This window comes from Brassica napus, chromosome C3, assembly GCF_020379485.1.
Source record: "Brassica napus cultivar Da-Ae chromosome C3, Da-Ae, whole genome shotgun sequence".
Classification (NCBI taxonomy): domain Eukaryota; kingdom Viridiplantae; phylum Streptophyta; class Magnoliopsida; order Brassicales; family Brassicaceae; genus Brassica; species Brassica napus.
The window spans coordinates 24,439,862-24,543,148 of record NC_063446.1 but is presented as its reverse complement, the minus strand read 5'-3'; the positions used below and the strand labels follow the sequence as shown (position 1 = coordinate 24,543,148).

Below are 103,287 nucleotides of genomic sequence, written 5' to 3'. Positions count from 1 at the left end.
CCAAACAGCCTTCAATCTTGAACAAAACCAAAAAGGCGAAAACATTTAATCAAGCAAACCGGAAACCGTAAATCATACTCATCTAATTTGTTCTTCTCCACTTCCTGAGACTTCTTGAAATCACTCTGTGGTAATTCCATAATCTAAACCCTTGTTTCTTAATTCTGTGGAAATCTCCACTTGCTGTCTTGCTTGATGATTCACTATTTCACTTGATGACTAAGTTACGATTATTTGATTATTTTGATTATTGACTTTTGTTTTGCTGTTTTGTGACTTGACTTTGGTTCATTGTTCAACTTGTTTTTGAATCATATAATTATAATTCTTTGCGACTTGTTTTGTTTTGTTGTTTTGCGTTTTCGACTTGCGATGATAATTTTTTTTATCAAAGTTTAAGTAAATAGATCATACGTTTAAATATTGTTTAATTTAGTATGTGTGGTTTCAAACATTCATTTTTTTTTCTGTTTTTTTTTTTCAATATAGATGACTTCTTGTGACAATCCAGTTGGAAGGGATGACGATGAACCAATGCATGTTGAAGCTGGTGATTCTTGGAGAAGACTTGGCGAAGTTGTTGTTTGGATGTTGTTTTCTGTTTTCTTCTGTTTTTGGATTTAAACTTCATAAGATTTATGCTATGGTTTTGGGTTAAATTCTATCCGCACTACTGAAAAATATCCGAAACTTATGGAATCGAACCGAAAAAAACTCAAAAAATCTGTACCCGAACAGGAACCTTATGTGGACCCGAATTAACAGGCTTTTTGCAGGTTTTTTATTTTCAGACCCGAACCGACCCGGACCCGGTAGGAACCGACCCGGACCCGGTAGGAACCGACCCGAACCCGAACCGAAAAACTCTTAAGTACCTATTGGGTAATAATTTTCTAGACCCGAAAGATCCGGACCCGAAAAGAACCGACCCGAACCTGACCCGAAGACCCGAACGCCCAAGCCTAATCTAATCAATGTGTATTTTACTAAATTTAGTATATATAAATTTTAATAAATTCTGGATTTTTAATTGTAGTTAAAAATATGCTAAACTGGTAAAATGACTTTATTAATTTACTTAATAAACAATAAATTTAAATAAAATTCCAGTCAGATAAATATTAACAAAAAAAATTATTTGATTAATATTGTTTTAGTTTTATACTAGATCTCGACCCGCACAACCGCGTAGTTGTTTTTTCATTTTATAAATGTATAACTAAACTTTTTAAACATATAATTCATATTTTAGTGCTTTATATTGTATAACTCTATAATCTTATTATTTTAATTTTCTTATTGAAAGCTATTAATATATAATGATTTTTTATATACATTAAATATTTTTATTAATAATTATTAAATACTAATATTTTTGAGTTCGGCATAATAAATTCATAATCCAAAATAATTAAACAGAGAATCACATACAAAATATGTGTTTTTTTTTAATTTGGACAGTTTGCATAAATACATTTTTAAATTTTTTTTAGTTATTCTATTGAAATAATATTTCTATATAATAATTTATGTTTTCATATTGTATTTAAAATATAATTGAACATCTATCATTTTAGTATATTGCATAATTTTATAAGTAAACACATTATTTTGTTTAAGTTGTTCAGTCCTAATATTTTAGTAAATTTTATGCATAGCACTGTATCTATGATATTATTTTTTTATTTTTTTTATCGATATATGATGTTTTTTGATGTTATGGTATTAAGTTTCCTGTTTTTTTTTACTAAATTAAGATTTCAAAATATTAACTATTTTAATTTTTTAGAATATTTTGTTTTTCATATTGCATGCTGTGTATTTTAACTAGCTCTGATTATCAAATACTTAAGGTTTGATTACGTGCTGTGTATGTGTATACAATAAATTAATAATACTGTACACAGATTATACTTGAATCTATTGCTTTAGATTTAAAAAGAGTAATCCTTCCATTAGGATTAAAAGAGTAATACATATGGGAAGGAGAGGAACGTAAGGCTTCGTTCTCAGGTATATATCTGGGTTCCCTCAAGCGATCAGGTATCCTTATATTCGTAATGATCCTTCGGCGTAAAATAAACTTGAGGTCCACTGCAGAGAAAAGGAAACTAAAGTTTTGTTGAAAGGAAATTTTCTAAATTATTTTTTATCAAAATTTCCTTTTCCAAAATACACTATGAAAAGGAAAATAGGGTTTGGTGACTATAAATATAGCAAGTGGTTACGACTTCATTCAATCTAAAGTAAGGGAAGCAAACAACTAAAAAGCATACAAGTACGAGAAGCTGGTGCGGGGTTTTTTGTTTGGTTTGTTTGTTTGTTGAAGAGAGTCGTGGATATGATGATGAAGAAGAAGTCAGAACGTAGGAATCTCCCAGTATGGGGGCAAAAAGAAGAGTTTCAACGAACATTCAAGGAGAATCAGATGGTGATGGTGACGGGTGAGACCGGTAGTGGTAAAACAACGCAGATCCCACAGTTTGTTTTAGAAGCAATGATGGATGAAATCCCTAGGTCTGATGATCAGTTGTTGGTTGGGTGCACGCAGCCTCATCGAGTTGCAGCCATGTCCGCGGCACGTCGTGTCGCTGAAGAGATGGATGTAAAGATCGGGGAAGAAGTCGGTTACACAGTCCGTTTTGAGGATCGCAGTAGCCCCCGAACGGTGCTCAAGTACCTGACTGATGTAATGCTTCTGAGGGAAGCTATGGTGGATCCACTCTTTTTGAGATACAAAGTGATTATCGTTGACGAAGTTCATGATAGAAGTTTAGCCACAGATTTACTTATTAGTAGTATTCTTAACCGCACCTTGATTAGCCGACCTGATCTTAAGCTTGTTGTTATGAGTGCAACCCTACAGGTTTTTAACAAAAGGTATTTTAGAGGTGCGCCTCTCATCAAAATCCCTTCTGGTAGGCTCCTCCATCCAGTGGAGATCTTGTACACTCGAGAACCTGTGATGGACTATCTCGAGTCTGCCATAAGCAAAGTTATCGAGATTCACATGTGTGAACCAACAGGTGACGTTCTTGTTTTCTTGACCGGGAAAGAAGAGATTGAACATGCTTGCAGCAGAATTGTCCGTAGTCTTGGAGATCAAGTCACCGTTGTGCCCTTGTATTCCTCTCTTCCACCAGCTTTGCAACACAAGATCTTCGATCCTACACCACCACCACTTTCAGTGAGAAAGATCATCGTCTCCACCAACGTTGCTGAGACTTCTTTGTGCATGGACGGGATTGTTTATGTGGTTGATCCTGGTTTCTCCAAGCAAAAGAACTATAGTTTTCTCACTACTGACGAAGTCTGGTTTGTGTCCCGAATATCACAAGCAAGTGCTTACCAGAGAGCAGGACGTGCCGGTAGGAAATGTTTTAGGCTCTACACTGAGAAGACTTTCAATGACTTCATGGATAAGGAGATTCCTGAGATCCTTAGATCAAACCTTGTTAAAACAGTTTTGACTTTGAAAAGGCTAGGGGTGGAGGACTTGACATTTTTTGAATATATAGATCCTCCTTCCACTCGAATGCTCTTTCGGGGCATGGAGGATTTGTTTCATCTTGGAGCAATGGATGACCAAGGTAACTTGACAAATATAGGCCACATGATGGAGAGTTTGGAAGAGCCACTTTGAATTTTTTTTTATAAAGTTCTTTTCACAGTATTTTTTTTTTTGTTGCTGAGAGATATATACTAAAATATATGAAAATTATTATAAGCGCGTAGCGTCAATTTTTATTTTATAAATATTATTAATTTTTTTTTGGGAAAAATAAATATTATTAAATTTATTTGTCGATTTGTTAACTTTGAGTTTATTTAAATTGTTTTTTTCATAATGAAGATAGCTTCTTAAATGGAAATAATTACAATTGGTGTTTTGTTTTTCTACGACAAGTTCAAGTGTTCGCCTTGTGTTTCATACTTGGGCATTTCCTTAATACACAAATAATAAAGAATGAGAAATAGATAGATAGCACTCAACAAAAGGTAAAGCTGTGGAAAGATGATTTAAAGGCCTAAATTAGGATTGTTTCCAGCGAGGATAAGAGAGATCGCCAGACCACGACTAAACGCTTGGTTAAAACATCATACGTGTTTGAAAGGTCGAGAGAAATGGGAACCACGAGCAGAACGCAACGGGAAGGAATATGAGCATTCCCATTCCTGCATCATAGAGCCTTGCTAGTGAACGGATTGACTTCCACATCCTTCAGCATCCGTCATGTTATTACCAAAAAGAGTGGACTCCCCACCGTCTGTAATATGTGAGATAGCCATAAGAAAAAGCTTCACCAAAACTGATATATCTAAAGAAATATCTTATAGCCTCTTACCTCTGCCAGCTTTTCTTTCCAAATAAGACTGAAGCATGAGAGCTTTCCTATAATACATCATCCCCCGAACTGCAGATATAATGACAGATAACATGTAAACAAAAAAAAAAAAAACACTGAAAATATACATGGGAAAAATGTGTAATGATTTTTTACATATCTGTTCTAGCTAACGTTTGTCCACGGTAAGAAGCCCAAAATCGAAGTTCAAGTATGTCTCTCTCATTACGTAGATCGCCTTCTAACGCATTTTCATCTTGTCCTATTCGTGCAAGAAAATTTTTCCACTCATCTGCAACATATCTTTTTTTTTTTTGAATAATATGTAAAATTTATTCAGAAAAAGTAGTTTTTACAGCCATAGCTACTTTAGATAGAAAAGTTTGTCTTCACAAAATAAAATTTAAACTATCTTGTGGAGAACCATAGTTGCAAAGCACCCTCATAGGACCGAATTCTCTTGGAGTCCATTATTAGACATTGATTACGAATCTGTCTGTCGATGATTGTAATCAGGTGTCCTGCTAGAACCGGCTGAGATCCATGACGACGGTTGTTTCTTTCCCTCCAAATGGAATGCAAAGCCACTTGGAAGCTGTAGCGTACTAGGTAGAGGTTCAACGTCGAGAGATTTTTATCTGCAAGGATCACCATAATTCGTTGCCATTGATCAGTGAAACGTGAGAGAAGTAGTCCCTGCGCCAGCCCCGACCAGACCTCCCGAGAGTATCTGCAACTGAAAAAAAGATGATCTCTTGTTTCCAGATGTTGTTGGCACAAAACACAGCTCGCATCAATACCAACATTCCATAAGAGCATTCTGTCTCCAGTTGTTAATCGGTTATGCATTGCTAGCCAAGCCATGAATGCATATTTTGGTGTTGCATAAGGAAACCAGATGCTAGCGTGCCAACTCACCGTAGGCGCATGACTTCGAAGAAGAGACCATGTATTTTGCGTACTGAACTTTGGTTTAAAAATGTCTGTATTAGACTTCCAGACTGGTACATCTTTTCCCATTGTCATCTTGTTACGCTGCTTATGAAGAGCCTCCTCAATCATAGTGTAAAGGTCTGAGCGATGCCGACGAGGCCGTCTAGAGACAGCAGTTGCCACACTTGCCCTCAATGAAATCCCCATGTCTACACATCCCCGGACTCCCGTAAGATCCAGAAGACGACCCATATCTGACCAAGCATCATACCAAAACGAGGAATCTTGACCATTTCTCATCTGCAACATATCAAAATATCAATAAGAGAATATTATTCACCTATTCATTACAGAAGTAACTTATTAGTAAGAAACATCTTTAAAAAAAAAGCTAGGCAAATGTCACACCTGGATATATTTTCTGAAGGTAAAACAATATTGATATCCCGTCCTCATTTCTCTTAGTGAGTTCAGCCATGCTGTATAGCACAACCTCAGAATAATATGGAGTGAAGACACTGAAAACAAAAGTTCAAAGGAAGATAGTAAGCTTGTGAAGAGCTTGTAATTAACGATAAAAAGTTGAAAGTAAGGAGAAAAAAATGCCTGAAGGATAACATCTTGTCAACAGACTTTGGTGGTGGCACATCCATGAAAAGGGAATTGGTGAAGAATTGCAGTCTACGTCTGGCCTCAAGGTTTCTAGGAACATGCGCCGCAGAATCTTTGATAGTAAACAGAGAGTACAATCTTCTGACGAGAGCTTTCTGCAAACCAAAGATAATTATCAGCCTAACAGAATATAAACGAGTGTAATTTTAACCTTGAGAACAAATATCATTCATAATACCAGCTCTGGATCTTTAGGCCATTTCAACTCTGTAAAAAGCCGAACTTCGTTCCAGGCTTGAGTTAAGTTGTTCCACATTTCATACTGACCCCTACACAGCAACATATTTTTGGAAAATTATTAAAGAAAGTCACATTCATGAGTTTGCACAAAACGCAGCTTGTAATGTACCTCATATTAAAATTTAATACGTTAAGCCGTATAACATCGTATAGATCCTGAAGTGCTTTGATAGCTCCTTTTGCACGTGGTGTTAGGAGTTTTCAACTCTCTTAAGACAAATGATGTATTATAAAAGATTGTCAAACCAATTTTAAGAGATTCAAAGCACCGAGAATGCAAGTACGTACTTAATCTAAGTGCAACCGATAATTTGGATGGTTTTAAACTACTACTAATAATAGAATGCAATAACAGAACTATAAAACAATAAAAGAAGTGACTTTCTTTGGTTATGATAAAAGAAAACTCATGGGTACAGAAATTAGACCTTGGGTGATCAAGTTTCAAACTAAGGATGGCAAATGATCAATCAAAATATCAACTCTTAGCTTAGACACAGTTTTAAACAAACTCTATGTCTAGATGAATGCTCATTTACTAACATATTTCAAACATCAAATGTCTTTGGTTGAATAATATGAAAGCAATCATTACTAACAAGTCTATTGGATATCTTATCATCTTTAACAACAAATGTTTTTGGTAAAGTATGTTAAAAAGCTTAGGAGAGTTGTCTCAGGCATTTCATCAAACACCTTGTGGGTGAGAAATGCCTAAAAATCAACTTTTGAGAGACCAACTCAGAAGATGCATTATGAATACTCTACTAGCAAGGAATAAGAAGGATCTACACTATAACATCCTAGATCTACCCTAATCACTCTTAATCTCCCTAACCCATGAATTCAAGAGTGGATTACTCACTACTCTTCATGATTCTTCTTAAACCCATATTGGATTTCAGATTAATCATGTAGAGAAATACAGATAATAGATTAGAAATCAACAGGATAACATATGATCAAATGAATCAAACAGATGAACTTTTTCAAGAGGTTTTTGGTGGTTTTCTCAAAGATAAAAGATGATCTCCCTCCTCCCTTTCCAAAAGGTACTTAAACTTAGGTTTAAAAAGTGTAAAACGTCAAGACAAATGACCAAAAGGTCTCTGGAAAATCATAAGTTTCGACTGAGTAAATGACGCGCAGAGACTTCGTGTTGTTGCTCCGGGAAGTCGCTCTGGCTTGGGAGCGACCTCAGGTGGTCGCTCTGAGAGGTCGTTTCAGGCCTATTTTTTTGGCCTCCAAAGTGATGAAAAGGCGAGTGACGTAGGTGGGTCGCTCTGGAGTTCGCTCTGGGTTGGGAGCTACCTTATGGTGTCGCTCTGGAAGGTCACTTTGCGATGCTCGACTAGGAAATTGATCATAAATCCTTCATTACATCTCCAAATGATTTGAAACCACTTCCACTAGAAAGCTAACTCAATTTTCTGTGTTTCCACAAAATCTTAGCAACAGAAGATTTCTCTACAGCCTCCATCCATGCTCATCTTTAACCCCTTTTTGGATCACAATGCTCCCAAACATCTCTAATCACTCCATGGCACACTCCAACACCTAATAAGGACAATGAATGCAATATGGACTCTAAAGATGCCCAATTCTTAATCTATATGATCAAAATGTACAAGAATTAATGGCTAAAATCATGTAATTATACAAGATATCAGCATGCTCAAGGTGTTTCATTTTCTTTCTGTTCAAGAAAAATAAAATAAAATAAAACTCCATCTAACATAACTTTCAGCACACTGAAGATTACTAGTTACTACTAGAATAAAACTAAGAACCGGTTCAATAGTCAGCACTAGCAATGCGAATACCAGGATTCCCAAGAGTGCAGTCACTCTCGTGATAACAAGGGAGAGTTTGTTCAGCTGAAAATTATGATGTATCTTTCTATTCTTTATGCTGGTATCGATGTCTTCGTAGATTCTTGAGAAATTACTTAAAATAACTCTAATTAATCATAAAATGACTAGACTAACTCATATAATTTTGAAATTACTAGACTAACTCTTGAAATATACAAACTTACAGTTTTGCCATCAGTAAAATAAAGCCTAATTAGAAAAAGAAATACATTTTAATATTATGAAAGGAACAAAAAAAAAAGCAAATACTTTGTCGGGTTTCTTCACCAAACGCTCTCTTCGTCGTCTCCGTCACCTCCATCTCCGACGGTCCCTTTTTCCTCACAACCGCCTTTGTCTCTGTCATCTCTACCGTACTTCGACTTTGTCTCCGGCATCCTCCACGATAATTCACCTTCGTCTCTTTCCTACTCGACAAACTCGAAATCGATTTCACCACAGTCACATCCGGCTTCAATTGCAAGTTACTCTAATCTGTGAGTCTTTAATCTATGCTATTGGAGTTGTTATTATCATAGATTAATTAATTGCACGTTGAAATTTTGGAACCCTAATTTCCAATTTCATCTAACCTTCGACTTTCAAATCTGTTAAATTCAAAAAACGTGAGATTTGTGAAGGGTTGTATTTAATAATTGCCATTTACTCATTGCCAAGGTTTAATTTAGCAAAGAGAGCAACAACCTCTGCAAACTCAACTCTTACAAGCACTCTGGTGATGACACAATTTTTTTTCCCCCTCTAAATTCTTGTTAATTCGTTGGATAGAATGTTGTTTACGGACACAAGTTACTGCGTTTAGGTAGTGCACAGTCTAAAGTTTGGATGTTTTGTTTTGAATTTTGTTGGTTTACATGTGATTAACGGTTGGATTTTTTTGCTTTGATTTCGGGTTTGGCGAACAGGAAGACGGTGACCACCATTCAGGTAGCTGACAAGGAGAAAGGTGTGGTACCACTACAAGAAAACAGGGGGATTCTGATTGCCGAAATCGTCGGTAATTCGTCGGAATCGGTCTATTCCGACGAATTTCCGACGAACCCGTCCGTCGGTATCGTTTCGTCGGAAAAAAAAAATTCGTCGGAATTTCGTCAGAAATTCCGACGACTTTCTGACGAATACCAAGAAACGTCATTCTGACGAACTTCCGACGATATTACGATGCGGCTACACGAGACCAGAGTTCATCGGAAAACTACAATTCCGACGAACGTGGTTCCTCGGTTTATTCCGACGAACTGTAGGCGTCGGAATTTACCGACGGACATCGGTCGTCGGAATATACCGACGAACCACGTTCGTCGGTATATTCCGACGAAAATGAGTTTGTCGGTAAATTCCGACGGATATATGTCCGTCGGTATATTCCGACGACCGTTGTCCGTCGGTATATACCCTTTTTTTTTTACAAATTAATTTTGCATTTTTATATATTTTTTGATATTAATAAATTTAAAAAATTGGAAATTTAAAACTAATAATATTATAAAATTTAAATTCATAAAAACCGAAATAGGAAAAAAACATTCATAAAGTTTAAAATTCATACAAACCGAAATAGAAAAAAAAAACATTCCGAAAGTTTTATAAAGCCGAAATAAACTAAGAAGAACTCGAAGACATCAAACGATCTAGCTTCTGCATAATCTCGGTGTTGAACTTCTTCTGGGATGCCAACTCAGCAAGGATAGTGGCATTCTCCGAACGGATAGTGGCATTCTCCGAAAGGATAGTGGTGTTCTGCTCCTCCAATGCCCCAATCCGTTCATCTTTGTCATGTAGCTCCTCGAGAATCATGGGATCGGCATACGGAGCTTGTGAAGAAGATGCCGGATACGAAGAAGCACGACGGGCCAACCCAACTAAACGGCCTCCTTTCCTTTTAGGAACCGCCTACAAAAATATTTAAAGTAAGTAAATATGGACAAGTAAGTAATCGACATTATAAAAAAAATATATTAATAAAAAAAATTACCTTTTCAACCATCTCATTTATTTGCAATAGAGACAGGTTGGTTGAAGCTCCCGTGGAGTCGCCGTCATCAGAGAGAGGCTGAGATTGAGAAACTATCTCAGCTTCCACCAAATCAACTACACCTCTGATCACGGGGTCCTGAATTTGACCCGTCGTCTTGTTAGTGTGAGCCACCTTAATGAGTTGGAGACGATCAACGGGATTACCGTCATTTGCTTCGATCTAAAAAAACCGCCATTATTAGCCAAAAAATATATAAAATATTTATTTAAAAAATATAAAGATAAATAATAATAAAAAACTTACAAGTTCATCCTCCTTAGTAGACATGGAGCAAGCGCCGAGGTTGTGCACATACATACCTTTCCCGCCACGATCGCTCTTCCGGTTCCTGGAGTTCCTAGAAGACGTCTCTGCAGTGTCTTCCCTCTCCCAATGAGCTATCAACTGCTCCCACACCCCCCCGTTGATGAACCGTGGCTTCTTGTTCTTCTGCCAAACTGTCTTCCACGCGTTTATCTGCTTTGTGTAAGAGTCCATGGCCTTTTCGTTGAATTTCTTACGGACTGTTTCCGTAAGATCGGAGTGCCAGTTGAACTCTTGCTACAAAACAAACACAATTTAATAAGTAAATATATGTAAAAAAATGTAAAAACTTAAAAAAAATGAAGGGTTACTATACCGCAAACTGACGAAACCACAACTCTCGTTCGTCGGAAGGGATCACACTCCACTTTGGATATCCAAATCGGAGCATGGAGTACATCATCTGGTTGATGCTCCGGCTAATGCCATGTTTCGACTTGGTGAACCTTTAAAAAAAAATACAAGTTAGCAAGTTAATTAAAGCAAAAAATATAACGGTACAAATAAAAAAAAATACTAACCAAGTGCTATGGCCTCGTCGTGGGTTGAGTTGGAGAAACGGGAGATGCTCTCGACCTGGTTGTTGAACCAATAGATGAACCGGCATGACCCCCGGATCCTGTTGAGCAGCAGCGTGAGGGGCAGAGGGAGCTGGAGCGGGAATATATGCGGGAACCGAGTCATGAGACGATACCTGATTACGCGTTTAAGCACACACCAATTAACCTAATGTGCCAACAATACCACAATCGAATGGTATGTCATTGTAGCATTTTAGGATCGAATCCACAGAGAACTAGAGACTTATAACACCAAGAATACACAAACCTTCCTAATCTAAGCAAACAAGAAGATAGATGATTTGTAACAAACTAATATCCTAGAAATATAAACAAGTGAATCCATGGGCTAAGGGAATTGACTTCAAGTAACTAAGATCCAATCTAGGTGACAAGCTTTCAATCAAAGTAATCTCTTAAGTCTAAACACAATTTTAGACAAGTCCTATGTCTAGGTAAATGTCCATTTGCTTAGAAATCATTAAACATCAAATGTCTTTGGCTTAATTCAATCAAGCAATCTTTAAGTTCAAGTTTAATAACTATCTAGCAATTTTAACATCAAGTGTCCTTGGCTAATCTCACTAGAGCTTAGTTGAGTTGATTCAAACACTTCATCTAATCATGTCTGATGAGAAGTGTTTAGAAATCAGGTTTAGAGTGATCAAGACTAAACAAGCATTAAAAATACTCAACAAGCAAGTTCATACAAGGATCTAATACAATAACACCATAGATCTTCACTAAGTTACTCTAATCTCCCTAACCCATGAATTCTTAAGGAAACTACTCACTAATCTCCATGAAAACACTTAATCTCATAATAGATTGAAGCATATTCAAGTAGATAAAACAGAGAATAAAGATAAACAAGGATTAAACAAGCAAATTCAAGAGAATAAGAAGAAAAGAAACTAAAGATTCAAGCTTTCTCTCTCAAGAGTTCTTGTGTTCTTCATAAAAAAGTAGATAGATCCCCCATTATTGTCTGAAAAGTAGTTATATATTACTAAAACTCGAGCTGGGGTTGACCCATAAAAACAGATATTTTTCTCCGTAGTGACCATAAAAGGTCGCTACAAGAGGTCACTACGCCTGTAGCGACCTTAAATGCCCGCTACGGGTGGCCGCTAGGACACTTAGACGATTTTTTCGCATTCTTGAACTCATAGCGACCTCATTATGCCGCTACGGAAGACCGCTACAGAAAGCGCTTCAACTATAGCGGTCTCTCTAACCCGCTACACACTCCCGCTACGGTACTTAGGCGCCTCAGCTCTATCTTCTGTAGCGACCATCTTTTGCCGCTACGCCTGGCCGCTAGGAATGTCATATTGATATGTGTGTAGTATTTTGATCATAAATCCCTCAATACAGCTCTAAACGACTTGAAACCACCTCCATTGTAAAGCTAACTCAATTTCCAGTGTCTCCACAAATTTTGAGCTTCAGAAGAGATCTTTAAGGCCTTCATCCGTGTTCATCTTTCACTCTTTGGACTCAAAATCCCTCCAATGGTCTTCTAACTCATCCATGGTGCTCTCCAACACCTGATATGTACAAATGCAATGATATGCAACCTAAATGTGCCTAAATGATACTCTAAATGACCAAACCATGCAAGAATAAGAAGTTAAAAACATGTAAATTCACAAGATATCAATACCGATGCACGGGAACCGCTCACCGAACTACGTCGAAGACGGGCTGCGGGGCGGGCTTCATCCTCGGCCCTAAAAAAAAAAATTAACCCATCAAACATATTTTCATTTATATATTTACAAAAGGTTTTATAAACGTTTTAAAAAAAACTATTATCACCTGTGCCACTATAATTTTCAGCAAAGATTGCAGTTTCTTCATTGATCACCTGTGCCACTATAGATCCTTCCACCCTGCTTTGATTTTTGACCATCTTCTTCAGATGATGCATATAACGCTCAAAAATATACATCCATCTGTACTGCACAGGACCACCAAGTTCCAATTCTCTTGCGAGATGAATAGCAAGATGTTCCATTACATCAAAGAATGATGGAGGAAATATCTTCTCAAGGTTGCACATGCGGACTGGTGCGTTTGTCTTCAAATTATTAATACCCTCTTCAGTCAATACTCTGCTGCATAAGTCACGGAAAAAAACACTAATCCCTGCAATTGCTTCATGAACATTACGTGGCAATAATGCTGAAAAGGCAAACGGAAGGAGGCGCTGCATAATTACATGACAATCATGACTCTTCAAGCCAGTAAACTTTCCTTCGCTTCTATCAACGCAGTTCCCCAAATTTGATGCATATCCGTCAGGAAATTTCACTTTCTCTGTAATCCAATCAAAGAACTCTTCTTTTCTAGCACCATCTAGCCGATAAATGGGAAAAGGGGCCGTACCGTTCTCATCAACGTGAAGTTCAGAACGATCACAAATATCGACTAAATCCAACCTTGACTTCAAATTATCCTTCGTTTTACCTTGGATGTTAAGGACTGTGTTCATCAGATTATCGAAGAAGTTCTTCTCAATATGCATGACATCTAAATTATGCCGCAATAGATGACTCTCCCAATATGGTAGATCCCAGAAAATACTCTTTTTGTGCCAGTTATGTAGCTCTCCAACCGCATTGACTCGAATGTTTTCATGTCCACCTACATCTGGCGTCCTTTCTGCATCAAAATACCTAAACTGCTTCAACAAATCTTTCCCACTAACTTCCTCAGGTGGACCATCAAACACCTGCTTGTTCTTCGTAAACGAAGTCTTACTCCTGCGGTATGGATGATCAGGTGGTAGAAATCGTCTGTGACAGTCAAACCAACACGTTTTCCTTCCGTTCTTTAGTTGGAAAGCATCTGTGTCATCTTGACAATATGGACATGATAGCTTCTCATGTGTTGTCCATCCAGATAACATACCATATGCTGGAAAGTCACTTATTGTCCACATAAGTACTGCTCGCATCTGAAAGTTTTCTTTGCGCGGAACATCGTATGTCTCAAAACCATGCGCCCATAGTTGTTGCAACTCATATATTAGTGGTTGAAGAAACACATCTAGTGATCTTTTAGGATGATCTGGCCCGGGGACTAGAATTGAGAGAAACAAAAACTCTCGTCGCATGCACAAGCTCGGCCGTAAGTTGTACGGTGTCACAATAACTGGCCATAGAGAATACTGCCTTCCATGCTTTCCAAATGGGCTGAAACCATCAGTAGATAATCCAAGATAAACATTTCTTCTCTCTTCCGCAAATTCTGGATATGTTGACTGGAAATGTTTCCAAGCCTTTGCATCTGAAGGATGTCTAATCTCACCATTTGTGAAATGCTCTGCATGCCATCTCATTGCTTTTGCTGTGCGCTCACACTGATACAACCTCTTCAATCTTTCCGTCAAAGGCAAATACCACATTCTTTTGAATGGGATCGGAACTCTTCCCCTCGTCTCCTGATAACGAGGTTTCCCACAAAATTTGCATACATTCCGTGTCTCATCCGCTCTCCAGTAGATCATGCAGTTGTCAATACATACATCTATCACTTCATACGGTAGTTGAAGACCTGCAACAAGTTTCTGAACCTCGTAGTATGAACCCGGTGCAAGGTTATCCTCAGGTAGAATACCTTTGACAAAATCAGTAATCGCATCCATACATTCTTCAGCCAAATTATAGTCTGTCTTAATACCCATTAATCTAGTTGCAGATGATAAGACTGAATGACCATCTCTACAATTTTGATACAAAGGTTGTTTTCCTGCATCCAACATGTCAAAAAATCTCCTAGACTCGGGGTTTGGTTCTTCCCCTCTATAATGATCATGTACCATCTGCTCAGTACCTACACCATAATCTATATCCGTTCTAGATTCTTCTAACCTAATATCAGGCTGAGGTTCACTAACAGGCTGAGGTTCGCTAGTACTACCATATTCATAACCAGTTTCCCCATGAAGGTACCAAACTTTATAATTACGTGAAAACCCTTTCATATACAAATGAGTCCAAACATCAAATTCTTTTATAACCTTATTATTATTGCAAGAAGAGCAGGGACATCTTAACATACCACTTTTTGCATCCGGTTGCTGTTGAACAAGCCTCATGAATTCTCCAATCCCTTGAACGTATTCTTCCGTAAGCAAATTGGTGTTCGGATCCAAATGAGGTTTATCCATCCACGAACGATAATAAACTTCTGAAGACATGATTTTCACGGAATTGTTATGACTAAAGAGAATGAAGAGAGAATGAAGTGTGAATGAGTTGAATGAGGAGGGGTTGTATTTATAGGAAATTGCTTACGGACCTCCGACGACTTTCCGACGAAATTCCGACGGATGTAAAGAAGTCCGTCGGAATTCCGTCGGAATTGTCCAATCCCAAACGGCTATACAACGGTCATATGTATTTGTCGGCAACGGTCACATGGTTCGTCGGAATTCCGTCGGAAAATACCGATGGAATTCCGACGACTTTGCTGTTAATCGGAATGTCGTCGGAATTTCGTCAGAATATACCGACGAACTTCCGACGACTACAACGGTTACATTTTTTATCGGAATGTCGTCGAAAAGTCGTCGGAAAATTCCGACGAACCGTATGTCGTCGGAATTCCGTCGGAAATGGCCGACGGAATTCCGACGACTTCATTTTTTTGGATTTGGTCGGAAATTTGTCAGTATTCCGTCGCAAATGTCCGACGACCTTGGTGTCCGTCGGAAGCTCCGTCGGAATTAGGAGTGTTTTCTTGTGGTGTACTTGAAACCACCAAGACAAAGAAACAAAGCAAGCTTAAGCTCTATGTTAACAAGTCTGTCCTCAAGGAGTTTCCTATGATGGCCAAAGCTGTTGCCAACCAGGTATTAAACCTGATTTGAAGAAGACAACACTTGCTAGGCTCAGCGTGATCAGAAAAGGCCTTAGAGTCGCCAAGTCTGGTCCCAAGGAAAAGAAGCAGGCTTAAAGATTTGACCGTTTACTGAACATTTTACTTCTGGAAAACCTTTGTTTTGTGATTTCAGACAAATTTTTGTAGGTTATAAAGATCTTTCATGGATAATTCACTTTCTTGCTTAAAACACCTCCATTGTTTTGTTTTTTTCTTTCTCAGAATGATATTAAAATGTAGTAAGCTGGTTGCTGTCTAGCTGCTCTTTGATCTTGATATTGTGAATAAAAAAATATGTTTTGCCTCAGGCTCCAAAGTAGACTCGCACTGCAAATACTGGTCAAATGTCATGCTGTTGACTTTTTATGGACATATGATATCACTAAATAAAGTGGGAAGTGACGCAATGTCTATATGTGTTATTAACCAAATATGAAATTGTAAGAACTAAATACGATAGGAACCAAGACACAATAGAAACACAAGCGAATTTTCTACATAAAAAATAGATTTTACTAGTTGATCTTTTTTTGTCAATATTTTACTTGATTCATTCCATAAGTTAAAACATACAAGAGTTCCACTTTATTACATAGCCAGAGTTTTTCATTCTACCCTTTTTAGCTAGTTTATCAGCTACATCATTGGCAATTATTGGAATCTTTAAGTAAAATCAAAATGAGAACCTTTTATGAGGTTTAGGATGTCTCAACATAGGTCTAATGATGATTGTATTGAGCTCTCAATTCACTTTCCCCCTGGTTTCTTTTGGATAGTTGCTCATTAATATAAACCAGGTTTAATCAAACATTATTTTGAATCTGGTTTACATAAACCTATATTTCCGTTGATAAATATGTCACAACATAAATTAAAAAACCTGCCACCACATAAACAAAAAGTCTACCAACAATTTTAAGTCGGATTTATAACTCTACCATAAGAAAATAAATCGAACATAAGAAAATAAGTCGGTACATAAAAAAATAAGTTGACCACAAACATCTACTACTTATAACAAATCTGTTACCTCATTCGACAGACATATTCTTAAAATTATGTTTTCTGTTCAAATCGGACAATTAACTCTGCCGTGAAAACAAATCTGACATTTCTAAGAAAGTATTGACACCACCTTAACGGTAGATTTTTTCTTTTATACAGATTTTATAAACAGACTTATTATTCGACAGATTTATTTTCAAAAAAATAAATCTGTCGTCGATCAAATGTTAAGGGCACTTTGGTAATAATTTTTTTTGTTATAGCTAAGGACAAGGATAATTTCGACCAGAAAAATATTCTAATAATTTTCAAAATATATGAGTTATTCTAGTAATAACACAATTAATTTATGTCATTTTAGTAAACTTCCCTAGATTCTTTCCACCCTACAAAATTTCACGAGAAATATCATTCTTTTATCCAGCAAAAATCTGTGCAAGTCATTTTAAAACTTATAAGAAAAAAAACAATTACCACATCCTCCCCTCTGCTTCCAGAGTTTCTGTTAGGACAAGTCTAAGAGTGTGATAGACTTCCTTAACAGCATACTTCATATAGTCATCTCTCGCGATCCTCTCCACAATCTCGTCTTGTGAATTACTCTCAGCAGCAATCTCTTTGGCCAACAATATCTACAGTAGATTATAGGAAAATTTCACTAAGAAATGATCTCATATGCGATTGTTATGGAAATCAATGAGGCTAACTAACGTTGAGTCTTAATACACAAGCAGGTAAAGTAACAAACGCACCTTGCTGGAAAGAAGAAAAAGTGGCCACTGAACCAATGGGAAAATAACGTTCTAGCTGATTGTCTAGCCAAAGAGGCATTGAATGTATCTGAGACTTTGAGGGTTGGGGATGCTTTCATTGCTCCTAACTAACCTTTTATTAGTATTAATCGAAATGTGTTTCAAAAAAAAAGAACCAATGGGAGCCTACCAGAATTCTTGGGCATCATGAGAAATTCCATCTCACTAGAAAATTGTTCCATATGAGGAAACGAAACCATAAAAAAGTTGAAACTAAGAACACTAGGCACACAGATTAGTTACTGAAAAAGGATAAAGCACTTACAAATCAGTGATGTAGTCTTCCTCTCGTAGACATTTTATTATTTGGTTCCAAAAAGGAGCAAAATGTGCTGCATCTACTATATTCTTCCTATCCACAGCCTTCGAATTGATAATCACATGCAGCGTGAGAAGAAAACTAACATGACATACCATACGTTCATTAGTGATTCATAAATGTAAAACAGGCCAACAGGTACCTGATAAGAAGGATCAGACGTCCTGCACATAATTTTATATAATAGGCAAAAGGTAATGAAGAGGAGAAAGTGTTAATATTTAAGATAGAGAAAAGGAGATGACAGATGGAAAGGAACCTAACCGATTGGTAAGAGGGACGTGAAGAGCCCTCATAAAAGCCCCTGGAATTGTTTGTGAATTGCTTCCAAAGATTTTATCTGTGAAAATTGCAAGGAAACGTAAGGACATACCCTCTTACAGATAGTGTAGTAACAGATTTATATACCTTAATCTTGACATATGTAGACAGAGAAGTGTAACCACCTCTCCCAAACGATCTCTAGCACCTAGCAAGAAACCGAAAAAAGCAGAGGCAATGGTGTAGAATATATGGATGTCTAACAGGTAAATCTGCATTATTATCAAATATAGAAATATATAATACAATGAAGGAAACTCTACTGTAAACCCCCCCCCCCCCCAGTGGAAACATTCATCCTAATCAGAACATTGGTTTGGTTCCAACAAAACCTAGAACAACAAAAGTGCCTACCCTCATGCATGTAAAGATCATTGAACTGGCAACAGTCAGAGCATTATGGTTTCCTGCATCCAGATACGAAATATTAGAGTATGAGAGTCTTACAGAATCGTCTATAGTTGGCTCGCCTAGTATGAGAGGGTCTCCTTGATAGTTGTATACCTGTACTGAAGATTGTGGTTACACGTGAAATATACATATTACATTCTGTATTTTATGCATGTAATATGTATATTTCACGTGTAACCACAATCTTCAGTACAAGTATACAACTATCAACACAAAAATTATGCTTCCTGCCAAAAGAACCAACCTTAAGAAAGTACGCAAATGAGAACTTTGCAGACAGACGACAAGCCAAGTTGGGATATGCATCAGGATACTTAAAAAGAACTGGATACCACCATAGATGGCTATGACAAGCCCAGAAACCTTGAACATGACTGAATTATAAATTGGTTTGGTATCTTCTTGAAGCACTTTCCTGCACACACAAAAAATATCAAACAAGGAAAAATTGCAAAAGCAAAATGAAAAAGAAGTTCCACATACACATAAGTCCTGTTCGTTTGGTTGCCGCAGGTTTCGGCGTCAGCGGCAGTGTCAATGAGGACAGTTGTTGTTCGTTTCGCAGACGCTGACGCTGCCGCTGACGCTGCCGCATACTATATCGCGACCGCAGATTTTATCGGCGTCTGCCGCAGGACGCGGCGTTCGGACGCGGCGTCAGACGCAGTTTTCTGCGTCAACGAAACGAACAAGAGTTGACGCAGAATGTTGACGCTGCCGCTGCCGTCGGTACCTGCGGCAACCAAACGAACAGCCCTATAGAGGAAGCATATGAACACGGCAGCAAGGCTAAACCAAATGAGACGGAGAACAATTCGAGAAACAGCCACCTGTCTTGTTGTTGAATAAGCACCAAACATCATGGTGACATCCAGAACACCTATAACATAAAACATATGGTTTTTCTTCACCAAGTCATAATATTGATAAAAACAAAGTAAATAGTATAAGATTTAACACTGACTCTCAGAAAATTTCATCACAACGTAAGTCGGAAATAAGCTGAGAATTTCACGCAAAGTCTTCGTGGAGATAGAACGCAATTATGGCTATTGCCTGTAAAGAAGTCTGTTAGAGTGTGGTAGAAAGGAAATCATTTATAACAGGTCACAGCCAAATAAGCCTAAACGGAATACAAACCTGAAACATTATAGCGAGGAATATCCATAGCCGGTGGAAGCTGTGGTAAAGACGCAAAAATGTTCGATGCTCAACGAAGGAAGTCTTTCCTCCTCGATGTTTTTCCCTACCGGTTTTATACTGCAAGAATAAGACCAGAATATTAACATCAAATACGCCTAGATGGTCTAGGAGCTGAAAATATAGATATTTGTAAATTGCCATCAAGAGTGTAACAAATCGCTTCTTACCAATAGTATATAATATATAAAAAATCATTTGATACAAAATTCCATCTCACAAAAGAAGTAACAAACAAGTATGAGTACAAAATTCCTATTAAAATATTTTACGAGTGGGACACTGCAGACCTTTCGTTTCGGTCATGGCCAACCAAGCTCGAATGAGCGAAGCAACCTCGAAATTTTTTTTTTAAAAAGTCAGGAAACAGAGAGAAGGAAATTAACCCAACAGACAAATATAATTAAAAACATTTACCAAAAATACTCATTAAAGTCATCATAATTTCTCCAAGTTGAATGAGGTGCTCGGCCATTTTCATTGTTAAAAGCTTCCTGCACAGAGCAACAATTCTTAGCATGACTACCAAGTCCAGGGGTGAAAGAATACTTTCGATAGCATACCCCTGATACAACTTCACCAAGAAATGATACACCATCGTCAGAACCGCCATGACTATCACAGCAGGGCGAGCAACTCGCTGGCGTAAGATCTCATTCACTTCTCCTACCATCTGCAAAAAATAATTCAGCATTAGCAAATAATATCAAATGACTAAAATATTATGAGAAAATATTCAGCATGTGACACTAGAGAATCCTGGTAAAAAATAAACGTTCAGCATAAAACTTACGTGGTGGAATATGTAGCACAAACATTCTGGAAAGAAACCGTATGTTAGCAGCTTCAACCCAAATCAGGAAATACAAAGAGAGGAATAGTAGTTTATTTTCTCCACTGATGGTCCCTAAGCTGCAACTTACAAAACCAAAATGAGCATGCAAGAAGTAGCTGGATAAGACCAGGAAGAGAGGATAATTTACTTGCTCCATGCAGGTTGAACGCATAGGTAATCACACCACTTAATGTAGTTGTCTAGGGACTTCAGAAACACCTTATTTACCGCAGCGTCATCCAGTTTCTGAGAGAGCATAAAAGAAGTCCAACCAAAGAATAACCACCAAGAAGTTTTTGCCATAATAAGTTGAACAAAGCCAAATTCATGAATAATCTATACTTCCAATCCAGAAACTTGCTGTAAAATTAATCATATTAAATTCAGATAAGCGTTGGTACTTACAGGTTCCGTTTCTTCAGGAATATTAAGGCGGGATTGCTCATTAGCAAGAAGAAGAAATATATTAAAAATTAAAAATGGTGTTCCAAAACACAAAAAAAATAATGAAAATCTTTTTAAAAAAAATCTTAGCCAAAAACAGTTCTTAGCACTAGTTAAATATTATAAAATTCCATGTTGTAGAGAAAATTTAGAATCACATAAGATACATGAAATATCATTTTTACTATTACAAAAAAAAAAGCTTCTCGGATAGACAAACCCGAAACCCAAATATATAGTGGAGAAAATCAAGCATTATCAACATTCCTTGTCAAGAGAATGGGAAAATTAGCCGGCAATTTTGGCAGGCCTCGAAAATACTTCAACGCTGCAACTGCCGCTTGAACCTGCTCACATTTTATTGTCATAAATCAAGACAAGCCACATAGCATAGACGCATGTGTGAAAAATATCTGACCTCAGGGAAAGCCGTAATGGCATTTGTGGTGACATGAGCATCAAGAGGAATAATGTTGTAAGCAATTGTGTCCTCACTAATTGCAGCATCGGAATCAATAAGTTGCTTCAGCTGTTGACGTACAAAATAGATGAGATTATTAGCTGCATTCTACAGACCTACTTTGACCAAAAAATGGATTTTGAATAATAGAAGCTTGATTGAATAGAGGAAAAGTACACCAAGCCCATATGGGTGTAGTCTTATAACTAGCTTTAACTAATTATAGCATAAAACTATGATATGCTAAAGGCCGCAAATGATGAATCTGATCCAATGTACGTAGTTCAAGTTTATCTTTCTCAGGTTGATATGGTTGAACTCAAGGGAGGCTATGCTCATACCAATGATAAGCTCCATGTTAAACTGCCACAACATTTACTGATACTGTCAGTAACACGAAAAGCTACTTATAAGATCTACATTCAAAACACTTTCTGGTTAGCCATGTTCAGACTACATTTAACTGATACTGTGACTTACATATGCTAAAGGGTTGAAAGTGACCACATGATCCTAGGCCGTTTTCTTTCTGGTTAGTCATAGGCATGTTAAGTCATGTTAAGTACTTTGCCTTCTCTTGTTTGTATAGTGCTGCAAGGCCAACGTGTCTTGCAACAGGCAGGAAAAACGGCTGCCAAAGAAAATATGAACCCATGAGACTGAGAGAAGAGAGAAGACATACAACAAGACATCACTACCTTACTTCTTGCCAATCAAATCCAGAAGGGTTGAACCGTTAAGGCAGCAAAAAGCAAGAGACAGCCAAAAACCAGCTGCTAATTAACAGTCAGAAGAATGTAGGAAACAGAACCCGCCTCATCATTTCCATACGCAAGGTAGACAACCAGTAATAGAATAACTTGCATCCTAGAGAAGAAGCAAAAAAAAAAGCATACCAATGAATTGAACATCCTTTACTATGGCTAAACAGGTATACATAAGAAACAAAAGGAGAATACAGATACCCTTTGACAAAATGACTTGTGGAGTAAAGACGGTAGTTTGCAGATAATTTGATATGCTTGACCACAAACCCTCTTCCGGTGGCTTGGTACTGTTAACCAACAATGTCTATCACATTCCAAAACAAGTATTGAGAGATTAAAGATCGAGGATAAGAATATATGCCCTAGCACCACCATGAAGAAATGTCCGTCCAAAATAATGTGTTCTTGTGCTAATAGAAAATGTGACGAAGACAGAACATAGCTGAAACTGCAAAAGTTCGTGCCTATACAGTGAAAGATGGTTACATAAGAATAAATTCTACTAACAAATTAACAAAACACACAAATTGTAAATACTTCATTTTTTCACCAAATGACAATATGCACATATTCAGTAAGGATCACTAGAACAAAACACAAGAAATGAGAGCCTGGGAATCTGTTATGATAAGGCACTTTATACAAGTACAGTAGATGTAAGGTAAAGTGAGATACCATGACGCTAAGGCTGCTCTTATTAGAAGATTTCACTCAAAAACATATTCGGCTACACCCACGACACTTTGTTCAACATCTTTATGCTTTCTTATCTGTGGTTTTGTTTCAGGGCCCGAGGAAGAGTACAAGGCTACACCCATAGCAAATTGTTGTTGTCTACGTTCAATATGCTAAGGGGGTTACTTTGGTGTTCAAAGTGATTGCAGGATCCTAGAACAGAAAAGAGATCTAACCAACAACAACAACAGGAAGGAAAGAAAAGCAAAATCTAGAGGGAGGACTTTTCAGTTTTTTGTATTCAAACAAAGCAAAAAAAAAAGAAAACTTTTAAAGTTTTTACATGGGATCTGTAAAATATGCCAAAGGGTTGCTTTGGGTGTTCAAAGTGATCGCAGGATCCTAGAACAGAAAAGAGATAACCAATGTGGTTCAGCTACAGAACAACAACAGGAGGAAGATAAGAAAAGCAAAATCTAGAGGAAGGGCTTTTCAGCTACAGAACAAACTGTTCAGTTGTTGAAGATAAACTTGAAGTTAACTTAGGATATAAGTTATTCTAATCCTAGTTAAGATAAACTTAGAATAAAAGTACTTTCCTAATGAGTTTAGGAATTAAGTCTCTATATAAGAAGATGGTGAGTTGTGCCATGAACTTGTGAGTTTTAGAGATTATCTTTGTGAGAGCTTAAGTTTTGAGTTATTTTCTTAAGCTAATAAAAGTGAGAGTTCTATAATCTTTGAGTTCATAAGCTACTTGTGAGATCATACGCTAATAATTGGTATCAGAGCAAAAATCTGAAACTAAAAACGAGAGATGGGAGATCTTTCGATCGTGACTACCAAACCAAAGGATGGATCCTCATCAATCAAGTGTCCAATGTTAAGCGCTGCAAATTATACAGTATGGACCATCCGAATGAAAATTCTTCTCAAAGTTCATAAAGTCTGGGAGATTGTGGAATCAGAGACAACCGATGATGAGAAGAATGATATGGCCATAGCTCTTATTTTCCAATCTATTCCGGAAGCATTGATATTACAAGTGGGAGAACTAGATACCGCGAAGAAGGTCTGGGATGCTATAAAAGCTCGTCATCTTGGAGCAGATAGAGTCAGGGAAGCTCGGCTGCAAACTCTCAAAGCAGATTTTGATCGCTTGAAGATGAAGGAAACTGAATCAATCGATGACTTCGTCGGCAAGCTATCTGAAATATCATCTAAATCTGCAGCGTTGGGAGAAAACCTTGATGAGCCAAAGTTGGTTAAAAAATTTCTCTCGAGTCTACCCCGAAAAAAATACATACACATTGTGGCCTCGTTGGAACAAGTTCTTGATCTCAATATTACCACTTTTGAGGATATTGTTGGACGGCTGAAAGCATATGAGGAACGGATTGGTGAAGATGAATCAGATGGCCAAGAGGATCAAAACAAACTAATGTATGCAAGCTCAGAGAATCAACAATCAAATCGTGACTACGGCGGTGATTATCGAAACAGAGGAGGTCGAGGAGGAAGGACTTTCGGTAGAGGTAGAGGTCGTGGTAGATACTATCGTGAGTTCGATATGTCCAAGATTACATGCTTTCGTTGTGACAAAACTGGACACTTCGCCTCTAGCTGCCCCGATAGACTGCTGAAGCTTCAGGAGGCGTATGAAAACAAAACAGAGGAGACGCAAGAAGCTGACGGTCTACTTATGCATGAAGTTGTGTTCTTGAATGAACAGAATGTGAAACCTAAGGATTTTGAAGTTGGTTCCGATAGGATATGGTATTTGGACAATGGTGCTAGCAATCATATGACGGGAAAGCGTGAATACTTCAAAGATCTTGATGAAACAGTAACAGGGAAAGTGAGGTTCGGTGATGATTCCAGAATAGACATCAAAGGGAAAGGATCAATACTCTTCATATGCCAGAACGGAGCAAAGAAAGTCCTCGCCGATGTTTACTATATACCGGATCTTAAAAGCAACATCATTAGTCTTGGGCAAGCAACTGAATCCGGCTGTGAAGTTAAGATGAAAGGAGGATATATTACTCTCCATGATAAAGACGGGAAACTCATTGTGCAAACTCAACGATCAGCAAATCGCCTTTACAAGGTGTTAATGGATATTGTCGACGCAAAATGCCTTAAACTAAGTACTCAAGAGGAATCAAGCAGATGGCATGCCCGGTTGGGACACATTGGTGCAAGCGCAATGAAATTAATGGTGAAAGATCAACTTGTAGTAGGATTACCAAGGCTTTCTTTCGAGAGTGAGACATGTGAATCATGTTTGCTTGGCAAACAAGCAAGACGATCATTCCCAAATTCAACAACATATCGAGCCGAGAAAGCATTGGAACTCATACATGGAGACTTATGTGGTCCTATTACACCTCCCACAGCTGGAAACAATAGGTACATCTTCGTACTTGTAGATGACTACTCACGGTATATGTGGTCAATACTCTTAAAAGAGAAAAGTGAAGCTTTTGAGAAGTTTAAGATGTTTAAAACCATGGTGGAAGGAGAGACAAAGGAAAGAATCAAAACCTTGAGAACAGACAGAGGAGGTGAATTCACTTCAAACGAATTCAAAGCTTATTGTGAAGCTTCAGGAATCAATCGACATCTTACAGCTCCATACTCTCCGCAGCAAAACGGTGTGGTAGAACGTCGTAACCGAACTTTAATGGAGATGACCAGAAGTATTCTTAAGGGTATGAAGGTTCCTAACTATCTATGGGGAGAGGGGGTCAGACACTCAACCTATCTCATAAATAGAGTTGCAACCAAGGTACTAAAGGGATCAACACCGTATGAAACTCTTAAGAAACGAAAGCCTAACATCGAACACTTGAAGATCTTCGGATGTATTGCATATGCTAAAACTGATACACCATACCTGCGGAAGTTAGATGACAGAAGCAGAGCTCTGGTGCACTTAGGCACGGAACCGGGGTCTAAGGCATATCGTCTATTTGATCCAGATAACCGCAAGCTTGTAGTGAGCAGAGATGTTGTTTTTGATGAAAGCAAAGGATGGGATTGGAGTAGATCCACGAAAGATCCGTCTTACAATCCCGGAAGCTTTAAGATATTGTTTGGAGAGTACGGCAATAATGGTATGAGAGAAGAAGACCGCCCTGAAAGCACTCATGAGAGTGAGACAGTTGATGAAGATGATGAAGAAGGACAAGAAGAGTCACAAGTGCCGATCGGAGAGGAAACAGAGAACATTCAAACAGAGGTTAGACGATCAACACGCTTCAGAAAAAAACCAGCCTATCTTGATGACTATATATATCTAGCAGAGATTGAAGGAGAAAAACTACTACTTCTTTTAAATGAAGAACCATACGAATTTGAAGATGCAATAGAAGAGAAAGTATGGAAGGATGCATGTGATGAGGAGATCTCATCTATAGAACGAAACAGAACATGGGATTTAGTAGATCTTCCCGCAGGAGCCAAAGCGATAGGCTTAAAGTGGATTTTTAAGGTGAAACGCAACTCAGATGGCACCATCAACAAGCACAAGTCGAGATTGGTCGCAAAAGGGTACATACAGCGACATGGAATAGATTACGAAGAGGTCTTCGCACCAGTAGCACGAATAGAGACTGTTCGATTCATCATTGCTTTGGCGGCTTCTAACAATTGGCAAGTACATCATCTCGACGTGAAGACTGCATTCTTGCATGGAGATTTGAAAGAGAATGTGTACGTAAGTCAACCTAAGGGTTACATAGTTGAGGGAAGCGAGGAGAAGGTGTATAAGCTGAAGAAGGCACTCTACGGGTTGAAGCAAGCTCCGAGAGCGTGGAACGAAAAGCTGAACAAAACGCTTGAAGATCTAAAGTTTGTCAAGTGCTCGAAAGAACCTTCGCTGTACCAAATGAGGAAGGATGGGAATCTGCTCCTAGTGGCAGTTTATGTCGACGATCTACTCATAACAGGTTCAAAGGTTGAGTTGATAGAAGAGTTTAAGATGAGTATGGCGGCAAAGTTTGACATGACAGACCTAGGTCTATTATCATACTACCTTGGTATCGAGGTTCTGCAATACGAGGGTGGTATCACAATAAAGCAGGAAGCTTATACAAAGAAGATTTTGGAAGAGACAAGCATGATCGAAGCAAATGCGACGCAAATTCCAATGGATGCAGGCCTGAAGTTGTCTAAAGCTCAAGACGAGTCAAGCGTGGATGAGAAGGACTTTCGTCGAGTCATAGGGTGCTTGCGCTATCTAATACACACCCGACCAGATTTGGCATTCTCAGTAGGAGTGTTAAGCAGATATATGCACGAGCCGAAGGAGTCACATTATGCAGCCTTGAAGCAGATATTACGGTACGTCAAGGGAACGTACGCCTTTGGTCTAGACTTCAAACGCTCGAGCAATTCAACTCTGATAGGCTATAGTGACAGTAGTCATAATGTGGATGCTGACGATGGACGAAGTACTACGGGTCACTTGTTTTATTTGAACGATTGTCCTGTAACCTGGTGTTCCCAAAAGCAAGAAACAGTTGCCTTATCCTCCTGCGAAGCTGAATTCATGGCTGGGACTGAGGCGGCTAAACAAGCCATCTGGCTGCAGGAGTTACTTGCTGAGGTAGTAGAGAAACCGATTGAGAGGGTGGTGATTCGCATAGACAATAAATCCGCAATAGCTTTGACCAAGAATCCTGTGTTCCATGGGCGAAGTAAACACATTCATAAACGATACCATTTCATTAGAGAGTGTATTGATAACAATCAGGTCGAAGTAGAGCATGTCGCCGGAAATCTCCAGAAAGCTGATATATTAACCAAAGCCTTGGGAAGAATAAAGTTTGCTGAGATGAGAGAGCTTGTTGGAGTGAAAGAATTGAAAGATGTTGACTTCAAGTTTAAGAGGGTGAATGTTGAAGATAAACTTGAAGTTAACTTAGGATATAAGTTATTCTAATCCTAGTTAAGATAAACTTAGAATAAAAGTACTTTCCTAATGAGTTTAGGAATTAAGTCTCTATATAAGAAGATGGTGAGTTGTGCCATGAACTTGTGAGTTTTAGAGATTATCTTTGTGAGAGCTTAAGTTTTGAGTTATTTTCTTAAGCTAATAAAAGTGAGAGTTCTATAATCTTTGAGTTCATAAGCTACTTGTGAGATCATACGCTAATATCAGTCTTCATAGGAGCAGAGCATGAAACTCTCAACATGGTTCCAAAATGAAAATCTGCGGAGACCTGTGGGAGTAGGTTGTTGGATGAGGATTTTCTCAGCTTCTTGGGTACTGACATCGCAATAGTGCAGATAAAAGGAACTCCATTCAACTTCAGAGAAGACACGGTCTCCCCTTCTTGTGAAACCCTCAAATGAAAGTCTAGAAAAGGGCTTGAGCTGTTGAAGGACACATTGAGGAGGTTCGACCATGAAAGAAGACCACATATTCATGTCTTCAAGGATATACACTTTGTGAATATCTCCAGTGTAGAAGCAAACTCCAACCTTTCCTTTGAAATCAAACAAACCAGACGCCAAGGTATACGATCCAAGTAATGGAACTATATTGCATCCAAATCTCTCTGTGCTTAGATTCAAATGTATCACCGAACACTTGTTGTCTGGTAACACGGCAGCTTTGAAAAGAATCCCTCCGATACACACTGATTTACATTTAACCGCAAATAAGAAGAGACCGTGGGGTATGTTGCAAGTGATGTGTCTCCATGAACTGCTTCCTTCCTTCTCTAGCCTCAAAATTTGATGATTGCCCCACAGATCATCGCAAGCCCTCTCCTTCCACAAGCCAACCTTCTGAGACATGCCAAGAACTTTATATTTTGCACTACTTTGGTCGAAACCCATGAAGGTCTTCACTTTGCTTTTCACCGGAAAGGCCTCAAGGGGAAAAGGAGGTAGATTTTTAGAGATTCCAAGAGTGGGATTGAATACTAATAGAGAGTGAAGATCATGATAGCAAAAGTATAAAATGATCTTCTATATATAGAGACTCTAAACCGAATTAAACCAGCTAAATTACATTTACATCTTAACCATAAATAACCAGCTAATACCCCCCTCCCCCCCCTTCTAAGATGGAGGTGAGTAGATATCCAAAACACCCATCTTGGAAGTAAGATCCCGGAATGGAGAAGGGTACAGAGCCTTGGTGATCTGCTATCTGGTTGTGAGTACGGACGTGCATCGTCTTGATCATGCCATTGTCAATGCGTTCACGAATGGTGTAACAGTCATGATCAACATGTTTAGTTCGTTCATGGTAGACGGAGTTGTTGGCGATATAGAGTGAGGCTGTATTATCACCATAGAGATGAGATGGCAACGTCATAGGAATCTGAAGATCCTTCATGATACGCAGAAGCCATTCAATCTCGCAGGAGGCATCGGATAGAGCACGAAACTCTGCTTCCGCTGTGCTTCGAGAGACAGTACGCTGCTTCTTGGATCGCCATGTAACCAAGGAATCGCCAAGGAACATAGCATAACATGTGCTAGATCTGCGTGAGTCTGGACATGAACCCCAATCTGCATCAGCAAAGCCTCGCAAGACAAAATTACCATCAGCTGCATAAAAGATACCCTGTCCAGCTGTGCCCTTCAGATATCGAAGCAGTTTGTGTGCTGCTCAAAGATGTGTGTCACGAGGAGCTGAAGAGTAATGACAGATTTTAATGAGAGTATACGAGATGTCAGGTCTCGTGATAGCTAAGTACATCAATCTGCCCATCATACGACGATATACTTTCGGGTCTGGCAATAGAGAACCCATCTCATGAACAATCTTGGAACCATCTTTAGGAATGATCGTCTCCTTTGACAGACGCACAGTGGGATCAAGAGGTATAGACGACGGTTTGCAGCCAAGAAATTCCGTGTCATCTAGCAACTCGAGAGTATACTTCCTCTGACACACTGAAATGCCCTTCGCAGAACGTGCGATCTCCAATCCAAGAAAGTATTTGGCTTCACCAAGATTGCGAAGTTTGAAATGTGATTCCAACTCACCAACAAACTTCTTAACTTCATATCATTGTTGCTCGCAACTAAGATGTCATCCACATATATCAATACTGCTAAGAATATTCCTTCAACATTTCGCACAAATAGAGTATGATCATCACGAGATTTCATGAATCCCATCTTCAATATAGTAGATGAGAGTTTCAGATACCATTGCCGAGAAGCTTGTTTGAGACCATATAAAGACTTATGTAATCTGCAAACAGCATTCTTAGGTACTGAGACACCCATTAATTCTTCATAACCTTGTGGCAGCTTCATGTAAATCTCCTCATCGAGATCACCATTCAGGAAGGCATTAGAAACATCTAACTGAGTGAGAGACCACTTCATCTTAGCAGCAGCATCAATGAACACTCGTACCGTGCTCAACTTAGCAACCGGTGAGAAAGTTTCTTGATAATCGACACCTTCTTCTTGTGTATAACCCTTGCCAACGAGTCGACCTTTCTTCCTTTCTTCAGTACCATCTGCATGATATTTGGTTTTATAGAGCCACTTACATCAAATAGGCTTCTTATCAGGTGGCAAAGAACAGACACTCCAAGTCTTTGTTCGTTCCTGAGATCTGATCTCCTCCTTCATAGCATCACACCAAATCTGATCTAACATTGCTTTTGAAAACTTTTGTGGATCTTTTGATTTGGTGATATAATTTATAAAAGCATGAAAAGGCTCAGAAAGAGAAGTATATGGAATGTATTTGGCCATTGGATAGGGTGTGGAAGAAGAAGAAGGGTTATCAAGTGTATAACAATGAAAATCCTGCAAATTGGCGGGTTGTTTCTTGTGTCAAATAGGTCTACTTCCAGAGGGAAGAGGAACCGTAGAAGATGACACATCATGAGAAGGATGTGCATCAGAAGATGTTGGTTTAGAGAACACAACATTAGGGACAGCAGGTGAAGAAACATGAGGAAAGAAAGATTTTACATTATCATTTAGAGATGATAATGCAAAAGGAAAGATATCCTCATGGAAAAGCACATGTCTTGAAATAGAAACAGAATGTGTCTCTATATCTAACAGCTTATAACCTTTGTCCCCTGAAGGATAACCTAAAAAAACACAAGCTTTTGCTCTATAATCAAATTTATGCCTATTTTTATTTGAGGTACTAACATAACAGAGACAACCAAATGTTTTTAACGATTAATAATCTGGTTTCTTATTAGTTAATTTCTCAAAAGGTGATTTATTGTCTAAGACAGGGGAAGGTAATCTATTGATTAAAAAAACCGCAGTAAGAATGCAATCACCCCAAAATTTCAAAGGCACATTTGATTGAAACAACAAAGCCCTTGCAACATTAAGAATATGCTGGTGTTTTCTTTCAACTACTGAATTTTGTTTAGGTGTTTCAGGACATGAATGATAAGAAACTATTCCTCTAGCATCATAGAATTCAGTGAAACGAAGCTCATTAGCATTATCAGATCTAACAGCCTTAACATTGACATCATATTGATTCGCTACCATCTTAACAAAATCAGGGAAAATATTGATAACATCAGACTTAGCACGCATTAAGAAAACCCAAGTTGCTCTGCTAAAATCATCAACAATAGTCAAGAAGTATTTGGATCCATCTACTGTGGGTTCAACAAACGGACCCCAAGTATCAATGTGAAGGAGATCAAATGCATTTTTACTCATGTTATGTCTAGGTTTGAAAGGAATATGTTTTTGTTTTGATAAATGACAAACATGGCAAGCATCAGAATGATCTTTATTAATTTTTGAATTGAAAAGATTAAGAACTTTGGACAAGGTTGCAACTTTAGACATAGACGGATGACCTAATCTTTTATGACAAGTAATAGAGTCAACAACAGTAGAGACATATGACATACCTTGAAAAGATAAAGTTCTATGATTGTTATTGACTTCCAAGAAATACAAGTTGCCAACTTGACTACCTTGACCAATCATCAATGCATGAGTAAGATCCTGAATAAAGCAATCATTAGCAGTGAAAGAAACTTCAGAATTCAATGATTTGGTAAGAAAACTAACACTCAACAAATTGAATTTGAATTCAGGTATGTAAAGAACATTGAATAGAGTGATAGAGTTAGTTAAACGAATGCAACCTAAACCCACTATGCTAACAGTATAGCCATTGGGGAGAGTGACATAGGTTTGATCTAAAGGTTTATAATCGGTAAAGAGGTTTCTATCGACTAACATGGTGAGTGGCTCCTGAGTCTATGATCCAAGCTCTAAGAGACACATCTGTTTCTTTATTCGTAGACGAAATGAGCATGTCATGATAAGAATGATTGTATAAGGAAATTAAGTTACCAGAAAGGCTTCCTGTAATCTGTGAAATTACAGGAGCAGAAGCTGAAGTCGAAGCAATGGTTTTCTCAGTAGGCGTGACACTAGGGGATTGGAGTTGAGAACTCAGTTACGAGATCATTGACTGAAGTTGGTCTTTAGAGAATTGATCACATGAGACATCTTCATGTTGACCGTTGTCCTGATTGATTGAGGACTGAGTGAGAGCCAAGTTTGTAGAAGCAACAACGTTGGATTTCTTCCCTTTGAACATTCCAGGAGGGTATCCATGCTTCTTGTAGCACTTGTCAACAGTGTTTCCAAGGCGAGAGCAGTAAGAACACTTCACTTTATGGTAACCACCGTGAGATAGGAGGATCTGATTGTTCTCGGAAGTATTTGTGTCTTGTACTTGGAACGCAGCAGGATGGCTGTTCAAACTCTGAGCTGAACCTACAATCCTCTGACTCTCATCTTGATCAAGCATGTTGTAGATCTCAGTGAGGCTTGGCCGAGGCTTCATGTTCAGTATCTGACCACGAATGTTGGCAAAGTTTTCATTAAGCCCCATGAGAAACTGAATGATTATACTTGTCTCCGCTTCTTCCATTAACTCCTTGACATGATCGCATTGACATCTTCTTGTTGTGGAGATTCTTGTGTTGGACAGTTGCTCCCATAACATCTTCTTCTTAGTATAGTAAGCGGATAAATCCATAGATCCTTGCTTCAAAGTCGCAACAGCTTGCTCCAACTGGTATTTCCTTGGGAGATTGCTGACACGAAACCTTGAGTAAAGATCATTCCACATCTCAACAGCATCATCATAGTATAAGATACTATCATAAATCTCCTGGTTCACAGTGTTAAGCAGCCACGACTTAACCATGCTGTTACATCGACTCCAAATCTTGAACAAAGGATCATCTTGAGCTGGTCTTGATAACGATCCATCCATGAATCCAATCTTGTTCTTAGCATCTAAGCTCATCCTCATCGCAATATACCAGTTGTTATAGTTTGTTCCATCTAACTTCTGATTCGCAATGACTAAACCGGGATGATCCGCCGATTGCAAGAAATACGGATTATGCGTGATATCAATAGATTGATTACCAGACTGATGCGATCATGTAGATTGATTTTTATTAGGTCTAGCTCTCTGCGGTGGAATGATTGCGATATCTGGTTCATCGTCTTCGGGTGCGGGTGCGGAATGTTGAGATCTGGTTCGCATCGTAGAGGTCTCCGAGTCAGAGACAGTGTTTCGAGTCCTCATCTTTCTTCCTTGCTTCGCCATTGGTGAGATCGAGATCTGAATCTTCAGAAGTATGAAATCGAATAACAAGAATCACCGATATCGATGAAAAAACGATTCGTAACTTCAATCGGAGCTCAAAATCAGCTGGATCTTCACAGATTAGCCGCAAAAACGAAGAGATTATGAGTGAATCGAAGAAAAATCAGAGAAAACGAGCTGGAATTGCTCTGATACCATAATAGAGAGTGAAGATCATGATCGCAAAAGTAAAAAATGATCTTCTATTTCATTCTCTGTAACCGTAAAGTGTTATTTACAAGTGTATATATAGAGACTCTAAACCGAACTAAACCAGCTAAATTACATTTACATCTTAACCATAAATAACCAGCTAATAAATACGGTTATCCCTGAACATAGCAAGCCACGGGCATATTCCATCTCTGGCCCGAGTTGATCACAGGAGAAGAGGAGAGAGGTTGATTCTTGTTGTCGCACTCTTGTCGAGATCAACTCCCATTCTTCTGTGTCGGTATCTGAAATAATCAAAACTGTTTCCTCACCATGTTTCTTGGGGTAATTTTCTTGAAACCATGGCTCCCTCGCTATAGTAACAGCCCTCGGCCAAGCCTTGCAGATTGTCTTCACCGTCTCCACCGAGGAATCAAGAAAGATATCGAAGATTACTTCTCTCGGCAGACTCTGGAGTTGTTGATTTGTCAGTTTTTTTCGTTTTTGTGGTGGTGGGTCCATCGTTTCGTTGTGCTGTAAGAAAATTTAAAGAAAAGAAAAGAAACTGTGTGAAAGGTGGAAAACAGCTGGTGGAAAGAGAGGGATCGAGAAAGATGACAAGACGGCGAAGACGAAAGGTTTTGGTTTTGTTACTTTTAATAAACAAATGCTTTCTTTCTTTTTATTCTTTTCGGTTAACGGTTACTATTTAACTTACGCAAGCAAGCAAACTCGTTTTCGAATTTTAAAAACGTTAATTTTATGTTTTCGAAAAACTCTTCTTTTTTTTCGAAATTTGATCGTGCAGTTTTATGTTTAAACTAAACAATATTCTTACAATATTAAAAACCACGTTGTCTGTACTAAAATGTTTCTCTTATGATTTCTCCTCTTAATTCTCACAGTGACCATGATAACTACATCACGTTAATAAATGACGTCGACACATTTCTTATTTTACCATAAAGAGATAGCTTTATTACCATAATAAGCATTGAATAATACTCCCCTGTGTTCCTTCAAGTAGAATTTTCTAGATTTATGTTTTGTTCAAAAATGATAGATTTTCTAAAATTTTAAGGTACTTTTAGTAGTTAATGTTGAAAAGTTGTGTACTTTTAAAAAACATTAATTGAAAATATTTGAATTGATCGAATACTATTGGTTGATATTTATTGGAAAATGTATAGTAAAATAAATAATAAATTCAATTGTAAAAAATTAATTGTTTACTTAATATACGTGAATACTCTAGAAAATCCTTCTTTTAGGAACAGAGAGAGTATATTGTAATAGATTTTTGTAACATTAAATTCCTTTTACAAGTGGTGAGCAGATTTCTTGAGAAAAAACATATTAAAACATACTACTCTCTCTATTTCTAAATACAGTAGAACCTCGGGAAAATGAACTTTTAATTCTCAAACTATTTGTAATAGGCAATTTAAATACTCAAGTTTCACTTGCTAGATTTTATTCCTTAATCTAATGTTGACTAAGCAAATTAAAGATCAAAAAAGTCAGACGTGAAATTATTAACGTTCCGTTAGTTTTTATATCAAAAGTTAGTTTTTAAAAATCTTTTGTTAAATAAAAAAATTCAGACACGCTGGCCACGGAGGCTCTCATGCATCCTGAGAAGTTTCATGTGTTTCAAACTCTTATTAGCGGGATATCTCGGATGCTGTCTGCACTCTTCCCATGGAGTTTAGAACATACGTCTGAATCTCGTAATCTAGTGGCAGCAGAAATAGCTGAGAGTGTAACTAGGGACTGTAGATTCCAATCTTATGTTGCTAGAAGTGGTCCTCATTGGTTACCATCTTTTATTTTGCAGGAAGCAGGAGGAGTATGATGCGTCTTAGCTGGGAGATGATACCACTATCGGTTTGAAGGCTTCAAACCTATGTCCGTCTCCATTTTACCTCGGCTCCTTTGGTATCCACTGATATTGTGCTGATTTATTTAGTTTTATGCTGTGTTTTTGAGTTTTATTTTTTTGAACCGAAAGTGTTCCTCCTCTGTTTTGAGGACACTTTGTACTCGTTGGTAGTTCCCCTACCTTTATCTTATTAATCTCAGAGATATATATATAAAAAATTAGAGCAGTTTAGAGTTTATAAAAAGAGGTTACTTGGCATAAGATCCTACATGACCAAAGGTCAGAATCCTTACATAACCGAAAGAAAAATGATAACCACTATCCAAAATCCATACAGAGCTGAGAGATATTGTTACTTAAGATCACAAGTGCACATGGTTAGGTAGAGAACCCGAAACGCCCTTGTGATGCTTGGTGTGATGCTTCCTGCGATGCTCCTTGTAATGATTGAGAAGGGTGAACTTGTGATGAGCCTTGAGATGTTCTTTCTCCACAGCTTGAAGACTCTCCCTAGAGACAATAAGCACCAAAAGTAAGATAATAAGACAATGTCAGACTCAAGAAGTGAGTAAGCCATTTCAAACATGTTCTTTACGTGGACGACCTCTAGGACGTTTTGGTGGAGGAGATGCGGTTGGATTGGGACACCTAGTCTTGTTATGGCCTTCTTTTCTACAATTTGAGCAAGTTCCTACACGACCATGGCGAGTAAGCTTCTGTGGATTAGAAGTAGACTCATGGGGACCTTTCTTCCTAGCATAATTATTTAGTCTTCCACAATTGAATCGTGAAGGAGGTGGCAGAATTGGGGCTCGACCTAACCGTGGCCACATTTTCATCCCTTGAACCGGCTTCATACCATTTGCATATAGCTGTCGCCATTTTAAGGTCAAGTAGAAATCAGACACATAATCATTGAGATCTAACCTTGTTGTTGTAATGACACACATAGCATGCATACAAGGCAGACCATTCAATTGCCAGTAGCCACAACCACATGTTTTTTCAATCATGTTAACGGTGTATGCATCATCACATGTTTTTTCAATCATGTTAACGGTGTATGCATCATCGTGATACTCTATCTCATGAATCTGTCCAGTGGTCATATACCTAATGCAGTCCCGAGCTTTCTGCCTATTAAGCTCAATCTCCTTATCTGCTCTTTGAGTGAATCTTTTATTCCACCGATTGGTCAAAATAGTTCTCTTTGCATTCCTCACCATGGTCTTTCTCCTCACCTCTGTCAGCATATCAAGAAGAGGTTTCCTCTTAGACTCTCTAGCACTTCTATTAAACGACTCAGACAAGTTGTTTAGGTTGTCATTGCAGTAAGATCCAAGCTTGAAGAATGCACGAGACCATGTTGCCGGTCCAGTACACTGTAAAGATCCATAAGCCCCTTCATTGTACTTCTTAAGCGCCTCTAAGTTGGCTATAAACGCTGCTGGTGTGTAGCTTCTAGCTATTTTCCAAAATAGACGTTCAAGAACAATGTCTTTGTTTGTCTTCTTCCAATTCTCTAGAATGTGTCTAGCACACATTCTGTGTTCGGCTTTAGGAAGCTCTTCATGAACTGCATGTAGTATACCCTGTGCAAATGAACATTGAGCTTAAGGTACAAAGCAAGAAAAAAGTATAAATGAACAAATGAAGCCTAAACATATACCATGTGCTTGTCTGAGATTATTGTAACTGCCTCCCCATCTTCAAGTCCTAAATCATTTTTCAGTAGTTGCACAAACCATAGCCAATTAGGATTATCCTCAACTTCAACGACAGCCCAAGCTATTGGGAAAATTGATTATCCCCGTCCCTACCGACAGCAGCTAGCATTTAGCCTTTTATATCCCATTTCATAAAAGCAGCATCCAGTCCTATAATGGGTCTGCATGACTCCTTCCAAGATGATTTCAAGGCTTCAAAACACATATACAATCTGTAAAATCTTTGTTTGCTTCCAGGAACTGGTCCTGGAATTGTCTCAACCTCCATTGTTGATCCAACATTCGATGAAAGTACCTCTTCCTGATAATCCCAAAGTCTAGCAAAATGGGCTTCATGACCGGCTTTTCTTCTCGCTGCAAGTGTTGCTTTCGCTCTTCTGCATTGTTCCAAGGTCACAATCATGTTATACTCTCTCTTTATCTCATCAACCATCACATGTGACCTAATTTTTGGATTAATTCGAAGTCTCTCCTCAAAAAGTTGTGCTATTGTTCCACACTTCAACAACCTAGTATAGCCGGATCTAACACAAATATGAGTATTTATGAAGACTTTCACCATCAGCTTGTTCCTACCTCTCTCGAAAGAACAATACACTCTCCAGCCACATTTTTCCTTTTCATATTGTGTGCACCGTTCTCCAAGCCTATCAGCTGATGACTTATAGAACTTTATGTCGTATTGCGTCTTCAACGAGTACTTGAGAACATCATACTTGAATTCTTCAACGTTATTTAACGTCTTCCCTAAAGCTAAATTTTCATCATCTCCATAGTTGAATTGCCTTCCTTCTTCTTCTACTTCATGACGGTCATCATCTGATAATGGATCCGGTATGTGATCGTCTTTCCAGATATCATTGCCACTATCTTCATTACCCTCGTAGTTTTCATTTCCATCTTCACAGCCAGCTTCTCTAAAATGATCGTCTTCACGAATTGGTACGTCGAGAAGGTCATTATCATTTGACTGCAGCACCGGTTCAGACTCCTTATATCCAGCCATATCTTCAACAATAACCTCACAATCATCTCCCTCAACAGATGAATTCTCACCCGAGTCCATAGCTTCTTGTTCATTACGATGTACCACTGTTTCTTCTTCATCCTCACGTCTCACTGTTTCTTCATCAAATCCAGAACCTTCTTCATCTCGTGTCCTAATAAGAAGTCATCATGCGACAGAATCAATTACAAGAATCAATAATAAGAATTATTAACATGAAAGGAACTGATTTTACCTTTTTTCTTAGTGGTTATTGAAACTTCAGGAACTATAAAACCTTCGTGAAATGTGGGAGGAAAAGAAACATCTGGAACTTCAAAAACTATGGGATTTGATGAACCCTTTGGATTTGAAGCTTATTTCGTGCTCTTCCTCGTCTTCCGGTGAACGTCTTCACCATCACGCACGCTGGAAATCTCTCTGCACTCGATCTAGGGTTTCAGTCTGGGGATTTCTTTGTTTTCAAGGAAAATCACAAACGATGTTTCATATAATATTAACGGGTTATGACGTCTGAATTTTTTGATACTTAATTTGCCAAGTCATCATTAAATTGGAGAATAAAAACGTGCAACTAAAACTTCAGTATTTAAATTGCCTATTACAAATAGTCTGGGAATTAAAAACTCTTTTTCCAGTAGAACCTCTATAAATTAATAATGTTAGAATTTTAAAATTTTATTAATTTATAGAGCTATTAATTTACAAAAGTTTCCTTATTTAGATTTTTTATTTTTGGATATATTTATTCTAACATAAGAAAAATATTTGATTTTAGTTTATAGACATGAATTGTTATTTTTTTTTGAAATTTTACATTTATATAACTTTTATTATATTATTTGGTGTATATAATATATATTGCATAGAATCAATGTGATTTTAGATACAATATTACTAAATCTCATCAAAAAAATATTAAGTGTTAAGAAAATATAAAGATAATTCCATTGTGAATATAAATAAAATAATATAACATTAGGTTCTTACTTATATAAAATATGTATACATATAAATTATTAATTTATAATTTTAATGGGACCATATATTTACATAGATTTTTTTAAAAAAATATTATCTTATTATTTTATCGATTTGTGTCAAATTTTGAACCGGCCCAAGTTGGGACCGACGAAAATTATTAATTTATAGAGATTATTAATTTATCGAGTATTAGTTTATAGAGGTACTACTGTAGATGATGTTTTATGGAGTTTTTGATGTTTCAAAATAGATGATGTTTTCATATATCAATGCACTTTTTCACTTTATCAAAAACTGTGTAACCAATGGTATTTTGTAGTTTGTTTTGCGATTGGTTGAATAATTTTTAATTTATATTTTAATGATATTTTTAAGATAAAAAAAAATTCTTAATAGTTGTGCAGAAGCCTAAAACTTCATGTATTTTGAAACAGATGGAGTACTTCAGTTTATAGCGCACTTATGTTTTTATATTCTCCACCTAAAGAATAGAATAGAGTTGATTACACATAATGACATTTTTTGTCTTCCTTTACATTGAGAGTCACTTCCTACGTGTAAGGCACTTTCTGGTGGGGCCTAGGCGTGTTTTTGACAAATTTGTCGTTGTGGAAAATGACGAGTTGTGGACGACGAATCGTGAACGACGAATCGTTGATGACAAGTTGTGACGAATTGTGGATAAAGTAACTTGTGGACATATGAATCAAAGAAATGCAAAGAATACATATGATGGTTTACTTCTACTATTACAAATTTGAAATCTTAAAGAAATTTGACATGCACGCAAAATATGTAGATGAATAGGAAAATTAAAAAATGAAAAAATGTGGGTTATTGAAAATGTGGACAAAGAAATGCGGGTCATTGAAAACATGGACCCAAAAATGTGGATGCTATAAATATGGATTCGAGTTCATGTGGACACTATTTTTCTATAATGTGAAAATTCTGTGGATGATTTTCATCTACTAATCACCAATGTTCTTCAACTTAAAATATGATAATTATGTATAAGAGATGTGAGATCACATCGTCTTGATGAGTTTGAACAGAGAACGACGAAGCTTGAAATCCCAAGCTCGACACAGTGAAGAAGAAGAACTGCGGCAGATTGGAGTTGTGAGCACGAGTTTCAGAGGACCGCCGTCGTCACCACCACAATCGAGTTCTGGTTCTAACTCTCTAACGGTTTCATCTTTCGATCTGATGTACACCGAGCTGCTGGAGACTTCCCCGATGACCACATCCAATCAAACACAACTAGCTCTTGATCCCCGATAAGACAGTTGTGATCGAGCTCCAATGGATAAGACAACTCTGACTGGGTGCTAGTTGCGTTTGATTGGATGTGGTCACGGGGAAAGTCTCCATCATATCGGTGTACAGCGATTCGAAATATGAGATCTTTAGTGAGTTAGAACCGAAACTCGATCGTGGTGGTGATGTTGATGGTGGGTGACAGTGGGAAGTAACGGTGGAAACATGGTTTTGTGGGTTTCTCCTTTCTGAAGACTGTAGCGAAGAATAAGCTTTTAAACTTATCAACCGACTATCTATGTTCATGTACACATCTAATCTATAATTCTATTATCCACGTTTTGGTGTCTACATTCACATTTAATTTTGTTTACACATTAATATATAAAAGATAGAAAATTTTATATATAATTTATTATTATAATTATTTTTATTTAATATATTTTAGAATTTGAGATACAAGTAAATGAAAACATAAGGTGTGATAAGAAAAACAATAAAGTGAAATAAAAAGAGGAGAGAGATTTGTGTGATGGGAAGAAAATGAAATGTTCTATTTTTTTTAGTTTAGGGTTATAAGAATCTTTTCAATAAGTGAAAGTGTGTCTCAAGTGGTAAGTGTTTTGTAGTGTAATTAATACGTGAGAAAGTACAAAAATCTCAATATAATATTAGAATAGTCATAGCTGTGACAAATTTTTAATTATCTCGATTGCTGTCTACGTACTTGCATCATGCAGGAGCTACACCATTGGCTGGCTTGCATCATTTAACGCGCAGGATACATATTTTTTTCTTGGTAAAACGCAGAATACATATTGTTGGTCATAATGACATTATTGATATAAACTTTCTATAGATTTGGAATATCTTCAGAGTAATAAAAAACAACATTATTGATATTGCGATAGAGAAAATGGAAAATGATTAATTGATACTAAATCACATTTTTAGAACGTTTACACATGATGCTAAACGTGTTCCCATCTCACAAATTTGCAAATTAGCAGTTTAGCACACATTAAGTGAAGATGCATTGGATGGTGTGTTGGAGAGGCAAAGCACATGCTCCACATTGTCCACAACTTAGCTTCTCACTTGCGTCAGGGTGTAACAAGTATCTTGTTATTAATGATGTCATAGTTTTTTTTTAAGGGATTTGTGCAGACAAAACCTCAATGCGGTTTTCATTTTTGCAAATTAATCTGCGAACTCAAAAATTCACAGATCAACCCCCAAATGCCAGTCAAACCGCAATATAACCCTCGGCCGTATATATGTGTATTTGACTGTGTATAATTTTAACGTTTTTCAATACTACGTCGTTTTGGTACTAATTTTTAATGAAAAAAACACAGGGTTCGAACATTGAACCTTGAACACTATGTGAATGCTATATAATCATCTCGGCCAACATATATATTTGTTTACTTAACAAACGCAATTATATACATTTCTAAATTCATTCCGAAATGACCTTATTTCTTCTTCTTCCCTAATCCATATGCTCTCATTGCATCAGGTGCCGCATCCTCCCGCATCAATCCCTTCTACAAAAAAGAGAGAACTAAAGACACCAACTTAAAGCCAGCAAGCCCCTCAGACAATAGAGAGAATCATACATTATATTTCTCACTGAGAAACAAGTAATCCAAGTACAAAAGAAACAAAACCCAGGACACGAGTTCTAAAGCATCTCATACTCTCTCTCTCTCTCTCTCTCAAGTCCCAAACAACCATCACACTCATCTGTTCAAACTCTGTAAGACAGTAAGGATTACCTTTCTTCTTCCTCTACGCGGTGCTATTTGTACTATCTCTAACGACTCTTTGTGGTTCCTGGAGAAATTCAAAAAGGAAAAGCTGTTAGCTTTCAGTCTCTGCCTGGTTCTAAAATCAAAGCAAACAAATGCAAACCAAAAGTGATTACTTTTCAAAACATAATATTCAGACAAAAACCTTGGAAAACAAACCGCACAAGGAAAAAGAAACAAGGTCATTTCGGAATGAATTTAGAAATCTATATAATTGCGTTTGTTAAGTAAAGAAATATATATGTTGGCCAAGAAGGTTATATAGCATGCACATAGTTTTTAAGGTACAAGGTTCAAACCCTGTGTTCATCAAAAAAAAATTCATTAAAAAATTAGTGCCAAAACGATGTAGTATTGAAAAATGTTAAAATTATACAAAGTCAAATATACATATGTACGGCCGAGGGTTATACTGCGGTTTGACTAGCAATTGAAGGGTTGACCCGTGAGTTTTTGAGTTCGCGGATTAATTTGCAAAAAAAAAACTACATTGAGAGTTTTTTTTGCAGAAAACCCTTTTTTAAAAAACGAAAATCATTTATATATCATCATCAACTATGTTGGAAATTAGACTATTTTCGAATATACATCTATCTTCTAAAATTAAAAAAATTAAAATATATATTTAAAATTAAAAATGTTATCTGCGCCTTTAAAATATATATATATATATATATATATATATAAATGTTATTTTATAGATAATAACAACTCTTGTATTTGAAAAAAAAAGATAATAACAACTCTTATTTTAGAGTAAAATTATACCTAGATAGAAAAATGTCTCTGCTAAAACCTTTATGGTACCAGAGGACTCTTCCTCTTTCCCTTTTCTCTCCTTTTGTTTTTGCTTCCCGTGCTAACCCTAGGTCGATATACTCGATGTTCTGGTTCGTCAAAGGTGTCTCCGGAGACTTTCATGGTCAAAGGCGTCATCTGAAGGCGAGTATGGAGGAGCGGTGAGATTTGGGGAGACTGAAGCGGGGGAAGTCGGCTTTTAGGGCTGCGGGGAGCCGCCAAGTTCAATTTTACTTTTTAGATCTCCGGCGCTCCGCTCACGGCGATGGCGCGTGACCCAGTGGGGAACCTCCTCCACCATGGATCTATTGTCCTGAGCGGCGGTGAGACAAACGGAGGAGTGGTGTGACGGTTGGTGGAAGATGGTTCTGGTCCTCGGTTTTCGTGGACGGTGCGTCGCAGGGGTTAACCTCAACGGAGGAGTCTACTGGGGAGGTGAGCTTTGCAACGGGTATGCGGTGGTGCTCCACTTCTCAGCGTCGGCGATGGTGTCTAGGTCTGGTCCGACGGCGGAGTCTCACGCCATTGGAAACTAGGTTTTGTTGTTCCGGTTGCAACGCTGTCGTCAAGGTCCGCTTTTCCAGTCCGGGTCTCTCCCGGTTTTCCGGCTAAGGATCGTACTTGGATTCCGGCGGTGACAGAGCTACACCAGATTTGCGCCGTGAGGTGAAGAAACATTGGGCCGGGTCTCTCAAGTAAAATCTTTAGAGCACCCTCAACGCGGGATGCAAGGAGGGTTTTTGGGGGAAAAGGTGGTGTGGGGCCCACCAAAAAGGGAGAGACGGTTGTCTCCTATCGTGAAATAAGCGACGTATTTTGCACTGTTTCGTAGGCTCCACTGACACGTGACTGCCTGCGATTGGTTCATTTTTAAATTTTTTTAGACAAAAAAAAAATAGGAAATCCAAGTTGGGTATTTGCGTTGAGGGTGCTCTTAGGAGCTCAATGTCATGGGCTGTATAATGTAATCTAGTCTCAGCTTTTGGTTTTCTCGGGTCTAAAGTAGTCATCTCGTTTGGTCTAATTAAGAGGTTTAAGAGGCTGTTTTTCTTGAGTTTTAAGGAAAGTATGTACTCAGTGGGTGGAATTGCATTGAGTTTCATGTCCGGTAGCGTAGGATCCAAATGTGTGATTCTAGGTGATACTAGATTACCCAGTTCGTAAGTGTGGTTGATACACTAGTGTGGTGAAGATCCTGTAATCTCAAGTTAGCTAATGAAAAGTTGAAGTTTAAGTATAAAAAAAAAAAAAAAAAAAAGTTCAATTACAGTCTCATTCAATAAAACTGTGAATCTTTTTGATGTAAGAAAAAATTAAAGTTCAAACTTTCTAAAAGATCTCGAGGAATTCGAGGACGAAGGTAGTGCAAACAGGGCAATGACCTTTCTGAGCCATAAGCTCTTTAGAACAGAGCTTACAAAACGTATGACCACACGGCGTAAAGGTCGCGCCTTTGATCTTCACCTGACAAACGCAGCAACTGACCTCTCCTTCTCCTCCTCCATCTTCTTCTTCCTCCTCCTCGTCTTCCTCTTCTTCGTACTCATCTTCTCCATCATCCATGGCGTATCTTGCTCCCGTCAACCCCATTTGCCTATCCGTCTCCTCCAGCAAATCCATCAGCGACATCGTCTGCTTCGGCGCAGAAGCTTCCTCCTCCTCCGCTACTCCCGAATCATCTTCCTCCTCCTCCTCCTCATCGTCGCTTGCAGCCTCCGCTTCCGCCGCTTCCTGCGCCGCGACAGCTTCTCTCGCCGACATCTGCCTCTCGTCGACGAACTTCACCACCGGATGACGCCGTATCTTATCGTCGTCTCCGTCTCCGTGATCTCTAACGGAATCGTGCCGTGATAACTGCGGTTTAAACGGAGGTCCGTCTCCAGGGACGCTTACGTCAGCGAAATTACTCTCCGGGTTTTTACCCGACCCAACCCGCATCGAAGATCCGCGAGTGAACATCCCGCGTCCTGATGAGCCAGGTGGATCAGACATCGGGATGGCGTAGACTAGACCGTTGGACTGCGATCGGAACGCTGCTGCGATGTGTTTGGGATTGGGGATAAGGATATCCGAGGCGGGGATATGAAAAGACGAGGTCCAAGCGGAACCGGTTCGTTTGAGACGGAGTTTTTCGCGGAATATTTGCCACGTGGTTCGGTCTTGTGTCCTTCCTTTTCGTATTCGTCGCGTATGATATCGAATAGCGTTTGGCTTGTTGTTGTTGTGCGGTTTTGTACGAGTGATTGTTGCGGTAAAGGCGGTGGAGACGGTGCAGATGATGGTTGTATAAGGATCTCGCCGCCAAGAACAGCGTCTAGTGTTAGTCCGGCCAACGAGTTACTACGGCTTTTTAACGCCGACATTTAACTCCACGACCATTGTCCGAGGCCAATCTGTAACAACAAATAATAAAGTAATTAAAAATGAATTATTTATCCATGCAAAAATATTAAAGTGTGACTACCTCTTGCATCGAATTTTAGAGAGTGATGAACATCGTTTTTTGCTTAGACTGAAAATTCTATTTTTTGGTAATTTGTTTATTGTTTTCTTTTGGAATGTTTATTCACTTTTTATCATTCAAACTTAGAATTTTTTGTTCTTGTCTCGGATTTTTTTGTGGGTGTAAGAGCACGGTCAACGCAAGGTTCTTAATAAATATGTAGCTATTAAAGAAAAATTACCTTGTTCTAAAAAGCGGCCAAGTTGCCGAGTAATCGTCCGCAAAATCGTGAAGCGTTGGGTTACCGTAGCGAGTTTGGCCAGTTCGGATGCATTCCACGCTAACCCGCGTTTTGACCGTCCAGAACGTGGTTTAAGGTTACACGGCCGCGTAATGTTTTTTTCTTTTAACTACCGCCGCGTAATTTTGTTTCCGGAAACCTCAAAAATCTCTGAAGATGTTTCTATTTGTAGATCTGATGTAATTGTAGTGTACAAATCAAGAAAATCAAGTGAAAACAAAAAAGAATAAAGAAAGAACCATGGATGGCATAAGTTTAATCGCAGAACCAAAGAAAGAAGAAGAAGATGAAGACATACGTGTATCTTTTTATATTTATTAAAACAAAGTAAATAATAAAAAACTATAAAACACCACAATTCACGGGTTGAACCACATTTTAGTAGGTCCACAAGGTTTAAACAAAACAATTGACCTAAGTTTTAATAATATTTGGAATCCACAAATGAAGATATGTACTAGCGAGTACTATAACCATAAAAAAAATCTCCGATTACTTCCCGATTTATTTTCGATTTTTCGATAAATCGCTAGGCGCTGGTCATCCGCACGCGTTACGCCTAGCGAGTTTCCGAACAAGGAGAAAAAATAAAAACATGAAAAGTAGGAGAGAGAACAAGAAAAAATTCTTATTTAGGAGTAATAAGAGCATAATTAACCCGAAGTTCTTATGATAAGATTCTTAGCGGAAGTTAAGAAACTGTTTATTAACTTTTAACTAAAAAGTTAAGAACCGGTTCTTAAATAAGGGTTTTAAGAACCGGTTCTTAATTTTTTTAGTTAAAAATTAAGAAACAGATTTTTAACTTCCGTTAAGTACCCCACTCTAAGAACTCCAGATTAATCATGTTCTAAGAAACGCATCTTAATTTTGTCTTCCACTTGTCAAGATGTAACTAGCTCACACATTCAATTTACATTTAAATTTAATTAGTTAAATAAAATCAATTAAAATAACAATATTTTGTTATTTAGAACCCCTTTTTAGGACCCAACCGATAATGTTGCCCTAAGTGTTTTAAAATGAGAACAAGGATCAACGAGGAACGAGTCCTAAGGTGAAAAAATGATCTAAATTAAGGATGCTCCTATAGTCTTTTTTTTTTTGTTAAAAGAAGGTTATTTTTTTTTGTTTATTTGCTGATGATAAATGTGAATGATCAATCTACAAATAAGTTATCAAGTTATGTGTATTTTTAAATAATAATATTAACAATTTATTTAAACTAAATCTTTAGGCACATGCAGCCGGCACTGGATATAGGCACATGCAGCGGCACCGGATATAAGCACATAATTTTTTGAAAAGTTTTTCTTATGAGATCTCGAATCTTTCATCGTGAAATTTTAACTGATACAGTTTCTTGTACCGGAGTCTTGGACTCTTGGCCATGCTATATCGAAAAATGTCAAAAGAGTTTTATGAGTGAGCAAGAAAATATCCATGCCATATCACCAACACTTAATTTGACAATGTCTTAGCTATGGACTTTGATGTTAACCCAATTTCTCATTACATTATGCAACACTGACCAGCAGCTTTTTTGTAGGAAGCAGAATTTGAGTTGGGATAGTACAAGATGAATGAATAGTTACATATTGTTTTCATGAGAAAAAATAATAAAAGAAAGCTTATAGAGACTTGAAAAACAAAAATGTCAATATGTCCGAGTGGTTAAGGAGACAGACTTGAAATCTGTTGGGCTTCGCCCGCGCAGGTTCGAACCCTGCTGTTGACGAAATTTTTTGCAATATAAATGAAAACTGTAAATTACAGAACTACCCATTACCATTGATCTTTCTTTTTTGGCAATGAAGAAAGACAAGCCTCAATACTTGGACTACACAACCCAAAGACCAGTTAATCTTGGCCCAGTAAGGATTGTATAAAAACGTTACCACGTAATAGGAGTGTCAATATCAGGTAACTCGCTAAACTCAGCTTTCGTAGTGAACTTGATCAGCTCATTTATTATACGAGATTCAGTATGTAAACTCGAACTCAAATCATATAGATCATGAGTTAAATAATCTAATTCATGATCTAAATAAAAATAATAATTATAAAATAAAATAAATAGTGATAGAATAACTTCTATATTATTGTTCAAAATTTAAATATTAAAAAATCCAAAACATAAATATTAAATACTAAACAAAAACCAATACATGAAAAAAAAAAAAAACAACACCTAATATAAATTAAATTAAAACAAAACCAATGATCCAAATCCCTATTCTTCGTGAGAGTCTTGAAACAATTCATCTTCATGTCTTATATGTATGTTTTACATTTTAATTTTAGAAGATAAATATGATAAATATATAAATTATCTATTTTTTACATAAACAAGAAGTTATCCAAATATAATATATATATATATATAATATTATATATAATTGTAAGTATAAAAATGAACAAACTCATAAGCCAGCTCATGTTCATTAAAGATCGTTCATATAACTCGTGATCTAATTTGAGCTCGATCATTAAACTCATTTATTAAATGAACTTAAAATATAGAGATCGTGCTCATGAAAAAATGAGCTGAGCTGAGCAAGATCACGAGCTATAGCATTTTGACATCTCTACCACGTAAACATAATTCAAAATAGTTGCTGAATAAAATTTGATTAAATTTGTGTAAAAATCTCATTAGTTTTGGACTAAATTTTCATCAGCAAAACTATAGAGACTATTTTTAAAAGAAAAGAAAAGGTAGATTCAGGAAATATTATAAAGTATAAGGGGCAAGTGTGCAAGTAGAACAGTAGAAGAGATGACAATATGCAGTTATGTGAGTTCTGGAGCCCATACAAACAGAGCGATTAGTGACCCAGTTCTCGGCCCATATATCACATCGTCTCCTTCACCGCGCATGATTCATTCTCCAACTACGTGTCAAATCTTCTCAGGGTCACGATCTGAAGCCGATCGTTGCTGTAGAATCAGCTTCCTGCTTGCGCGAGCTTTCTCTTCACTCGAGGTAGTGTTCCCGCTCTAACCATATATCAAATTGATCTCAATTCAGAACTTACGTAGCTCATATTCAATGGTGACTGATCCAGATCTTCCCGAGCTTTAGAAGAAGTGAACGGAATAGCGAGTTTCTCTTGTACGTTTCTCGATCTAAATCGTAGTAGAAGATCGTCTTTGAGAAAATGCGAAAGGCTATTGCAGAAGTTGCCAGTTTTGAAATTTGAAGTTTAACTAGCGATTGTCAGAGGCGGATCTGTATAGCTTGTTACTGTGAACGGAAACTAGATGAGTATATAGGTAGAATCTAGGATTGTAATTGATCTGGTCGCTTGCTTCGAGTTTGCCTATAACAGATTCAGGTGTTAAGTTGTTGTAAGCAATAATGAATACGGAGAATCAAGGTTATCCGAATTTTCCAGCTAGGCCTCCTCCGTTCTCCTCCTCTCCATTCGCATCTGCTCCGCCGCCTCAATCCGGTGGACCAGAGAGTGTTGGATTTAGGCCACCTACTAGACCTTTCACACCTTCTGGTCCTCCTATGGCTCCACCAGTGGGTGTGATGAGGCCTTTCCAGCCTCCTTTGGTTTCTCAGATTCCAGGTCAAGGGATTAGACCTCCACCTCCACCGCCTTCGTTTCCTTCTACAGCTTATGGTCCTCCTGGTGGCGGCTCTTTTCAGCGGTTTCCAACTCCTCCTCCTCCTAGTGGTCCACCACCAACTCAAACGCTTGCAGGTCACTTCTCGCCTCCAATGCAACCAATGGGGCCTCCAATGCAACCAATGGGGCCTCCAATGCAACCAATGGGGCCTCCAATGCAACCAATGGGGCCTCCGCCACAAAGTATGACTTCTGGGGTACCTGGAGGATATGCTTCTCCCCCTGGGGCTGGTTTTCAACAGTCAATGCCTCCAGTTAATCCGTCGTATCCTGGTGTTGGTGGTCCACAGCCTTCTTTTCCTGGTTATCCCAGCAATCAGGTTACCCCAGTGCCATTCCAGTCTGCATCTCAAGGTCCTCCGTCATCATATCCTCCTCAGACGGGAGGGTTTTCTCAGCATCCAGGACAGCAGAACCTGCATCCAAGCTATGCACCTCCGACCAGCAACGTACAAGGCTTAACTGAAGATTTCAATTCCCTGTCCCTTACAAATATTCCGGGATCGCTTGAGCCAGGACTTGATCAAGCCTCGTTTCCAAGGCCATTGGATGGTGACGTGGACCCAAATACGTTTGCTGAAATGTACCCTATGAATTGCCATTCTAGATATCTACGTCTGACAACTAGTGCTATACCAAGTTCCCAGTCTCTGGCGTCGAGGTGGCATTTACCTCTAGGAGCTGTGGTTTGTCCTCTTGCTGAGGCTCCTGAAGGGGTTAGTATTCGTCAAACTTACAAGTTACAATCAAGTCTTTTACTTTCATGTTTTAATAATCTGGAATTCTTCACTTGCTACAAATGAGCCGCATATAACTTTTCCCTTGTTTTGAAAATTGTCGTTTTAATCTGGTTAGGAGGAAGTACCACTTATTGATTTTGGATCAAGTGGCATCATCCGCTGCAGAAGATGCCGTACCTATGTGAATCCTTATGTGAGCTTTACAGATTCTGGAAGAAAGTGGCGGTGTAATATTTGTTCTATGCTTAATGATGGTAATTTTTCCAAATCTTCAGGATTGGTTTGTTAACCAAAGTGCTATAGAACGTATTGTTGGTTGAATATGCCTTGTCTAATGCTCGTAAAAGTTTTTCTCTCTGATTTTTAGAAATAGTCAGTTTTTTTCCAGTTGTCTGTGTATAATCTATTTATGTTTAAATTGCGTTTTGTGGGATACTCTGATTTTTCCTTGATGAGGACGTGGCTATCATAAGGGATCTTGTAGAATTAGCGTATATGGAACTGGTGAAAGCTACCAGGAACTGTATTTGGCTTTGTGTATGTTTTTCCTTGTACGGTGGAATGTCATCTGTGTTCAGTCATTTAAATGTCCTCGTTTTTACTTTCCGTAAATTATTTGGTCGATGGCTCGTTGCTTAGTACATTTAGGCATATGTTTATATCATGAAGATTAATAGTTGTGGGTCAAATTTCTTGTTCAGTACCTGGTGAATACTTCTCACATTTGGATGCTACTGGCCGAAGAATGGACATGGATCAACGGCCTGAGCTGACAAAGGGCAGTGTTGAAATCATTGCTCCAACAGAATACATGGTTCGGCCTCCGATGCCACCCATCTACTTCTTCCTCATTGATGTTTCATTTTCGGCTGCTAAAAGTGGGATGCTTGAGGTAAGAATGCTGACTGTTAATGTTCCACCTTGTAATTTTTCTGTGCATTAAAATTTTTCTTCCCTAGTTAGTAAGAATCAATACATCCCTGATTTAATACACTACCTACCAATGGATCTAAACTGGAATAGACAAACTCTCCCTTTTAGAGGCAAGCTGTTCTCAAGTTTAGATCTTCTACTGACCCTTTTTCTCCTTTGGCAGGTTGCTGCTCAAACGATTAAGTCTTGTTTGGATAACCTGCCTGGTTATCCCAGAACTCAAATTGGATTTATTACTTATGACAGCACGTTACATTTTTACAACATGAAGGTAATAGAATTCTAAATACGCAGGAATTTTGGTTCTGAGATACTCGAGCCTTTTTTCATATATTATTTTGAACCTTGGAAATGCAGTCGTCTTTGAGCCAGCCGCAAATGATGGTGGTTTCAGATTTAGATGATATATTTGTACCGTTGCCGGATGATCTCCTGGTCAATCTATCTGAATCAAGAAATGTGGTGGAAGCCTTTTTAGACAGCCTGCCTCTGATGTTTCAAAATAATGTCAATGTGGAATCGGCTTTTGGTCCAGCTCTCAAAGCGGCGTACATGGTCATGGTTAGTTGCTATGCTTCCATGTCAAATGAAAATCACACAATTCATTTGATGTCAGTGCCAATATTGAACCGCATCTGGAATATCAGTTTGTAGTTGACTCTGTTTTCTCTCTCTATTTCAGAACCAACTTGGTGGCAAGTTGTTAATTTTCCAGAACTCGTTACCTTCTCTGGGTGTTGCGCGATTAAAGTTGCGCGGAGATGATCCTCGTGTCTATGGAACTGACAAAGAATATACTTTAAGGGTAGCGGAAGACAACTTCTATAAGCAAATGGCTGCCGATTGTACCAAGTTCCAGATAGGAATTAATGTTTATGCATTCAGTGATAAGTACACTGATATTGCCTCCTTAGGTACGTGAACATTACGGTTATCACTGATGTTTTGTTGTCAGGGGTTTGGACTCAATGGCTAATTAGTAGTGTCTTCTCCCCATATTGCTGTTACAAATGTGGATGCTTTATTAGTTTTATGTAGTAAAATGCATTGCTTTGTGTAGGGACTCTGGCTAAATACACTGGAGGACAGGTGTACTATTATCCAGGCTTCCAATCATCTATTCATGGAGATACGTTAAGACACGAACTGGCTAGAGACCTTACAAGGGAAACTGCTTGGGAATCCGTTATGCGAATAAGATGTGGAAAAGGTTAAACAGTTCTGATACAATCTTTATTTGTGCTATGTCACTCGATTTTGCTAAATTCGTTGATATGCTACATGTGATCTTACATATTTTGACATGCAGGAATTCGTTTCTCTTCCTACCATGGGAACTTCATGCTAAGGTCTACTGACCTGCTTGCTCTTCCTGCTGTTGACTGTGACAAAGCATATGCAATGCAGCTAACTCTGGAAGAGACATTGCTAACAACCCCGACGGTGTATTTCCAAGTCGCTCTACTGTATCCTTGAATAGTTGATACTTAAAACAAACTTGAGTTTGATGTTTTGGTTTTCATCTGGTACAACACATCATGTGGTTTTAGTAATTCTTAACAGAACTAAGATATACTGCTTCTTGCGGAGAGAGGCGTATAAGGGTACACACAGCTGTTGCACCAGTGGTTACAGATCTTGGAGAGATGTATAGACAAGCAGACACCGGTTCCATTGTCTCTGTATATACTAGATTAGGTAGGATACATTTGAATTTTCTCAGTAGGATCATGTGTTACTTTAGATACTATTTCATGGCCGTTCTAATTATGCAGCAATTGAGAAAACTTTGTCCGGAAAATTGGATGATGCAAGAAATGTTATACAACAAAAGATTGTTAAAGCTCTCAGAGAGTATCGGAATCTTCACTCGGTGCAGCATCGGTTGGGGTCTAGATTAATATACCCAGAGTCTCTGAAGTTCTTGCCATTGTACGGACTGGCAATATGTAAGTCCACTCCTCTTCAAGGTGGACCTGCCGATACTTCACTTGACGAGCGCTGTGCGGCAGGCCTCACCATGATGGCTCTGCCTGTCAAAAAGCTATTGAAGCTGTTATATCCCAATTTATTCCGTGTTGACGAGTGGCTCTTAAAGGTTTGTGCATCTCTATCGCAATGTACATTATCAAACATCTATTTCCAGAAAATTCTTAAAAATCTCTTATGACTTCACATGCTTGCAGCCATCAGCAGACCTTGATGACCTCAAGGACGTACTAAGGAGATTGCCTCTGGCTGCTCAGAGTTTGGATTCTAGAGGACTTTACATTTATGATGATGGTTTTCGGTTGGTTTTGTGGTTTGGCCGGATGCTTTCACCTGACATTGCTAAAAATCTTCTTGGAGCTGACTTTGCAGCAGAGCTCTCAAGGGTATGCTCTTCTTATCTACGGGCATATGCTGGATTCTTGTTTTTATAAGTTTCTGTAAATTCACAATATGTGTCTTTTATGTTTGGTGGGACATAGGTTACACTGCAAGAGCAAGAGAATGGGATGTCGAAGAAGCTAATGAGACTGATAAAGAAAGTGAGGGAGAGTGATCCATCATATCATCCCATGTGTTTCCTAGTGAGGCAAGGAGAACAACCCCGAGAAGGCTTCCTTCTCCTCCGACATCTCATTGAGGACCAGATGGGCGGTTCGACTAGTTATGTTGATTGGATTCTTCAAATTCACCGCCAAGTCCAACAAAATGCGTGATAGCTCACAATGGTAAGAAACCTTCAGTTCCATGTCATATCAATACATACCCTTGATTTTTTCTTCAAACCCTTTTGTCTTATATGGAACTTTTCTCAAGTGCAGGCTTTTATTTGCCTAACCAGAATGTGTTTTGTCCTAAAGATTAGACGTTTTTTTTTCTTCCTGTTGCCTCTTTTTCTTTCTTTCTATTTTTTTCTTGTGGTCTGTTAACAATCTATCTTAATCAGGGATATTAACAAGATGGCTTATGTTGATAGTATATTTTGTGATTTGATCTTGATTCCATCAAGGAGACTACATTTTAAACATAGTTGTACAAAGGATAGATGTACTATTATCGATGCTTCCATCTGGCTTAGTGTAATAAAACAGATGAACCTTTTTATTTTGGTATTGTATTGGAACCAAGTCCCTGATCTCAGACAATATTATTACTATTTTTCCTGCCACATTCGTATATCAATGTTCAACGATTTACAGACTAATCACAACAAAAAAGAAAAAAGTTATCAGAAAACAAGAGAGCAAAACGATATAAGCACCATGGATATTAGAGTATGAAACAATTAGGACGCTAAGGTCTCTGAAGAATCTAAAGGAGGAGGATCTGTGAACGAAGTCCCGGGTTCCAACTCAATACATGTCTCTTTGGATCTACAAAACATCTCTGCAGGAATATTGATGCCTGCAAAGCCAACCATTACAGCTGCAGCACCGATATAGTCGGTGAAGCTTGGTTTGTTCCCTGCTAAGGTGTCTACAATGGCTGCCAATGGAACCTGAATGGTTAGCCCAGCCGTTGCCACTGTGGTTGTTGTCAAAAGTACTGCCTTTGCCCATAGATAGTCACTGAGCACATTATCTAACAACCCTGAAAACGCAAACCACACATCATTCAAATCAGCATGCCAACATCAAAACCTAATATGAGGGATGTGGATAGCATTACCTTTGCCGACAACCAGACCCAACTGTTTCAAGGTGAGTGAGTTGAAGCGTTCTCGCTTTGTAAAGTTGAGTATCAGAGCAACAGGTAGGAAGATGAAGAAGTTGAAGAGACCTAGAAACCCAAGGAGCTGAGCCATACTGAAACGGCCGTTCTTTTCATCATCATCAGGAAGCTTTTTACGTATAAGAGTGATGTAAACAGCGTAAAACGCCGCTGAGAGCAGAGAAAGAACATCTCCAAGAAGAGGGTTTTTAGCTGTCGCAGTTGAGTTGGATTCTGAGTCACCCAAACTCACAATTATAGTCCCAGACATGCAAAGAAGAACGCTGAAGAGTTTCAACCACGTGAACTTCTCTCCCAAGAATATTAGCGATACAAGAAAAGTGAATAGGCTTGACGAGCTGCTTAAGATTGTATTTGACTGCAAACCCACAATATGAAAAAGTCTTAGGTAATTTAAGAAGAGAGTAGTAACAAGAATGATGTTTTCAATGTTCTTTACCGTAACGGTTGTGTACTTGAGAGAGAGATTGAAAGTGAGCTGTGCCAAGAACCAAAAGGGACAAATCACAAGGCTTACTTTAGCAACACGCATCCTTGTCCAACGTCCCTTCTCATCTAACCCTTTGTTTCCACCACTAACATTAACCTCAAGCTCTACACTTTCCACACCAGATTCAATCCCACTACCACCCTCCTCACTCGCAACAACAACCCCTGATCCTTCAGACACATCTGATGACACCACAACGCCTCCTCCAAGCAAAACATCCTTCTCTGACTCAACCAACTCCAGCAAATGAGACCTTTTGCTTCTCCAAAACAGTATACTCCCATACGCATCTTCTAGATACCGACCGATCTCGAAGAGAGGAAGGTAAACGACGAACAATGAGTTGCAGATGAAAGTGATCAAGAACGGGGAAACGCCGGCGTCCACCACAGATTGGACTACGAAGCTGGCAGCAATCCAAATCATGGCAACAGCGAGTATGTATGTTAGACCTATTACCCATCTCCATACCTTGCTTGACATTATCTCCTTGGATTCCAATTAGGAAAGAAACATGAAAAAAAAGGAACAAACTTTGAGCTCAATTGTACATTGTACAGCTTGAATCGAAGATCTCTTCTAGCGGAAAATTTTCCAGAGATGCAACGAGCGTTTAAGGAGACGAGAAGGGAGCCAATGCAAAGACAGATATTGAGATCGGCTACACTTTAGCGGATGCTTTGAGCTTGAATATGGCTTTCTTAACAGCCAAATAATGGCTTTCTTATAGGCCCAATATGAGCTTTCTTTTAGCCCAATAGTGTTAAAGACCTTTTAGAATTTATACCATTTTGAGAAGAAGTTATTTTTTAGCAACTTTTTTTGTCAACTATTTTTAGCAACCTACAACAATCCAAGTCATATTATTGATTTTTTTTTTTTTTTTTGAATTTTCCAACTTTTATTAGGAGTTGACTTTGATTGAAAAGGAACAAAAATCATCAAACTGACAATAATCATCTTATTTTTATATTAACTTTAAGATCAAAAAATTTATGTGTTTGAGATTGTGTTAGGTGTTAGTCAGACTGTCGATTTATCTTTAAAAGTTACTAACTATTTGGAAAATAAAAGCGGTAATTAAAGAGTTAATTTTGAAAGAACTAATATATTTGAATATGTTTATCTATGAACTATCACACCAATTCACCAATATATGGGATGCTATTTAACGGATTTTATGAACACCAAAGTAATACTTATGAATCGTTTTGACAAGAAAACAAGACGTTACCTATCAAGCAAGGAGAGATCAATGTGAAAATCTTGTACATTTTGCATTTTCTCATAACACATTGAAACAAAACATAACATAGCAACACAAAGAAGGAGGTAACAACAACTTCTATCACTATTCTCTGAAAATTCAAAACGAAATCCAAAACGAAAGAATAATCAAACCCAAATGTAAAATCAAGAAGACAAAATGTAAAATATTAAATAATCAATGCACTTGGGTTCTTGGAGTGTGCTACACTTGAGTTTAAGGAAGGTGTTGCACTTGGGTCTAATGATTGTGTTGCACTTGAGTTTAGTATCTTCACATCGATAGATATTGAGATCGGCGTCAAGCTTTTGAATCAATGGCGATTCAAAGCGGAATCAGAGAACCATCATGAACGAGAGAGACACTTTAAGGGATGTTAAGCTTGAATATGAGCTTTCTTTACAGCCCAATAATGTTAAGGCCTTTTGAAACTTGTATTTCGAGAAGTTATTTTTAGTTACTTACAAGGCTACAACTAGCTACAACAACCAAAGTCATATTGATTTTTTTTTTTGAATTCCAAGTTTTATTAGGATTTGAATTTGATGACAAAGGAATAACAATCATCAAACTGGCAATTAATCTTTATTCAATGAATTTTTATCATGGTTTATCTAGGTAATTCTCTCAAAAGACTCTAGAATAGATTATTTTTGAATATGTTTTGATAGAATTGCCTAGATAAATCATGATGAAAATTATTCATTGGCATATATTAATTCATTCAAAATATGGTAACATACAATGTTTTCTACTTTAGAGAAGATATAATATTATTTTTTTGTAAAACTTTCAAATGACAGTGTAGAAATCTGAGTGATGGTATAGGATGCTGACAAGACTTTCTACCAGGATTGATGACCACATGTTCTTCATGTATTTCAACTAGACTTTATGACTTTTTCCGCTCTGTAAAAAGCAAATCTCAACTTTTCCATTAATATCGAACAATCCTCATTTCAAGAAACACTGTCCAAAGACCGGAAGATGGAGAATAAGATTGGATCCAAAGGTCTTTGTGCTCAAGTTCAAGTACATCATTAAACACCTCTTGTTTGGCGTAATGATTGTGCATTAGAGAAACCTCCAATGCAAACTGATTTAGAATCAAACCCGTTTGGGAAAATACTATGGGGGATGTTGCACACAACTAGTCTCCAAAAACTTCTTTCATAATCAAGAGTAAAATGTGATGATTCCCCCACACTTCAGACCCAACCTTACTAGACAACCTAAGAATCTTGAACCTAGAACTACAGTGGTCAAAACTCTACACATTCTCTGTAATCGAGTCATCAAACTCTTATAATTGAATTTCTAATATGAATTGAATTGATTTTTATAAGATTAAGTATTTATGCACAATGTCTGTATTTTCCAAATGAAGACACTGTATGTTACCATATCAAAATCAATTGTTGAATATGTTTGTCTATGAATTATCGCACCAAATCACCATTAATATATGTGTTGCTATTGAACTGATCTTGATGACCTTGATGACCTCAAAGATGTACTAAAGAAATTGCCTCTGGCGGCTCAGAGTTTGGATTCTAGAGGACTTTACATTTATGATGATGATGATGATGGTTTTCAATTGGTTTTGTGATTTGGCCGGATGCTTTCACCTGACATTGCTAAAAATCTTCTTGGGGCTGACTTTGCAACAGAGCTCTCAAGGGTATGTTCTTTTATCTACATGCAATCAATCATAATATGCTGTTAAGTATCTGTAAAATCACCATACACGTGTCTTTCTTCTTGATGTGCATTAGAGAAACCTCCAATGCAAACTGATTTAGAATCAAACTCGTTTGGAAAAATACTATGGGGAATGTTGCAGACAACTGGTCTCCAAGAACTTCTTTCATAATCTAGAGTAAAATGTGATGATTCCCCCACACTTCAGACCGAACCTTACTAGACAACCTAAGAATCTTGAACCTAGAACTACAGTGGTCAAAACTCTACACATTCTCTGTAATCGAGTCATCAAACTCTTATACTTGAATTTCTAATATGAATTGAATTGATTTTTATAAGATTTAAGAATTTATGCACAATGTTTGTATTTTCCAAATGAATACATTGTATGTTACCATATCAAAATCAGTTGTTGAATATGTTTGTCTATGAACTATCGCACCAATTCACCATTAATACAGCAATTCACCATTAATATATGTGTTGCTATTGAACTGATCTTTATGACCTTCTGTGGACACCAAAGCTATAATAATGGATCATTTTGACAAGAAAACAAGACGTTAACTATAAACAAGGAGAGATCAATGTCCAAATCATAAAACCAAGAATAAGAATCCATGAAAATTTGCATTTCTCGAGCTATGAACACACAACTAGAATATAAACAATGAAACAAAACAGAACTTTACAACACAAAGAAGAAGGTAACACCATTAAATACATTTACAAAAAAAAAAACGTCTATCACTATTCTCTAATATGAAACAAAAATATCAAGGAGACAAAAAGATGTACATATAAAAATCAAGAAGCACTTGGGTTCCTAGAGTGTGATGCGCTTGGGTTTAAGGAAGGTGCTGCACTTGGGTTTAATGACTGGGCTGCACTTGGGTTCCGCGAATGAGCTCTCGAAGCAACTCCCCATTCCATTGCCTCTGCCACGGCTCTTTCCCGTTCCTCAGCCGCTGCAGAATCATCACCGGACGTTTCACCCGACGGCTGAGGAGGAGAAGGAACGTCGTCGTAGCGTGGAACAGAGATAGAGCCATCGGGAGCTGTTCCCAAGAAACCTAGAGCGGTCACGACGTCGCTTATGAGTGGCCGTACGGTTCCCTCTTCCTGTAAACACATCGCAGCCACAGCCACGGCCTGGTTAAGTGCTTTCTCTGGGAACACTCCTTCCAAACTTGGATCCGCTAACTCATGGAACCTGCCCGGTTCTTTGAACATTGGTTGTGCCTAAAACACACAAAACAATCTTGATTTGTTATGTTGAGATTAAGCAACTGAAGCAAAAAATGTTCATATAATCAGGTTCGGTCCTGAGCAAAGCACCAATGAAACATTCGTTTTGGCTTGCAAATTAAAAAAAAACGATTATACATGCTGTATAGTCTTAAACTGTAAAAAAAATTCATTAAGATTCATCTTAAAATGTTTTTAACCTCTAATAGTCTAAAGAGAGAAAATATAACTCACCCAAGTCACTAGATTATGTTCATCTTTGGCTCTTGTCGTATCGATAACTCTTCTACCAGTTATCAGTTCCAACAACACAACTCCGAAGCTATAAACATCAGATTTAATAGTTAACTGACCGGTTCTCTGATACTCTGGAGCACAGTACCCGTAAGTTCCCATAACTCTGGAGGACACATGCTGTTTGTCCCCGGTAGGACCTACCTTTGCTAGCCCAAAATCAGATAACTTGGCGTTGAAGTCACTGTCCAAAAGGATATTTGCTGCCTTGAGATCTCTGTAGATCACCGGAGGATTTGCCTTGTCATGCAAGTATTCAAGACCCATCGCTGCTCCTAGGGCAATTCTCATTCTTGTGTCCCAATCCAACGGTTCTTGGTCTGGTGTTAGCTCTGTAAGCATTTCAAATCAACAATCAAATATTGGAACTAATCCAATAAAACAGTTAAGATTGATTCTTAGTTTTGTAGTTTGTACCGAGGAGATGATCTTCGAGTGAGCCACGAGACATGTACTCATAGACAAGAAGTCTCTGATCTCCATCAGCACAATACCCAATGAGATTCACAAGATGCTTGTGATGCAAAAGACTTAACATCATCACTTCTACGATGAACTCTCTGTTCCCTTGCAGCCCGTTTCTATCTAGTTGCTTCACTGCCACAGCCTGAATCCAAAAACAACCATATAATCTTCTTGAGAAAAATTTGTTGTATATAGAAATGTTGAAACAGAGATCATGAAACTATTCCATAATCAAACTATTGATATCTTTTTTTTCCATCTGACCAACTAGTCAAACTAATCTTGAGAAAGATCTTGAAACTAGTTAGTAATAACCTTGTCACATTTTTCGAGTTTTCCCTTGTAAACCCTACCGAAGCCACCTTCACCGATCAGACATTCTTTTCTGAAGTTCTTGGTGGCAGTAGCTAGCTCCCTGAAGGTGAATGTTTGTGCATCAATGTTGTTGGTCACTTCTTTGTTTGCATCATTGTCCTTGTTCTGCTCATTTTCAGCCTTGTCTGGATTCTCTGCAATAACCAACATCAAGGCTTATAAAACCTAATACATAAATATCGAAAATGTCTCAAATATTATATAGAGTTTATGAGCTTACCAGGGTGTGTTTTGTTGTTGTCTCTACCGGTCAACTCACCATTTCTCCGGCGGCTGTTTTCTGAATCTCTGGGAGCTTTTTTCTTTTCATGGAAATGAAAACATGAAAAGCAATTCATCTCTTCTCTAAGAACTCCTTCTCTAGAAAACTTCGATCTCTCTTTTTTTTTTTTTTTCCTTCTTCTTTTTGTGATTAAGAATCAATAAATGTCTGCGTTGACAAGAAAAAAGAGAGGATATTTTCAGATAAAATAAACATTTATCTGGAAAATAAACGTGGGTATATTGAGATAAAGCAAAGCAAACCTTAGAAGAATCCTTCATACACCAACAACGGTTGCTTCTTTCCCAAAAAACCCTTAGTTTTTTTTTTTTTTAATCTTCACCTTAATATGTTTTCAACCTCAATATCTAACAAAACCCAGATCAAGAAAAACAAAAACAACGCCAAAACCGTCGAGAAAATTGGAAGGAGAAAACAGATTCTTCAGGTGTTAGTTTTCTGAATTTGTCTTAATATAGACAATTAAACTATTGTTTAATTAATGTAATTAATATGAAAATGGTGTCCATCTCATGTTTGTGTGCAGTATGCCTCACAGGCACATCCTCCTAGGCAGTTTCCAACTGCCTAATTTTTTCTCTTTTGGTCAACTCCCCACTGTTTTGTCCTATCCGGTTTCCTTTACCGTTCTGGTTTATTACATATTCTAGTAAAATTTTTGAATCTGAAACCGTCTGAAGCTCTTTCTCCGGGTTCAGCCCCCGACTTACCGTCGGCGGGTCAGCGACGCCATCGCCAAGCCTCCACCCGCTACTGATACTTCCAACAACTCTCTGAATCTTCCGACTCTTCAGGGTATGGCGGCTTTTCAGACCTTGCAATACGCTGATAGCTTGAGCTCGGGTGAATGAACCCCCTGTTTTGAGTTTCCCTTCTACATACTTACTCTGATATAGAGGACTACCTGTTTCAACTCTGATTTATAAACTTTTCAAGTTGTCGCTGCTTGTACAAGTTCCCCTGGTCCTGGCATAAACACTTTGGCCTCTCATCGTTGGATTGCCATAATCCTGGATAACACTTGAAGCGGTACTTTTTTTTTTACCAACTTTCGAAGCTCTGCGTGACTAACCGCAAACCGCTATTTCTCCAACAATGGCTCGTAGATACTCACGCTCAGAGAAGGAGAAATGGGCTGAAGCGCCATGTTCCCCACGTAAGCGTTCACCCATTAAGATCCCCGACAGTAACAATGAAGCTCTCATCGCCGAAAATAAGCTCACTCTCATCGGCCGAGTCACAAATCCTCGCTTCCAACGTCCTAGAGCTGTGGTAGACCGAATGCCACAAGTTTGGAACCTTGAGGGTAGAGTGGAAGGCAGGGATCTGGGGCCAGAACTTTTCCAGTTTAGATTCGAATCTGAAAGCGACCTCCTTTCAGTACTGGCGAAGGGCCCCTACCACTATAAAAAATGGATGCTCCTGTTACAGAGGTGGGAGCCAATCATCTCACCCAACTTTCCATCGGTGATCTCCTTTTGGATCCGAATTCACGGGATCCCTCTCCATCACTGGACGGACCAAGCAATCTACACTATTGGTAAGGCACTTGGTCACGCGTCGACCCGGGACGTTAAAGATGCTCGTATCAGAGTTGACATTAACGGACTTCGGCCATTGGAGATGAAATCGGAAATCCAACTTCCCTCAGGTGAGGTCATAGAAGTGGAATTCGAGTATATGAAGATGGAAAAACACTGCTTCACTTGTTTTTCGCTTTCCCATGAGGAGGAAGAGTGCCCGACAAGAAACCCCAATGACCCGCCTGCTAGAAATAGGAGGTTGCGTATAACACAACTCCTCGCTCTAGAACGCATTGAAGCAGAAAAGAGACAACATGATGATCGTCGAGGTTACAAGCCCCCGGAGCCTCGAAATAGGGAGGAAGCTACAGCTCGTAATCAAGTCTTCCATTTCTCTGCCTCCCGAGACTCGCGTGATACTAACCGCAGAAACACCAACGAGTACAACAAGAAAACGGCTACGTCAAGATCATCTGCGGGGGGGGGGGGGGGGGGGGGGGGGGGGGGGGTAGAGCTCATCACTACAAACCACAATCCCGTTTGGAGAGGAGACAGAGGACTGACTCTCTAGTATCTCAATCCTATTCCTCTCAGCGTTACAGGGCTATAGCTCTCCCCCAAGGGGAGCACCGTGCCAATTTCCCAAACCTCCCTACTGGTAGCTCTGGCAAAAGGCCCCTTAGATCCCCCGAGGAACACTACCAATCACCAGAACCAACTAGGGATATTACAACCCATGCAGCTCCAGTGGGAACAGTCTCGGGATCACTGCGATCACAGGAACGACGTTCAGCACTGGATCGACTCGCAGATCCTGATCTCAGGGACCATCTCCCCCGTCGTAGAATGCCTAGTGCAAGCTCCGGTAGGTTGCAAGATGTTGAAATTATGTATGATGGCGATGTGAACCGAGGTACTCCGCTCGGGGCAAGCCTGCTCAATGCCATCTCTCCTACAGTGGAAGACACTGAACATAACTCTGCGAGGGCCCCTGCGACGCAACGCCTTGGAGGCCTTGCTACTCTTGGCAGTCGCGAAAGAACTAAAACCGCCCTGGCAGCCATAGAACCGCCCCCTACTACCGTGGAGCCGACGGTAAGCAAAGCCATCGCTAAACGAAGGGTCCCAGCTACTAGGAAGAGAGTAGCTCGTAGCCCGCTACAAGCCTTGAAGAAGAAGAAAGTCATTGTTCCAAAAGCTCTGCCTCAACGAAAGCGAATATGCACAGAGAAAGGAACATCTATGCCTTGTGATAAGGCTGGCCCCAGCAACAAACCAACAAGATTGAATAGCAATAGCAACACCTCAGGGCAGTTACCAACTAGGAGGAACTTAGGAGCGGGTTTTCGGTCCCCTCCTCCCTCTCTTCCTTAGCTCTTATGAGCTGGAATTGTCAAGGGATGGGGAACCCCTTTACAATTCGCCGTATCAAGGAGATTTCCAAGAGTATCTCTCCGGACATCATGTTCCTCATGGAGACTAGAAACAACGACACATTCATAAAGTCAAAACTCGAGAGTCTCCATTACACTAACTACTTCTCAGTTCCACCCGAAGGCACAGGAGGAGGCCTTGCATTGCTGTGGAAAGACAACATCACGCTTGAGATATTGGAGTCATCTCCCAACATCATTGATGCCAAGGTATCTTTCAAGGGATCTTATTCTTTTGTCTCTTTTATTTATGGTTCACCAGCAGTCGAAAACCGGGCGGCTTTCTGGACAAAAGTCTCTGGCATAGGAGAGAATAGAGAGCAACCATGGCTCCTCACTGGCGATTTTAATGAGATTCTGAACAACTCAGAGAAAGAGGGTGGTCCAGAACGATGGGAAGGGTCTTTTACCAACTTTCGGACCTTCGTCTCACAAAATGGACTATGGGATTTGAACCACTCGGGTAATCACCTCTCTTGGCGAGGAACGCGCTACACCCACTTTATACGTTCGAGACTAGATAGAACGATGGTCAACTGCGCATGGTCGGAGAAATTTCCGATGGGTCGTTGTAGGTATATGCGCTTCGAGGGATCAGATCATCGCCCCCTCATCACCTACCTCAACTCCGCACCTGCAAAGAAGCGCGGCCTGTTCCGGTTTAATCGATCATTGACGGAAAACGAGGAGGTAGCAGACTTGGTGGCCTCTGCCTGGAACCAATCTCCCGTGGCCTCTGTCATATCCAAGCTAAACCTCTGCCGTCAACGCATTATCCAATGGTCTAAGGAAAGGAACCAAAAGGCAAACCAATTGATAGCTTCCACACAACAGGAGCTTGATGCTGCCTTGTCTGATTCGATACCGCATCTTCCTCGTATTGAGACTCTGTCAAAAACTCTACATGATGCTTACAAAGAAGAGAAACAATTTTGGCTACAGTGAAGCCGAATTCAATGGCTGAAAAGTGGTGACCGCAACACCGGCTTCTTTCACGCAGCCACGAGAACGCGACGTATGCAAAACACCTTCTCCGTCATAAAGGACTCACAGGGAGCAGAGTTCTATGAGGAGACAGACATTGCGGCGGTCATTGCAGCATACTTCCAGGATATCTTTACGTCCTCGAGCACGGGTAGTCTCTCTATCCTGCAAGCGTTACCGAAGAAGGTCACCGCGGAGATGAATGAGTACCTAACACAACCACCGAGCCTCCAAGAGATAAAGGACGCTACCTTTTCGATCAACAGTGGCAAAGCCCCCGGATCTGACGGTTTTTCATCCAAGTTTTATCAAGCATACTGGCATATCATCGGCAATGATTTGTCGAAAGATATTCTCCACTTCTTCGAGTCAGGCTACCTCAACCCGCAGCAAAATGAGACACATATAAGATTGATCCCGAAGGGAACCGGCCCGAGAAAAGTCGCGGACTATCGCCATATTGCTTTGTGTAATACACACTACAAGATCATAGCCAAGATTCTCACAAGACGACTGAAACCGATACTCCCACTTATCATCTCCAAATCACAGTCGGCTTTTGTAGCGGGCCAGGCGATAACGGATAACGTTCTAATCACCCACGAGACCCTCCACTACCTCCGGACTTCTGAAGCCAAGAAGTATTGTTCTATGGCCGTTAAAACGGACATGAGCAAGGCTTACGATCGTATTGAATGGAACTTCTTGCGAGCGGTTCTTGTTAAACTCGGCTTCGCGGAGGTCTGGATCTCTTGGAGTATGGCATGTGTGGAATCTGTGTCCTACTCCTTCTTGGTTAAAGGTTCACCCCAAGGATCCGTAAAGCCATCTCGTGGGATTAGGCAAGGCGATCCGCTCTCACCCTACCTATTTATTCTGTGCACTGAAGTGCTATCTGCTTTGTGTGATAAAGCGCAAGAAGCGGGAACCTTACCGGGTATCCGAGTTTCCCGAGGAAGCCCACCGGTTAATCACCTCCTATTTGCGGACGACACGATGTTCTTCTGCCGTTCTAGTGCTAGCTGTGTCTCTACGCTGAAGGACATCCTGCAGTCCTATGAGGCGGCATCGGGACAATGTATCAACCTGCTTAAATCCGCTATAACTTTCTCTGCTAAGACACCATCGGAGGTGAAAGCGAGAGTAAAGGGAACGATGCAAATCGAAGCAGAGGGAGGAATTGGTAAGTACCTTGGACTACCTGAACTATTTGGTCGGAAGAAACGGGATATATTCGCATCCATCTTGGATCGGATCAGACAAAAGATAAACAGTTGGACGACACGCTTCCTGTCCGGAGCCGGAAAGCAGGTCCTTCTTAAAGTTGTCCTCTCAGCTATGCCGTGCTACTCCATGTCCTGTTTCAAACTCCTAGTATCGCTATGTAAACAAATTCAATCTCTCCTCACCCGCTTCTGGTGGGACTCAAACCCGGAGAAGAGGAAGATGTGTTGGGTTGCTTGGTCTACACTCACTAAGCCTAAGTACGCTGGAGGGCTCAGGTTTAGGGATGTGGAACGTTTTAATGATGCACTCTTAGCTAAGATAGGATGGCGCCTGATCAAAGAACCAACCTCCCTGGTAGCTCGTGTTCTTCTTGGGAAATATGCGAGAAATTCGTCCTTTTTTGACTGCCCCACTCCTACGGCAGCATCACATGGTTGGCGGAGTATTCTCGAGGGCCGAGATATTCTCAAGAAGGGGCTCAGCTGGGTAGTGGGAAATGGGGAAAGTATCAAAGTTTGGAGCGATCTATGGCTATCGTGCTCCACACCGGAAACCACTATAGGCCCAACTGCTCAGTCCAACCTATCTCTGCGAGTGAAGGACCTTCTTTGCCCACTTGACAACAGCTGGGACATTGCACAAATTCGGCTACACCTCCCTCAGTATGAGGATACTATCCTGAAGATCATTACAAGCTCAACCCAAGCGACTGATACGTTGGTCTGGTTGCCCAAGAAGTCGGGTTCTTACACAACTAAAATCGGATACGGCATTGCAAGCTCCTTAGAGATCAATTCTATAATGAACTGCCGGGAGTTTGATTGGCTTAAACACATATGGAATGTTAAGACTTCACCAAAAGTTAAGGATTTTCTGTGGAAGGTCATTAACAAAGCTATCCCGGTTAGTACCAACCTTGCGCGACGAGGAATCCCTGAGTTCCGTTGTAAACGATGTGAAGGGGAGGAAGACGATCTACATACCTTCATCTCATGTCCTCTAGCTGCCGCTGCTTGGGAGCTGGCCCCGGTGGCTTGGCAACCCGACAGCTTGATGCCGTCTTTAGCTACCCTACTAACGTGTGGCAATAGAATGGTGGCTTTGCCTCCTGTGGGCCTTTATGTACCTCTGTGGCCATGGATTCTATGGAATCTTTGGAAAGCTCGTAACACCTTGTTTTTTGATAACAGATCTTTCACAGGGGAGAAAGTCATTCTCAAGTCTATCAAGGACGCAAAAGAATGGCAGGAAGCTCAAATCGCAGACCAAGAGCTCACGATGCCGCACCACACTACAAGTTCACTCACCAAACCACCTTCCGCTCTCACGACTGGCCCTGGAGTTACCTGTCACGTCGATGCTGCATGGTGCCCAACAACAGGGCTCTGCGGATTAGGAGGCATCTTCACAGGCACGGACATATCATCGCTCACGACAATCTGCAAGTCCCACTACTGTATCTCATCCGCCTTGATGGCTGAAGCCTTGGCGATTCGTTGTGCTGTCATGACGGCGGCTGCGTCAAACGTTAAATCACTTACGGTCTTGTCTGATTCCCAAACCCTTATCACCATGATGAAGAAGAAAGAGTCCAGACCTGCACTTTTTGGGATTATGTTCGACATCTATCACTTTAGTAATTTATTTGAGACAATTTCTTTTGGGTATGTTTCCCGTTTTCAAAACTTTGAGGCTGATCATGTGGCTAAATCAGCTCTCTTGTTACCTGTCACATCCTCCTTGTATGGAGGATGAAACATTTTAGTTTATGAATAAAATCTGTTTGACCAAAAAAAAAAAGTTGTATTTAAAAATACACAAAAAAACTGTTTTGTGTTATAAATCGTCTGGTGGAAGCTCATATTCGAAAACTCATATTCTTATGTATTTGTATTTCCTAGCCCATATTGTATTAGGGTTTCATACTTATGTAATTCCCAATATAAAGGGTTCCTTATTGTCAAATAAAGATTAGACTTTCCCCTTATTTTCATAACACGTTATCAGCACGATAGCCTCTAGTCCTAAACCCCCACGAAATATTTTTCAACTCAGCCGAAAATCATCAAACCCTAAACGCAAAGGAATCTGCCTCGGAACTTCAAAGATGTCGTTCTCTCAAACCGTGAGGACCCAGAAAACGATCAAGATATCAAATCGAAGCCCTCGCCGAGACAAATCCCTCAGTGCAAACCGCTTGTCGATCTGACCACCGATGCGCCCTCACGCACAGATACAGTGCACGCCGATTTGATTTGGAAACCAAATCTGATTCCAACAAGGATTTTCTAGCCGAACTCAACTCCTGTGCAAGATAAGTTTATCATACCTTAGTTGATTCATGTTATCTTGTTGGCGTTCATGTTATCTAATGCTCCTCGTGTTGTTTCATGAGCCGCGGGAATTAAAATTTAATATCAACAAGGAGTTCAACCCGAGAGGAGTTGCTGCCCGTGCGATCAAACTCTCTTTTCCATTCAGATCAAAAGGAGTTCATAGGCGTTCCCGATCCGTCTCAGCTCAGTCTACAGACGATCTCAGTCCGATCCTAGCTCAGACGAACTCAGCCTCAGCTCGCATCTCGAACAGCTCGCGTTCCCGACAGCAAGCATCCCGTTCGTGACAACTCCAGCTCACAGACAGCTCGCGACCTCAGCCTCAATCCGTTCGCGATCCGATAGCAGTCAGCTCGCGTCCCGTTCGTGTTCCAGTTTGCGGTTCATCCCTTTGGTGGTCCGTTCAACAAACGTGTAAGGTTAAAGGTAACTCGAAACCTAAGAACCCATAATCGAATATGGATTGTTTGATAAAGAATTAAAACCATAAAACCCTAATATTTTATGAATCAAAAACCATAGGGTAATAGATCAAAACCCCAAAGAGTAAATCGAAGTTCAAAAGTTCAATACCTCAAACCCTAATCGAGATTGATCACTTGATCAATTAAAATCGAAATCTTTAATGGTTTTGAATCTCAAATCGAATCCCATTGATCTAAGATCAAACTCGAAAACCTAAAACCCTAAAACACATTCGATTTTTGCATAAACCCTAATTCGAAATCTGATTGATTGATTAAAACTAATTGAATGTTGATTGAGATTGAATTTGATCATATTGAAATCGAAATTACTAGCTTTGATAGATAGAAATCCAAAACCCTAATTTTGTAATCGAAATTTGAATTTGTTCACATAGAACTGTTGCTAGTATTGATTCATAACTAAAATTGATTAATTGATTGAATGATTCAAGATTGAAACCCTAATTGAAACCGCCTGTTAGGATAAGTGTTTCCATATAACATAGTCTTGATTGTTTGATATCGAATACTTGAATCTGAAACTGTATAATCCGGTTGAAACTGAAACTACATGCTAGGATTATTAAAACTTGATTGTATGATCTGTTTGTTAATAGAAATTGCATGTTTTAGGTTTGCAAATCATATGCTAAACATTAAAATCAAAATCGCATGCTAGACATAGAAAATTAAATCGCATGTTTAGGTTTAAAATATGATTTTGTTAATCACATGATAGGATTGATAAAACCTAATTGTTTGATCTGATCTCTAATAGAAATTACATGTTTTAATTTTAGAAATCGAAACATAAACATTAAAACTGAAACTGCATGCTAAAACCTACAACCCCTAAGTTATTAGGGTTTTTGTCTTGGCCGATTTTATGCTTGTATAACTTGATATTTTTCATGCATAAATACATGTTTGAGGTTGCATAATTAGACTAAGAATAATTACATGTTCTTATGTCTAAATCCTATTAGAATTAGGATTTGAAGTTTAACCTAAAATCTGATTGCATGTTTATTGGAATTTCCTCAAAATTTAAAACTTAATAAATTTAAATTAGAATTCCAGAATTTGATCATATGAAACATAGGGATAAAATTTCATGATTAGATTGAAATTATTCATATGCTAATTGATTAAAAATCGATTAGACCTAGGAAATTGAAATCACATGATTAAATCCTGTTAGAAACAGAAATTGCCTTGATCACATGCTATTGATTGAAATCTGATTTGGTTGCTTGATCACATGATATGTTTAAAATCTGAATCGTATGTCTTAACCAAATCTGATTCGCATGCTTCAAACCCAAAATCTGATTTGTTTGATTGCCTAGCTCGAATGCTAAGAAATTAAAATCTGGATTGATTGTTAAAGATAAAATCCGATTGCATGCAGCATGGAACCTAGATTTAATTTGCTCAGTCACATGCTCACATGATCCAAATCTGATTTGTTAGCTGATTACTTGATTGAAAATGATGTCTTGCTTGTTTAAAACATAGAGATTGCATGAAATCCTATTCACATGATTAAAAGCTTGGCCGTAGGATCAAAACTTCATCATATGCTAAACTTGATTCGATTACATTGTGGGGCCTATAAGTGTTTTTAAACCTTGAATCATATGCTGAAAAATCTAGCAAATCCGAAACACATAACCAACTCCTAAAACTGTTTGGATTTGGCTTGGCCAAATGAAATTTTAGCCAAATTTTAAGACATGATCACTTGTTAAAAACTTAAAATCTGATCATAAAATTACTCCTTGGCCGAAATCTATAAGAATCCTAGAACCATTCGGATTTGGCCTGGCCGAAACTTATGTTTGGCCTAATGAACATTCGCATGATCTTTAAAGCCTTGGCCAAATGTAGAGCTTGGCGTAGCTTAAATCTTGATCAAATGCAAAGTCTAAATTCTCTTGGCCAACCTTTAAAAGACCTTGACCGAAGGCAAAAGCTTGGCCAAATTGAAATTTTTATTGGCCAAATATGAAATCTAGTCAAACTAATAGAATCTCTTGGCCAAAGCATTTTGGTAAAATCATCTTGGCCGAATCCCCTTGGCCAAAATTCCTTGGCCGAATCCCCTTGGCCAAAATTCCTTGGCCAAAGTCTTTTGAATAATCTATCTTGGCTGAATTTAAATCCATATTAATCTAATCAGACTTAATTTATTTCTGCCTATTTGTTGCACACTTTGATTTATTTAATGCATGATGTTTTCAAATTATTGTCTAAGGGAACAAAATTAGATATTAAATTACCTAAGTTTGGGATTCAATACGAGATAAATGAACATTAAGTGTTATTATCTCGAGGGGGAGAATCAGAGAATCCCAAAATCCCAAAATAAGTTAAGCATCCACGACAACAATAGCCCGAATAGAACTCGGCCAAAATCAAATCTGAAAACGAAATTGCACAACAGAAAGATTATATGGAGATTAATGATTGGCAAACAGGTCATGTCATTCCGGTTAAGTATGCGACATTCTATTGAATGGTTTAAGATATGCTGCCCCTTTGAATAAGGAAATTGATAATATGAGTATTCACCATGATATTTCGAAAATAAGCAAGGAATTTCGTGGGCTTGATCACCCACGGATGGACTGATCATCCATCATATATGACGACATATGGTTGTACATATCCTTGTCAAAATCTGCAATAAGTTTGCAAGAGTAATTGGTGATACCGATGGATTTATGAATCCTTATAAGTTGCAGCAAAATTTGTTCGCATAATGCCAAAGAACAAATAGAGACTCTTCCATGAATTTGATAAAGGGTCAAGAATTAATGTTCTCATATAGAGAACTTAAATAAGTTGCTCCACCACAAAGTTATAAGATGGGATCTGAAATTGAATTAAGTGTATATGTTGGATATAAATCTCCATAAGAATACATAAGGCCATGAGAGATATGATTAAGGCTAAGCCATGGATTAGATAAATTTGTATATCCAACATCAGAGAGAGAAATAATAAGCTGGTAAACGATTTCGAGAATGAATAATGATCCTCAAATATGAATATATAATAAGAGTCCAAAGAATGAATCATTCTCAGAACTTAAACAAGTCAATTTCCATACATGTTTGATGACCCAAACTGAAATATACCAGCGGATTATGCTCTAATAAAATTGATATTGGACTTAGTTAAGATAAGACGGTTCCATACATGTATTACTCGAAAATGAGAAGAGCATAAAATTGAAATGGCAGATCCGAAATTAAGGTTGTCCAAAGGAAACCTTAAACATGACCATGAATAAAGATCAGGTACCTAAAAATAATAAGATCTAAATGCATTATGTCATGTCTAGATTATAAATGGAACCGGTAAAATAATATCGACGTCGATGATGATATAATATTTGAATACAAAAGCGCTTGACAAAAGCTAGAATCATGAAACCAACGTCTATCATAGAGTGCACTCAGAGAAATTACTTAGAGAAATTGATTAAGCAAATTGATAATGCTATAAGACGTGGTATATGAAATCTCTTAAGAGAAGAGATGTAGTCAAACCAGTTGGACATAAGTAAGTCTTTGGTGAGAAAACATAATAAGAATGGCGAAATTGCATAAGGTTCTCACAAAGACCTGAAATCAATTATAAAGGAGACATACTCCTATGTGGTGGATGCAACGACATTCTGATTCCTTATAAGTCTGGCAAATAAAATACATATCTATACGGTCCACTGGATAACGAAATTTATGTGAAAGTTCCAGAGGGTATCGAACTACAGAACACATCAAGTTCTCGAGAACAATATTGAATATCTTTATGTGAACGACTTGAATATCCTAGGAACCTCTGGAGAAATTTCCCAAAGATATAATACATCAAGAAAGAATTCGAATTCAACATGAAAGGTTTTGGGAAAACAAGATTATATATTGGATTATACAATAAGCACCTTGAAAAGAAAATCCTTATGCATCAAATGACATACATAGATAAACATGCTCAAGAAGTTTGATATGAACTAAGCTTACGAATTGACAAGTCCCATAATTATAAGGTTTCTCAGTTTAGAAAAGATAATTTTGGCTGTAATGAAGAAAATGAGGAGATCTTTGGTCCCGAAATGCCATGTCTAAGTGCCATAAAGTTTTGACGGATTTGGCGAGCCATACAAGGCTAGATAAATAATTTGCCGTAATCTATTGGCTAGATATAGCTCATGATCGACCCAAAGGCACTAGAACGGGATTATACATATTTTTGTTACCTACAAGGAACTAAAGACTTGGGTCCATTTGATACTAACCTACCCGAAGAAGGGTAAATTATTTTGGTGATACAGGTTGTTTGTCCGTCCAAGTTCACTCAAACGAAGATTTGGTGGATCTAATTACTAAGGCATTACTGACATCCAGAGATGTACTCAACAGGGGGAGTAATACGTGTTGTACTCTTTTTCCTTCACCATGGTTTTATCCCATTGGGTTTTCCTGGTAAAGTTTTAATGAGGCAACATCCAAAGCGTATTACAAACCACTTCGGGGATGGTCTTCAAAGGGGGAGTGTTATAAACCAAGGTCTGGTGGAAGTTCATATTCGAAGGCCCATATTCTTATGTATTTGTATTTCCTAGCCCATATTGTATTAAGGTTTCATACTTATGTAATTCTCTATATAAAGGTTTCTTTATTGTCTAATAAAGATATAGACTTTTCCGTTATTTTTGTAACATTTTGGAGATTATAAACGAATGATGAAGTTATTAATATCATGGAGACCATGAAATGAATACAATAAAATGATTGGATGTAATGTTGATGGTTGCACGAACTATATATTTTTAAAATAAAAATGGTAATTATTGGAACATTATTATTATGAATGTTTAGTGAGGTACAGTATCTAGTATAAGGTTTGACACGATGGATCACCCAAAAGCTGATAACTCAAGAGACGTTATCTTGACCGATTGTTCTGCTCAGATCAACAACGTCTTTGACGACGATAGATCCGTGCGTGCATGCAGACAACGCATCAGCGTTGTTTCATTCTCCTATCAAAAGTGACATTACTAGATACCTTTCAGGCAACCGGTAGAAGAATGTGATTTGGAACAGAGCTTAGGTTATTTAGTTTGATATAGAGAGGTTGAGTATCGGGGTGGTGGCGCAGTTGGCTAGCGCGCAAATCCAGCAAGACCAAACTTAAATTTTTTGGTTTCAGGTTTAACATCCGGTTGAAGCTATAAATAAATCACTCCATTTTAAAATTTAATCGTTTTTTTTGACTCAAGTATGAACCGATTGGTTTATACTTTATAGCAATCTAATAAACTGAAATAAATGGTTTTGTACCAAATAATTTGAAAAGGCCCGATTTGTATCGAATTCAACATTATATATTTTTGTTTTTTACGACAAAATCAAATACAGAATAAACCACATTATAAATCTAATGGAACCTAATCGAACCGAACCACAATTGGACAAATTTTTTTTTAACCGTATAAATGAATAAACCAACCCAAAAAGGTATAAACAGAATGCCTATCTCCCAGCAAAACCCTAAGTCCCGCCGTTATCTTCATAAACCCAAACCTACTCACTTCTTCTTCTCTTTGCTTCGCTCTCAGCGGCAGACAAAAAAAGATGCCGAAACGTAGTAAAAGTAAGCTAAACCTCCTCAATCGAATCTCAGTATGTTAAAATGTGTTTTACTGATTCGTTTTGAATTTTGCAGAGAGCAAGAGTAAGAGGGTGACCTTGAAGCAGAAGCACAAGGTCATTAGAAAGGTCAAGGAGCACCACAAGAAGAAGGAAAAGGATGCTAAGAAGCTAGGCCATAACCGTAGGCCAAGAGCAGAGAAGGACCCAGGTATCCCCAATGACTGGCCTTTCAAGGAACAGGAGCTCAAGGCACTAGAAGCTCGACGTGCCCGTGCTCTCGAGGAGATTGAGCAGAAGAAAGCCGCCCGCAAAGAAAGGGTATGATCAATCTTAAAACTGTATAGCTCCTAATCTATACGGTTTCGTTTGATGTATTGATAAAGCTTCAGTCTTTTGAGATTACAATTGTTAAAAAACATGTCCTTTGTGTTCTGGGTGTTGTTACAATTGATAAACACATGTCCTTTGTGTTCTGGGTGTTGTTACAATTGTTAAAAGACATGTCCTTTGTGTTCTGGGTGTTGTTACAATTGTCAAAGACATGTCCTTTGTGTTCTGGGTGTTGTTAAAATTGTCAAAGACATGTCCTTTGTGTTCTGGGTGTCTTTAAAATTGTTAAAAGACATGTCCTTTGCGTTGTGATCTCACTTTCTAAGTGCATTTTCAGGCGAAAAAGAGGAAGCTTGGTTTGGTTGATGATGAGGATACCAAGATAGAAGAAGGATATGGAGAGGAGAAGAGCGGAGATGACTCAGCTAGAGTTGTCAATGTTCGAGGTGAGTGTTAATTGTGCTTTGACTCAACTCTAGAGTATGTCACTTGTCAACCTTTTTTACATTCACTGATGTCTATTGTTTCCACAGATAACTCGGAGAGGGCTTTCTACAAGGAGCTTGTTAAAGTCATTGAACTGTCCGATGTCATTCTCGAGGTTCTTGATGCTCGTGATCCCCTTGGCACTCGCTGTACCGACATGGAGAGGATGGTGATGCAAGCTGGTCCCAACAAGCACCTCGTTTTGCTTCTGAACAAGATCGGTAAGCTTTCTGTACAAGTCTCTGCTCGTGATGTGGACATAGTCATTACATTTTGTAACTGGAATCTCTTTGTTCCAGATCTTGTTCCCAGAGAGGCAGCTGAGAAATGGCTTAAGTACCTTAGGGAAGAGTTTCCAGCTGTTGCCTTCAAATGTAGCACCCAAGAACAGAGATCGAACTTGGGCTGGAAGTCGTCCAAGGCATCAAAACCAAGCAATATTTTGCAGACGAGTGATTGTCTTGGAGCAGACACTCTTATCAAGTTGCTGAAGAACTACTCCAGAAGTCATGAGGTTGCTTTTTTTTTTTCATAAATAATTTACCTTCTTAATCATCCAGTTTATTGGAATTAATCTTGCCTTTGTTGTTTTGTTTTTGGCAGTTGAAAAAATCTATTACAGTTGGTATTATAGGACTGCCCAATGTGGGGAAGAGTAGTCTTATTAACAGTTTGAAGAGAGCTCACGTTGTCAACGTCGGCGCCACTCCTGGACTGACCAGGTCTCTGCAAGAGGTTCACTTGGACAAGAACGTGAAGCTGTTGGATTGTCCTGGAGTTGTGATGCTCAAATCTTCAGCGAATGATGCTTCTATAGCTCTCCGCAACTGTAAAAGAATCGAGAAGTTGGAAGATCCAGTTAGTCCAGGTAATAGAATCGAATATCCTTTTGTGCTTTGTCTTGTTAAGGTTATAAACCTCAGTGATCTAACTGTGTAATCTTCTGCTTTGTGGGAAATGTAGTGAAGGAGATTCTGAAGCTTTGCACGCCACAAATGCTGGTGACTCTGTACAAGATCCCTAGCTTTGAGGCGGTTGATGATTTTCTTTATAAGGTTGCCACCGTTAGGGGTAAGCTTAAGAAGGGTGGTCTCGTGGATACTGAAGCTGCTGCGAGGATTGTTTTGCATGACTGGAATGAAGGTGTGTGGTTATCGTCTTTTAGTTCCATTCATTAAACATGGAATCTTGAATTTTTAACTAACTCAATGGTGTTTTTGCAGGTAAGATTCCATTCTATACAATGCCGCCAAAGAGGGACCAAGGTGAACACGCGGAGTCAAAGATTGTGAACGAGTTGGCTAAGGAGTTCAACATCGATGAGGTTTACAGTGGTGAATCCTCTTTTATTGGGAGTTTGAAGACTGTTAACGAATTCAACCCTGTTGAGATTCCTTCCAATGCTCCTCTAAATTTCGATGAAACTATGATCGAGGTTAGTTTGTACATTCACTCATATTCCATTTGCTTTGTAACTTGCTTGGTATGGTTTAACCATTGGTTATTTATCACAGGATGAGTCTAAGACTCAGACCAAAGAAGAGGAAGCTGGTCCTGAGGGTGATGATGAGTCTATGGGAGCTGAAGAGGAGGAAGAAACAGGAAAGTCGAAATCAGAGACGAGCAAGCAGAACAAGAAGCTATACGCAGCGGAAAGCATGCTGAATACGAAGAAGCAGAAAGCAGAGAAGAATATGAGGAAGAAGGCGAAGAAAGCAGCAGGTGGTGGTGAGGATTCCATGGACGGAGATTATGATTTCAAAGTAGATTACGCGAAGAACAAAGCTACAGACATGGATGAAGGAGAAGGGTTCCAAATCGAAGCTAAAGTACCAATGGCTGAACTAGTTGATTTGACTGAAGAATGAGTGGGTTTAAAACAAACAAACAATCTTGTTGTTCTTTCTTATTTGGTGTAGTAAACTTTTGATATACACATGTGTTTTGCTTCATGAAGCGATTTTGATTTCTACTGTTAAACCCTTTCTTTTGCTCCACCAGTACTTGGATTATCAAATATAAAGTGTTAACCGAAGCTAGCTTTGCTCAAATACAAAGTCACTCAAAAAGAGGTCCAAGAGAGACTCTGAGTCAAGCCACAGGTTCGGATCAGTTGTTGGCAGCGAGATTGAGAAGATGTAGTTGCAAATTGTATATAATTTACAAATGGTTCGGAACTAAAGCTGGAGCAAGAACTGTCAACAGAGCATCTTCAACTACAATAAACCTCTAGTGTTTGTCACGTTTTCTCTTCTTCTCTGTCTTCTTGTCTTTCTTACTAAGCTTCTTCGTAGAGTCCTTTTTAATTCTCCGACCAGGCTCCTTGTCATCTGAATGCAGTCTCAGTGAAGGTGGTCTCTCTGGACCCAAGACTACCTTCCGTTCCCTTGTATCAGAACTTTGCAACTCATCAACCTTCTCGGCTGGAAGATAAGGGCCAGTTTCATCCATCCTAGGACCAATAGAGCCTCTCCCACGTTTGTTTCTGTCATTAACAAAGAAGACTCAGAAGATGAAGGAAGCTGTAGCAAACTCAAAAGGTAACAGAAAGCTATAGAAAATAGACATATACCGTGACTGGAGAAAAGACTCAATCTCATCATCTCCTAAACCTTCATCCTCATCGTCCAATGGATGAGTGAACTTTTTCTCATCATTACTGGAACTACATCTCTTATCCAAACTCCTTTTAGAGAAGCTACTACTCCGCTTCATTCGGCTACTACTGCTGCTGCTGCTTTCCTCTCTTGATTTTCTTTTGCGTCTCTCGTTCTCTAGCTCAATCTCTTTCTCCCGAGCCTTCCACATCTCATTGGTCTCCACCGCTCTGTTTGCTGCACGGTCAGGAAACAGAAACACGTAAAGAGATTATTAGAGTAAACAATTAACATGTTAAAGCTACATTGAGTACTAAGACAAACGCATAAGTCACAAGGACAGTAGAAAAGCATTACATTGTTGAACACCGAGGACGGTTGCTGTGAGAAACCTCGAGTTAGGACGATGCCTTACATTAGGCTTCTCAAGATAAGCTCGGACGCCATCTCTTTCAGCTTGTCTCCTCAACTCTGCTGCTTCTCTTAACAGAACCGAAGCTATTCGATTTTCAGTCTCCAGATCCATCCTAGGAAACTGATAGAGAAGCCTAAACCTAAAGCTATGATCTTTGGATGCGAGAGAGCAAGTAAGAGAGTTAACAGAACAATAAATCAACAATCGATTATCGAAACAGAGGAGGTTAGTTACCAGTAAAGTCAAATACTTTATAAGCTTCGATTTCTCGGCGTTCTTCTTCTCCCGCACGAGCACAGATCTCCTTGGTCGCCGGATTGTGGCGGAGGCGAGTCAATTGAATCGATCACGCCGATAAAAAAATTATTTCGTAAACCGGACCGGAACGGTACAATGCACACTCAATTTTGTCTGGTTTGGTTTAGGAGGGTTTGATCTTACTTTTCGGTTCCAGAAATTTTGGGTTAAATTTTGAGAAGTTAAAAAAAAAAAAAAAAATCTTGTTGATCAACGATCCGCGGCGGTTAAGATGGAGATAAACTATGGAATAATCTGGACCGTTGGTGTTAATCACGCGCGCGTAATAAAAGAGATGATACGATGTCCCATGAAATTCGGATCCGGATCCGAAAAAAGCTGACCCGTTTTTGAAGCGGTTCCCGAAGCATATACCGTTTTGGGCCCAGTCAACAGTAAAAGGCTCTTCTCTTCGGCGTCGCTTCGTATAATCGAGTCATCGGCCTTTCCCGATGCTGTTCAAATTCATAAAGGGTTGTTTATTAATGGTCTCACTCTCACTCCCACTCTCACTCACACTCGTCCTCTCCAAAGCGTTTACTGAGTAGTAGTTTTGCTCCAATGGAGAGATACAGTAGAGTGGAGAAACCGAAGCAAGGTTCTCCGATTAACGAGAACGAGATCCGTATCACCAGCGTTGGACTTATCCGAAACTACATCAGCTATGCCATCACTCTCCTTCATGTACTCACTCCTCCCTCCATCTACTTCTCTCTCTATCTATGTGTTTCTAATTTGATTGATTCACGAAATGCTCTGTTCTGTTTTTAGGAGAAAGGTGCGGAGGACATTGTGTTGAAGGCAATGGGGCAAGCGATCAGCAAGACGGTGGCTATCTCTGAGATACTCAAAGTCAGTGCTCTCTCTCACTTGATAAAGTCTTTGTGTGAACATTATCATCTGGTTGTTCTAAGATTATATTGCAGAGTAAAGTTCCAGGCTTGCATCAAGATGTTAATATCAGTTCTATGAGCATTACTGATGTGTTTGAGCCTATTGAGGAAGGTCTTCTGCCGTGAGTATTCATAGTATTATGATCTGCTCCTTTTGTTTTTGTTTTTTTTTTTTTTTTTTTGGGTGGGTTTAAGTGGATTTAACGTAATGGATGCAGGGTGGAGGTGATACGACATGTTTCCATGATTTCAATCACATTGTCTTTGAGTGAGCTTAATCAAGACTCTCCTGGGTGAGTAAAGTTTCTCTTTTTTCATCATCTCCTCAATATGGTTTTATTCAGGGTTTACTTTTGTATATTTATTTATTTTTCTTTAGAGAGGCATCTCAGTTGCTATATCTGATGAGTTCATCTACTTATGAATGTGTTCAGGTACCAAGCTCCAGCACAGATAGATCAATCTAAGCCTCAATATCAGCCCAATCGAACCAGTCAAGCCCGTCTTCCTTACAATGCTTATGGTGAAGGTAGTGCCTTTTTGAGTGAGCGCACATCTGTTAATGTTAGGTTATTGTATAACAGCTTTTGAGAATTTGATTGGTTGTAGATTTGTATGGTCGTGGGAGGGGAGGAGGCAGGGGAAGAGGTGGATATGGAAACTACAAAGGGGGTTATCAAGGGAAGTACAACCAAGGGAACTATCAAGAAGATTTTCAAGGTATTGATATGCCATAGAATTGAAAGATAAAGATGCGTTCATAATTTGTCTAGTTTGTAACTGACTTTGATATTTATTGTGATATGATTAGAAAATTATGGCGGGTATTCAAACTGGAGCAGAGGCCGTGGTCTTGGACGGAGCTATGGCTATCGTGGTAAGTCAGAACGTTGTAAATTAGAAAAAAAAGAACCAGCAAAATGACAGGGTGTGTGGACGATATATATAAAATTGATTAGTTCATATGCTTGTCCACACATCTTTAAACTCTTCTGTATCAAGTGATATCCTCTTTTGGTTCGTTTTGTTTAAAATAGAATTGTTGGATTTGTGTTAGGTGCTGGATATGGTGGTGGCAGAGATAGTGGTTATGGTGGTGCCAGAGATAGTGGGTATGGTGGTGGCAGAGGCAGTTATGGTGGTCGCAGAGATGGCGGATACGGTGGAGGCAGAGACCAGGGATATGGTGGAGGCAGAGACCAGGGATACGGCGGAGGCAGAGGAGACGGATTTGGAGGAAGAAGAGGCGGGTTCCGAAGTGGCAATAGAGGTGACCGTTATGTTGGAGGTAGAGATGATGGATATGGTGGAGGCAGAGGTGGATATGGTAGATACGAAGACCGAGGTGATGGATATGGAGGAGGCCAAGGCGACATGTATAAGGGAGGTCGAGGCGGATATGGTGGAGGGAGAGGCTATGGCCGTGGACGTGGAAGAATGGGTAATGGTGGTCGTTCAAGGGGTGGTGCTAGTAACCAAAACCAAGCCTAAGTTGTTTCTTATCCATTCTCTAAGTTAAATGGGCAAATTTGCTTCTCTACTTTTTTTTTAACCTAAAACTTGTAGCACAATCATGTTAGTCTTTGTAAATCTCCCTTTGGTAGTCTTCATATTAAAAAGCCCAAGGGAGATTAAGTAAGGAGGTTCCTTTTTGTTTTCTCATCTCTTTTACTTCTACACAAATGTAGCTAAGTGCAAAAGAAGCTTATGTGTTCAGTGCTTTGTTTCTTGTAATTAGCTACTATATTCTGACGGCGGGTATATTTTTGATTTATTTTTTTAAATTTTTTTTTAATTATTATTTTATAATCATATTTGGGTTAAGTATTAATTTTAATATAATTTTTAGTAACTATATTAAATATGTCAAGTTGCATGATATACACTTGTGTCATATACATATCAAAATATATTTTGAAACTTTGTTTTTAAAATTTGCAACATATTATATTTTCTTAGTAGTTACCTAACATAATTGGTCAAAAATATTTTCTATCATAAAAATCCGACTCAGAATCGACTCGAAAATCAAAGTCTCATATTCTATTAATTTTTTTCTCAAAGTATTATATCCGAAAACCAATATCAAATCCAACACCTCACCGAAAACAAAAGAAATTTTTTGAAATGTTTGATAAAAACAATTTTTAATATATTTTGTTAAATATATATACACACACATATATATGTGTGTGTGTTTTTTCTTCTTCTAATTTTAAGTAAAATCACGTTTAATAAATATTTTTAATCGAATAACCTATTTAAAACCCGTTAAACTAAAACATGTCATCCTCACTCTCTAGAGTAATAATTAAGCGAAGAGCACCATGCGTAATTGGACGGTGAAGTCCCATGCATCCTCTTCATAAGTATATATTTTTATAAATAATATTTTCATAATAATATCAACTTATATAGTTTTAGTAATTTTAAATTTACTTCCAAAAATATTTTGTAGATCATAGATTTAAATTTAGTATGTTGGCCATATAATTAGGTACCTTATAGGAGTCTGATATTTATTGTTTGTTGCCATATACATCAATATTATTGAAACATGATCACTCTTAACTTTACCCCTATTCCTACTTGAAATATTATTTTTTTGTGCTATTAGGCCTACTTTAAAAATAACCAAATTTTACGTAATTGTTTCTAGTCACGATCTTCTTCCAACTAAGCAGTTATTTTTCCTCTATTTTAAAACAATGGGATTTACAGATTTGCTTTTTCACGTGTATTAAAAGATCGTGCTTGAAGCACAAAAACAGAATACATATTCCAACCATATGTTTTTTTTTTTTTTTTTTTTTTTTTGTAACTTTCAACCATATGTTTCTACAGAGCATTTTATGTTATTTTTTAACAGGAGGTGGTTATGTTTTTTTCTAGACGTAGCTATATTGTATGTCATGCAGTTATATTTTAAAATGCAGTTATACTTTTAAATTGGACACAACATATATCAATGGTTCATGATCCTAATTTAATAGTGTTGATTGCTTGCTTCCTTTTGTATTTTGTATATGTCATGAACTTTCTATACTGTTGTGTAGTGAGTCAATTAAATTAATTTCTCTGTCAATGAAAAAAAAAACGCTTCTCTTAGATCTCGTAATTAATACCATCCCTTTCTCAAGTCGCAACGACTGTTTGAAAACTGAATGTTGAAACAATTGGCCTTTAGCTCTTTTTCATTAATCTTAGAAACAAAAATATTAAAAATGGTGCTGCCCAGGATCGAACTGGAGACCTTTTGCGTGTAAGGCAAACGTGATAACCACTACACCACAGCACCTTACGTTTATCATTTGATTTTAGTAAGAAAATAACAAATATCTAGTTTTCTTTCACTATATTTTAAATTTTCACTATATTTTAAATTCTTAAATAAATTAATTTACTTTATATAGGTCAGGTGTTTTTTTCTTGGGCACAAATTGAGAAATATCTTAACTTTTTTTTTTGTAACTGTCATTCATAAATCAAGAAATATCTTAACTTGTTACATGTTTCTTTTAATAATGATGAAACTAATAAATATCCAGGAGGGGGGAGGGACAAAGAAACTACACAAAATTATGAAAATATAAGTGGTAATCTATTATCTTCGTAGAGTACTTTTGATGTGAGATTCAAGTTTTGTTTAATTTTTTCAGACTAACATTTTTGATACATATCTCAATCAAAACTAGTGAATTTTGTTTCATTAAAAAACTTAAAGAAATGAATCGAATAAAATATTAGCATTTGACCATAGCATTAAATAAGTTAAAGAGGAAAAACAATAGTAAATAAATGTAGGTTAGATGTTATTTTCTTGGGCATAAATTGGGAAATATCTGAATTTTGAAAAAAAAGAAGAAAAAATCTTTAATAAGGATGAAACAAATAAATATCCCACCAGGGAGAGGGAAAAGACGACAAGGACGTAAAATACGAAAATGACAAAAAGAGTAGATTCGCTGTCAACGCATGCGACATCGTTTTAAGGAACATTTATTCCGAGCCCAATTTATTCTGATTTATAAATTGACGGAACTATCCATCGTTCCGACAGTTATTCGCGAAATCGTTACCTGAACCGGAGGGATCCCAACCATCACGCCAGACATCGACCCATTTTTTTGTCCGAACGCGCCGCTTCTCTCTCTCCCGAGACAAAAGATCGAACCTTTTTCTTTTCTTTTTTTCTTTCTTTTAAAAAGTTTCAATCTTGAATATCGCAAGAAAAAGCAAGAACAGAATCGTATAATTATATTCGAGGGACCGAAGCGGAGGAGGATCAAGAATCGTCTCTGCTGGTCGAGAGAGAGATAGAGAATACGATGCCGGAAACATCGCCGGCTAATCTTGACAGGGTTGCTTCCTCTTCTTCATCTTCTTCAAGCTCCGACCGTGCTTCCGTGAAAATCGAGGAAATTGAAGACGGTGGTGGTGGTGGTGGTGGTAGTAGCGTCGTCAATGGCTCTCAAGAAGCGGAGAGCCAACCGGAAACGACTGCAGCCTCCATTGTCGAAAACGCTTTGGCTGAATCTTCAGGTAATTGAACGGGAAGGCCGAATCGTATTGAGACAGTTTAGGCTCAAAGTTGATTCCTTTTGTTTGAATCTCGATCTTGAAGTTCGTTGTAAGCTTCTTTGTGGGGGTTTTCAGGTGGTGGCAATAAAAGCTTTTCTCGACAATGGTCAGTGCCGATGGACAGATCCTCAAGAAATGATAGAGCTGAATCATCATCGTCACCATCATCATTATCCTCAAAGCCTAAGTTACACAAGTCAAAGACCGAGAGGCACCGCAAAGTTACTCACATTCTTGCCGAGGACGCCGCCAAGATATTCGACGACAGAATCTCTGCTGGGAAGAAGCTAAAGTTGCTGAACCGTATAGCTAATGTGAAACATGACGGAACAGTCGAGTTTGAAGTTCCAGCAGATTCCATCCCACAATCTGTTCCTTTAGACCGTGATGAAAATTCCAAAAACGGTGATGAGTCTATCGATGGAGTAGACTTTCAGTACGTTCCTCCTATGCAGATTGTGATGCTAATCGTCGGTACGCGCGGAGACGTTCAGCCTTTTGTTGCAATAGCCAAACGCCTTCAGGACTATGGACATAGAGTTAGACTTGCAACCCACGCAAACTTCAAAGAGTTTGTTTTGACTGCTGGATTGGAGTTTTATCCTTTAGGTGGAGATCCAAAAGTGCTAGCTGAGTGTATGTTATCTAACCAAAACTGTTTACTTCAATCTAATATGTTATCAGCAATTCATCTCATTGGTTTTCCTTGCTACATTGTGTGTGCAGATATGGTTAAGAACAAGGGCTTTTTACCATCAGGTCCTTCAGAGATTCCAATCCAACGGAATCAAATGAAAGACATCATATACTCTCTACTTCCAGCATGTAAAGAACCTGATCCAGATTCTGGGATTGCCTTTAAAGCTGATGCTATTATCGCCAATCCTCCAGCTTATGGTTAGTTTCAGTAATTTTTGAGATTCACTTTGAATGGTAACTAACTTGTGAATCGCCATTGCAGGACATACACATGTGGCAGAAGCTCTGAAGATACCTATTCATGTATTCTTCACCATGCCTTGGACGTAAGTCTTGTATTGGCACTTGTCCTTTTTAAAAATTATTGTTGTTCAGAATCATTCACACTATCTTTCTGCTATTAAATGATTGATCCAGGCCAACCAGTGAGTTTCCACACCCTTTGTCACGTGTCAAACAGCCAGCAGGATACAGAGTGAGACTTGTTTCTGATTGGTTTGGTACAAAGCTTGACTTCTTCTTCTAACATCATCTTAATGCATTGTCAGCTCTCGTATCAAATCGTCGATTCATTGATATGGCTTGGGATAAGGGACATGGTAAATGACCTCAGGAAAAAGAAACTGAAGCTAAGGCCTGTTACTTATCTAAGTGGAACACAAAGCTCTGGCTCTAACGTTCCACATGGATACATGTGGAGTCCTCATCTAGTCCCAAAGCCTAAAGGTAGTAGTATGACTAAATGAACTTACTAATGCAATGATAGATGTTCTTAGAATGTTACTTCTCATTTATTTTCAGACTGGGGTCCACAGATCGATGTAGTGGGGTTTTGCTTCCTTGATCTTGCATCAAACTATGAACCTCCTGCAGAGCTTGTGGAGTGGCTAGAAGCTGGTGATAAACCTATTTATATCGGCTTTGGTAGTCTGGTGAGTTTTTTTTTTGGATCCTTCTTAATCGCTCAAACGTTTGTCTATGGTGAAAATAATGTGTTTTTTTTTATGGTAAAGCCTGTCCAAGAACCAGAGGTGATGACTGAGATCATTGTGGAAGCACTTCAAAGAACTAAAACGAGAGGAATCATTAACAAAGGCTGGGGTGGCCTTGGAAACTGTATGACCTTTTAGTTTATTAAATGCTTGTCTGTTTGGTATATTATTGTTATTAATATATGGTTGATGCGGCTTTCATACAGTGAAAGAACCCAAAGACTTTGTCTACTTGTTGGATAACGTCCCACATGACTGGTTATTCCCTAGATGCAAGGCAGTGGTATGTCTATAATAGTCTGGAACTCTTCTGATGTTTTAGCATTGCGTGTTCTCACAAATTGTGGCTCTTTCTGCTCTCAGGTTCATCATGGTGGTGCTGGAACAACGGCTGCAGGTCTTAAAGCAGCGGTGAGTTTAGTTTGAGTGTAAGCTGTTGTCTGCCACTTGAGATAGTTGCTAATCTTTAAGTGTTTTCCTTTGTCTGAACCATACAGTGCCCAACTACAATAGTGCCTTTCTTTGGAGACCAACCTTTTTGGGGAGAACGAGTGCATGATAGAGGAGTAGGACCTCCACCAATCCCAGTGGACGAGTTCTCACTTCATAAGCTTGAAGATGCCATAAATTTCATGCTCGACGATAAGGTAAATAATAATATGAATAGGTAATGCCCATTGAGTTAACAAATGAAACTGAGCATATGTGTACCTGGGAGCAGGTGAAGAGCAGTGCAGAGACTCTAGCAAAGGCTATGAAGGATGAGGATGGTGTGGCTGGAGCTGTGAAGGCCTTCTTCAAACATCTTCCGAGTACAAAACAGGATCTCCAGGAATCGATCTCTGAGCCATCTGGATTTCTCTCTTTGAGACAATGCTTTGGCTGTTCTTAACTTCCCCCACCCCTCCTCCAGAATCTCCTATTTTCTCCTGTGCATTGTTACCTCTTCTTGTTATGTCTGTTTCCACTTCTTGTTCCCTTGGTTTTGTTTTTACTTTCACTTAGAAACAGTTTTACATTTGTGAAGTACTTTGGAGTGTAATGTATAGGTGATGCATATAAGGTTTGATTTGTTATAAGCAGCAAAATAAAATGATGACAAAGTTCTTAAGCTCTGTGGGTTTTGATTTTTAATATAATACAGTATAGTTTTTGGTAAACAATGGTTGACTATACTATAATAAACTACAAGAAAAAATACAAGACGATTTATATATGTGACAATTATATATATTTTATGAAAATTTATGTCACCATCCTAAAAAAACTGTAAATAATTTTTCCATTAATCTGCATAATCCATATTTATAGGATTCAAAAGTGTTTGCATATAAATTTCGAGTTCTTTATTTCAGACTTGTATAATGACGACAATAAAATGTTTCATCTACACAAGTTTGAATGCATGAGAAGAAGGAACATATTCAATCATATATTTTTATTAATGATTTGTTTATTTTCTTATTACATTTTATGATTCAATATTTAAAAAATTGGTCTTTTATGATCGGGTGGTATAACAGGTTCAGACAATATCGATGGCGCAAACCTTTTATGATCGGGAGGTATAACAGGTTCAGACAATATCGATGGAGCATATCTCTTATGATCGGGAGGTATAACAGGTTCAGACAATATCGATATAACAGGTTCAGACAATATCGATGGCGCAAACCTTTTATGATCGGGAGGTATAACAGGTTCAGACAATATCGATGGCGCAAACCTTTTATGATCGGGAGGTATAACAGGTTCAGACAATATCGATGGAGCATATCTCTTATGATCGGGAGGTATAACAGGTTCAGACAATATCGATGGCGCAAACCTTTTATGATCGGGAGGTATAACAGGTTCAGACAATATCGATGGAGCATATCTCTTATGATCGGGAGGTATAACAGGTTCAGACAATATCGATGGCACATATCTTTTATGATCGGGAGGTATAACAGGTTCAGACAATATCGATGGTGCAAACCTTTTATGATTGGGAGGTATAACAGGTTCAGACAATATCGATGGAGCATATCTCTTATGATCAGGAGGTATAACAGGTTCAGACAATATCGATGGCGCAAACCTTTTATGATCGGGAGGTATAACAGGTTCAGACAATATCGATGGAGCATATCTCTTATGATCGGGAGGTATAACAGGTTCAGACAATATCGATGGCGTAGAACTTTTATCGCAACAACATTTCGCAACACTGAGACCTTCATTTACATATATCCCTCTATTAAAACCTTTCTCTTGACACGTTACATCGCACTTGTCAGGACGCGATACTTCATTAAGACATATCATGTTGTTGAGGACACTCATTGCACTTGCTTGTCCTGTAATAACCCAAATAAAAACTTTAATCGCACAACGAAAATTGTCATCACAAAATCATTCTTTATGTATGGATTTTTGTAAAACTAATGGCTCACCTAAAATGAAAAGCAAGAGAATAGTTGACGTCATCACGAAAGATTTTTCACAAACGTATGAAGATCTCATGGTCTTCATTTCCCTTGTATAACAATTTTTTGTTGTTGTTGAATTCTTCTTCTCTATGTATGTAAATATTTTGCTTGTTTGTTTGTTTGTATATTTGATTTTAGTGGTGTGCATGGTTCTTATTATATAGGATGAATTATATTTGGTATAATGGCAAAATTGCTATGTAATTACACATAAATGAATTATTTTAATATTTGTTTGAATTTATTTATGTAACTTAATTATTTAAATAAAATAAAATTTTAAATTAAATGAATATTTTGATATTATTTTCTTATTAAGTATATGAGAATAGATATGTTTGAGTTGTATAATTTAATTTTTTCACTTGTAAATTATTATACTTCAATTTAAAGAAGTTATCCAAAAATGCTCTCTTCTCATGCTTTCACATCATTAAAGAAGTTATCTAAAAATTTGACACCTAAACATAAATTTTAGAATTATTAATTAATCTATTTATAATTTAAATCAAATCTTTTAACAACATATTTAATAAACCATAAATCATTTCTAAAGAATAGTTTATATTCAGTCAACCAAAATTTTAATATTAATCTTTCTGAAGATAAATAATAATCTAATAAATGTTGACAAAAAATAATATAAGAAATAACCATGAACAAAAGAAAAACAATTCATTTACGATTTTTTCATGATTCATCAAATCTACCTTAACAAAATAAAAAGAGTGAATCACACAAAAAAAAAATTTCACTGAGCTCAAGACTAAAAAATAGAAATAAAATTAATTAAAAAACACAACCACTGATAAATATACAATCAAAACATATAAAAGAACATCAGAAAACAGAGATAATAAGATATAATAAATTAGTAAGTAAATATAAAGTAGACATATAATTTAGTGTTGGCGAAAATTTAGTCAACAATTGATAATTTAGTAAAAATACATAATATAATCTAGTACATAAATTTTAAGAATACAAGGAAATACAAAATGAAATACAGAAAGGAAAGAAATCTTTTACAATATTTCCACGTTTCATCAAAATCCAAGACAAAAAAAAAGTAAATCTGGCATATTTGTTTTTCTATTTTAATCACTGAACTATGTTTTGTGAATTTGATAAGAAACAATAACAAACCCACAACCAATAAACTCAAGATAATGAAAATTAATAAGAAATTATTGAAAAATCACAACCAAAAACTAATACATAATTAAAATTAAAATTTCAAAAAAAAAGATGAAGAACAAGCAAAAAATAAATCAATAAATTTTGCATGGAAAGCAGTACAATTTTGTTACAACTGCAAAAATGAATGATATAAAGCGCAAATCTAAAGTTATAATATCAATCAAAAATTTTAAACGTATCCAGTTTCTATTTTCAAATAATAAAGAGATAATATAAAAAATCAACGCTGATATAATACTAACCATCTTTAAAAACAAACACAATATAAACCACACTAAGGTAAAAAAAAATAAGAGTACAAAATAAATCAAAAGAAAATACTTAGAACAAAATACACATAACTCATGTATAAATTTCTATGTAGGTTAATATGATTAACCATATAAGACGGCAAGGTTGTGTTTATGTTAATCTAATAAATGTAATGCTAGTGAACTGTAATAATTAAAATGAGACAATACGGACACAACGATATGACAAAAAATTAAAAACAAAGTAAATAGATATAAAACAATTGTCAAGCAATAAACTTTTATAAAAACTTTACGCGCTTCACGTATAAGCCTTTATAATTAGTTTTAGTATAGTTCAATTTTTCTGTTTGTCTTGTATTTTAGTTATATATATATATGAATATTAAAATTATAAATATTCAATTTCTTAATTTTTATTTATCTAACTTATAAAATATTTAATTTCTTATTTTTGGCAGAATAAGCTATCTTAATTAATCTTAAGTTGGTTTTTTTAATTGTTCTTATTTATTAAACTGATTTTAGATAACATATTTTTTTTACTAGTACTGGTTAAAACAATATATTTTTTAATTATTAGTTATAAATGTGTATTTTATTTAAAAGAAATTGTTTTTTATTATGTGATTATTTTGTTTACAAACAATTTGAGCAAAACAATGGTAAAGGCCAGTTGTTATCGATTGTAAATAATTGTGACCCTTGTTTTTCTCAGCATTTTCAACACATAGGGAAAGTAAGATAAAGAGTTAAGTGAAGTTGTGCGTTTGGGACATCATGAATCGGATGATCCTTCTGGTTTCGCTAAATGATCCTTTCTGATAATGCTACTTGTTTCCCCACCACAAAGACTAAAACTTTTCCTTTTCCTCTTGCTCCTCTTGTTGTTCTTCCAACACGTCCAATGTATCCATGACCGGATTACATGGAAAATAAAAAAAAAACACTACATAGACCGGTCCTGAGATTTTGAAAATTATACTGTTCAAAAAGAAATTTTATAGTGTAGGGGCCTAAAAATTTTTTTACAAATTTGAAAGTCTATTTATATTATTTTTTTAAAAAAATTTTGAAAGCCTGAGACAAATGTTTCATCCGACTTGATCCAGCATCGGTCCTGAATCCTGATCATCAATGCCAGAGGAATGATCTAGTCCACGAGAAGCTCTGCCTAGAGCCGACACTGCCCTTGAGATTCATGACTCATGAGTTTGAAACAATTATTAAACAAATTTTTTTTTCTTGATCATTTGGAGTCGAATTATCTTATACCTATTAATCACGAATATTTTATTTTAGGGGTGATAGACGAATATTTTATCTTGCTATGCTCAAACACCGGGCTCTGCCAATGTTTTTGCAGGAGGAAACACTATCCTTAATATCTTCACTGTTTCAGGCAACATATAGCATCACAAAAATGATTAACGAAGTATCTATCCTAAGTTCTAACCGCTAGACCATTGCATGCACGTTTTTTTATTGTACAAAAGTTGAAATAAAACTCTTAAAGATATATATTAGTTCACCAAAAAAAGAAGATAAGAGACACTTTTTTTATTTTACAAAAATTTAAATTTAAAACTCTTAGATATATATATCTTGAACAAAAAAAAATATATATATCAAAATAAAAATAAATGCAAGAGACTTAACATTTTTTTTTCTTTTTCCTTTTCCAGAAAGGAATTAAATTCCATGAACTTATATATCATTCCCACCATTATTACCGAAACAATCTCCTCAAACAAAAAAACGTTTTCCATTCTAAAACCCCTGCGCTCGCTTGTCTCTCTACATCTTCGATAGCAAAGCTTTGGTTTGAAAGAGATTACTTATCATGTCTCAGCCAAACCAGAAAAATAATAATTTTAAAGACACGAAGATCTTCGTTGGAGGTTTAACCTGGAGAACAACAACAGATGATTTAAGAAACTTTTTCCAAGAACGGTTTGGAGAGGTTATTGATGCTAATGTTGTCAGCGAGGGTCTCCCAGGAGGAAAGTTAAGATCAAAAGGCTATGGCTTTGTAAGTACTTCTTCTTTATTTCAATTGCATATAATAATCTTTTGATTCTTTGTGAACGGTTTTGAAACTACTTGATATTGTAAAATAAAACTTGTGAAAGTGAGCTTTTTAGTTACATATACATGTTACTTTTGTTCGAATTGCGTTTGGTAATACGAAACGATCCTTCTGTTTGATTTATGATTAGGTTAACCAAACGATTATTCTTATTTATAACTAGGCTTTATATAGATTAGATATATTTTCTGAATTTTTGTTACGAGCAGGTTGTTTTTAGGAATGCTGAATCTGCCAATACAGCTTGTAAACTACCGTGGCAGGTTATTGATGGAAGACAAACCAATGTCAATATGGCTTACATTGGTGCAAAGAATAACAGTAACCAGTCTAACCAAAACGGTTTAATCTCTAATCTTCATCAATCTTGTTTTATAGTTACTACCTTTTTTGCTGCTAATTTCTAGCTTTATTAATCTTCTTCTTAATCTTAAAATTATGTAGGTAATCTACTACATCAGGCTGGACCATCGCATCAATATCAAAACGGTTTGATCTCTTATTTACATATTTTTATTTTGTTATGCAACAAAACTTTTCAATGAACAGCTTATTAATCTCCATAAACCCTAAACTTGCAGGTTTATTTAATCAGGCGGCATCGCATCAATATCAGCTAGCTTCTCAGAATCCAAACCCACATTGTCCTCAGCCCTACTGGTAAATTATTTATAGATTTTCTTAAAATAAATCAAAATCATCGTATTGTATGCTCTTTTGACTTTAATGAATAACTAATCTAATTTTTATTGAATTTTCTTTTGTAATGTCTAGGGCTCCATATTATGGACACCATCCTTACATGTACAACGTTCCATGCTATTCTTACCCCACCGCCATGGTTAGTACTTAATTATGTTCCATAATATTGTGCTTTTACATTTTTTTATTGGCTTTTTCTAATTAACACTTTTTGAACATTTTATAGGTATCTGTGCAGATGCATCAGTATGTTTTAGCATATAGGATGCAACGGAACTGGGAACGGCTGAATAATCAACCAAGTGTCAAAGTTTCTGCCCCTCCTAATGCACCAATAGTTGAGAACAATGAAGAAGAGGCAGATACTGAAACAGACAGTGATCAAGAAGGAGAGATCAATGGTGAAGACAATGACATCAATCAAGATGTAAGTGATCAAGAGTTAGAGATCAATGAAGAAGAGGTAGATGCAGATATAGAAGCCAATGAAGAAGAGGTAGATGCAGATACAGAAGCAGACAGTGATCAAGAAGGAGAGATCAGTGGGGAAGACAATGACATCGAGCAAGATGTAAATGATCAAGAGTTAGAGATCATGAGTGGAGAAGAGGATGACAACAAGCAAGAAGTAGATGTAACGAAACAGCTCGGTAATGGAGTTGAAGTTACACTTCAATGTGAGATCGTGTGTGAAGAAGAAGCTGAAAACACACCACAAGAAAATAGGAATGGTCATGAAGAAAATGGAGATCAAGAAGAAGAAGGAGAAAAACAAGAATACATTAAGGAGCGAGTAAGAGAAGCGATATAAATAGTTTAACTCTGCCCGATCGTATTTGGAACTATGATCAAACTTAATTTTCTTATCTAAGCTTATATTAATTTACTTCATTTAGAACTAACCACTTGTCTTCTAATTTGCCGCTTTGTGAAACTTATAACAATCTGTTTGTTGGAGCTAACGAATTCTATATCATGTGATCTGTTTGTTGAAGCGTTGAGCTATCTAGTTTTTAATAACTTAACTAACTAATGTTCAAAAAAAAGAAAAAAAAAACTTAACTAACCGATGCGACATTTTTTAAAGCATATGGTCTTTGTAAAGATTGTAATCTTTCATAAAAGTAAACAGACAATGTATTTTTCTTTTCTTCTTTCAATTTCTATTTTAAACAGAAGAGTTGTTTTCAATAGAAGGGAAGTTTACACTTTGTTATAGTGTGATGTCTACCAAAACTAGTTAAAGGACAATCTGGTGGAAGCTGTAAATGATCTTCCTTATACTTAACAGAGACAAGACAAAGACCATGAGGTGGCGCAGGCAATGTATACTTGGCAAGCTCTCTCCTGTCTTTGGTTTCCAGAATCATTGGGACAATGTCTGAATCCAATGCTTCCTTTCCAACCTGAATCAGCAAAGCTACCATGTTTCTAACTTGTCTGTACATAAACCCTGAGCCTTCAACTTCAAGATGTAGAAGAGATCCCTAAAACACCAAACACACAAACAAGGTCAAAATCTTACCACACTTGCCCAAACTAACCGAAATTAACCAAACTTATCCGAAATTTTAACAAAACCAAACCAAAATATTACCGAAATCAAAAACTTAGGAAGGAGTTTTAAAAACCAAACTAGCAGGATACCGAACCGAACTTTATTTCAGGTTAATTTGGTAAGATTTATGTTGAATCGAACTAGCCAAAAACCAAACTACCGCATGCCTAATCTTTACCATTTCAATGACATCAAAACGAGAGATAGTTTTCAAAGGATCAGGCACTCCATCTTCCCTTGTAGCGTTAGCAAACGCAGAGAAATCATGCTTGCCAACAAAATGCTGTGCAGCTTCCCGCATTTTACAAGCATTCAGTTTATAAGCAGTGTGGTAAGCGAAATGACGCTGGAACGGGTCCATGAACGTGTCGCTGTATATCTGGTATCGGTAAACCTTGCTACGGCAAGAGAACCGAGCGTGGAACTCAGGAACCGCCGCACCGATCTCTCTGACACGGATGTCTAGAGGAAGAAGACCGTTTAACGCGGCGTGGATGCTGTCCAAGGTATTGTAATTAAAAGGAGTCACAAAATGAGCTACCTGCAATAAAAAAAAAAAGAAGGAGAGATGATTGAATCTTGAAATTTTCATGAGAGAGTTGGGAGTTTTGAGTCGAACCTGACCCCAAGCGTGAACTCCTGCATCAGTCCTACCAGCTCCAACTAGATGAAGCTCTTTTCTTTGGACCTTTGTTATCTGAGTTAAGGCTTTCTCTAACATTGATTGGACCGTTGGTGGTGACTCCTGATATTGCCAACCTGAAACCAAACTCCTAGTTTCAGTTTGATATAAAGAAACAAAGATTGGTCTATGCATCCAAAGTGAAAGATCCAAAAAGATAATGGACTGATTCTAGAGCTATAAATAAGTAAAAGTCCACGGAAACATTACTAAAGACTTTAATGACTTTAAGTAAGAGTCTGTGATGTAATTCTATAGATACAATAATCAACGCACTCTCAAGGATTATGACTATTCATTTCTTATATATTGTGTATGGTCCCTGACTTAGGGATACTGTTACAGTTCTGAAAGACGAACCTGCGAACTTGGTGCCATCGTATGCTATCACAAGTCGCCATTTAAAGCCACCAGGATCACTGACCTTTACAAAACTGTTCAAGTCAGTCTTCTGCAAAACACACAAGTTCAGATTATGTCACCAAAAAGAGCATTTCCAAGCCAACAGAGAAGTCTAAAGATAGGAGAGAGAGATAGAGAGATTGTTTTTGGCTCTTACGGAGATATTCTGAGGAGAAGATAGGGACCCATTGGTAAAGAGTGACGGAGGAAGCGCTGGTGTAGCGCCACTCATCTTCTTCTTCCTCTGCTTCTTCTTCCTCTGTTTCTGTGTGTAATCTGAAAGATTCGGACTAAGGTAGTGAAGTTCCGTGAAACGGTGCGTTTTAATTAGTGATATTGGGCCTTAGTTTGGGCCTTTAATTGATCTGGTTTAACATAATAGAACAGAACAGAACTCTTATCTTATTACAGAACCGAAGATACTCCGACAGTTAATAAATAAATAAAAATTCGTAAATCGTATAAATACAGACGCGAAACGCTAATCTTGTTCCTAGGTTCTTCTCTAACGTTTCTAAACGCTGCGTGAACGTTTCTCTCTCTCTCTCTCTCTCGTCTGCCGGAGAAAAGGGCTCTGCAAATTTCGATTCTTTTCCCCCTGAAACGAGAACCCAATTCGCGATCAATCCTGTCTAACGCTGACGCAATCAACGGTAACACTGATGTCACATCTTCGAGCCCTAAGATTTAGCCTTTGTTCTGTAGTAATTATGATCTATTGCTCAATTTCGGATTCGTTGTTTTTTTTTTTTTTTTTTTTTGCGAAACTAGGGTTTTTCAACGGTGGTCTGAATTTGAACTTTGCGATTTCTCTGATTTGGTTTTTCTACAGGTGTGTGTTTGGTAATGGCTACCAACAACAAAGTGATTGCTATATGTCGTTCAGGAGGAGAGTTCGTAACCAACAAAGACGATGGATTGTTATCGTATTCCGGTAGTGGCGACGCCTTTGCTATAGACATCGATCAGAACACTTCGATGAGTGATTTCAAGACAGAGCTGGCTGAGTATTTCGGGTTTGGTGTGGAGACGATGACGCTCAAGTACTTCCTCCCTGGAAACAAGAAGACTCTTATCACCATCTCTAAGGATAAGGATTTCATGCGCATGGTTAAGTTCTCTGCTGATGCAGGGACTGTTGAGGTTTTCGTCATGCCTCAAGAAAGTGGTGTGGTCAATGTCTCCAACATGCCAGCTAGTAGGTAGGTACATGTTTTTATTGTGCCTTGTTATATATATATTCCCCTTGTTACAGCTTAATAGAAGAAGTTTTGGTGTAGAACTTGTATTTGGTCCACTGATCTGATCATTGTTAGAATTGTTCGTTAACTAGTGTGTGAACATTGGTGTTAATTTTTTTTTTTAATGATTTTATTGATTATATTTATTTTTAATAGATCACGAGCTAACTCATTTGACGTGTGACCAAGATGATCTGAGTTCGAATTTACATATTGAAAATGAGCTAAGGAGTTAAACTGAGTTGAGCAAGCTAAATCATTTAACACCCCGGAGTTGAATAAATTTTACTGGTCAAGTAGGATAACTGCATCAAAAAGTTACAACTTTCTAGAAGTTTTAGATTAGTGTAGAAACTTGTCTTTAGTCCACTGAACTAATCATAGTTAGAATTTTTCTAACGTGTGGATTAATTTTACAGGTCAAGTAGGACTACGGCATCAGAAGGGGTTGTACCTGTGATCACTGCTGCAGGAGAAGACGACATTGTTGACGAGGACATGGCAAACGATTTTCAAATCGACTTAGCCATGCCTGACGAAAGCCCTTTACCGTGCAACTTCGTTTTGGTCGATCAGAAACACCACACTGCGATACAGCAGTGGGAGAACGTCATCACAGGCGTCGACCAACGTTTCAACAGCTTCATCGAGTTCCGTGACGCACTGCACAAGTACTCGGTCGCTCACGGTTTCGCTTACAAGTACAAGAAAAACGACAGCCACCGAGTCTCCGTCAAGTGCAAAGCCCAAGGCTGCCCGTGGCGCATCACCGCGGCGAGGCTGTCGACGACTCAGCTGATCTGCATCAAGAAAATGAACCCGAGGCACACGTGCGAGAGGTCCGTCATCAAGCCCGGATACCGCGCGACGAGAGGATGGGTGAGAACCATCTTGAAAGAGAAGCTGAAGGCCTTCCCTGACTACAAACCCAAAGACATCGCCGAGGATATAAAGAGAGAGTACGGCATTCAGCTGAACTACTCGCAGGCGTGGAGGGCCAAAGAGGTTGCTAGAGAGCAGCTCCAAGGCTCTTACAAAGAAGCCTATAGTCAGCTCCCTCTGCTCTGCGAGAAGATCAAGGAGACAAACCCCGGAAGCATCGCCGTGTTCGCGACGAAAGAGGACTCTAGCTTCCACCGTCTCTTCATATCGTTCTACGCTTCGATCTCCGGGTTCAAACAAGGCTCCAGGCCTCTCCTTTTCCTGGACAACGCCGTCCTCAACTCGAAGTACCAAGGTGTCATGCTTATTGCAACGGCCTCCGACGCCGAGGACGGCGTATTCCCAGTGGCATTCGCCGTCGTCGACGCGGAGACCGAAGAGAACTGGCTCTGGTTCCTCCAGCAGCTCAAATCCGCCTTGTCCGAGTCCAGGAGGATCACGTTCGTCGCCGATTTTCAGAACGGTCTGAAGAACGCGATCCCCCAGGTCTTCGAAGACGCGCACCACGCCTACTGTCTTCGCCAGCTGGCTGAGAAGATGAATACCGATTTGAGAGGACAGTTCTCTCACGAGGCGAGGCGGTACATGCTCAACGACTTCTACTCGGTGGCCTACGCGGCGACGCCGGAGGGATACTGCAGCGCGCTGGAGAGCATGAAGAACATATCTCCCGACGCTTGTAAGTGGGTTACAGAGAGCGAGCCTCACCATTGGGCGAACGCGCTGTTCCAGGGAGAGAGGTATAATCAGATGTACTCGACGTTCGGGCTAGACTTCTACAGCTGGGTGTCTGAGGCTCATGAGTTTCCTATAACACAAATGATCGATGAGTTTCGGGCGAAGATGATGCAGTCCATCTACACGCGTCAGGTGCAGTCACGTGACTGGGTCACAACCCTTACGCCTTCCAACGAAGAGAAGCTTCAGAAAGAGATGGCACTTGCGCAGACGCTTCAGGTTTCTCCCCCAGAAGGTAGCTTGTTCCAGGTCAACGGAGGAGACTCATCCATCAACATTGTTGATATTGATCAGTGCGATTGTGACTGCAAGATCTGGAGGCTGACGGGGTTACCTTGCAGCCACGCGGTTGCGGTGATCATGTGTATAGAGAAGAGCCCTTATGAGTATTGCTCTAGGTACTTGACGGTCGAGAGCCATAGGTTGATGTATGCGGAGTCGATTCATCCTGTGCCGAATATGGATAGGATGATGATGGAGGAGGCGGTGGAGGGGTTGGTTGCGGTGACGCCTCCGCCCACGAGGAGGACGCCGGGGAGGCCGAAGATGAAGAGGGTTGAGCCGTTGGATATGATAAAGCGGCAGCTGCAGTGTAGCAAGTGCAAGGGGCTAGGACATAACAAGAAGACGTGCAAAGCTGATTAGTTTGTATGTGTTGGTTTAGTTAAAAAGTAGACGATTTTGGATCTTGCCCTTGTGTGAGTGAGCGAGTGGAAAAATAAAGATCTCGTTTGTTTTCAGACCAAAGCGAGCTTTTTTTTTATATATTTTGTTTAGCATAACTTGTTGATCTATGACGCTCACATTTGAACCATATAGACTTTCTTCATGTGACAGCTGAAGGGTTTTTTTTTTTTTTTGAAAAACCTAGATTTTTTCTAATCTTCTATTCAACATTTATGTTTCGTTGAGAACCCAAGAACAGTTGTACTGTTTTAGTAGTATTCACATATTGTATTTATGTTTTGCAAAATAATTTTATTTGTGGTTACCGGTTTATTTTGGTTTATGAGGTGCAAATAGAGTGGTAACAAGTTATATAATAGATATAAAATATGATGTTGTCGGCTGAAAGCTGAAATTTATGTTTTTAGTAAAGATAAATATGATTATCAACTGTGTTTTAGCTAAGATCTTTGAATCTCAGTCATATTTGGACTTGGATTCATGTTTGTAACGTAAAGAAGGTAAAAATGTTTTTGGTTCCTTACGAGTTTGGGTATGGGTCCTATGTAAAATGGTAGCACAACATGATATTATCATTCACAATGCTTCCATGTAACAGTCTATGCTGTGTTTTATAAAAAAAGTGTTTCAAAAAAAAGAAGTTATGTATGATAGTACCCACATGATTTTGTTTTATCTTACTTAATACATCGACAAGCTACGTAAACAGCTTTGCTTTAGTTTTCAATGCATCTTTCTCGTCTAGCAATAAGTAGGCTATCAAGCTCAGGATATGATCATAAAAAGATCAATATTGCAGTGGTTATAAAATTCATTTCTAGTAAACATTCTTCTTCAACTTTCAGCTTCTCAACTGCACAAGGAGCTCGCTCCTCCAGTGATCCTTGTAAATCAAAAACGTTCAGAACCACCACTTGACTGGTGGTATCAAACACAATCCAGAACGTTTTTCTTGTTGTCCAAGCAAACCACTCCCTACCAACACCGTGCAGCGTGCTTCGCCTTCCCCGTTTCCCTCAAAACAGCACCAACAACAGCCGCTTGCTCAAGACAATCACTCTTATGCAAAGCATCCAAAAGCACAACGCAGGTCTTGCTATGAATACTCAACCCTCTCCTCCGCGTCTCCTCAAAAAGCGCATAAGCCTCAACCGCCCTGTTCCCACTACTCAGACCTTCAATCATAGCGTTATAACAAGCAGAGTCCGGAACACCACCATTCCCCTTAAACCGCTCAAAAAGCGAACCGGCCTCCGCAATGTTCCCAGCCCTCGCAAGCCCCGAGATCATAGTAGTGTACGAGACAGCGTTTGGCTTCATCCCTTGCTTCTGCATCTCTTGCCAAAACACAAAGGCTTTGTTAAACTTCCTCACCTTGCAAAGACCGTTGATCAAGATACCGTAAGTAACTTGGTTCGGCGCGCATTTCATCTCTTTTAAAGACTGGAAACAAGCCAATGCTTCGTTGATCTCCTCAGCCTTCACCAACGCGTCGAGCAGCGAGTTCCACGTGTAAACATTAGGCGTCAGCCCTCTCTGCATCAGCTCCTCCAAGATGAGGTAAGCTTCATCGATCCTCCCCACTTTCCCAAACCCATCAATCAAACTACTGTAGATCACAACGTTCAGCTCTATCCCCTTCGACTTCGCTTCCTCAAAGAGCATATAAGCTTCGTCTAACCTATCTATCTTCGCAAGTCCATCGATAACCGAACCATAAGTAACAACAGTCGGTTCAAAACCTTTCACTTTCATCTCCTCCAGAAGCTGATAAGCTTTGTTAACTTTCCCACACTTGCAGAAACCGTCAATGACAATGTTGTAAGCACGCGTGTCCAGCACGCATCCTCGCTCCTTCATTAAATAAAACAGCTCGTGAGTTTCATTAGCAAACCCTGCTTTGATCAGTCCATGGATTAAGATCGAGTAGCTTCTCGCATCCGGAACGAAACCACGAGCTTTTATCTCCTCGAACATCGCTCTTCCCTTATCAGCCTCACCAGCTTTAAACATACAGTCCATGTAAGTATTAAGAAACTGCAGATCAGGAGAACATCGCTGACTCATCATCTCTTTATATATCTTGTGTCCATCTTCTTTCCTCCCATGGTTAAAGAAGCTCTTTATAAGAGACGTGTAGACAACAGAGTTAGGCCTACACTCAGCGTCCAGCATCTTCTCGTAGATTCTATACGCGTCGTCGACTCTCCCAACCTTCCCTAACCCATCTATAAGCGAGCAGAAAGTGATCTCATCCGGCGTGCAAAGTTTACAATCCATCTCCTCGAACACACCACAAGCTTCATCAAGCTTGTTTGCTTTGCATAACCGATCAACCATTATGTTCACGGTCCTTACATTAGGAAACAAACCAGCTTTCTCCATGGAATCACGCATCGAAAAGGCGGAATCAAGCTTACCAGCTCTACACAACATATCAATGAGAATGTTATAGGTCGAAAGATTCGGGGGAGCGTCTTTCTTCATCTCTTCAAAGACTCTCAGCGCTTCGTCAACTCTCCCCATTCTTCTCAGGGATGTGAGGATGCAGTTGTAAGCTATCACACTCGGTATAGAGCCTTTGGATCTTTGTCTCTCTAGCAAACTGTAAGCTTCCTCAAACTTTCCGGCCGAGCCGTAACCCATGATCATCGTGTTGTAAGCGTAAGTGCAAGGTACGCGTCTGCTCTTCTCCAAACCCTCAAAGATCTCCACAGCTTCTTCCAATCTATTGGCTTTACACAAAACTCCAATCATGCTGGTGTAAGTGACTTCGTCGGGGCGCAAACCGTTGGCTTCCATCTCGTGGAAAAACTTCCACGCCATGTCGACTTTACCCGCTTTACCGAAGCAGTCTATACACACGTTGTAAAGGACAATGTCGGCGTCGAGAGAGCTGCTCTTCATCTCGTCGAGTAAAGACAAAGCGGAATCGACTCTTCCTTCTCTAGCGAAGCCGCGGATCAAAGTAGTGAAGAGATGAACCGTAGGCTCGTAGCCTAGCTCCTGCATCTGCTGGAAGAGAGTCAGCATCTTGTCGGAGTCGTTAGACGACGACGACGAGAGAGCACCGATCAGTGTTGTGTAAGCTGAGAACGCGGGACGGAACTTGAACTTCCTCATCATCTGCAACACGTCAAAGCCTTGTTTAAGCTTGTTGGCCTTGACGCAGCTCGTGACCATCTCGATGCAAGTGGTGACAGAGGGACCAAACCCTGCAACGCTCATTTCTCCGAGGATCTGTTCCAAAGGTTCGAACTTTCCGCAGCGTGACATCAGAGAGAGCAGCGAGTTGTAGGACTCAGGACAGTGAGGGAGCTCGGTTCTTCTCTCGAACCATTTGAAGTAATCGATCGCGACGTTGACGTCTTTTAGCCTACGTAAGACGCTGATGATCAGCTCTGGTTGGGGAGAGACGTTGAGAGAGGAGAGAGCGGTTTCGGATGAAGGTCCCCATGGACCGCTCTCCAGAACTTTGCAAATCGAATTAATGACTTGTCTGTTGTTGTTATTACCCTCACGATTTTCGCCGTTATCAGAGAAAGATGATAGATTCTTTTTACAAAGGGAGGAGGAGACGACACGGTGAGGCTTTGTATCGTTGCGGAAGATAGTTCCTTGCAAAACAGAACCAAACGGATTCGTAACGATTTTTTTTTTTTAACAAAAGGAACGGAAACTGAAAGTGGTGATCAATTGATTTACCTGGTCTCAACAGCATCCGCATCTTTCTTGCTTTTGTGTGTCCGACCAGCTGATTAAGCTCGAATTCAATACGATATAGTGAAAGTATGTTTCTGAGGAAGACAAGAATCAAGGGCTTTTAGTTTTGTAAGGAATTGAAGTGAGAAGGCGAGGTTTGAGGAGACGAGTAGAAAGGGTTTAACGAGAAGGAAGACATAGGTTTGGGCCGAGAGGCAGCAAGGCCCATAATACTCTTTGCCATAGAGTAACGAGTTTTTAACAGATTTGCGCGCTTTTGACGTATTAGGCCATGATTATCGGTAGGTATGAATTTTGGGTTTCTTAATTTTTTTTTTCTCTGATTTAAAAAAATTTTTTTTTTTAAAAAACTAATCGTGGGCCACCACGTGTCAGTGGGGCTCGCAAACAGTTCAAA

General features: G+C 38.5%; 13 protein-coding genes, 1 long non-coding RNA gene, 2 other non-coding genes and 2 pseudogenes across 18 annotated transcripts; 9 read left to right on the top strand and 9 right to left on the bottom strand.

Moving 5' to 3' along the window:
* Nucleotides 1-1,962: 1,962 nt before the first annotated feature.
* LOC106384235 (probable pre-mRNA-splicing factor ATP-dependent RNA helicase DEAH2) lies at nucleotides 1,963-3,643 on the top strand. The gene has a single exon (XM_013824233.3). It carries the CDS (start codon nucleotides 2,342-2,344, stop codon nucleotides 3,641-3,643), a length of 1,302 nt encoding a protein of 433 aa, XP_013679687.2. The 5' UTR covers nucleotides 1,963-2,341.
* Nucleotides 3,644-8,181: 4,538 nt separating this feature from the next.
* Nucleotides 8,182-9,185, top strand: LOC111212838. Its single transcript, XR_002663116.2, has 3 exons — nucleotides 8,182-8,541; nucleotides 8,723-8,780; nucleotides 8,971-9,185. It is a non-coding gene; the product is annotated as an uncharacterized LOC111212838 (long non-coding RNA).
* A 23,356-nt stretch (nucleotides 9,186-32,541) lies between these two features.
* On the bottom strand, nucleotides 32,542-33,408 carry LOC111203667. Its single transcript, XM_022697612.1, has one exon. It carries the CDS (start codon nucleotides 33,406-33,408, stop codon nucleotides 32,542-32,544), a length of 867 nt encoding a protein of 288 aa, XP_022553333.1.
* Nucleotides 33,409-43,394: 9,986 nt separating this feature from the next.
* LOC106385658 lies at nucleotides 43,395-46,022 on the bottom strand (annotated as a pseudogene).
* A 1,752-nt stretch (nucleotides 46,023-47,774) lies between these two features.
* On the top strand, nucleotides 47,775-47,856 carry TRNAS-UGA. Its single transcript has one exon. It is a non-coding gene; the product is annotated as a tRNA-Ser (tRNA).
* A 1,041-nt stretch (nucleotides 47,857-48,897) lies between these two features.
* Nucleotides 48,898-54,522, top strand: LOC106388915 (protein transport protein Sec24-like At3g07100). 2 transcript variants are annotated; one of them, XM_013829089.3, is made up of 14 exons: nucleotides 48,898-49,104; nucleotides 49,187-50,472; nucleotides 50,612-50,750; nucleotides 51,198-51,388; nucleotides 51,593-51,700; nucleotides 51,787-51,990; nucleotides 52,112-52,343; nucleotides 52,490-52,639; nucleotides 52,739-52,895; nucleotides 53,000-53,127; nucleotides 53,205-53,527; nucleotides 53,616-53,804; nucleotides 53,901-54,146; nucleotides 54,240-54,522. In XM_013829089.3, the coding sequence occupies exons 2-13, from the start codon at nucleotides 49,480-49,482 to the stop codon at nucleotides 54,132-54,134; spliced, it is 3,048 nt and encodes a 1,015-aa protein (XP_013684543.2). In that variant the 5' UTR covers nucleotides 48,898-49,104; nucleotides 49,187-49,479; the 3' UTR covers nucleotides 54,135-54,146; nucleotides 54,240-54,522. The 2 variants fall into 2 exon arrangements, with proteins under 2 accessions (XP_013684543.2, XP_022555159.2); XM_022699438.2 differs by having other exon boundaries at nucleotides 53,901-54,522.
* Nucleotides 54,523-54,550: 28 nt separating this feature from the next.
* Nucleotides 54,551-56,328, bottom strand: LOC106388917 (thiamine-repressible mitochondrial transport protein THI74-like). The gene is made up of 3 exons (XM_013829091.3): nucleotides 55,589-56,328; nucleotides 55,087-55,507; nucleotides 54,551-55,008 (listed from the first exon to the last, which is right to left on the bottom strand). The coding sequence occupies exons 1-3, from the start codon at nucleotides 56,120-56,122 to the stop codon at nucleotides 54,704-54,706; spliced, it is 1,260 nt and encodes a 419-aa protein (XP_013684545.1). The 5' UTR covers nucleotides 56,123-56,328; the 3' UTR covers nucleotides 54,551-54,703.
* A 2,575-nt stretch (nucleotides 56,329-58,903) lies between these two features.
* LOC106388916 lies at nucleotides 58,904-61,826 on the bottom strand (annotated as a pseudogene).
* Nucleotides 61,827-74,752: 12,926 nt separating this feature from the next.
* On the top strand, nucleotides 74,753-77,707 carry LOC106388918 (guanine nucleotide-binding protein-like NSN1). The gene is made up of 9 exons (XM_013829092.3): nucleotides 74,753-74,912; nucleotides 74,985-75,229; nucleotides 75,579-75,687; nucleotides 75,775-75,948; nucleotides 76,027-76,241; nucleotides 76,331-76,595; nucleotides 76,691-76,870; nucleotides 76,951-77,162; nucleotides 77,242-77,707. Exons 1-9 carry the CDS (start codon nucleotides 74,894-74,896, stop codon nucleotides 77,593-77,595), a joined length of 1,773 nt encoding a protein of 590 aa, XP_013684546.1. The 5' UTR covers nucleotides 74,753-74,893; the 3' UTR covers nucleotides 77,596-77,707.
* A 29-nt stretch (nucleotides 77,708-77,736) lies between these two features.
* Nucleotides 77,737-79,160, bottom strand: LOC106388919. Of its 2 annotated transcripts, none has more exons than XM_013829093.3 (4): nucleotides 78,974-79,160; nucleotides 78,682-78,891; nucleotides 78,300-78,561; nucleotides 77,737-78,212 (listed from the first exon to the last, which is right to left on the bottom strand). In XM_013829093.3, the coding sequence occupies exons 2-4, from the start codon at nucleotides 78,848-78,850 to the stop codon at nucleotides 77,957-77,959; spliced, it is 687 nt and encodes a 228-aa protein (XP_013684547.1). In that variant the 5' UTR covers nucleotides 78,851-78,891; nucleotides 78,974-79,160; the 3' UTR covers nucleotides 77,737-77,956. The 2 variants fall into 2 exon arrangements, with proteins under 2 accessions (XP_013684547.1, XP_013684548.1); XM_013829094.3 differs by having other exon boundaries at nucleotides 78,682-78,859; nucleotides 78,974-79,087.
* Nucleotides 79,161-79,295: 135 nt separating this feature from the next.
* LOC106388923 (TATA-binding protein-associated factor 2N-like) lies at nucleotides 79,296-81,587 on the top strand. The gene is made up of 8 exons (XM_013829096.3): nucleotides 79,296-79,720; nucleotides 79,808-79,888; nucleotides 79,963-80,051; nucleotides 80,148-80,222; nucleotides 80,364-80,458; nucleotides 80,539-80,649; nucleotides 80,741-80,806; nucleotides 80,987-81,587. Exons 1-8 carry the CDS (start codon nucleotides 79,598-79,600, stop codon nucleotides 81,418-81,420), a joined length of 1,074 nt encoding a protein of 357 aa, XP_013684550.1. The 5' UTR covers nucleotides 79,296-79,597; the 3' UTR covers nucleotides 81,421-81,587.
* A 1,567-nt stretch (nucleotides 81,588-83,154) lies between these two features.
* On the bottom strand, nucleotides 83,155-83,227 carry TRNAV-UAC. Its single transcript has one exon. It is a non-coding gene; the product is annotated as a tRNA-Val (tRNA).
* A 728-nt stretch (nucleotides 83,228-83,955) lies between these two features.
* On the top strand, nucleotides 83,956-87,312 carry LOC106388921 (sterol 3-beta-glucosyltransferase UGT80A2-like). The gene is made up of 12 exons (XM_048750146.1): nucleotides 83,956-84,471; nucleotides 84,586-85,146; nucleotides 85,237-85,407; nucleotides 85,472-85,535; nucleotides 85,627-85,684; nucleotides 85,758-85,935; nucleotides 86,011-86,141; nucleotides 86,223-86,325; nucleotides 86,408-86,484; nucleotides 86,565-86,612; nucleotides 86,699-86,848; nucleotides 86,923-87,312. Exons 1-12 carry the CDS (start codon nucleotides 84,258-84,260, stop codon nucleotides 87,091-87,093), a joined length of 1,926 nt encoding a protein of 641 aa, XP_048606103.1. The 5' UTR covers nucleotides 83,956-84,257; the 3' UTR covers nucleotides 87,094-87,312.
* A 374-nt stretch (nucleotides 87,313-87,686) lies between these two features.
* On the bottom strand, nucleotides 87,687-88,910 carry LOC111204502 (proline-rich extensin-like protein EPR1). Its single transcript, XM_022699437.2, has 2 exons — nucleotides 88,640-88,910; nucleotides 87,687-88,543 (listed from the first exon to the last, which is right to left on the bottom strand). Exons 1-2 carry the CDS (start codon nucleotides 88,821-88,823, stop codon nucleotides 87,687-87,689), a joined length of 1,041 nt encoding a protein of 346 aa, XP_022555158.2. The 5' UTR covers nucleotides 88,824-88,910.
* A 3,761-nt stretch (nucleotides 88,911-92,671) lies between these two features.
* Nucleotides 92,672-94,006, top strand: LOC106384201 (glutamic acid-rich protein-like). The gene is made up of 4 exons (XM_022698165.2): nucleotides 92,672-92,704; nucleotides 92,797-92,875; nucleotides 92,990-93,056; nucleotides 93,144-94,006. Exons 3-4 carry the CDS (start codon nucleotides 93,018-93,020, stop codon nucleotides 93,726-93,728), a joined length of 624 nt encoding a protein of 207 aa, XP_022553886.2. The 5' UTR covers nucleotides 92,672-92,704; nucleotides 92,797-92,875; nucleotides 92,990-93,017; the 3' UTR covers nucleotides 93,729-94,006.
* A 7-nt stretch (nucleotides 94,007-94,013) lies between these two features.
* Nucleotides 94,014-95,868, bottom strand: LOC106385659 (tRNA pseudouridine synthase A 1-like). The gene is made up of 5 exons (XM_013825565.3): nucleotides 95,717-95,868; nucleotides 95,518-95,608; nucleotides 95,095-95,234; nucleotides 94,654-95,016; nucleotides 94,014-94,404 (listed from the first exon to the last, which is right to left on the bottom strand). The coding sequence occupies exons 1-5, from the start codon at nucleotides 95,789-95,791 to the stop codon at nucleotides 94,105-94,107; spliced, it is 969 nt and encodes a 322-aa protein (XP_013681019.1). The 5' UTR covers nucleotides 95,792-95,868; the 3' UTR covers nucleotides 94,014-94,104.
* A 174-nt stretch (nucleotides 95,869-96,042) lies between these two features.
* On the top strand, nucleotides 96,043-99,316 carry LOC106388925. The gene is made up of 3 exons (XM_013829098.3): nucleotides 96,043-96,212; nucleotides 96,392-96,761; nucleotides 97,220-99,316. Exons 2-3 carry the CDS (start codon nucleotides 96,406-96,408, stop codon nucleotides 99,123-99,125), a joined length of 2,262 nt encoding a protein of 753 aa, XP_013684552.2. The 5' UTR covers nucleotides 96,043-96,212; nucleotides 96,392-96,405; the 3' UTR covers nucleotides 99,126-99,316.
* Nucleotides 99,317-99,790: 474 nt separating this feature from the next.
* On the bottom strand, nucleotides 99,791-103,038 carry LOC106388926 (pentatricopeptide repeat-containing protein At3g06920). Its single transcript, XM_013829099.3, has 2 exons — nucleotides 102,873-103,038; nucleotides 99,791-102,784 (listed from the first exon to the last, which is right to left on the bottom strand). The coding sequence occupies exons 1-2, from the start codon at nucleotides 102,892-102,894 to the stop codon at nucleotides 100,143-100,145; spliced, it is 2,664 nt and encodes an 887-aa protein (XP_013684553.2). The 5' UTR covers nucleotides 102,895-103,038; the 3' UTR covers nucleotides 99,791-100,142.
* Between the last annotated feature and the right edge of the window lie 249 nt (nucleotides 103,039-103,287).

Coding starts and splice junctions, on each gene's coding strand:
- LOC106388915 (XM_013829089.3), top strand. CDS start 49,480: ATGAATACGGAGAATCAAGGTTATCCGAATTTTCCAGCTAGGCCTCCT. Junction 52,344..52,489: donor CACTGATATTGCCTCCTTAG/GTACGTGAACAT, acceptor TGCTTTGTGTAG/GGACTCTGGCTAAATACACT. Junction 52,640..52,738: donor GCGAATAAGATGTGGAAAAG/GTTAAACAGTTC, acceptor TTTGACATGCAG/GAATTCGTTTCTCTTCCTAC.
- LOC106388917 (XM_013829091.3), bottom strand. CDS start 56,122: ATGTCAAGCAAGGTATGGAGATGGGTAATAGGTCTAACATACATACTC. Junction 55,508..55,588: donor TCAAGTACACAACCGTTACG/GTAAAGAACATT, acceptor GTGGGTTTGCAG/TCAAATACAATCTTAAGCAG. Junction 55,009..55,086: donor GGGTCTGGTTGTCGGCAAAG/GTAATGCTATCC, acceptor TTGCGTTTTCAG/GGTTGTTAGATAATGTGCTC.
- LOC106384201 (XM_022698165.2), top strand. CDS start 93,018: ATGTACAACGTTCCATGCTATTCTTACCCCACCGCCATG. Junction 93,057..93,143: donor ATTCTTACCCCACCGCCATG/GTTAGTACTTAA, acceptor AACATTTTATAG/GTATCTGTGCAGATGCATCA.
- LOC106384235 (XM_013824233.3), top strand. CDS start 2,342: ATGATGATGAAGAAGAAGTCAGAACGTAGGAATCTCCCAGTATGGGGG.
- LOC106388926 (XM_013829099.3), bottom strand. CDS start 102,894: ATGCGGATGCTGTTGAGACCAG. Junction 102,785..102,872: donor GCGGATGCTGTTGAGACCAG/GTAAATCAATTG, acceptor CTGTTTTGCAAG/GAACTATCTTCCGCAACGAT.
- LOC106388919 (XM_013829093.3), bottom strand. CDS start 78,850: ATGGATCTGGAGACTGAAAATCGAATAGCTTCGGTTCTGTTAAGAGAA. Junction 78,562..78,681: donor CGTCCTCGGTGTTCAACAAT/GTAATGCTTTTC, acceptor CTGACCGTGCAG/CAAACAGAGCGGTGGAGACC. Junction 78,213..78,299: donor GAGTCTTTTCTCCAGTCACG/GTATATGTCTAT, acceptor TGTTAATGACAG/AAACAAACGTGGGAGAGGCT.
- LOC106385659 (XM_013825565.3), bottom strand. CDS start 95,791: ATGAGTGGCGCTACACCAGCGCTTCCTCCGTCACTCTTTACCAATGGG. Junction 95,609..95,716: donor CTTCTCCTCAGAATATCTCC/GTAAGAGCCAAA, acceptor TGTGTTTTGCAG/AAGACTGACTTGAACAGTTT. Junction 95,017..95,094: donor GAGTTCACGCTTGGGGTCAG/GTTCGACTCAAA, acceptor TTTTTATTGCAG/GTAGCTCATTTTGTGACTCC.
- LOC106388921 (XM_048750146.1), top strand. CDS start 84,258: ATGCCGGAAACATCGCCGGCTAATCTTGACAGGGTTGCTTCCTCTTCT. Junction 85,147..85,236: donor TCCAAAAGTGCTAGCTGAGT/GTATGTTATCTA, acceptor TTGTGTGTGCAG/ATATGGTTAAGAACAAGGGC. Junction 86,142..86,222: donor ATATCGGCTTTGGTAGTCTG/GTGAGTTTTTTT, acceptor TTTATGGTAAAG/CCTGTCCAAGAACCAGAGGT.
- LOC106388918 (XM_013829092.3), top strand. Junction 75,949..76,026: donor TTTGCTTCTGAACAAGATCG/GTAAGCTTTCTG, acceptor TCTTTGTTCCAG/ATCTTGTTCCCAGAGAGGCA. Junction 76,871..76,950: donor TTTGCATGACTGGAATGAAG/GTGTGTGGTTAT, acceptor GTGTTTTTGCAG/GTAAGATTCCATTCTATACA.
- LOC106388925 (XM_013829098.3), top strand. CDS start 96,406: ATGGCTACCAACAACAAAGTGATTGCTATATGTCGTTCAGGAGGAGAG. Junction 96,762..97,219: donor TCCAACATGCCAGCTAGTAG/GTAGGTACATGT, acceptor TTAATTTTACAG/GTCAAGTAGGACTACGGCAT.
- LOC111204502 (XM_022699437.2), bottom strand. CDS start 88,823: ATGCACACCACTAAAATCAAATATACAAACAAACAAACAAGCAAAATA. Junction 88,544..88,639: donor TCTCTTGCTTTTCATTTTAG/GTGAGCCATTAG, acceptor GGGTTATTACAG/GACAAGCAAGTGCAATGAGT.
- LOC111203667 (XM_022697612.1), bottom strand. CDS start 33,408: ATGAGGATGAGCTTAGATGCTAAGAACAAGATTGGATTCATGGATGGA.
- LOC106388923 (XM_013829096.3), top strand. CDS start 79,598: ATGGAGAGATACAGTAGAGTGGAGAAACCGAAGCAAGGTTCTCCGATT. Junction 79,721..79,807: donor ATGCCATCACTCTCCTTCAT/GTACTCACTCCT, acceptor TTCTGTTTTTAG/GAGAAAGGTGCGGAGGACAT. Junction 80,223..80,363: donor CTTAATCAAGACTCTCCTGG/GTGAGTAAAGTT, acceptor GAATGTGTTCAG/GTACCAAGCTCCAGCACAGA.